Genomic DNA, 128,600 nt, shown 5'->3' with positions numbered 1-128,600 from the left:
GTGCCTATGCAGCTGCATGTGGGTCTACCAACATTCCCCTACCCCACAGGGGAGTTGTGAAGATAACTACACTAAATACTGGGAAGGCTCAGATACTAGGGTAATGGGGGCCATAAAAGTAGATAAGTAATACCAGTAAAAACATGGTGCCTCATTCTGGTTTAGGGCCAGATTGTGAAGTACTTCCCCTCATTGGTGAGCACTTATGTGACTAGTCCGATTGGCTAAAGTGAGACTACTTGTAGGAGTAAGCGCTTAAAAGGGTGAGTAACAACTCAATAATCTGGCCTTCAGATTTGTAAGAGATCTGGATATTTATTTCTATAATACTTATTTGTTTTGCTCAGTAATGCTAGAATGTCAGATTTGCTTGTTTGACTGACAGTTTAAACACACACACACACACACTATGGTACTGTATATGCAGTTCAGCTGCCACTGAAGGCATCGAAAATCTCTTTATACCTACACCAACTGTTCAGTTTGATTCCTTTATTAATCTCAAAGGCTAGCATGCAGGAGCCTTCATTAACTCTTTCCCTCCAAATACTGTCCTTCTCTCTGTGTACTTATATGGCTCCAAAATGAGCAGCTCACAGTTGTTAATTAATGTATCCTCAAGCCCCTTAAGAAGTGGTGAAGTATTATCTCCATTTTACATATAAGAAACTGAGGCAGAGAGAGATTCTGTGATTTGCCCAACGTCATGCAGGAAGTCTGCAGCAGACCTGAGAACTGCACCTAGATTTGCTTAGTCAGTCCAGTGCCTTTAACACAGACCCATCCTTCCTCATCTTTCTTCCTTCCTGCCATCTCATTAAATTTGTAAGCTGTATTGAAACCGTGTGGTTCATTTCCTTTTATTATTGGACAGACCTCACAAGCACAGTAGGAGAAAGTTTTCCAGTGCTGACTTAGTGGCAGAGAGGGCTATGTGTGGTCACTCACTTGGGGACAGAAGCAGATGGTAGGTTGTACTAGCTAGAGAACAACACAGGCAGTTCATATTCACAGAATGACAAATGGGGTTAAAACGTTCAAAAATCATAAGTCAGGCCTCCCAGAAGCATGACCTTTAGAAAAGAATACAATTTTGGAGTTTTTATTTGCCTTCTGACTTTTGAACCTCTAGGGTTCACACTTTCAAGTTATCTTCACAACCACGAGGGCTAGACTGAGATGGACACAATGTAAACTGAGATTCTGATGTGTTCACCTCACTCTAGGATCTAAGGCTTTCAGAAGAACATCCAATATCACAAGACTTGTGATAAAATAGGGGTTGGCTATATAGTATTTTGCTCTTCCTTTTCTTTCACTGGTTTTCAGTGTCAGAATAGAACTTGATGAATGCTTCGTTGGACTTGCTTAACAGCAACAGCAAAATAGCAGTGTGGGCATTGTAGCTGGGGCTGGAGTCTGGGCTCTCAAGCCTGGGGGGGGGGGGGGCAGGTGAGCCTGAGAGCCCGAGTTGTAACATCCATACTGCTATTTTTAGTGCACTAGCTCAAGCCTCACTAGCACCAGGCGCCTGGGAGGCTCACTGCCACCTGCAGTGTAGACATAGCCGTAGGTGCTTAGGGAATGTTTACTGCAAAAATATAGGTGCCAAGTGAATTTAGGTGTCTAGAAAGTTGGGTAGCAGCTGAGTGGAGGTTTTGTGAATCCCAGTGGGGCCTGATCCTGGCATCAAGGCACCTAAAGTGTCATTTAGGTGCCCAAATCCTTTTGCGAATCTATCCCTTTATCTCTCTATGCCATATATAAAATGGGCAAAATAATCTTTACCTACCTCACAGAGATATTGCAAGTCCTAATTCACGGTAAAACTTTATAATATTCTCAGATGGAAGATACCACAGAAGTGCAAAATATTGTTGTCTTCTGCCGTTTTCACTTAGGACTTTCCATCCCCTTTACTGATTTGCCATTTGCTCCAATCCCTTCCACCTCCTCCTTCACAGTCTCTAATACCTCCTACCCACTCCCTTGCTTTGTCTTTCCATCTAGCTAATTCTTGCCCCCTTCCCAGCATAGCCACACTGAAAGGATTTAAACAACAAACAAAATCACAGAACTAACATTACATTTCCTGCCACTGCACTGATCCCTCTGCTCTGCCTGTGCATTATATACCTTTTCCCCCTATGCTTTGTCAGCCTTGCTTATTCAGATTGTAAGCTCTTTAGGGCAGGGCAGCTATTAGTTTTCGTTTGTACAGTACCTAGCACAATGGGGCTCCAGTCCATACTCTGATAGTCCCTAACCATTACTGTAATTAATAGTTTTATCATGTTAATTTATAATAGACTTGAAATGAAGATGTCCTATGTTCTGTTTGTTGCTTGTGGACATTTTTCTTTCCCTTACAAGGACACTGTGAAAGTTGGGTGGCCCATACTTTGGCCTACCATTATTCTGTATATTTGCACTCTCCATGTAATTATTTTCAAGCGTTTTCCCCACCAAACTAACACTACAATCAATACTTTTATTGCTGAAAAAGTTGATGCCAGACTCCATTATAAGCAACCCTACAATAATGAACCTGCAAGGAAACTAATAATCTTTGGGCGCTAGAAAGTGAAATTAAAGACTGTGACCAAAAATTATTTTTGAAATTATAAAAAATACCTTGACAGTGTCTATAGTGTTTTGCTGTCATGTCCACTGTCATAATGCGTAGCAGAATCAATACTTGTTATCTCTCCAACCATTCGGGGCAACCAATAGAGCTCATGCCTGGTGGCCACATGTTCTCACATGCAAAAAGTGCAGGAGTCTAATATTAACAGTCTTAATATGAAGATGTGTAGTATCTAGCCCAATGATATAATGCACAGAGTAACCACATAATATTAAAAAAACCCAAAACAGAAAAACAAAAAACTGAACAGTCACTTAGACCCCCATCCTGAGATTATTTACACACTGGTTTAATTTCCAGCCTGTTAATAATCCCATAAATGTTTGCAGGACTGGGACCTTCATCAAATATACTGTGTATAATATTTATTTACAAAACATATAGAAGGGAAGCATGTGCAATGGCTTACATAAAAAAAATGAAGTTCTCAAAGAGAAAAAGAGCTACATCCATTTTCTAGCATATCCTAATTTGTACCCATAGGGACTACAAGAGAACATGATAGGAAATAAATAGTTCCTGATACACCAGTACACATTTTAGGCATGCAGCTGCAGAGATTATGTTTATACTGTATATACAATTGGCACCTCCAGATTCACATAACTCTCACTCATCACCACCAGCTCAGCTAGAAAAAATTCTATCCATTTAAGACCAAACGTGCAAACTCCAACCAAAAAATAAAAAAGCCCTTCCTTTTTTAACTGTCAGATAGCATCACTAAATTCCTCATCCCGGCCCCGAATCTGCAAAAAGTTACACATGTTCTTAACTGTACTCCTGTGAATAGGCCCATTGATTTCAGTGGGATAATGTGGATAATGTTAGTAAATGTTCACAAGATTGGGACATTTGTTGTTGCATGTTCTAAAAACTGTTGCTATTCTACCGGCTCACATTTCTTCTCCTAAGGGCTGTAACATGACACAGGTACAATACTATTTTGGATCATATGAAACTACAGTGCCAGTGAAAGGCACTTTTATATTCATGAAGATTTTTTTTATTCATTCTTATTTTCATGAGGTGCTTTGGGGCAGTCATATTACATGATTTAATAGTTCAGATTGCTAGCTAAAGTTTTTAATTAATAAATTGTAGGGATATGCATCTGAAAAGAAATATGCAGAGCACCCCAAATGTGCCAGACATCTTAAGGGGGGGGGATTATAAGAGAAAAAGAGTTTGAACTATGTTTCTATTTACTGTATATAACTGCAGCTCTAAGTATTTCTAACCTTAGTTCACCCACTGCCTAGCCCTGCCTTCTCTTTATTTGGATATTTAAATATTTTTTAAAGCATTCAGTTAAAATCTATTTAAATGTGTGATCAGTGCATCTAGGGATATATTTATTATGGACATATAAATGTCACTACAGTTACTTATTTTGTGCTTGCAACAAATTCATCCTACTTCCCTCTCCTCTGCACATAAAAAGGACTGATTTGCATTGCTGGGCAATACACATACTTGCTTAGTGGTAATGCTCTGCATGGGTACGTGAGACACCTCAGTTTGATGTCTTAGCCCAGTGGTTCTCAAAGTTTTGTACTAGTGACCTCTTTCATATAGCAAGCCTCTGAGTGCGACCTCCCTTATAAATTAAAAACACTTTCAAAATATATTTAATACCATTATAAATGCTGGAGGCAAAGCATGGTTTGGGATGGAGGCTGACAGCTCACGACCCCCTGTGAGGGGTCCCAACCCCCAGTTTGAGAACACCTGTCTTAGCCTGTTCTTTTATCTCTAGGATCTGCAAGGAGTGCAGCTGAGAACACGCAACCCCAGCGAAGAAAGGAGTGCCTCACGTCCTTTAACAGTGACTCTTCTGCAGTTCTTTGCTACAACTACATTCAGTGACAGATTAATGCACGGGCCCATGGAGCCCGTGCCCAGGGGCTCTGACTAATTTGGGGTCCCTCACAGGAGCGCTGGAACCTGTGTAAAAGTGAGGGGGCCACCGGCACAAGAACTGTGGCCCCGCACCCCTACTCCTACTCTTATCCCTGGGGCCCCAGCCCCTGCCCCTCCTCTTCCCTCAGGGCCCCACTCCCTGCTCCCTGGCCAGGCCAGAAGCTGGAGCCGGGCAGGGGGCCAGAGAGCAGTCCCTGGCCTGTGTCCCTGCCCCCTGGGGCACGCTGCCCAGGGCAGCTGGAGGATCCGGGGCTCCCCACAGTGGCCCAGGCTCCCTGGTGGCTCTTACGATGGCCGGGCTCAGACTTCTGGCCTGGCCAGAGGGTGGGGCCTCAGGGGGAAGAGGAGGAGCAGGGGGCAGGGCCCCATGGTGAAGAGTATGTGGGGCGGGGGCCCAAATGTTCTTTGTGCTCAGATCTCCAATAAATCTTAATTCACCTCTGACTACATTGCCAGGCTATAAAGGGAATCCCATATAATAGTCCTTCTCAGCCAGAAGGAACTGAGTGTGCGGCCTCAGGTTTGCTCCCTAGCCTAGGGAGAAAGAAAATGGGACAGGATTCAGTGTGGTGCCTTTTAGGAGATGCAGCAGAGGAGGGGCAAACATGGCTTTAAGTTGCCTTTACCCATTCCAGTTTCTGGGCTGTTTGAGAGGCCAGCATGGCTCGTGGTATAAGTCACCTGGCTGCCTATGAGCTATTTTGAAGCACAAAATTGGCACAGCACATGCCCCTATGCCAGGGATTTTAAGGGGGTGCAACACAGAGCCATGAAGGATGGCTGCCTGCTGGGAGAATTCTCCTAGGTTCTTCTCTGCCCATTCATGGCCACTGTACACTGCTGGGCCAGGATTAAGGGATCATAGCGGGGACTGACCCTATGATCACAACTGTATAGATATATCCATCAATGAGATGCAGGTAACTACCTCTGGGGTAGCACGCACCCACTGCACAAAATTTAGGGAAGGGGAAATTAGGCCAAGCATATCAGACCAACAGCATGCTCAGCACTGTATGAAACACAAAATGAAGACAGTCTCCGCCTAAAAGATTTTTTGATCCAAGGTCCCGATCCTGCAAACACTGATGCATATGGTATAAATATACTCATGCAGTAATTCCACTATAATGGGAACTGCTAATACGAGTAAATCAGTACTGCCAAACCCAAGCATTCAGAAATCATGAGACAAGTCACAAAAATCATGAGACTGGTTTAAAAATAATGAGATTTTAAAAATAAGTGTTAGATTCTTTTTATTTTAGCCTTCTCATTTCTCAGTTTTAGGGTGCACTAATTTCATCTTTTCATGGTTTTCTCTGCAACTAGAAAGGCTAGAAACTTCATTTAAAAAAAACTAAAGTTGAGACTCTCTTGCATTCTCTTGATTCTAGCAGCTGGGGCTTTAATCACACGACTCCCACTAAAATCACAAGGATTGGCAACACTGGTAAATTTGCCCATGTGTTTTTGTAGTACTGGGACCTAGAAGACAGAGAAAACAGGGTGCACTGAGAAAACAACAGGGGGAAGTAATTTGAGGGAGACTTTACGGGGCCTCCTCCTGAGGCTGACATTATAGGAAGAAAGATATGCAGTAAAAGAGAAGGAGGCTCTGAGATGTGTGTTGGGGAGGATTTTACATGGTCTTAAAGGCACGTATCAAAACACCTGGGCAAATGCCTCTTATAGGACCTTTAAAGCCCCCACAGAGAAGATGGGGTCTTATTCTTATCTTTATAGTTAAAAAACAAACAGCTGAGAAACAAGAATACCCAAATATTTTCAAATGCCGTTTTTCACACCTACATCATATTTCTGCAATCATCCAGGCTTTTACTTGGTAATATTTGTGCACTTGGAAAAAAAATCCCAGCTCCAATACAAATGTGTACAAACCAGTCACATGTGTTGCTTTTTTAAAACAAAAGCATTATATGAAAATGTAGCAGATGGATAGAGTAAAAATCAATTTCATAAAAATATAGATTTATATAATGGACAATAATGCCAGATGAACTTTTATGGCTTTACAGGTAAAAATACATGTACTAAAATAGTCTAACGGTGTAGAAGACAAAAAATGGGCCTAAATATATATTTAACTAGAGGGTCCTCCCAGTTTTATTAATGTGCATTTCAAAACTTTCCATGAAAAATGTTTTCTTTTTACCTTTTCAAACAAATTCAAAATAAAACAGGAACACGGGAACCAGATTTAAAAATGACGAAACATTAAAGCTGTAGCATAAAACATCAAAAGCTCAGACATTTTAAGTAATGACAACACCTGAACTTAACTCATGATGTTCTGCTTCTCTTGCCCTCCCTGAAATAAAGTCAGCTAAGGAGAAAATATCAGCTTTTGAATTTTCTAGCATTTGTTCATTTATGTTAACCTTTATGCCATATGGCATAACCTGCGATCTTTTGCATGTAGGCAGACAGCTGTGCATGCAAGGGGACCCTCTGATTTCATATCATTTGGACATAGCTTTGCATTTAATTTCTCTGGTATGTGCATATAAAAGGAGTATATATATTTGCACCTATAGACAAAACCATCCATTCACAATGCACTGCAGTCTTGCTGTCTGCAACAATTCCTTAAAGAATTACAGACAAAAATATAGTATTCTAAATCCTATGCAGCTTGATTGACCTGATTGTACAACAGTGGTGTGAAGAAACCCAAAAATGCAATACCAATGAATGATATGAACAAGGACATTGTACAAGACAGGCATCTCAGCATTACTACCCCTGGGCACACATTAGTCAATTAATATTATAGGCCCCAATCCTACAATCAGGTCTGTGCAGATGGGCCCCATGTGGAGCCTTATTAGATAATAGAATCTCATGCTAAGTAACATAAGAATAATGCTACCAACTATACATTCACATATAGTACTTATCTGCTTAGGGTGACTTGAACAGGTTTCTGCGCAGCATTTTGTTTATGCACGAGCAGGGGAACACAGACTCCCTTGCACCTCCTGAAAATCTCCAGCAACATTTAGATCAGGAAGAAGTATCTAGGGAACCTTTCTATTCACAGATAAATTCTGTGCAGACATCAGCATTTTCTTCGGGAGGCTGCCTTGCCAAAGTTGTTATACTATGTGCACCTCTGAAGTTCAGCATAACAGCTATGGGCTCCTATTAAATTTAAGTTTAGCTGTAAAAAGGAGTTACAAAAACAATTTCTCATGCAGTAGAATAATGTACCAAAAACATAAATATGCTTTAAAATAATTCTGGGGGTTTGATTAGCGGGAGGGTGTGGGGGGGAGATAGAAGAAAAGCTGTCCCTCCAGGCTTTAGCTCAGTGAAAGACAAATTCTGCAAACAACTTCAATTGAGTAACTTAACACACAGGAGTAGTCCTCTGGACTTTGACAGACTACTGGCATGAGTAAAGTTATTCACCCGCATAAGTGGTGACAGAAGCAGGCCCTTAGCTTTGCCCACTGCTGTAGTAGGACATTAAACTAATCAAAAGTGAGTAACTGCAGGCTTAATAAAGAAATGGGACAGAAGAGGTGCATTTCTTTCTATAAGCTTCACTAAAGATTCTGAGAGACTCTATTCGCTGTGGTTATAAGTGCCCCAGATTTGTTTGGTATTAAAAAGAAGCCTCAAGCCTTTCTTCTCCTCCATTACATATCTGGGGGTTTTTTAGACTTTCATTATGGAAATAGGAAATATCTGTCATTGACGTGTATTTTGTTATTTCCAAAGTGTGGTCAACTATTATTTTCTTTGTTACACATCTCCCTGACCCTTCCCTTCGTTTTTCCCTCCTCCCATGGCAGCTTTTAGTGCTTTATGATCCCTATGTAGAGCTTTCTGTGCACAAGTGGAAGAAGCTATTTTTAAGGATTTTAAAATGCTTAAAAGGAAGAAAAGCCTTCCCCCAAATCAGTATGTGCAACGTGAAAAGAAAAGAAAAAAAGAATCTGATAAAATAACTTAGTTTGTTCTTCAGTGTTTAGTTCCTTCTTACCTGAGCTACTGCAAGGCTCTTCCTAATGAGTCCACTAGGAGCCAGCCTACCATCCGTGAAAGCTTTTTACAGATATGATTTCCTGTTTGGATGACAATCTATCTCAGAGAACTCTGGGAAATGTAGTCTTTTAAAAATGTATGTGGTTATTATATTTGCTTTAATGCATTGATCTCATATTAGTATTTCTTGCAAGTATAATCTTGTATACAGTGATGTAGGTTATCAGCTGGCTTTTTGCTGATTGTTTTTTAAATTTGTCATATGATTTGTTTTTGAAGCTAACAGAACATTTGAGGGAAAGGTGGGGAGATTCAATGAGTTAGCTGCTATGTTAGTGTCAAGAGTGGGAAGGAAAAAGTTGCTAATGTATAGCAGAGCTGCGTTAACTGAATAAAAACTTGTTAAAATAGCATGAGTGTTGACCAGAATGGGAGAAACTAATGTTTCTAAATAATAATAGGAAAATATTTAGCTGCTGGGTATTTTAGAGTATGTGTGTTAAAACAAGACTAGAGGGAAATGTCGAAGTATCATAAAAATATTCCAGTCAATTATGGTTGATAAACATATGATCTTTATGATTCAGCCATTTTGAGTTAATTCTTCACTTGTTTTGGGTGTGGGAGCTGCTGGAAGCATTTTGCTACAGGAGGAAGATAAAATCTTACTATAATTAAATGTACATGTACACACTTATTTAAAAGTTCCTTTGAAAAATTAAATCTTTGTTGTTTTGGCACAGTGGAACAGAGAGAAAGAAGCAGAGAGAGAGAGAGGCTGTTTAGCTGTTACATACTCTTTTGCTATCTGCAATGGTATTTTGTGCACGGAGGGTATGGGTAGCATTAGCAATGGGAAAGTAGGCATGAAGGTTACATTCCAACAGTGCAAATCTGCAGGTTGATTTTCAAAGGAGATGATTTGTAATTCTATAGCAGAGTCTCAGAAGGCACTTGTAAGAAACTTCAGCATCCTTTTTTCTGGACACTGCTGGGCAGTTGCTAGACCAGACACCACAGCCACCTCCAGCTCCCTATCCATTACGCCACAGTGCTAAGTTATTGAAGTCTGGTAAATGGACAGGTGAAAACATTCCTCCTCCCCCAAAATTCCAAGTGACCAAGTCCTAGAATTGTGTAGCCTGCTTACAGACAGGTGGCTGCACATGACCCCACCTCAGAAGTTGGGGTACTTGACTGTGACCCTTTTATTATATTAGTTCTCCTGATTCCTGAACCTGACTCTTCTAAACCACAGGTTTCCCGTTATGCCATACAAATGCCACTGCTCATAGATACGGTAGCTGACAAACAGCCCTCAGAAAAGGTTGCTGCTGTGAAAAGGGCAAAGCAGCCTAAAAACCAGTCAGTTATACATGTAGCACAAACCAGCCACCCAGCCCTATCTCCCATCCCACTTCTATTCATTCCTTGTGGTATTCAAGGCCTCAGACACATTTAAAAGTGCAGAATTGTATTGAACTCTCAAATATCACAATAGGTAAACAGAAAAAATTAGTAACCAACTTAAAGAAACAGTAACAGTTTATTTTGAGAATGAATGCAAATTTATATAATCTGTTTGATTAAGCTGCTCTGTAGTAATAGGACCGCCCAAAAGATGGCACTAAACAACAGCTAGTCACTGTATATAATTTATGTATATATAATTTACTCAAATAACACAAAGAAATGGTAGATTGGCTTAATTCTGAAATTTTCTGTGCAAAAGCCCAAGTTCTCCTATGTAATTCTGAATTAGACGAATGAGAAACTGAGAAGGAGCAGATTCATGTAATCAAAGTCCAAAGAAAGGAAATATTGTTTTTCAAGGCCTGCCTGAAAACATTTTTGTCATATGCATGACAATATTATAATAGGTAATGGCTATACCTTTCTTTAAAGAAATAGTATTTGGGAGTTTGGAGTTGAACATGAAGTTTTCTGGTCTTCAGGAGAATTTGAAATCAATGTATTATGTTTTTGGGTTTTATCTAAATATAGGATTATTGGGCCAGATATTCTGCTCTCATTTACATGGTATAAATTTGGAGTTACTCCACTAAAGCTAGTGCAGTTGCTCTGGATTGACATGGCACAATTTGGCCTATTGTGATTATATATTTTCCATAATATATATGACAGGATCCCCGGGGTGCAGCCTGGGACTGTGGGTCTGCTGTGCCCCCTTAATTCACTAATCTGGGTTGTCTCTCATAATACCTTACTCATTGCAAGCAGCAAACCCCTCCAGGTTCTGTTACAACTCAGTACAACTGTATGTGGAGCCTCACACTTAGCCAGATTGCATGAATGCTCCCACAGCCACTCAGTGCTCCCTGGGCGGCTCTTACCGTGGCCTGGCTCTGGCTCCTGGCAGGGGGCAGGGCCTCAGGGGGAACAGGAGAAGCAGGGGGTGGGACTCCATTGTGAGGAGGGTGTGGGAGGCCCAAATGTCCTTTGTGCCCAGGGCCCCAATAACTCTTAATCCACCTCTGCCTGCAAGGAGCTCTGTCTGAACAGACATCTGTGCTCTCTGTGAGGATGGCACACACAATGCCCCGATGAAACCAAGGGGACTCTGTGCAGGAATGGGTCCATCTGCACAAGTAGTAGAATTGGCACCTAGCTGAGGGTTATTCTTCCCAGACAAAGGAATTCATACCCTATCAGATTTGTCTTCTTTGAGAGGCTTTTAGATTTTAGGACAACCAGTTCTGACACCCAAGTGCAGACCAACACAGAACAAGCAGTCATGCTAATTTAGCAGCCATATCAGTTATGCCATAAGAAGATTTGTCAGTTGAAACTGTATGAGTTAGTAAAACATTAATCTCCCCAAACAAATCTGTAGGGAGTTGACAATGGTTGCCTGACACACCCCACCCTGTTAGTAGGTGCTGATGTATCTGGGAAAGGGTTAATTTAGGGTGACCAGGTGTCCCGATTTTATAGGGACACTCCTGATATTTGGGGCTCTTTCTTCTATAGGCTCCTATTACCCTCCACCCCCGTCCCAATTTTTCACACTTACTATCTGGTCAGCCTAGGTTAAGTGCAACTTCATGTAGACTGGTGGCCTGTCACTGCACCTACATATAAGAAAAGTGGGAATAGCTGGCTCTCACTTGAGAGTGTCTAGATTGAACAGTCCTGAGGTAGGAATCTCATGAACAAACAGGCCTGAAGCAGAGGAGGCTTGAGCTCTGCTTTATGTTATTGCTATTTTTTTCATGAATAAAACCAGTCCCCAGAAAGGGAGTGATGTTTTACTATATACACGGTGTATGGATTTTGTTTTAGAGCAGATTACAAAAGAGTCCTATTTAGAGAGTCCTCTTTGGGGCTTACTAGTTTGTGTGGGGAGACAGCACTTGATAGCATGTTATGTTATCTGGTTACTTCATGAATAATGGAACTAGTATAGAGAAATAGGTTTTAACTGATATTATTTTTCTACTAATGGATAATTAAGATGATATCAGGTGAGAGCTAAACATCCCTCCTGGTGAAAGCGTTAAATGACCTCCACTATGCAAGACCTTACTTTCCAGTTACAACTGGTTTTTCATCTGAAATCCATCAAGATATGACTGCAGGGAGGAATCTCTCCTTCCTTCTAATGTGGCCCACTGAGTCTACTTGCCTCTCTGGCTTTCTGCAACAGATGGGGGATTGGAGAAAGACTGCCTTCTTTATACTGAATCCCTGCTCAGTCTCTGCCCTTTGGTCCAATGATAGCTCTCTGTTGAAGGCTTCAGAGATAGCTATGAAGTGAAATCTGTCTCAGCAGCATCCTGAGGCAAATCAAGCTTAGCAAGTGGTTCCAGAACACAGGAAGAGACCAATATCAGATGGATCAGACAACACCACATATTCACAAGCTTGCCTTTGTGTTAGGACTTCCTCACATAGTATTTATAAAACACCTAGACCCACGGTTGATGTGGTATAAATACATGAACAGTATGATGGCAACTCCATCACTGCACTCTTCCCAGCCACTAAGCCTGTGGAGTTGTCACCCTGGCAAGTCTCCGGTGCTTCCCATCTTACTACTGGAGCTTCTGCTACCACAGCCAAAACCAGCCAGAACACAGCTGTTGAGCCTTCCTGTATCCCCAAACACTCAAACAATTTACATGTTTTTAAATTAACTGTATCGACTCAGAAAATGATCTGAGCATCATTGTAGACCTCTCAATGAAGCCCTCTACTCAATGTGCAGCTGCAGTTAAAAAAGCAAACAAGATATTAGGATGCATATGGAATGGGATGGAGAATAATATGGAGATTATTATAATGCCTTTCTATATATCAACGCTCTGGCCTCAGATGGAAAACTGTATGGAGTTCTAGTCACTCCATCTCAAAAAGAATATTACAGAATTAGAAGGGGTTCAGAGAAGGGCTACGAGAATGATTAGGGGCATGGAAAAACTCTCATATGAAAAGAGATTAGAAAGACTGGGGTTGTCCACTTTAGAAAGAAGAGGAATAAGACTTGACATAATAACAGTATATAAAATAATATATGGTCAAGAGCAGCGATTCTCAAAACCGGTCCGCTGCTTGTTCAGGGAAAGCCCCTGACGGCCGGGCCGGTTTGTTTACCTGCCGTGTCCGCAGGTTCGGCCAATTGCGGCTCCCACTGGCCGCGGTTCGCCGCTGCAGGCCAATGGGGGCTGAGGGAAGGGTGGCCAGCACATTGGCTCGGCAGGGGCTTTCCCTGAACAAGTGGCGGACCAGCTTTGAGAACCACTGGTCTAGAGACAGTAGATTGGGAGCTTCTCTTCACCTTATGTCACAACACAAGAACAAGAGAATAGTCAACGACATTAAAAGGTTTGCCACAGTAAACAGTATTCAAAACTGATACAAAGAAATACTTTTTCATAGACTGTCTAATTAAGCTGTGCAGTTTGTCACAGGATGTTGTTGAGGCTAAAAACTTTAGCAAGCTTCAAAAAGTATTGGATATTTATATGGATAACAAGGATATCCACAGTTATAGTAGGTTTCAGAGTAGCAGCTGTGTTAGTCTGTATCCGCAAAAAGAGAATAGTTAATGCTAATATACATTTTAGAAGAGATAGTAAACTCATGCTTCAGGGTTTAAATCAATCTCTAACTACTAGGGATTAGGAGATTTTACATAGGAGGTAGATTATTCCATTCTGTCCAATGTGAGGTTTCTTGCACCTTCTCTGTAGCATCTGGTTCTGGCTATTGTGAGTGATGGGATATTGGACTAGGTGGCCCCTGGGTCTGAGCCAGTATGGCAATGCTTATGTTGCTAATTTCTCAGGTATGAGAATAAAACTCTCATGGAATACCATAACTGCGTCAGCTATCTCTCCTGGCCCCATGCAAATATTTGGCACTGTGATAGGGCCTTCAGTGGCCAGGCAGCCTAGTGGCCAGATTGCTGGGTAGGGGGGCCATAAGGGGACCTGACCCCTCCTTTTCCCTCAGTTTCTGGCCCAGGGTCCTGTGCCGCTCACACCTCTAAGTAGTGGGGCTGGATCTTTCGCCGAACTGTGAGGGGGCGTTTCAGGACACTTTCCTGGGCTGCTCCCTGTGCAAGTCCTTCAACGTGGGGTGTGGCCCCAGTAGTCCAGTTTCCCCACAGTTGGACTTAGCTGTAGGTTCCGCTTAGCAGGGTTTTCCGTGGCTGCGTGGCTGGCAGGGTGCCAGTGTCTGTCTTCAGGCAGGCAAACAGAGAGCTCCTGCCTCTTCACCAATCAGCCCCTGACTAAGCCAGGCCCCCTTCTTTTCTCCCTCCTCCAGGCCTGGCATTGGCTGCAGGTATAACGGGGCTGGGCTAGCTGAACCCATGGGTTTTCTTTAACCCCTGTTTTGCCAGGCAGCCAACTCTCTGCTCCTTCACACATCCTCCCCCTCATGACCACATTTGTGGTGTGCCCCTCCCCCCCAAACATCCGGGGAGAAGAAGTCTACATTTAGATGGGCTCTCCTGGCCCAGTGCTGTACGTGGAAGGAGAAGGGTTGGAGGGAAAGGTACCATCTCATGATTCAGGGGTTTGTGTCCTTCATAGCATGCAGCCAGCGGAGAGGGGCATGGTTAGTGACTAAAGTAAAGTATGTGCCTAGAAGATAATAACGGAGCGAGTCCGCAGCCCATTTTACCACCAGGGCTTCCTTCGTGATTACGGAGTAGGCCTTCTCCCTCGGGAACAGCTTTCTACTAATGTAGAGGATGGGATTTTTGTCGCCTGATGGAATTGGGCTTTCAGAGTTTGAAACACCTCCTCACAGGCTATGGTCCACTGGATCCTTTTAGGACTCTCATTCTTGAGGAGATCGGTAAGCGGGGCCACAATGGAGGAGAACCCTGGGATAAAGTGGCAGTAGTAACCAGCCAGTCCTAGAAACTGGTGTACTTGCTTTTTTGAGGAAGGAGAGGGGCACAGCTGGAGAGCCTGGACTTTGCCATTCAAGGGTTGGATGGTGCCTTTTCCCAACGTGTATCTGAGGTAGGTGGCCTCATCCTTCTTGAGGTGGCATTTAGCGGGGTTCGCCATCAGACCGGCCTCCTTGAGGGACTGTAGCACTGCGGCCACATGTTTTAAGTGGTTCGGCTAGTTGTGACTATAAATTACCACATCATCTAGGTAAGCAGCTATGGGAGTGGAGAATGTGGTCCATTAGTCACTGAAATGTGGCAGGAGTGCCATGCAAACCAAAGGGTGTGGTCTGAAACTGGAAGAGCCTGAAGGGGGTAGTGAAAGCTATCTTTTCCTTGGATTCGGGTGTGAGGGGGATCTGCCAAAATCCCTTTGTTAAGTCCAGGGTGGTGATATACTTTGCCTTTCCCAGCCGCTTGAGCAGCTCATCAACATGTGGTATTGGGTATGCATTGAACTCTGATACTGCATTGACCTTGCGGAAGACAATGCAAAAGTGAGTACTCCCATTGGGTTTTGGGACTAGTACCACAGGGCTTTTCCAGTCACTGAAAGACTCCTTAATCACCCCCAACACTAGCATCGACTGGAGTTCCTGTTTCATGGACTCTCTTTGTTTCTGGGGAAGGGGCAGAGGGTTTTCCCTGACCTTAACTCCCAGTTCCATCTGGATATGGTGGGTAAATATTGCATAAAATACTGTATACTAAAGCTGCATGAAACAAAAAATGTTTTATTGCCCAAAGTTTCAGAAGTTGAATTCAAGCAATTTTATCTTGACAACATTTCTCTTTTCCTACAAAATTTTGCAAAATAAAGTTTTTACAAGAAAGGTAGAGGTTCCCCTCATCCAAAAAATGTTTTAAAGGTGAAGAAAAAAAAATTGGAGGTATTTTATGAAATTACAATAAAATGCAAAAAACCTCATGTTCTGAGGTTTTTTAATTTAATTGCAAATATTTTGCATACTGACGAAAAGATGTGCAGTTCCCTATACAACTCGAGGGCAAACTAGTAAAATTAAAAAACAAAGGGCATAGTAATGAAGTATGAGCAGAGAGAGAGAGAGGGAGAAAGAGAGAGGATTTAAATAGGAACAGTATTAAATCTTTCACTAGTACCTTGGTAAAACCTGTAGCACAACATGTCCAACTCTGGACCCTTCCCTCTTACCAATTCAATTCCCAAAAAGAAATGCAGCCATTTGGCATGTTGTCCTTTGCTGGACAACTGCTTGGAACCAGGGATGCTGCTCCCACGATCCTTCAGAGACTGCAATGCTGGTCTCTCCGTGGCAGCTGTGGCACAGGCTTCAGAGGGCCAGGGGCCCTTTCACGTTATTCCTTTGATTTAAAAAAATGGAAACACAATTGCTACAGTTTCATATATTTTAGAATTAATTTTTTTTAAATGATCTTAAATAACATATACAGTGAAGGGCACTGCTGGCAAAACCCCTATCAGTCTATAGACATACCCGACCCCCATAGTGTCCAATGCCTTGGGAAGACAGCAGACTACTAGTTCAGTTTACAGCAGCAGTCATGTTTGTCTTCATGGACTGGATCTCATGAATGACAATCACTGTGCGATTTTTATAAAGCACTCTCCAGCAGACACTAAGTGACTGAGAGCTTGTCTATCCAGTGGAGTTATGTGCTCTATGGGGTTGTGATTTCTAGGGCACTAGCATGTTGCACATTAATTGGTCTGTGTAGCCCCTGCTGGTGCACTTTAAAGTAGTGGTGTTTGAAACAGTACTATGTTAAAGCGCACCAAGGAACCTTTAGTGTGCACCAGCAGGGTCTACATGGACCAATTCATGCACAACACGTTCAAGCTGTGTGGAAATCACACCTCTGTAGAGCACATTAGCCTACCATGTAGACAAGCCCTGAGACTTCCACTGTTTTGGGTAGGAATATCACCCACTGATGGTTCCTTTTGCAGGCTCTCAACTTGAGTTGATAATATTGATAATTTAGCAAGCATTCAACCTGATACTGAAAGCAATGGAGAAAAATCCCAGCAAGGGATGAATGCAAGTACAGTGATTTGATATTACCATCTGCACATCAGGAGAAATGGGCTATATTCCTAACTGTGCCTCTGATCATTGTTTGACTTTAGGCAGGCACGTCACTTAACCTTTCTGTGCCCCAGAGTCTTCTGCTGTAAAAATAAGGGTTATAATTAGAGCTGGGAAGGAAGATTTTCAAGATTTCAAAAATGTTTTTATTGCAAATTGGGACCAAAAAGTTGAAATCTCAACTATTTTTGCAAACAGAAAACAATTCAGGGCACTCAAAACATTTCATTTTGATCATTTTAAAATGTTTTGTTTTGATTTTGACCTATTTAATTTTTTTTATGCTTTTGTTTGGTTAGTATTTTTTACTATAAATTAACTTAAATTTTGAAATGAAAAGTTGTTTCAAACCAAAAAATTGAAGTTTTTTTTTGAACATGTCAAAATGGGAAATTTGGTGAACTGGTTTTCATGAACAATCTTGTTTTTTTACAAATCATAATTTTTCAAAGGAAAAAATATTTCACTGAAAAATTCCAGACCAGCTCTAGTAATAATACCCACTTACTTTTGCCCCTTCTTTTGATGCCAGAATTACTCTCTGCCAAACAATAGCAGAATTCTGGGGCCTTGTAATTTGCTTTCTTAGTGAAGGACAAATCAGTAACCTGGGGTCTGTGTGTACCTGTGACAGGGTGTACCAACCCTGCACTGGTGAGGCGAGAGTTAAGGAGCTGCTTTGGGCCCGACAGGCCACATCCCCTCCCCTCTGCTAGGCATGCTCCCATTGAAGGAGCATTTAAAGGGAGCAACTCAGCTCAGTCTGGGTGGACTGTGGAGGAGAGCAGTCAGGTGCAGCAGACTCCTGCTGGGAAATTACAAGGGCTCCACACTGCTAGGACCGAGCCTCATAGTGAAGCCACTGGGAGCCAGTTGACCACAGGAGCCAAGGGTGGCTGACTCACTGAGGCCAGTGGGAGAGAATGTGGAGATGGATCAGAGAGATCCCATGTCCAGCCCATGATGATGCCAGAGAGACTGGAACAAGGGTAGGAGGTGACCCAGGGAGCATGCTGTGGGGTATCAGGCCCTGAGCCCTGTACGAGGGCTACTGTTTCAAAGGGTCCTGGGTCAGAACCTGGTGGAGTAGGGTAGGCCCAGCTTCCCCTACCTACCCACCCACTCTTGCCAGTAGGTGATGCTACCCCTGAACTGTAGCCACTAGGCAGAGTGGCCTTTGGACTCTTGAGAGTGGGCAACACTACCTTGGGCTGGAACAGCCAGATAAATCAACCCTTGGACTCACCATTCGGAGTCATGTCTCAAAGTACTGCCACTAGGCGGTACTGCTGACCTGGAGCACACAACCAACCCAACAGTTACCCTAAGTGTAAATTGCTTTATTTACACAGATATACCAGTTCTGACATTAAATGGTAAACAGCTTCTTACAGGAATCTCAGCCCAGCACCAATGACCCTGAGAGCAACTCTGGCTCCAGAACTGACTCTACTCAGAGACCAAAACAGAGGGCAAATTCTTCTGCTGTTCACATCGCTCTCTCTCCCCCTAAGCTGCCTCTGTACAAAAATCTTGCATAACTCCAAACCATATTCAAAACTTGCTCTCACAATATAAAATTGGAAGACTATGCGTAACAGTCCTACTTGCTGACTCCTGACACAGTGCTAACCTTTGTAAAGGGATTTGAAATCCTTAAGTGTTGTTGTTATAGCATCCTATGTGTTTCATATAATAAAGACTAAAATACTAAATCATGAATCACTTTAACTGAAGTAGTGAAAAAGACTATAGTTTCTAAGGCAAAACTCTCAGCCAACTTTAAAAGACATGTATATGGCATATATTCCCGCCCATGGGAAAGAGATGCTGGCTAATCAGAACCAATTGGGGACAAATTCCAAAGCAATGAGATTTTACCAATGAGACCTTGGAAACACAAACTTAATTTCATTGTGTAGTACTGACCTTGATACCTTATATCACAAGTTCCAATACAGTATCACCCATCTCTACTGTTACTTTGTCCTCTAGCTATCTCTTTATTCACCTTGTGTATTGTCTAAAATACTAGATTGTGAGCTCACTGAGACAAGCACTGTCTTTGTGTGGTTTGTTTAAAGAGTATCTCATACAAAGGTTTCAGAGTAACAGCCGTGTTAGTCTGTATTCGCAAAAAGAAAAGGAGTACTTGTGGCACCTTAGAGACTAACCAATTTATTTGAGCATGAGATTAACATGCTCAATAAATTAAATACAGATTAACACGGCTGCTACTCTGAAACCTGTATTAAGGATAAAATTTACCAAAGGAAGAGGAAACCTTTCACTGTTTTTTGTTTTGTTTTTTAACTGTGACAAAATTTGGGAATATTGAGAGTGTTAAATATACACTGTATGTAGAGAAGAATTTTCTTTTAATGTAAGAAAAGGAGTGTTGGTTGTTTGTGTTTTACATTTTTGCTTGTTTAGGTTTTATTTTAAAATGTGAAGGATATTAGTAAGAAGTTCACGACTCTCTCAAATCACATTAGTGACAGATTTTGTTTGGTTTCCAGTTTGCCAGAAGGGAATGGAAGAGTATGCGCCAGCCAGGGAACGTTGCTATCCACTGAAAAATTTGTCTGGATGGAAGAGTTCCTTTTCATGGATGGGTTGTGGCTTTTGGCATGCAGGAGGCAGGAAGCAGTTGCCATAACTACTATGCAATTTTTTAAATAAACTTCTCTTTAAGGTAAAGAGACCTTTTAAAATACATGTTGTTATTACCAGCCCTGGTGGAACCAATCTGTTCAATATGGTGGGTCATAGTATATTGTATGTGGTCTCTCTGGTGTTGGTACACACACTAAAGATACACTTCTTTTAGGCCTGTATCCAGTGATGAGCTGCCAAAATCTTAACAACCGGTTCCCTATAAAAAGTTCTGATTTAAGGGATGTGCCCCAGTATGTATTTTTTGTACCAACAGGGTTACCATATGTCCGTATTTTCCCGGGAGGAATTTTTAAAATTTAAAAATTCCTCCCGGATGGCGATTTAAGAACCAAAAAGCCTGACCTGCCTGGGAACATACGGATGTATGTTAACCCTGCCTAAAGTTCTTTTTTAAAAAGATGGGCCTGAACTAGAAATGAGCACCGTTTCATGTGTGGGTCCCCGCCACTCCCTGGGGGTGTGCTAGGGTGACCAGATGTCCCGATTTTATAGGGATAGTCCCGATTTTGGGGTCTTTTTCTTATATAGGCTCCTATTACCCCCCACCCCCTGTCCTGATTTTTCACACTTGCCGTCTGGTCACCCTAGGGTGTGCACGTGTGGGTTCCAGCTGCTCCATACCCCCCTCATTGAAGCAGGTGTGCAGGGTTACTGCCCTGGGAACTGCAGGGCAACAGTGGACATGGGGCCGGCTGCAGATGGGGGCGCGGGGCAGGGCTAGCTGGAGGCAGGGGCTGCAGGGCTGGCTGCGGGCAGGGCATGGCGTGCGGAGCTGGCTGGAGACATGAGGGTGCGGGATTGGCTGGAGGCAAGGGGGTGTGGGGCTGGCTGCAGACAGGGCAGGGGCTGCTTGGAGGTAGGGGCTGGCTGCAGGCAGGGCAGGGGGGTGCAGGGCTGGCTGCAGATGGGCTGGCTGCGGGCAGGGCAGGGGGTGCGGCAGGGGTTGGTGTGGGCAGGGCAGGGGGTGTGTGCGGCAGGGGCTGGCTGCGGGCAGAGGGTGCGGGGATGGCTGGAGACAGGGGCTGGCTGCGGGCAGGGAGTGCGGTGGTGGCTGGAGACAGGGGCTGGCTGCGGGCAGGGAGTGCGGTGGTGGCTGGAGACAGGGGCTGGCTGCGGGCAGGGCAGAGGGTGCGGTGGTGGCTGGAGGCAGGGGCTGGCTGCGGGCAGGGAGTGCGGTGGTGGCTGGAGACAGGGGCTGGCTGCGGGCAGGGAGTGCGGTGGTGGCTGGAGACAGGGGCTGGCTGCGGGCAGGGCAGAGGGTGCGGTGGTGGCTGGAGGCAGGGGCTGGCTGCGGGCAGGGAGTGCGGTGGTGGCTGGAGACAGGGGCTGGCTGCGGGCAGGGAGTGCGGTGGTGGCTGGAGACAGGGGCTGGCTGCGGGCAGGGCAGAGGGTGCGGTGGTGGCTGGAGGCAGGGGCTGGCTGCGGGCAGGGAGTGCGGTGGTGGCTGGAGACAGGGGCTGGCTGCGGGCAGGGCAGAGGGTGCGGTGGTGGCTGGAGGCAGGGGCTGGCTGCGGGCAGGGAGTGCGGTGGTGGCTGGAGACAGGGGCTGGCTGCGGGCAGGGAGTGCGGTGGTGGCTGGAGACAGGGGCTGGCTGCGGGCAGGGCAGAGGGTGCGGTGGTGGCTGGAGACAGGGGCTGGCTGCGGGCAGGGCAGAGGGTGCGGTGGTGGCTGGAGGCAGGGGCTGGCTGCGGGCAGGGAGTGCGGTGGTGGCTGGAGACAGGGGCTGGCTGCGGGCAGGGAGTGCGGTGGTGGCTGGAGACAGGGGCTGGCTGCGGGCAGGGCAGAGGGTGCGGAGGTGGCTGGAGGCAGGGGCTGGCTGCGGGCAGGGTGGTGGGTGCTCACAGGGAGAACAGCAGGACGCAGCCCAGGCCCAGCAGAGCAGCCGGGGTCCCACCTGGAAGCAGCGGGAGCCCCAGGGCCAGGGAAGCAGCAGCAGCAACAGGGCTCGTGCCAGGGGGCAGCCCACATGGCTCCCACAGCGCAGCGCCCCCCGTGGCCGGAGGAGGAATTACATCACATCCTGGCTAGAGCCCATCAAAGCCTCAGCGCCCCCTGCAGGGAAGCGGGCTAACAACCGGTTCTAAAACTGCTTCAAAATTTAACAACCGGTTCACGCGAACCGGTGCGAACTGGCTCCAGCTCACCACTGGCTGTATCCTACCTTTGGCTCGCCTGGAAGAAAGGGTGTGGACAGCCGCAAAACAGAGCACAAGCAGCCTTGCGTGGGATGAGAGTGCTTGCCCAGAATCATTTCATGGTGCTGAATATTGTGCTAGGAGATCATTTTTAAAGCATAAGGGTAGGATTTCCGAAAGCAGCTAAGTGATTTAGAAGCACAAGTTCCATTGACCATCGATGCGCTAGGCGTATACACACATAATTCAGTACATAAATACATTCAAATAATAAGAGACCAAACTGACAACAAACACAAACAGAGCTGGCTAACATCCCAAACTGAGCAGCACTACATAGCCTCAGCTTATGTTTCCCTCAGCATTACACAAGCCACTGTCATTATCAATGAGCAATTGGCAACTGTTGGAAAGAGCAGAAAAGAACAATGCAGAGAACATGGAGCTAGGTCACTGTAGGAAAGCCTGGCATTTGCTGACAGGATTTCTTGTGAACAGAATGCACTGGCCGGTGTCTGTATTTCTGTGCATCTAATCTAGCATATTCATATTGTGTCCATCATCATAGTATCCAAGGTCCTCTGCTTCACCTCACTGTGCAGCCTGCTGAGTGCGTAGGCAGACATTTTGTGTGGGTGGTCAATGTTTATTTGTGAGATACATTATTTATGTCAACCTCTTCTCTGAAACAAAGTTGATGACAAATTGCATTGCCCTCAGAAACAGCGAGCTTTGAAAATCCTGAAGACCTACAAAATGTGTCAAAGAACTATGGTCTTCCGAAGCATTCCTCTTCTACTCCATCACCATATCTTAAATTCTTACAGGACTGGGAATTTGCAGGAACACTACATACAGAAACCAATTCACTGAGACAGAAGTTGTCTTATCTGTACACTGCATTCATTTTGAAACTAAAGCCATCATATTTGTTTTGTCCCTGCCAATACAAGAGAAGACAGAAATCCACAAAGCACTCTTCATTTCCCCTTAGCTACTGTCTCATCATCTCCTGTCTCAGAATCTGCCTGAGCTCACCTACTTGAGGTCAGTAGTAGGCAGCAGAAGAAGGCTTACAGGGGAAACCTGGTGGAATGTGACCATTTGACCTGAATAGTTTTGTATCAGCATCTTTTGGGACATCACATAGATCTCCTCCTGACTTGGGTTTAAAAAAAAAATTTAGGTTGATAAAAGCCAGAACTAGCCTTTAAAAGCCAGAACTAGGCTATATTTATGTTGAGTGTGTTCTGCTTTTTTAATCACTGGAGAATGCCACTCCATCAACATATCGGTTCTCTACTCACAGAGATACTACTGTTTTCTTTCCTTTGTTATTTATACACAATTCCATCTCCTCTGTGCATACCTTATATGTTTCCATTACTTGTTTTTGAGTTTCATATTTTAACTATTCTTAATCTGGTTTATAGAAATGTGGCCTAAATTGCTTATTATGTGTCTTATTCTGCATGACTGAAGTCATTGGCCCTGCTCCTGGAATATGATACTCAGAGACTGATTTCTGCACTCACCTGAAATCAGTGAGGCTCCAATAGGGCTCTGTGACTGCAGTTGTCCACCTACATTCATCATATTTGAGGATTGGGGCAAATGCAAGCTTTGTGATTGTGAACAAACACATAGGTGTTTCCATTTTCCACAGAACACACAAAAACCGCTACGGAAGACCCCAAGCCCACCAGTACAAATGTATGATGTCTACATGTAGAAGAAGTGTATGCCTTGTTTTCTGGATGAGGTCAACCTCTTTTAGCTTGTACATCTTTGGGATACAATTGGAAAACAAGAGTCCACAGACATACCATATAGAATGAATATTTGAATCTACGATACAATTTATATTTATTAATTTCACTGAAACCACAGAATCAAGTGTTTTAAAATTACAGCTGGTAAATTATACACAGGGAATAGTACATTGGTAAAGTATTGTCAGGATACAGTACAGATCTCATACAATGAAGTTCAAACAGATTTAGCCTATATAACAGATTATTTATGGTGTAAACTGGCTGACATGGTTGTGCTCTATTTTGTTAATTCACCTTAATTAGTCATTTATCAAAACAAAAATAAATTTTAGTAACATATCTCAGTTTCCCAAAAGGTACTGGTATTTCAACAACACGCTATGTAACGCCTCACTGAATATGTGGCCCCCAGTACAGCTTATTAAGAGGTATGTGAAATTAACTGGAGACAATAATTATGTGTTTTCCCCCTAGTCTTCCCTACGACACCTCTCATTTTGGTCCTACATGACTTTATGTACATGTCCCAGTGGTAGAACTGAAATGGATTATTAAACAACTGCCCCAAAGTGTTTAGATTCAGCATAATTCCTGTGTCTCACGAGACATTAGTAATGTACATTTGCATGACTTTCACTGAGTAATGCTTCAATGACGAACAGTGTTCACTGCACACTACATCACATTTTATAAGTCAAATTGTGCAAACCAGTTTATGATACATTATGAGAAATTCTGCATTTAGTTACAATAGTATAAATAGAAGTCGAATCATTCCGTGAAGTTACTCTAGATCTACATTGGTATAACAAATCAGAATTTGGCCCTGTATATGTGAGAATACTGGAGACCCATGTACCTGTCCATATATACAAAATGCATTTTTATATAGACTGAGTTAATCTATACATAGTCATACAGATACCTAATTGTTCAATTTTGAATAGATAAGATTTCAGCTGATATATACAGAAGTGTTTTTAATGTCCTGACAGCTATTGTAAATATCTAAGTAAGGAGAAACAACTGTGTGGCTTTTGTTTTTGACAATTAACACTGCATAGAGAAAGAAGCAGGACAACAAATCTGCCAAGATATTCAGGAGAAATATTGAGTGTCAGGAAACAAGTTCTCATTTCATTTACCCAGAAGAGTGTTATTCTAGTTGGATTCTTCCAAGACTTTTGTGTTACCACTGAAAACTTGAATTTGCAACAACAATGGGCCAGATCCTGGAGCTATGTCAATTAACTCCACCTGAAGATATGTCACTGACAATTTTTCTCATGCTAAGAATCACTACAGGTGTGCACATTAAAAACTGAAATAGCTGAAGGAACAGTTAATGGAGCTGACAAGTGTAAACATTAGCAAGCATTTGCAAAGTTACTGACAAATGTGTAGAGTTCCAAACTAGAGAACCAGCCTTATAAACAAGCCAATATTCTGTGCACTCATATGGATGGTAACAACAAACAATAACCCCCTTGGGAATGCTCCTCGTGACGAATATTAATGCAAAGCCATGTGTTGGCAACTATTTACAAACTATGCACTATCACAGAGATGTGCCAAAAATAAACTCCCTGTTTCAGCTACAAATTGCAGTCCTCACTTAAGATAACGTTCGATTTTGGCAACCCCAATATAGCAAAGTGCTCCTTGCTCCTACCATTTCTTTGCAGAGGACAACATATAATTTTTCTTATCAGTCTTAATGAGAGGAGAATGTTTACCCAAAAAAGATTGTTCTGTAGGACAAAATGATTAACTCTCCTTCCCCAAAAGTCTATTTTTAGGGTCTGATTCAAAGCTCCCTGAAGTCAATGAACAGGCTTCCATTGACTTTAGTGGGCTTTGGATCAGGTCCTAAGTGAGGGAGAACTGTACACACTATATAAACGATACACAGCTGAATAATTTGGACTAGCTTGTTTGCTTTGTGTGGCACTAGCATTAAGCTGGAGTGATGAGAAGGTTATTTTGCATCATTAAATAAATGACTATACAGATGTTGTAAGTTTGCTTACACTGCTAATTTCTCCTCAAATAGGGCCCAGTCCAATTCCCATTGACTTCAACAGGAGCTGAATCAGACAAACTGTGGAAGCAATGAGAGCTCATAGTCCTGTCCAGGGACACATTGTGGGCTTTTTGGCAAATGCACATTTGGATGACTTTTGTGTGTGTCTTTTTGAAGTGCAATATAGTATGCATGGCTAGAAAATACTGAAAATAAAATGAAGCAAGTGTTTCTGGTTGGCTTTTCGTTATACCTGACGATAGGAAGATGATAGTATTGAACTACGAGTGCTGATGTGATTGGAAAAGTAGCATATGTCACTGTAAATCAAATCCTACAGTATTTGTGGTATATTTTCTAAAAGGCACAAAGGAAGAACTATTCATAGTGTCCGCATTAATGTACAAGCGGTTGTGCGACTGAACGCTCACACACCATCTCGACAACTCAGACAAATTTCACTGTTGGAAGCATATACGCATCTCCCATTCATTATGGGCCTGCTCCTGCTTCCACTGAATTAAATGGCAAAACTCCCATTGACTAGAATGGTCAATGATTGAGGCCTCTAATAGAATCTGTATGAAAGGAGAATCTGGCACTTGTGGTTCAATGATTTTTAGGTCAATGGGCTCTACGATTTGGTTGTTATGAGACTTCAGAAGCACATTAAGTATATCAAGGAGCTTTGCACACTGTTTCACAAAAGTTAAAAATCAAAACTTCTTTTGGAAAGGAAAAATCTGGTAGCAGAAAATGAATATACATATATACACTGTGTGTGCATATGTGTATACACACACCTATTTCATGCAGAAAACTTCCTTTAAAAAACAACCAAACAAAACAAACAAAACGCAAAAGCAACCAGTGCTACACATCATGTAAACTCAGAAAGTGTATTTTCCACACAAATATAAAGCATAAATAAAAAAAAAAGAAAAGAAAAGATGATAGCAAAACATTTTAAATATAGAATTTGCACAATTGGTAATTTTGTTAAATAAGAATAAATAAATTCATTACATCCATTCACATACCAGCTGTAAAAATAATAAATTATTTATTTATTTTCAGTGCTGCGTTGCTTTTTTTACATTTGTGATGAACCCCCAAACTCCCCTCTTCCCCCCCCCCGCCCCATGGGACAAAACTGTTTCCACAGGAAGGTGACTAAGTTGAGTTTCTTGATCAACTCAGATCAAACGTAATAACCTTTGTCATAGTGAAAATAATTATTCTAAGAATGTGAGATGTCTTATGTAGTGTAAGACCCACCAAGTAATAGCGACACGAGTGGAAGACAATGGAGATGCATCCCAATACATCAGCTGTGAATTTAGTACTGGAGACACGAAAGGAGATTCCTTCTGTGTTTTATTTCTACATAGAGAACATTATTTTGGGTTTTTGAATTGGGTTTCCATTAGCTAGAAGCATTTTCTGAAGCACTTTGGGCAAAACTTAGCAGTGATATAAACTGTGGTGTAAAATATTAATTGAATACTTAGGGACTAAGTTGGTAAAACAAGAGTCAAAATGATAAAGTCATGTAACTTGCGCCAAAATTGCATCCAGCAGATGCACAAAACAACTGTAACTGACACGTGGAGGGGCTGGAATTGGCATTGTAGCAGGAAAAGCAGCTAAAAGCAGGGTGTAAAATAAAGCAGGCAGACTTACCTTACTTTTCACCATCCTGTTAGCTGCTTTCCTTGCTATGTCACTCTAGGCCCCCTCACTGTGTAAGTTACACTTGTTTTGCATATTCACTGAATGCTAAATTGATGCAATTTATACTATCTTACTCCTTTCACCTGTGTTTTAGCCAACTTACTCCAAATGCATAACTTAAACTACTAGTTATACCACCACAAGATTTGGCCTGGAGACTTCTAAGGAAGTTGCTCCTCTTCATTTGAGTCCTCCCTCTCCTGCACCTGAGCAGTACATGTTCACTTCACAAGTTTCCTCTAGCACATGCCTTTTACTATAAAAGGTTGCCACTCAGTAAGGGCCAAATTCATCTCTGGTGTAACTTCACTGATTTCAAGTGTCTTTGGGACACTTGCTCATGATGCAGCTTTGGGGAGAGACAGGGAACATTCCACACACATGCACAAAGACAAATCTCACTCCCCTAATCAGAGCCTGAACCAAAGACCATTGAAGGCAGTGAGCTTTGAATCAGTCCCATTGTGAGATTGTTGTCTACTCCCCCTCACATTTTCTCTACAACTACAAAGTAATCGACTCTTGATCATCAGTCTGAAGATCTGACAATCCAGTTTCCGCTCAGTTGCCCAATTTTATGTATTTGGTAATCCCACTAAGGTGCTACATGAGTTAGAAAAACTAATTTTAGTTAAAGGATGGGTGACAGTGAAAGGGAAATATTCACTGTTTGGCTTGTTCTGATACCTACTTGTTACACAAAAACTCTAAAAAAGTATACATTTGATCTAAGAATTCTTTAAATTTAGAATCCTTTGTGGTTCATTTTCTGGAATTTGTATACCATCCAAAAAAAGTTTACTCATCACTGTTTAAAATATGAAAAATATGATTCAAACACAACTCCTTGCACATTCTGTCTTCATAAGTAATGAAATTTTAGAAGAGACACTGACACTGTGGGCATAGTCTTTCTTTGTAATGAACAGAGACGGAAAGTTTGGATCTGAACTGACTAAAAGTTTGGGGATGGTCAATGTCTGTTTAGATTCATTTCATTCAATTAAGTGTAAGAATTCTAAAAAAAATCCATATTTTTTGTCCAGGTACATTTCTAGCAATAAGGCCACACTACTCTTGACAAAAGCAGTTGGTCTCATGTCTAGTAACATACCCACGCATCCAATTATCACAAATTAACATGTCCTGTTTCTATTAGTATAATTAATATATTGTACAAAAATAGACATTTGTCCAAGTTCCAAATGTACAGCTGTAGTAATTCTCTGCTATTTGAAAATGACTATCTGCTTTCTAGAGTTCAGAGTCCCAAATACATGCTTGTGCCAGTCTGAAGGGAAATTTCCCTTTTGGGCTTTGCAAACAAACCAGTTTCCTTTACTGAGTTACTGGTGATGTCAAAGACTGATCTTTTCAGAAGAGCCTCAGGGAGTCAGATTCCCTCAGTCCCTTAGGCTCTTTTGAAAATCCTGACTGAAAAACAGACATCTAATTACATACACTCAGACCATGTGGACAAACTGGTGGATAAGGTCTGGGTCAGAATCTATTTTGTTCTAATCTAGGTTCTATTAGGTGCATCAGCAGGTTTATGTAGACTTTAGGCAACATTTGTTCTTTTGGGGGCTTGGAATCAGCCCACTATTTGTTACTTGCCTACAATGAAATGGCCTTGAGCAGTGCCAGATCTTCTGTCAGATAATAACATGATCTGGAAAGAGTTGCTGAAAAACATGAAGAGCTTCTACCTACTCTGTGGAAACAGTCTTACTGAGATTGATTATATCCACCACATCCTGACGTGGTTTAACTTCCCTGTGACACTTAATCCTCCAAAATATGCAAGGTGTACGAAACGTGAATGACTTCTACAGCTTTTTAAAACACAATGAAACAAACAGAATTTTTTTTACAAACTTCTACTGGTAAAATGGATACCAGAGTTAGATATGGTGGACAAAACACTGATCAAATACTATTAACTGCTTGCTGTGTTTTTTGACCTTCTATAGTCTCTTCAGTAGATGTAGGTACATTACACATTGTTAGATTTCACATGGAAGCCATAGAGAAAACAACAGAGAAAGCAGCTGAGAACAGTCTCAAAATATCTGAGTTATCTGAACTGTAATTTTTGGTTCTATAACTTGCTTCTACAAAATAATATATGCCTTTATTTTATTTAAAGACTAGCAGCTATTGTTCATCTGCATGGCTGCTGAGATGCTCCCTCTTGTGAGAATTTCTTGGAGGAAGAGCATTGTTTATTATACAATTAAATTTTGCTGTCAGGAAATTCCTAGAATGGAAATGCATTTCCTGTTGTCAGAAAATTGTCGCAACTCTTAAAAACAACAGCAAGCTCTTCGTTTTCCAGTAAAACGTCCACAGCCATTTCTGAAAAATGGAAAAGGTCCACAATGGCTGCAGACATACTTTGGTCAATCACTTTGCTTATAGAAAGATTGGTTTTTTTTAATTAGTAGAACCAAGTGATATAAAGTGACATACCAAAGGGAAGACATTTATAAACTGTATAAAATAAGCTACTGTGGTATCATGGGTAAATATGACAAAGTTGTCTAAGGACATACTGTATTAGAGGTAGCTGAAAAGGGGGAGATGATTCTGTAACCTTCAAATATCCCATGATTGTCCATTCACTGGTTTTTCCTCTTCCTTTTTTGCAGACACAGAGGGCTTATAACAATTCTAATGTTTAGTTTCTGCGACATACTAAGATCACCCCACTGTCACTTAGAGCAGTGCACATCTTCATTTGGTCCAAATAGGCAGATTCTGCCCATAATTTGAAACTGTATGTAAGTACATTGAAGCGTTGGCTTCTGTCTGGCTAGGTAGACCTAATACTAGTATGTCAACAATGGCTTACTTAGACCTCTTTTTAAGAAGATCATAACCACAGGTTAACATTTTTTTAATAAGCACTGCTTAAATGCCGATGGTCTCTGAGAGAGAAGACATCCTTTAGCTAGTTTTCCATGCCCATCTTGGCACTGGACAGTCCTGGTATGCCATCCTGTGTCGCATGTTCGAGAACAAGAAAGCCAGGGTCCAGTCACCCACTGTGGCTGCGTGAGCTGTGGTGTTACTTTATTACTGTTGCTATTGCTCGTGACATAGTTAGTCATCTGCGTTTGCTTCTTTGGCACAAAGAAACTGTAACGGACATCCACTGCTTTAGTTGGGTCAGTGGCAAGAATCTGTACTATAAGAATCTCCTTTGTGGCAGAATGTCCCATTGCATGCAAGAAATCATCCTTGTGACTCCAGCCACTATAGTTCATGACAGTTCCATTGAGGTCAATGATTGTTTCTGAAGTGGAGATCATGTATTTGCCATTGACAAGATACTCACCATTTTTCCTCTTTAGGGCCAGGTAAGCTGTGAACCTGTTCTGGACTTTAGACTTGAACTGCCGGACTTTGATGTGAGTTGCCCCTGTGGGTATTTTCACTATATCCGTGTAGCCCTTACTGCAAGGAGGAAAGGAACATGTTAAGTAGCTAGTGAGAAATAAATGGACATGCTTTGAGGGCCTAATTCAAAGCTCACTGAAGTCAATAGAAAGCCACCTGTTGACTTCAATTGGCTTTGGATCAGGCCTTGAAAGCACTCGGCTTGAGGCCCATCTCAGATTGATGCTATCCAATTAATTTTTAACACGTTGTTCATTGTATTTTTTGATTCATTTTTATGTCCTTGAATAAAATACACTGCACTTACTTCAAATGACTTAATCTTTGGTTTCAGTACTAATATTATATGAGTTGGATTCAAGAAGAATGAACAATAACTGACAGTTTATATACCTGAAGCTTCTGCATTTGAGCAAAGGAGGGGAGATATGAAATTGGAAGCACATTAGGTTTGCCAAGGAAAGCTAAAAAGATATGCATCTGGAGCAGGTAGCCACCCCCTACAGCTGAGTCTCCATAGCAGTCCTCACTTCCCATGCAGAGCATCTATCCCAGTCGCCTTCCTATCTCTGACACCCCGACCTTCCATCGCTGTCTGCTTCCCCGCTCCTCACGCAGAGCACCTCACTCTACCCCCACTTCAAATCGAGTTTCTGCCACCTCTGTATGCGTTACATTGTATTGGTTACAGCTGTTTCATACTGCCTTTGCTATAATGATGATTAAGGAAAGAGTGAGCAAGCTAACAGCTGGGTAAGGTACCTTGGGAACATTTAAAAATAATCTTGAACACTGAGGAAAAACTGTGTTTCCTTTGAAACTTCATAAAGCTAAAGGTTAATTGCAAAATGTCTAATGAAAGGCACGGTCAAATGTTTAACTCAGATAATTACAGCATCTTTACTTCATTTGTCAACCACTACTTGCAAGGTATCTTATTTCAATTCAGATTTAGAAAGAGATGTCTAATTCTTATACTCAAGGTCACAAGTATTCAGAATTGTAGGCTCTCTAGAATATCTAATATCTCAAGAGGGATACAATAAATCTAGAGAAATAATAAATACATCATTATAAACTATTAGCTGAACTGTTGATACATTTATTTTCACTTATAAATCTCTGACAAATAAGCTGATGTTGGAAGTATCACATTTGTGTTTGAAAAGGCAGTGTAATATCTTTTTAAAGTAAAAGGAAGGAATCATGAGAAAATGTGATAAAAATATAAAAAATGAAGATGTCTCTCTGGGAGCCAGTTAGCCGACAGGCCGCTATGTTTATGAAGTTTTGAGTATTTATGTAAAGACTAAGTAAATGTGCTACTCTAGATTAAGTACTTGTATTATTCCATTGTTTTCCTGGAATAACTAATGATTAAAATCGAGTTACACTGCCAGGAGTAATGAGGTACAGATAAAGTCTATGAATTGCACCATCCACCACTGCAGGAAATATTTGTATAAAATTACATTACATATTTACATAAAATACATATCCAAAAATCTGTGTTGAAAGAATGTTATTAAGGTTACAAACTCAAGAGCCCAAAAGTTAGGAAATGTCAGAATTAAGGTCGCTCATGGAAAAAACAGTATGTGATCATGTAATTAAAGACTGTATCATAATGCAAAGACAAAAGATTGCACAAAAAGCCTTAGTTCTGGCATCTTCTAACTTCTGAGTGCTTGACTTTGTAACCTTAAAATTCTTTAACATTAAAAAACCCTTAGAAAATTACATTAAAAATTAAGAAAAAAGGCGTAAACAAATTCTATTACGAGCAATTTTTACAATGGGAATTATTAGGTAAATTTAATATAAGGCATATTACTGTTCCCCTTATAAATAGAAAAACAACAGCCACTGTTTTACTGTGAAGGATATACTGGTTGGACAGAAACTAATTATACCACTAAGATCAGTAATAATTCTGTCTTTTCTGTGACAAAGAGATTTTTTTAAATGGAGAGCTCTCTTTTAAATTAAGTATTGTATTTGTAGTGATGGTGGTAAAACTTTTGATCAACAACTTGCTGTAAATATTTTTAATTGAATAAAAAATCCATCCTTGCTGGCCAGCATTAATCACAACTGTTCAGCTGCCTGGGAAATAAGGGCCACCAAAGGTTGACTGATTTAGTTTCCATAGATAGAGAGTGATATACAGACAATGAGATATTAAAGGCAATATGCTTGATTTGAGCACATGATTATAGAGGGATGTAATTTGCAACCATGCCTCCAGACTGCACGTAACCTAGCAAGGGGCAAGTAATAGTGCCAGCCCTCCAACAGAGTTGAGTTTTTCAATTCAATTTGTGACTCCATAGGACCCTCACAAGCACAGGTCACCTGGGAAATGCACCATGTCAGTGCATCACTTGACTGCTCCAGCCCCAACCCTTGCTGCCTGGTTCCCCACATTCTAGGGGATACTAACCTGGCTCCAGGCCCTCTGGTACACATCTATGGTTACAGGTAGCTTGTAAAACTACGCCTCTATTCCGGGCAAACTTTTCATTGCTGGGGCTGCAGCCTAGGTTCTCTAGCAGAACCTCAGAATTGAATTCGGTGCAGTGTTTTTCTCTGATTATTACATACCCTGGATAGTGTTAGGAAGCTTGTTTTAAGCATCTGAGAAGTGCAATAAAACTTAGGCCTGTCTGGGATGTCTTATATAAATGAAATTCATGAATAGAAATCTGGCACCCAGTCAGACTTGTGCCTTTACAAGGTCTTATGAGTAAGGCTATGTTCTAGTCACAGGTATTTTTAGTAAAAGTCATGGACAGGTCACAGGCAGTAAACAAAAATTCACGGCCCATGGCCTATCCATGACTCTAATTAAAAATACCAATGAACAGAACTTGGGGGTGGCGGATGGGGAGGGCTGCCTGGGGGCTCCGCGGGTGCTGTGGTTTCCGGCCAATGGCAGCTGTGAAGCTAGTGCTCTGGGCTGAGGCAGCCTGCAGAGCTGCCTGGTCATGCCTCCGCCTAGCAGCTGAGCAAGGGGGATGTCGCTGCTTCCAGGGAGCCCCACAGGTAAGCGCCGCCCAGAGTCCACCTCAGCCCATCCTGTGCCCCAACTCCCTGTCCCCTCCCACATCCAAACTCTACTGTGCGGCGGCACGGTGGCCCCAGACTGCCTGAGCCGCCCCTGAGCCGGACACACCGGCCGCTGCGGAAGTCACAGAGGTCACAGAAAGTCACAGAAGCCATGACTTCCGTGACCTCTGTGAGAAACTTGCAGCCTTACTTATGAGCAGTACTTTTACTTCTAACTTAGACACATCTATTCAGTAAGCTTCATTTGCATCTATAGTTATAAAAGCCTGCTAATAATTCTGCTTGCACAAAAGGGTACAGTTATTTCCATTCAGAATTATTACCTCTTTTTATTAAAGGTTCCCATGACTTTTGTGCAGCTGGAATTGTCTCCTCCACACACCCCACACTTGTCATATTGGAGCTTTGAACCGATGATGCCATCACAACCAGTTCGAATGCACTTTCCCCGGACACATACTGAATTACTGTATGGCCTACATTCAGTTCCGTCAGTCACCTAGGGAATTAAATCTTTGTTAGTTAAAACTGTAAAAAAAAAAAAAGATTTGCTTTTGTGTATTTGATTGGCAAGCATCGCTATTTATTTAGTTCAGCCACAGTATACCTACTTCAGAGTAACAGCCGTGTTAGTCTGTATTGGCAAAAAGAAAAGGAGTACTTGTGGCACCTTAGAGACTAACCAATTTATTTGAGCATGAGCTTTCGTGAGCTACAGCTCACTTCATTGGATGCCTACTGTGAGTTATCTAAAGCTGTACTATAAAGGAACAATTAGTGTAGTTTTTAACAGTGCCCTCTGCATGTTTGAATTCTAGTTCACACTTTTCTGCTTGCTTGGCATTTGGTGTGATGATTAACAGAATACAGTTCTTATTCTGCCAGCCAGGACTGATGCAATCTAACCCTCAGGGCACTGAAGCAGCAGAAACATTAACAAAGGGGCCACAGGCATCTGACATATGGCTCTTCTGTTTACCCTGAGGCACTAAATCAGAAGTGCTGATTTAAGGATGATTTTATGAACAGTGATACTTTGCACTTATAGACAGCCTTTCATCTGACCATCTCAAAGTACTTTATAAAACCTGAATTAACTCAGCCTCAGAACATCTAGAGGAAGAAAAACACATAACTAAGGGATTCATAGGAATCACTTCACTCTTGATTCTACCATGTCAGAAATAATAAACTTTGATCATAGGTCACATAACAGACCATTGGCTTTAAGACAGGTTTCAGAGTAGCAACCATGTTAGTCTGTATTCGCAAAAAGAAAAGGAGGACTTGTGGCACCTTAGAGACTAAAATTTATTTGAGCATAAGCTTCATGAGCAGCTGAGCTCACGAAAGCTTATGCTCAAATAAATTGGTTAGTCTCTAAGGTGCCACAAGTCCTCCTTTCCATTGGCTTTAAGTGAGTTACTCTGGATTCATATCAGTGTAGCTTGGAGCAAAATTTAGCAGTTTACAGACAGACAAAGCAACTCCTTTCAACTAGAAAGATCCCAGTGTGCACTGCCATCTATAAAGAGAGAAATCTTTTCACCTACTATTGATGTGAAAGTAGTATTGACTGAATTAGCAAATGCAATTTCATGTGCATGCACAAGTTTAGATGTGGAAAACTGTCTAATTTTAGAGGTCAGTTCTGGCCAACGCTCTTCTGGAACACACGATTAAACAAAAGGTATTCTTCTCCTTGGTACAGCCTAGCTACAGAGCTTTCCAAAATACCCTCAGAGCCTGGTACTGAAATTGTCATGGAAGGTACATTACCTTTGGAGAAAACACGACGTAGTAACCCGTCCCTTTGGCTCGGCAGGTGAGCTTGCACACATCTCCAGGAAGCACTCCAGCATACTTAGGGACCCATTCAACAAATGTTTTGACACCCTTTGCATCAGACTGATAGCCATTTCTTGCTTCACATTGTTCTTGTCGAAAGGCTTTAGCTGGAGAATTATCGTTCATCTCATTAGTGTTTAATGTAGGATATACTGCAAATGTCAGTATGCACAGCTACCTTCTTTGGTCTTATGATACCATGTTTAATTCACACCATCCCTCCTCCTTGCCCTAACACCTGTTAACGGCTTTTGAAAATCCTCTGAATCTTTTATTTTGGCAATGCTCCCATGACATTATAAGCATCTTAGTGACAAAACTCTGCTCATCTGGTTCATTTCTGCAGAGCAGGGCTGCTCTTTATGGAATCCTCCTGTCATCTCTTTACAGGGTTAATTATGCTTTTGAATTTAAACTGGGTTACAGTGACTTTGTTATCACTTGTAGCTAAAGTTTCCACATTGTGGTACACTTGGGGGAAGCTATAATGGACAGCTTCTTCTTTTTTTGTCTCCTATGGAGATTACTATTTACCATATAACAGGAACAAGAGCTGTAACGTCAAGCAGCTTTGGCTGCTGCAGAACATACCATTTGCTGGGCAGGATGCAACGTTGCAGGAGCGATAGATGGCCCTCTTTCCAGTGCAGTATCGCCCGTTGTTTCTAGGAGCTGGGTTGTTGCAGTGACGATAGGCAAACTGAACCCCTCCACCACATGTACGGGAGCACTGTCCCCAAGGACCCCAGGAACCCCAGTTACCGTGGTTTGAAGCCTAGAACACATGAAACAGTGGGTTGTGAAAAAAATGATTCAAACCAGAATGAAGATACTATATCTCAAAAGCACAGATACTTGTCCCCAAAATGGAAGATGTATTTCCTCTCGTTTAAACTGGGGTTTTCCTCATATTAGGATGTGGAGGAACTCTGAGAAACTTTTCACTTGCAGTCATATCCATTTACTGCCCTTGATCTTCATGTAGGTGGCATGATGTCTGGCGGAGTTCTGGATGTGGGTCAAGGGCAGTATATGGCCTAACTCTGCAGAACCAAATTCTACCCATTTCACTGGGAACAAACACTTCAATTTAAAGGACTCCTAATCACATTTCCATTCTTTCTTTGTAATAATTGCTCTGCCAGGCTCACTTCACTTAGCTCCACTCTGCCAAGGTAATATGCTGCTATTATTGATCATTGTGATCCCTGAATATTTAAGTAGTACAGTTGTATGCCACTGCTTGTGGTAAGGAGATATTGTTCTTCATCGTGGAGTCCTTTTGCTAGATTATCAGTTAGATAAATAGCCATGACCTGACCAACCTAAGCAAGATTATGTGACTCCGATTTGTATTTTAGATTTCTCAAGAAATGTGAATAGTGTTCATGGTACCTTTATCAAAATCACTTTTGTTTTCAAAGTGACACTTCATATGCATGCCAGCCATATCACAGAATGCTAATTAAATGATCTTCCTGAATTATATTGCTATAATCTTCCCCAATTAAGTGACTGTCTTTCGTTTATTCAGCACATAAACAGAAATACAAATTGAATTTCATAGCTGTTCTAAGTTCAAGATGCAAAGGTATGAGCTGGTAAAACAGAGCTTGGCAAAAGGAGTGTAGTTAAAGTAACTTCTCAACCAGTGTGCTAAAGTGCTGACAGGCATTGGCATAAGAGAGAGCAGTCAGATACCGTTTGCAGCTAAGCTTGCCAATCAACTAACTCTGTGCAAAATGCACCACTTCCACTGTAATTACACTTCTGAAATGTATGCATTTTATACCAGGAGGATGGGAATATGTCATTTGTGAAAATACAGTTATACAAAGAAAGAATGCATGTAGGTCTGAATTATTCTAACATTTCTTAAACATTCTCACAAAGCTGTTTGGGGCAGGGACCTTCTTTTAGGATTTATCCTGTTTCTCGCACCAGTGTCGTGCAACATGAACTTCAAGCAGCTCAAGATTTGCACTGGACAGTTCCCCTGTCTATGGAGAAACTCCATCCATGTAAAGCTGGTGGAGGGGCTCTGTCACCTCTTGTACCAGCTCTGATACCTCCCGCTCAAAAAATCTGTTCTTGGTGTCACAGGCATGTTGAAGAGGAGCTCCAATATACCTGATTCTCCACTGGTTTAAGGTCCTCAAGGAACTTTTCTTCTGTGATGTAAATTAAAGCTATGCATATTTAACTTACGTCAGTGGTGCCTGAGAACCAGGGAGCTATGAATGGGAGCCTGACAGCCCCTCCATCTCCTGAGTTCTACCTCACTGCGGAATCAAGGTCTATATATTAAAATAATGTTTCCAGTTTTCCTAGGGTGAAAGCTCCAATACCCTGGGAGAAGAAAACGTGCTTCCTGACATTCAGCAACATTTTTCCAGAGGTATCAGAAGAGGGTCTTCACAAGCAACAATTTAATTGCATATCAGATAAACAAGAAGGCAGTTTTTACTCGATAGACTATGGGCGTAACCCTGCCAATGCTCCGTCCCTTTAACACCCATTATAATCAGCACATTGCAGGATCAGGCCTTCTAAGATTTCCCCAGGCTTTGGCCCTTGGAGCACTAACATACCGAATAATATTTCTTCTTAGTTTTGTCAACACATTTTCCTTGGAGGCAGATCCTTCCTTTCCCACATGGTGTCCCCTCCACAGCAGGTAGCTTCTTGGTCAGACACACCATCTGACCTTGGCGAACAACTGCACACCACAGGCGAGAGCATACGTCCATCCCAGGACACACTGTGTACTCAGGTCCAAATGCCAGTTTGCACTGACGAATGGCATCGTACGTTTGTCCTGGAAGCTCCTCAGGGCCCAAGATCTGCTTTCGTGGTTGGTCAAGTAAACAGTTCCCTGAAAGAACAATCCAGTTTATTACTCACTTCCTTGTTATCTGTACTATAGGACCTGTAGCTTTCAAGCTGTGATAATGATTATGGACCTGATCCAAACCTCAATGAAGCTAACAGAAATACTCCCATTGACTTCAGTGGGCTTTGGATCAGACACTGTTATTGCAACTGGGTTCTCTATCTTCAGCACTCCAGGGAACAGGTTTCAAACTCTTGTTTGTCTAGCTGTTTATTTTGTCCTGTGGTGAGCCCTTCCTCCCTCCCCCCCCCAAACCCCCCCCCCCAAACCCCTATAAACATTAGGGCACTGAACTGCACTGAGGCAATTTGGGACTTGCATGGTGTTTCACTGTATCTGAGTTCACTCAAAGTGGGTTCCACTCTATTTATCAATCTGTGATTTGAGGCATGATCAAGAGTCACATAAAATAAGCAAAGCTGTCATTTGAATTTTGAGCCAGAACATTTGAAAAGGCAAAGCTGCTAAAGGAAAGCCAGAAAACGCATGAAAAAATAGATCTGTAGCCAGTAGGGCCCTTTAAGAAAAAAACATCAGTTCAAAGAAAAATATAAGCAGCAAATCAAAGGTTATGTTGGTGGTAAATTTAAATTGGGCTCCTCATGTAAAGAATCACAGTTAGCCACTTCTGGACCCAGTTTTATTAATCTTTAAATAAAAAAGAAAATAAATTAAAATATAAGATAGAATGCTGTTATTTGCAAAATGTCAAAAATCTGCCTGGCTCCCTCTCTCTTTAAAAATGCAATGCCACATTCACATTCTTCAAGAGCCCTGTTCTAACAAAAAATTTCACGCCACTGACAAACTCACATGCTGACATGGGAAACTCGGTCTTCACTCTAAACTCTGTCATATCATGTGGTATGGGCATATTTCACTTATCCTCAGCCAGAATGATTTACCACAACCCATCTTGTTTTGCAACCAACACCAGCACCACCCCTGCCCAATCCTGGGTAAAAAAAATGTGTAATATAAATACTTCACAATTACTGTAGCTTACAAAATATGAGAATTCAAGGTCTGGCATCATGTTTCAAGACCTAGTTTAGAGGCTTTAAAAAAAATGAACAACAGGTTTCATTTCCCTCAAGAAACACATTTACTGCAATTGTTTGCTTTCCCTAAAGACCACTAAGGGCTCTCGACAGCTAAATTCAGCCAAAAATCCTTTCAGCATCATCACTTATTTATTACTGAGAAGACCCATCTCATTAAATTTAGTCTGGACTACACTGACTTTTTAAAAATGAAAACAAGGTGTGCTTCTTCTAACAGATAGGCTGGTATCCCAAGATGAAAGTCATTAAAAGGACCCTACTGTGTAATGTGTCTTGTAACATAAAATACTAAAGGAATAGTGGAGGGTGAGGACACACACGTTTTCTACAAGATGAAGGGCTTGGGTTTCTAAAAGGAAAATAACAACTAGCAGCAGTTGCTGTCAAAAACTGTGTTCAGTAAAAATAAAAAAACAGCAAATGTCTGCCCCCATCACACCATTCTTGCTGATGGAGGAAGTTAGCACCACTTTGGGATGCTGACAAGAAAGAGGACCAGCTTGTTAGACTTAGCTGTATTTATTACTACCAGATATACATAGTGCTTATCAAACTCTACAACACCAACTATTCAGTATTTTAAAACATATGACAAAAATAATACAAAACTGCCATAGTATTAATACTCAAACATTCCTCAGCCCCCAATGGCTTGTCTACACTCGAACAAACCATTGGGTTTTAACACATGTTAACTCACATGATTGAAAATTCTAATGTAGACAGGACACAATCATTTTAGTTGACCCTTGGATTAACCATGACCAACTAAAATGATTGTGCCCTTCTATACACTAGAATTTTCTGTTCTCTTAGTTAACACATGTTAAAATCCAATTCTGTATTCAAGAACAGACATTCTACATATGAGCCCTCATGCCCAGAAAATCAAAAAACTCAAGTTTTTCCTAACTGGGTGGGGAGTCAATTCCAGAAATGAATTCTCTTTACTAAAAATACCCTGTCACCAGTCCCTGGACAAATATATCTAGGGACTATAAACTTAGGCAGGGTGATTTCAGCCAGTTTAGCTCTCATCCAAGCCTCTATCTCAGCCAAGATCTGTGAACACAATTGCATTGTGACTGACTGCACAGTCCAGATCTGATTAAACAAAGATCTAAAATTAAGCGTTATTGACATTTGATGGCAATGCAGTCCAAGCCATCTCACTATCTCTTCTAGCAGTCTTACACACATGTTGCACAAGAGAGAATTGTACAATAAAACTCTGCATGAGGCAGATGAGCAGCGGTTGTAAACTTCTTGGGACAGAGACTCTCTTTGTCTAGGCTCCGTATGGTACTGAACACACTGGCATGCAATAAATAATGACCAAAAATACAGACAATCAGTACAATATGGTAGAAAGAAGGTAAAAGCAAATGAAAGGAATTTTCTCCTGTCTTCTGAAGAGTAACTAGGCCTTTTCTTCCACAATATCATATTGGTGCCTTAAGTGAAATCAGAAACAAAGTCAGCAATTAAATCATGGCTGCAAAACCAGAAGAATAATCCAGTGGTTAGGCTGCTAGCTAGGTGTCAGAAGACCTCAGTTCAATTCACTGCTCCACCACAGATTTCTTCTGTAATCTTCGGCAAGCCACTTAGTTTCGCTGATTCTTTGTCAGTAACATGGGAATAATGTTGCCCACTTGCCTACATCACAGGGGGTGTTGTGAGGATAAACATATTAAAGATTGTGAGGTGCTCAAATACTATGGTAATGGGGCCATAAAAGCACCTTAGATAGATGGGGGGAGGTGGGGAACTATATGGGAAGGTTAACTAAAGTCTTAGTAAGGAAGTCACCCTTCTTTTATGAAGACAGCCTATTAATAAGTCCAGCAATTTGGATTTCATTTCAGTTTCAACATGCTTTAGTTATCACAGTTAATGGTTCACAAGCTTCTGGTCTGTCCAAAGCAAAATACAGTGCTAGTTTACTATGTTCCAAAGAAAGAAAGTAAATCTCTTCTTCTTGTACAATCTCTTCCATATTAGATTGCACAGGACAATGTAAAAGTCAGAGACAAACAACTCCAAAGCATGGAGATACTCTCTCTCTCTGTCTCTCAGAGATGCTATAGTGTGTTCTACAAGGTATCTCCTCCTCTATAGTGTGGTACCTGCAGCTCCGTGCTCATGATGTCTGAATGAATGGGTAGGTGCCTCTTTCTGCCTGATAGCATTTTGGAGTCACAATCTTTTCACCTGTCTACGTGGGGAAATGCAGAAAAGTAACTTCTTCAAACGAAAAATTCAGAGGGAGCCATCCTAAACTTCAGCCACCAGGAGTGGGCCAAGAGGGGAAAGGGTGCAATGGGGAAGGGCTGGCACTAAATTATTTTGGGGAGCCCTGAAAAATCTGATGTATCTAGGTCAGTGGTGGGCAACCTGCGGCCTATCAGGGTAATCCGTTGGTGGGCCATGAGACAGTTTGTTTACATTGGCTGTCTGCAGGCACGGCCACCCGCAGCTCCCAGTGGTCACAGTTTGCCGTTCCTGGCCAACGGGAGCTGCGGAAAGGTTGCCCACCACTGATCTAGGTCCTGTTTACTCTTAATACACCCTGGCCTTCAAACTGGCTTCATGATCCAATAGGGTTCAGTGGCTGAAGTGACATCATTTGTATAGTGCTTGCTGGGGCGTTAATCTAAGTGGGAGCTGTTCATCTGTGATTTCAGTTAACCTGAAAAAGAATAAACTAAAAGATTCCCATTCCTTGTACACCGAATGCCCTTGCAACATTGTTATTCAGGGAAATTAAACCATTTAGACTGTTGATTAGGGTTTTTTTGGGGAGAAGGGCTTGATTTCATAGGTTATGTTTATATTTTGTCAATGCAAATCTTTGATTTTAAAATAGATGGAAGATCCCACCCACAGGGGATACAATAGAATGCAACAAAACTATTACAAAAAATGTCTTCTCCGTTTAGAAAAGATGTAAGTTCAGATGATCAAACAATCCGACTGTCCGAGCTTCTACAGAGACTCCATTATGATTTTGAAATAAATGGAGTAGTACCAGGCATGAAAGTGGCTCGTAGGTCAGATTGTGGAGCACTTCACCATGTTGGATATTTCAATGGAACTATTGGTGTTCGTGACTAAGTGCTCAGCAGGGTGAGAAAGGGCAACACAACCTGACCCAATCATGTTAAATGAAAGCCAGATTCTGAGAGTCTTCCTCACTTTGTGTAGTATATTACTGTGGGAGAAGTGGCACAAAAATCTTGGGGATGTTTTGTGTGGTAAGGTACTACTCATTGTGAATAAGAAGATTGAACATGGCCCTGAATGATTTGGGGCCCAATCCTGCTCCCATTGAAGTAAACGGAATGAGCCCTTTGGGCTTGATTGCCACAACTCCAGTTACTCTCCAGCTCAGACTGTGACTCCAGCCATGGGGTAGGGCGCTGGGGCTATTCAGTATACACTGCCCAATGCAAGCAAATTGGCAGTGAGGAGAATGGGAGGAGCCCTGTCTTTGCACTCACACTCATTGCCCCTCATAGAGTAGCTGGCAGGGTTCACAGTATGGGGAGAAAAGGGATGAAGTAACTTGCTCCCTCCCCAGAGAAAGGTGGGGGGAAAGGGAATAAACTGTGGTTCTGAATCACAATTCATTCTTTGGTCTGCTCCAGGCCTGACACAGCTATGTGACACAGATCTGCTCTTGCACATGTGGAAACTTACCTGTTAAAATTAAATTAATGCCAAAGCGATATGTACCATAAAACAGGACAACCCTAGATTAATGGAGCTCATAAAATTAGGAGTGAAAAAATGAAGTAATTTTCCAGATACAATAATAGGATAAAGCATTTTGGACAGCCCTGAAATTAGCCAATAAAATATTTACCTTACTTGCTTTAAAAAAATCCCGGACATTCTGACATGTGGTACCTTTCATCCATAAGTGTTGCAGTTACCATAACAACTTGATCCATTCGCTCAATTACGTCATTTTTATCTAAGTATTTTGGAATTTTTATGGCTTGTTTAAGAATTGCAGTTGCTTTGCAAGCATAATGAAGAATTGAAAATGCATTTAGGATTATTGATTATGCTTTTTTTAAAAAAGCTTTTTATTAAGTCAAAGTTACAATAAAATGTTAACATACTACGTTGTACAGTACTTTTTCAGGATCAGGTTAATAATCAAAGACCCTGACTAAAGACTCTGGCTTGCTAGCTGAGGAGCCCTTCTCCTCTGAGTATGCTAGACATTTCTAAATAGCTACTTCGTTTTGGCAAGAGATAGAATATTAGTTTTGTCCTCTAAAGTACTGTATAGTAGACTGGGGCTGAAGTTGTCTTTTTGTTATTTGTGTCAATAGTACCTAGCACAAAGGAGTCTTAATTCCTGGCTGGCACCTCTAGACACTAACATGACATAAATAATAAAAAATAGTAAGTTGGAGGAATGAGGCTTCTAAGTGTAGCATCTTCACTTTTTTAGCCGAATATCTGATAACCTTTAATGCTGATTTTAATTCCTTGATAAGCCAAGGTGTTCATGCATCTTTTGGGTAAAGTGCTCCCTGGACTCTCTTCTTCAGTATTTGGAAAAAAAAGTAATACTGTGGTTGTTAGCTAAACTTTACCAATGTTCCCAGTGAAAACATCACATAATCCACCTACATTCCATCCATGTTTATCATGCAGGCTACTCAAGGGGCTAGATTATGCCAGCCTTAGGGCTTCTCTATATGAACAAAAAGAAAAAGGAGGACTTGTGGCACCTTAGAGACTGACAAATTTATTTGAGTGTAAGCTTTCGTGAGCTACAGCTCACTTCATCGGAATGCATCCGATGAAGTGAGCTGTAGCTCACGAAAGCTTACACTCAAATAAATTGGTTAGTCTCTAAGGTGCCACAAGTCCTCCTTTTCTTTTTGCAGATACAGACTAACACAGCTGCTACTCTGAAACCTGTCTATATGAACAGTTAGCATGCAGTGCAAGCTGGGTGTAAATCTATCTTGCACCAGCCTGCTGTGTACTAACTGTCATATGGACACCACACACTAAACATTCCATAGTGTGCTTTGATCTACACTGTTTTGAAACAGGAGTTGATTTACACCCATGCTTGCCACATGCTAACTATTCATACAAACAAGCTCCTAGGCATGCTGTGTACTACCTACTGCTTGCAAGTAGCTGCTTGGTACTTCTCAATAGCAGTAAGGATGGCAGAATCTGGTCCACAATTTTCCTAACAACATAAGAATGAGCTTTTTGTCAACACTGCTGTGATATACAACAGGAGTGTGCAAAGCTGAGGTCTATATCTGACACCAGGTTTAATAATACATACCATGACCATCATCCAAAAATTCAGTTATGGTTGCTGAAGTGCATTTGGACCAGGGTTTGGACGCATCAATGCTAGTCAGGATGGAGGACATTAAGCGCTTATCTTCCATGGAGCCAAAGTTCTCCTCACAGAATTTGGAGTCATCATGGGAAAGCCCAAGCAGGTGCCCTGTAGCAATGCAAGTAGGAAATGTAATTATATTATTTCCCAGTGGATAGGATTTTAGCAGGGAAGTGTCTATTCAGAGTGGGATGCATCAATCTGAAATGAAAACGTGAAGATGGCCACTTTTAAGCTTTCCATTGGTCAGATTCTCAGCTTGAAGTCAATAGAGTTCTGCTGATTTACACTAGTTGAGACATAAATGGAGCAATGGTGATTTATATCAACTGAGGATCTGGTCCTTAGTGTTTGCAGGATCAGGGACAAAAGGTGTAACAAGGAGGACAAACAGTGATCTCTACAAATACATTGATATTCTGTGACTGACTGGTCAGGAGGGTGCTCAAGATGAATATCTCTGAGTGTTTTCAAATACCAGATTTACTCAGTTGCTAAATCTAGCAACAACATCTACTCCTCTCAGTCTCTGGGAAGCAATGTATTCATTCAAATACATTTTCTATTTCACAAAAACATATAATGTATTCCGACATACTGCGGCATAAATGTTCGGCAGAATTTAGCTATGCAACTCTCTTTAAATGTAATTAGTCTCATATAGTTAAAACCTGTACACTACAATAAAAATTGATCTCCGTTACTATCTGCTATAGTAATGCGATATTATTATGTGGTAATACAGTGTAAATAACAATTCTATACAACAGTATGCTTGCACTCATTCATACATTACTGTAGCAACATATTAAACCAACTATTTATATGTGATGAATGTCTAATTATAGACTTGTGATATCTATGACATGTAGGCATTGTTTTTTTCTCTGTATATATGAATATTTTCCTTTGGGGATATTTAATATGTATGAGCCATATTCTGCTACCCTCACTCTGCAGTAAGGTAGTACTCATGTTTTAGGGTGGTCAATTCTGGCCCTATGTTACGATTTAAACACCCCATGCAAACACCAGTTTAAAAGAGTTGACAATTTTTTTGTTTAAGGCAAGTATTGATGCTGAATAAAACTTATTGGAAATATTATTATCTTGAAGAGATGTGTCTCTTAGAAAGAGCGACTGAATAATCAATGTGCCATTGGTAACCTATATTACAAATTCTATGATGTTATAGACTGATAGCTTAGCGGATCAACAACTAATTTAACAATGAAGGCTCTATGATGTTCTGCTTCTGACTTTGCTAAAAGCCCTGCAAGCCTTTACTCAAACAATGAGCTTCTTCAAGAAACCTTAAGACCACACTTTGTTTCGCTGTCTCACCATATGATGTTATCAGTTCACAGTACTTGTATCATATTAATGAAATGAATGGCAGGCACCAGGGTGTAATTCAATGTCTGAAAAGAACTCTAGGTGCAATCCAACTGACATATTAATAAAGACTGACTCACGTAAGCTTCTTAGCCACTGTAACTAGAACTGCTTTGTTGACTTGTTAAATCACTGCCTCGTAACAAATTTACACCATTAGTTCCCACAGCTCTGCTGACATATTGCAGGAGTGTTGGTCAGTTTCTAATGAGAACAACTGGCTATTACCATGACTAAAGCTAAATGAACTTGCTGATGCATTGATTAATAGGAGTATTAACACAAAAAATAATTTAAAATATCCCAACAGCCATGAGAATGCTATGCTGATGAGATCTAATAGCATAATGGACGGCAGCTTTAACGGCTCAAAAACAATTGACAGCATAATGTCTAAATATCAAAGGTCATTAGAGGGCACTAAGGTTGCATTAATTACATTCAGGATAGTGTGTTTGTGAAATAAGGCATTCATATCCCATGAACAACAAGAGGAGCTGCATTTCTAAGTCTTTGGGCATTGTGCTGAATATTTGCCATTAAGTGCCTATAAATACTCTACGATTACCACAGAAAGGGATATGTAACATTACATGGCACATACTATTCACTAAATATTTGGGTATGGATAGTTATTGAGTGTGAATCAGCAAGTACAAAACTTAACAATAAAAAGAGAAGACCCACTGAAGTTAATATTAAGCATCAGTGAGGTTAAATAAAAAATGTATTTATGCATTTTTATATATTCCCCAGCATGTTCCAGGGTAACATAGCTGGAGCACCACAAAGCTGGCCCTGTAAATATATACCATCTGCTCATTCAGTCCAATTACTACCCAACAAAATTAATGGTGACCTAAGTCACCCAATGGACTACTAAACTTTTCACAATTGCAAGTGCTGTAGTGAATCAATGTTTCACACTGTCCACTGGAACTACTCAAGATTTATATCTGTATAATTGAGAGCAGAATCTGATGCTAATCCAGATTTACATTAATGTAACTGACAACAGAATTTGGCCTATTGTTTTAGGAGCAATATAGTTGCCTGTTATTTTTTCATTTAAGAATATTGCAATAACTCAATACTATAATTCATGAATAACATTGTTGCTGCTTGGGAAACTATTAATCACCTTTAGTTTAGATCTTACTGGGTCTCCTATCTCAAAGTAAAAGGCTCAGATGATTTTGGAGCTTGTTCATACTGCTACAATTTTATCAACTAAAGCAAATTTAGAGAATGAAGAATCAGTGTTTCTGGCACGTTAAAAAAAGTGAGAAATCAATTCTGTCAGAAAACAATTTTAGTAGCTTACTGATTTCTGAGATAGTAAATTTGAAATGACAATTTAAGTAGGCAAGACAAAAAAAGAGCGGGAAAAAGGTAGAATTATTATCCCCATTGTACACGTGGGGAACAGGCATGACTGTTCCCTCTTGGCCATGCGTACCTTCCTTTCTATCCATCCATCCACCTATCCAACCTACCTACCCACACACACACACACACACACAAATAGTAGGGTAGCAAAGTCAAGCACTCAAAAGTTAGGGAATGCCTGAATTAAGGTTGCACATGCAACCTATAAGCAGGCAAAACCCCACTAAAAACTGCAGGTAAGAACAGAAACCTTGGGAAAATATTCTTCTAACAAGTGTTTTTATAAATGGTGCCAACTGCAGCATGACACTATTTTGTACTACTATGAACTTAAGTCAGGAAAGAATAATAATAATACTAAAAAAGGCTCCCAACAGCTGTCTGACAATGACTGATTCAGACTGGGTTAGTAGATCATTTTATGTTTTTTACTTAATGAAGCATCTTACTGGTGTTGACAGTTCCCACTGAGTGAAAATGATACAATATCATTTTCCCAGAAGGATGGTTTTTAGTTATGTTATGCTGCAGGAATGCATAAAAGGGTAAAAGAAACAGAGTAGATGATGCAAGGTTCCCCCTGGTGCATGCTAGTCTTCTTACACATTAAACTGTTCTCTTCCAAAACAGCAAAAGAAAATTTAAATGGACTCACAGCCTCATTAATCCTTCTGTTTTGAAATTAGGGAAGGATTGTTCATTTTCCAAACTATTAAAAGCAACATTAAAACAGTATAAGGACTTTGTCCTAAGAAATGCTGAATGTTCTTTGTCAATGTGCTCAGTGCCCTCAAATCCTATTGACGTCAATGGGAGAGGATAGAACTCAGCACCATGGAAGAATTTTTAGCACCTCACAGGATTGAGGCCTATATTTTCAGATGGACACACAGAATCTTGCAGAAAAATGAGAATACTCCTAAGGGACTGTCACAAACCCACCAAAGCCTAAATCTCTCTGAAAACCAGTGCACAATAGGCCTGATTCTCAGTTATACCACAATTCCTTTACTGTGCTCTGGCAGAACAAAGGGGTGCAGAGGGTCTCTCTGACCAGCATGGAGCTGGCATAAAGGGCTTTATGCTAGCCTTGCTCACAGCGTCTGGCATAAAGGGTGGTTCAGGGGCACATATGGGGTGTGTTGGGAGCTGTGACCAAAACTTTCCGGCTGTTCTCTTCTTCCCATGGACTGTGAAAGCAGAACAGAAGTCTGAGCACACCGAGTCTGCTCTACTTTATGCTGGGGGTCAAGTAGATCCCAGGTGGGCCTCTGTACATGGGGAGTGCAAAGGTAGCGTCAAATCACCTTTACTCTCCATCCCTGTCCCAAGCACAAGAACAGAGTGAATGAGAATCTGGCCCAACATATAGCATGTAAATTACAATGTAAAATATAATCAAAGATCCAAAATAGTGTTTGGGGAGCAAAGTCTGTTATGCGTATACATTATCGTTTAGTCCCTGGATTAAACAGCATACTAAAGTATTGTCCCTAAACTAAATTTGACCATTGGACATATGCAATGACAGAGCGTGCTAAAAAATGTTCTAAACATTATAATTTGTTTACTTAGGAAAGCTCAGCTCAGATGAAGCATCTGTTTTCAGTGAGGTCATGCCTTTCACCTAATTTTCCAGCTGGGATGATTGAGATATAAGAAGGTCAAGAGACTTGCCCAAGGTTGCACAATGAGTCAGTAGCTCACATGGGATTAGAGTCCAGCGATCTCCTGGCTCAGAGGTTTTTGCTCTAATCACCAGTCCATACATTTTGGATAATCACTTTTTCTCTTCCATGCAGTAACTCATTTAGGATAAAAACAAATTTTTTACATTGTTTTTCTAACTATGAAAAACAATTGGTCTTCATGAAGAGCCACATCCTGCTATCACTCACAGGGAGAGATCACTTTGAAGTCAATGGGAGCTTTACATAAAAACTGACAACCATAAGCAATAGTGATTTACAAAGTTCTGTTTTATAAGGTGTTTTGAATTGTAAAAGCACAACAAAATTCATACTGAGAATCTAAAAATGTGCTTTCCCCTCTACTTTCATTTGAATCTTCATTTTCTTTGACTGGTATTCTTCAATTATGACCAAAAATTTACTTTTTAATTTAAATCTTCAGCCCAGAGGCAATTTTAAAATCTCATAGTTAATAAAGCTCTGGACCACTGACTTGAACCTTAATGATTGCATTAAAGTTCAGTGCAATAGCAGACAAAAACAGAGAACAACGCACAGCCAAAAGGGCCTTGTCTTACAGACATCACATAGACAGAACTCCCACCAGTCACTTATCATAACAGGCTTCAATGGGAGTTCACATATACATTCAGTCCAGGATCTACATCAGGATCTGCTGGTGTTGACCTTGATGGAGCACATGGGTGGCAGAAAGGCCACTGAGGAAAGGTTCAAGAGAAGAAAACAGCTGCCATCTCGCCTCCGTGGGGGTGGGTGGCGAGGGCTGTAGAAAAGTAGCTCATCCCGAAAAATGTTTAGCATTGCCTGGGAAGAAGGCACGGCCAGGAGATGCGCTGATTCAGCACATTCTCTCAGAAGCCTCCATCAGCAGGATTCCTGTGCCTTAAATCTGTTCCCCAAATTTTGAGGCACACCACATGAATCCCCTTATGAGACACAAGGAGATTAGATATTGCAGGAATGTATAAATTACATCTCCCTGTGCCAGGTTCATTGATTCTCTGACTACAACATGAGGACTTCAGGGATCAGGACCACAATGTTTATCTTCATTTACAGCACTAGCAGAATATTAAAAAATTCTTTGCTCTCCTCTAGAACATGAAAGGCTGTGGGGGCGGGACACACATGCCCAACATACACTTTTACCGATAATAATGATCATGTTGAAACATCAGGCGAAACCTGGTTTCATTCCCACTTCCCTTCAGATGGCTGGGACGCTGATATTTGACTCTGTGGGTTTAATTTATGATGTTTCAAGATCCACTGCAGCTTATCAAAACACAGCCTTGTTTAATCTAATCATGTATGAGGGTATATTCCTACCTAGATCAGCACAACTCCCGAAAACCTCTAACCACAGCAGCAAAACTCGGCAGTGAGGCTGTTGTGTCTGAGTCACTTCCAAAGTCTCTGGCTGAACATTTTGCTCTGATTTTGGATCCTCTCACTTCTCCTTCACAATCACTTCACAGCCTTCAATAAAGCAAGGAACTTAACAGGCTTAAAAACAAGCATTAGAGAAAGAAAAGCTTACGCATGTTCAGAAATTGAGGATTCAGGTATTCTAAATCAAATCAACCTCTTTCCGCCATCCCACCTTCCATTCCCACCTACAGCCAATTACAAACTGGCCCAGCTTCAGGAAAAGGCGAATTATTTTTAAGCCCCATGTGTGCAGCAGGTGGAATGTAATAAAAATATTTCTGGATGAGCCAAGATTTTTTAGTAAACATTTAACCTGGCATTAACGACAAACCCTTTTGTACAGCGCCTGTTTGTATTTTGAAACCATCGCTGAAGTCTCTGCCCTATTCCTTACCTCTCACCAGGACTTAGTGTTGAGTGCTCATCTTGTTTCTGAGGTCTTAACCCAGATGCTTTGGTAGCATCAAAAGTTAAAATGTAAGCTTGAAAAAGAAGATACAAAAAGAATGTATTAAGTGATTCTTCCCCTGGATACCATCAGAGAAGATTTGGATGAATTGTAGTCTCTTGGTTTTAGAAAGAAACTCAGACTAATTATTGTCACCTGGATATTTGCCCAAACTTTACCTTTCATGTGGGAAGAGTAAGATGAAAGTTAGACATCCTTCACCATTGTTTCTCGTGCTATGAGATTCTGTGCCCTTGGCACTGTATCCCCTTGGGATGGAAGGACTACAAAAGATTTGTTCCGATCTAGCCTAGGGCTTTTTCTTATCTGTTTTATCTTGACAGCCTTAAACTCAAAGGGCTACATCTTCATCAGTAAAAACAAAAAGCTACTGTGAATTTAGTTACATTTTGTGCATATACGAAATAACACAAATGTTAAAACACTGACATAGACAAAGAAAATGACAACTTTCTCTGCGTACTCACATATCTGTCATATAGTATAATTTACCTGTGAGTAAAAGCGGTGCTCAGATATCAAGCGAAACTCACATTGACTTCAAAGTCTTGTGGAGAAAGGTCATAGTCACAAAGTTTGCATGCAGAGTTTAAACACGCCTATTTCAGTGTGAGGGAGGTTCAGATCCAGGCTCTGGGTTTGGCCTTTTATGGAGATAAGAGACAACTATCAAATTCACAGCTGGGTCCAGGTTCTGAACCTGCCCTCAACCCTTTTATCATTTTTGCATCTGGGGTTTTGGTTTGTGTCTATACTTCAGTATGTTTTTCCTGAGTAAGGATTGCAATATCACTGTCTTTATACTGAGCTCAGAAGCATGTCTGCAGTGTTAAGAGTATTTGCACTTGCAACTGTAAACTGGGTTCTCACAAAATGGGAGCATGTGCTAACGCATACCGTAGGATGTTGACACAGAGAAAAAGTTTCAGTAAGAAACATGTTATTCCCAAATTGTAGCTTCCATACCGCTCCATAATGTCATGACTGTACCTATCTGTTGAAAGTGGAGAGGAGGAATTACAGGGAAAAGGATTCAGAGTAACAGCCGTGTTAGTCTGTATTCGCAAAAAGAAAAGGAGGACTTGTGGCACCTTAGAGACTAACCAATTTATTAGAGCATAAGCTTTCGTGAGCTACAGCTCACTTCCTCATCATTTTCTTTTAGGGAAAAGGATGAAATTAATGAACAAACAAAAGCTTAATTAGATCAGTGTTGTAAATGTCAAGTTACATTCTAAAAATAAAACACTGGGAAGAGCATATGTGAGCCACATTACTCAGGAGGATACAGAGAGCAGTGATGTGCCAGTTTGATCACAGACGGAGAATTAGGCAATTTTCAAAAGGCCAGATGAATGTTAAGGTTCCTAGCAGAGAGACTGATGTTATCCTCCATCACTGCTTACCAAAATTGCCTTCTGCAAAGTTGAAATAAAGAACAATTAAATGTTCAGTTGGAGCCTCACCTGGTAAGTTTCTATGCACATGTAACTCTCCATGAAGTAAACAGGAGTTTTGCATGCTGTTTTGCGGTGAAGACAGTGGACTGGGATGCAGGTGATGTAAACTGGGTTCCTGGCTCTGCCGCAGGGTTCCTCTGTAACGTTGGGCAGATCACTGGTTCTCTGTTTGCCTCAGCTTCCCAATTGTGGAATGGGGGTAATACTGTGTCCTTTCTCCTAGCCTTTGCCAGTCTTATTTCTTTAGACTGTAAACTCACTGGGGCAGGGTCTGTCTCCAATTATGTGTGGGAAAAAAATCTAGCACTTTGGGGTCCTGAAATCAGCTGGGGTTTCTAGATGCGGCGGTAATATAAATAGCAACAAGTGGTTACTAAATTGACAAGTGTAATACTGAAAATTAAAGGATGTCTGGCGACTCTGCATCATGTCAAAAGCCACATTCTGATTGGCTGCTTGAGCCTTTTAATAACATCACGCTCATGCAGCATACCTCAACAGGGCACAGATGGGACTTCCACAGCGTTAGCAATGAAATCTTTCTCTCACATTTCTATAGTCCCCACTACCATGGGGCCTAAGCACATCACAATTTTTGATGTGTTTATCCTCTGTGAGGTGGCAAGTATTTTTACCCCCACTCTAAAGTGGGGGAACTGAGGCACAGGGAAAACTAAGTGACTTGCTTTAGGTGACAAAGGAAATCTGTGGCAGAGCAGGGAATTTAACTCATGTCTTCTAAGTTCCAGGTTAGAGCCCTAAACTCTGGACTACCCTTCCTTAAGGGGAAGGACAAAAAAGCTGCAACTGTCAGGAAACAGAACCCAATAAAATAGATCCAAAGTAACAGGGAAAAGTTATTTACAAACCTTTTCCTACGTGTTTTGCTCACTTTTCTACTAGGAACTATTTGCCATGGAAGAAGGATACATTGCATAACCACTCCTAGAACTGTTTTATTTTTAAAACTGAAAGGTAAAGATAAATCCAAATCAGGGTGTGCATGAGTAACCTACTGGTGACCTTTTCATGTTCATAGAATCATAGAATATCAGGGTTGGAAGGGACCCCAGAAGGTCATCTAGTCCAACCCCCTGCTCAAAGCAGGACCAATTCCCAGTTAAATCATCCCAGCCAGGGCTTTGTCAAGCCTGACCTTAAAAACCTCTAAGGAAGGAGATTCTACCACCTCCCTAGGTAACGCATTCCAGTGTTTCACCACCCTCTTAGTGAAAAAGTTTTTCCTAATATCCAATCTAAACCTCCCCCACTGCAACTTGAGACCATTACTCCTCGTTCTGTCATCTGCTACCATTGAGAACAGTCTAGAGCCATCCTCTTTGGAACCCCCTTTCAGGTAGTTGAAAGCAGCTATCAAATCCCCCCTCATTCTTCCCTTCTGCAGGCTAAACAATCCCAGCTCCCTCAGCCTCTCCTCATAACTCATGTGTTCCAGTCCCCTAATCATTTTTGTTGCCCTTCGCTGGACTCTCTCCAATTTATCCACATCCTTCTTGAAGTGTGGGGCCCAAAACTGGACACAGTACTCCAGATGAGGCCTCACCAATGTCGAATAGAGGGGAACGATCACGTCCCTCGATCTGCTCGCTATGCCCCTACTTATACATCCCAAAATGCCATTGGCCTTCTTGGCAACAAGGGCACACTGCTGACTCATATCCAGCTTCTCGTCCACTGTCACCCCTAGGTCCTTTTCCGCAGAACTGCTGCCTAGCCATTCGGTCCCTAGTCTGTAGCTGTGCATTGGGTTCTTCCGTCCTAAGTGCAGGACCCTGCACTTATCCTTATTGAACCTCATCAGATTCCTTTTGGCCCAATCTTCCAATTGGTCTAGGTCCTTCTGTATCCTATCCCTCCCCTCCAGCGTATCTACCACTCCTCCCAGTTTAGTATCATCCGCAAATTTGCTGAGAGTGCAATCCACACCATCCTCCAGATCATTTATGAAGATATTGAATAAAACCGGCCCCAGGACCGACCCTTGGGGCACTCCACTTGATACCGGCTGCCAACTAGACATGGAGCCATTGATCACTACCCGTTGAGCCCGACAATCTAGCCAGCTTTCTACCCACCTTATAGTGCATTCATCCAGCCCATACTTCCTTAACTTGCTGACAAGAATACTATGGGAGACCGTGTCAAAAGCTTTGCTAAAGTCAAGAAACAATACATCCACTGCTTTCCCTTCATCCACAGAACCAGTAATCTCATCATAAAAGGCGATTAGATTAGTCAGGCATGACCTTCCCTTGGTGAATCCATGCTGACTGTTCCTGATCACTTTCCTCTCATGCAAGTGCTTCAGGATTGATTCTTTGAGGACCTGCTCCATGATTTTTCCAGGGACTGAGGTGAGGCTGACTGGCCTGTAGTTCCCAGGATCCTCCTTCTTCCCTTTTTTAAAGATTGGCACTACATTAGCCTTTTTCCAGTCATCCGGGACTTCCCCGGTTCGCCACGAGTTTTCAAAGATAATGGCCAGTGGCTCTGCAATCACAGCCGCCAATTCCTTCAGCACTCTCGGATGCAACTCGTCCGGCCCCATGGACTTGTGCACGTCCAGCTTTTCTAAATAGTCCCTAACCGCCTCTATCTCCACAGAGGGCTGGCCATCTCTTCCGCATTTTGTGATGCCCAGCGCAGCAGTCTGGGAGCTGACCTTGTTAGTGAAAACAGAGGCAAAAAAAGCATTGAGTACATTAGCTTTTTCCACATCCTCTGTCACTAGGTTGCCTCTCTCATTCAGTAAGGGGCCCACACATTCCTTGGCTTTCTTCTTGTTGCCAACATACCTGAAGAAACCCTTCTTGTTACTCTTGACATCTCTCGCTAGCTGCAGCTCCAGGTGCGATTTGGCCCTCCTGATAACATTCCTACATGCCCGAGCAATATTTTTATACTCTTCCCTGGTCATATGTCCAACCTTCCACTTCTTGTAAGCTTCTTTTTTATGTTTAAGATCCGCTAGGATTTCACCATTAAGCCAAGCTGGTCGCCTGCCATATTTACTATTCTTTCGACTCATCAGGATGGTTTGTCCCTGTAACCTCAACAGGGATTCCTTGAAATACAGCCAGCTCTCCTGGACTCCTTTCCCCTTCAAGTTAGTCCCCCAGGGGATCCTGGCCATCCGTTCCCTGAGGGAGTCGAAGTCTGCTTTCCTGAAGTCCAGGGTCCGTATCCTGCTGCTTACCTTTCTTCCCTGCGTCAGGATCCTGAACTCAACCAACTCATGGTCACTGCCTCCCAGATTCCCATCCACTTTTGCTTCCCCCACTAATTCTACCCGGTTTGTGAGCAGCAGGTCAAGAAAAGCGCCCCCCCCAGTTGGCTCCTCTAGCACTTGCGCCAGGAGATTGTCCCCTACGCTTTCCAAAAACTTCCTGGATTGTCTATGCACCGCTGTATTGCTCTCCCAGCAGATATCAGGAAAATTAAAGTCACCCATGAGAATCAGGGCATGCGATCTAGTAGCTTCCGTGAGCTGCTGGAAGAAAGCCTCATCCACCTCATCCCCCTGGTCCGGTGGTCTATAGCAGACTCCCACCACTACATCACTCTTGTTGCACACACTTCTAAACTTAATCCAGAGACACTCAGGTTTTTCTGCAGTTTCGTACCGGAGCTCTGAGCAGTCATACTGCTCCCTTACATACAGTGCTACTCCCCCACCTTTTCTGCCCTGCCTGTCCTTCCTGAACAGTTTATAACCATCCATGACAGTACTCCAGTCATGTGAGTTATCCCACCAAGTCTCTGTTATTCCGATCACGTCATAGTTCCTTGACATCACCAGGACCTCCAGTTCTCCCTGCTTGTTTCCAAGGCTTTGTGCATTTGTATATAAGCACTTGAGATAACCTGTTGATCGCCCCTCATTGCCAGTATGAGGCAGGAGCCCTCCCCTCACAGACATTCCTGCCTGTGCTTCCTCCCGGTATCCCGCTTTCCCACTTACCTCAGGGCTTTGGTCTCCTTCCCCCGGTGAACCTAGTTTAAAGCCCTCCTCACTAGGTTAGCCAGCCTGCTGGCAAAGATGCTCTTCCCTCTCTTCGTAAGATGGAGCCCGTCTCTGCCCAGCACTCCTCCTTCATGGAACACCATCCCATGGTCAAAGAAAACCAAAGCCTTCTCTCCGACACCACCTGCGTAGCCATTCGTTGACTTCCACGATTCGACGCTCCCTACCTAGGCCTTTTCCTTCCACGGGGAGGATGGACGAGAACACCCCGGGGAGGATGTTGTTCAAGGCATTAGACCTTTGGCCTCATATTTTCCAATACACCTGTGATGTCCACTTGTTTCATATTAGTATGCAACCTGTGGGTTTACGGTTATAATTAACCTATCTCTTCAGTTCCTAATGTTATCAACCACATGAATAGTACCATGCCAATTACATGTCCAATGCATATTTTAATACAGGAAAATCAGTACATATGTATTCACCACAAATGATTGAACATCTTTACAGGTTATGTTTTAAAAGTATAGCCCATACCTGCTGCTTGCTTTTGCTTGTGGCAGAAACTGGATTATTACCTTCAAAGGTATGGAGGTCTCTTCCATAAATACTGTTTTTGATGCATCATCCTTAGCATGAAGAATGTTGTATCTGATTCTCCTTCACCATATGCCTGTTTTATGTGAGTCTAACTTCACTGGGCTCTGTTAAATTATTCCTGTTTTACACCAGCATAAGTAGGAGAAAATTGAAGCCCAACTTTTCTGAGTCCCCTGCTATGAAACCTTCTCCAAGTCTAACTTACTGTCTGCTAACCAGTGTTCTATGAATGTTATTTCAAGACTCCACCAGTTTGTTTTTGCTTTCATGTTCATAGACCTCTGTTGATTCCACCTGTCATTGCTAGTCATTCACATTCTGTCTTTCAAAAACCACTGTGAAAAATTCACATATTTTCTCTTTTAGGGGTAAATCCAAACCCGATGTATGTGGGTGTGAAAGTCCTGCTGGTAGCAGAACCACTGAGGTTCCATGCTGTAGCAGACAGAAGAGTCCCCTTCTGGCCCCCTATGCATTTACCCAGCCCCAGACTGTGTACTTGGGATGCACACAGCTGTGGATTTGATCCTTATTTCCATTTATTTTATTGATCTTCCTAAGAAAGGACACAATCCTGCAAAAAGTCCAGCGCCGTCTATGAGGTGGTAGGTGCCTTCAAATCCCACTGAATTCAGGTCAAAGTAAGGGTGTACAACAATTCACAGGGTCAGATTAATTAGTTACCACATTTGGGTTCTCATGTTATAACACATCATAAGTCCCTTAAAGAACTGCAGACAATTATTCTGATTTGCTTCTTAGCTGGCTTGCTTAACCAATCCTGCTAATAGAAAAGACCAGCTAGCTTTGGAATACTTAGAATACCCCTGTCCTGAGGGTGTTTTCTGCCCTGCTAGGTGAATTCCACTGAATAACTAAGTTATTGTAAAATTAAACCCACTCCCTTCCTGCAAAAAAAGGGAACTGTAAGACTCCAGTATGGTAGGAAGGAATTCGGCCTTCAGCTTAGACACATCAGGGTTTTTCCCAAAGAGTTTAACTACAGGGTAGTCCCACCACACTTTTATTTTTCTTGACCTTTACTGTCATCTAAGTACCAGACTAAGCAATGTTAGTGTGTTTTTTGCCAGTGTCTCCCACTTTGGGTCTCTCACACACACACACTTCCCAGCATCTCACACTTTGGGTAACAAACACACACAAAGACCAATCTGTGACTGGACACCCCCTCCTTATTAAAATCTTATGGTGAGGAAAACCTGGCTATTAGTTTAAACAACTTAGAACTAGAGTTCTTGTGTGCAGTGGGGTACTTATTTATCCACTAGTTTCAATCCCTGCCTTTTTTATATTTAAAATTATAGCTTTTACAGGTTCACGGTAAACCTCTAGGTAAGAAAGTGGTGGGATTTTTTTCAAAGAAAAATCTGCTTCCAAATTACTAAAAATAATTCAAGCATGTTTATATTTTCTTCTAATTGAGTTCAAAGGTATCATCTTACTCATTCATCTTCTCTCTTCTCTTTAATGTATAAGATATTTAAAAGTATTCTATGAATTTATTACTGGTGAAAAGTATCCACAGAACAGATCTAGTATGAGTGGCAGCAGTGCAAGCTTCCACAGCATTCTCTGCCAGTATGCATTAACCTTTAGCTGGAGGTGCCATCTCTAGAAGTCAGAGGATAATTCAGTCTATATGCTCCTTAATTCCTTAGCAATTCTGCTAAGGGTGTCAAGGAGGGAATCAGTCAGCTCCAGTTCTGAAGGTGGGTTTTGTGATGTGGACTCTTCTTGCTGGGAAATGAACTAAGCAAACACAATTCCTATAGGGTCAATGAATAACTATCATATAGTGGCACCTATCTACCAATGCTTTGAATTTGTGACTTAGAAGGGCTTTATCTCCTATTATGATTCCAGCCCCCCTGTTTAAGAACTTTCAGGATCAGGATCCACTCTGACACCATTTTATAGGTTTTCCTACAGCAAATGATTTAGCTCAAGCCATCTGTAGTTTCATTCGACTGTGTCACTGCAAGAGTGCCAGGTTAGTTTCTCCTTATTATTTGAGGGTGTCTGGTGGAGAGGCTAGAGCCACTAACATGAAAACCATGAGTAAAGCCCAAGTGACTTCTGATTGCCATTCTAGGGATATTAGACACAGGACTCTTTCCCCCTACCTGCTAGCTATTTGAAAACTGAACTAGTGCAATGATACTCCCCAAACAAACTTTACTTTGGTTTGGCATGAGGTACAAGGCAATTCAGAAGTTGGCACTGCCTGAAAGTCTCTTGCCTTGTTATTTCCTTCCAAGAATGTTAAAAAAATTGTTTTCCATTTCCATTACCGTTCACGCTACAGAGCTAATAGTTTTTATACAAACAAATCTCCAGCAATTATGATAGTATGAATGATTGAGGAAAGTGAAGATCTGAAACATAGTGTGGGATCTACTGGTAAATTAAAACTGACGAAGGTGTCAGCAATCTGTCTCGAGGAATATATGATACCAGATGTAATTTACTGGTATGCAACCCCTCCTCCATCATTAATGCAGTCTTAAATGTCACCTTCTGAAGGCCACAGAGTGGATTTTTAGTGTAAATTATTGCCTGCTGAGCATCAGCTGACACATGGTTGAGTGATTTTTGAGACTAAGTCTCTGGCACCTAAATACTATTTTCAGCTATTTTAGAACTGATTTTAATATTGCATTTCACCATAAAATTGGAATGTTAATAGGGTGAAAATAATATCAGCATTTTCCCATTCCATGAAAGCTGATTTCAGCCCACTCAGCAGACAATAAAAAAACATACTGACTGAATGTTCATAACGATTGCTCCTGAAAGGTCCAGTAAGTGATTCTGCAGTGTAAGTTACTTCCCACAGTATGTATACTAGATGCATATAAACCATAATAGACCAGGCTAATATTTTCTCATAAGGGACATGTACTGACATTTTTGGACAGTAGCAGTCCTTGAATTTTCACTTCAACTACTGATTTAAACTGACATTGTCAGAAAGGAAACACCTACTGTGCGCCTTCACTTGCCTTCTGATCTCTTATTAGTTAACCCCAAAGTGCATATGTATACAGCTTTAATCCCCAAGTGTACATCTGAACCAGGGGAAATCTGGAATTAATTGTGAAGTATTTTGGTTACTAATGCAGCTGTTACAAGTGTTTGATTTGGCAAGGGAACAGAAAAGGCACTGCATACCAATTTCGTGAGCCACTGTAAAAGCTGCATGGAGGCCGTCATCTTCAATCACTGCACAGCTGCGTTCAGGAGAGCATATGGTCCCAACGTCTGCCATTCCCAGAGTATCACATGAATGATGCCCACATAAATCCTGCCAAGAAAGAGAAAAAAGTCATTAAGATAAATGTTTATACCCACAGGTAACAACAAGTAGAGTCACCGGCCCTTTGCAAACAGCTGGACCCGGATAATACTACTAGTACTTTGGACGGTCATCTATTAAGGATCTCAATGCACTTTAAAAGCATGATGGCCCAATCCCACCCCCATGAAAGTCAATGGGAGACTTTTCATTGACTTTGAGGGGAGTTGGATAAGACTCGTAATTAATTACTATGGTGCCTAGAGGCTCCCACTGACATCAGAGTCCAATTGTGCTAGGCCAGGGATCGGCAAACTTTGGCACGTGGCCCATCAGGGTAAGCCCCCTGGTGGGCTGGGCCAGTTTGTTTATCTGCCGCATCCGCAGGTTTGGCTGATCGCAGCTCCCACTGGCCGCGGTTCGCCGCTCCAGGCCCATGGGGGCTGCGGGAAGCAGCGTGGGCCAAGGATGTATTATTAATCGCCATTTTACAGATGAGGGAACTGAATTGTAAGTGATTTTTTTCAAGGTCACTTAGAGAGAGCTGGGTATGAAAACAGATTTCTTGACTCGCAGTCTCCTGTTGTAACCACAAAACTATGCATTCCTAAATGGCACTTATAATTAATAATACCTATATTTTTCATCAGTAGATCTCAAAGCACTTCACAGGCGTTAACTGATTTATCCTCATAACATCCTTGGGAGGAAGGGCAGTGCTATTATCTCCATTTTATGGATGGGGAGCTGAAGCACAGAGAAACTCAATGACTTGCGCAAGGTCACACAGGAAGTCTGTGGCAGAGGAGAGAATTGAATCCCAGATCTCCCAAGTACTAGACTAGTGCCCTGACCATTGAACCATTTTGCCTTTCTTGCTGTCCTTTAGATTGTCGAAAAACTATGCTGTATGCAGTGTGGTTGGAGCCATGTAGTGGTGGGAGTCTGCTATAGACCACCGGACCAGGGGGATGAGGTGGATGAGGCTTTCTTCCAGCAGCTCGCAGAAGCTACTAGTTTGCACGCTCTGGTTCTCATGGGTGACTTTAATTTTCCTGATATCTGCTCGGAGAGCAATACAGCGGTGCATAGACAATCCAGGAAGTTTTTGGAAAGCATAGGGGACAATTTCCTGGTGCAAGTGCTAGAGGAGTCAACTAGGGGGGGAGCTTTTCTTGACCTGCTGCTCACAAACCGGGAAGAATTAGTGGGGGAAGCAAAAGTGGATGGGAATCTGGGAGGCAGTGACCATGAGTTGGTTGAGTTCAGGATCCTGACACAGGGAAGAAAGGTAAGCAGCAGGATACGGACCCTGGACTTCAGGAAAGCAGACTTCGACTCCCTCAGGGAACGGATGGGTAGGATCCCCTGGGGGACTAACATGAAGGGGAAAGGAGTCCAGGAGAGCTGGCTGTATTTCAAGGAATCCCTGTTGAGGTTACAGGGACAAACCATCCCGATGTGTCTAAAGAATAGTAAATATGGCAGGCGACCAGCTTGGCTTAACGGTGAAATCCTAGCGGATCTTAAACATAAAAAAGAAGCTTAGAAGAAGTGGAAGGTTGGACAAATGACCAGGGAAGAGTATAAAAATATTGCTCGGGCATGTAGGAATGAAATCAGGAGGGCCAAATCGCACCTGGAGCTGCAGCTAGCGAGAGATGTCAAGAGTAACAAGAAGGGTTTCTTCAGGTATGTTGGCAACAAGAAGAAAGCCAAGGGAAGTGTGGGCCCCTTAATGAATGAGGGAGGCAACCTAGTGACAGAGGATGTGGAAAAAGCTAATGTACTCAATGCTTTTTTTGCCTCTGTTTTCACTAACAAGGTCAGCTCCCAGACTGCTGCGCTGGGCATCACAACATGGGGAATAGATGGCCAGCCCTCTGTGGAGAAAGAGGTGGTTAGGGACTATTTAGAAAAGCTGGACGTGCACAAGTCCATGGGGCCGGACAAGTTGCATCCGAGAGTGCTGAAGGAATTGCCAGCTGTGATTGCAGAGCCATTGGCCATTATCTTTGAAAACTCGTGGCGAACGGGGGAAGTCCCAGATGACTGGAAAAAGGCTAATGTAGTGCCAATCTTTAAAAAAGGGAAGAAGGAGGATCCTGGGAACTACAGGCCAGTCAGCCTCACCTCAGTCCCTGGAAAAATCATGGAGCAGGTCCTCAAAGAATCAATCCTGAAGCACTTGCATGAGAGGAAAGTGATCAGGAACAGTCAGCATGGATTCACCAAGGGAAGGTCATGCCTGACTAATCTAATCGCCTTCTATGATGAGATTACTGGTTCTGTGGATGAAGGGAAAGCAGTGGATGTATTGTTTCTTGACTTTAGCAAAGCTTTTGACACGGTCTCCCACAGTATTCTTGTCAGCAAGTTAAAGAAGTATGGGCTGGATGAATGCACTATAAGGTGGGTAGAAAGTTGGCTAGATTGTCGGGCTCAACGGGTAGTGATCAATGGCTCCATGTCTAGTTGGCAGCCGGTTCAAGGGGTCGGTCCTGGAGCCGGTTTTGTTCAATATCTTCATAAATGATCTGGAGGATGGTGTGGATTGCACTCTCAGCAAATTTGCGGATGATACTAAACTGGGAGGAGTGGTAGATACGCTGGAGGGCAGGGATAGGATACAGAGGGACCTAGACAAATTGGAGGATTGGGCCAAAAGAAATCTGATGAGGATTCAATAAGGATAAGTGCAGGGTCCTGCACTTAGGACGGAAGAACCCAATGCACAGCTACTGACTAGGGACCGAATGGCTAGGCAGCAGTTCTGCGGAAAAGGACCTAGGGGTGACAGTGGACGAGAAGCTGGATATGAGTCAGCAGTGTGCCCTTGTTGCCAAGAAGGCCAATGGCATTTGGGGATGTATAAGTAGGGGCATAGCGAGCAGATCGAGGGACGTGATCGTCCCCCTCTATTCGACATTGGTGAGGCCTCATCTGGAGTACTGTGTCCAGTTTTGGGCCCCACACTACAAGAAGGATGTGGATAAATTGGAGAGAGTCCAGCGAAGGGCAACAAAAATGATTAGGGGACTGGAACACATGAGTTATGAGGAGAGGCTGAGGGAGCTGGGATTGTTTAGTCTGCAGAAGAGAAAAATGAGGGGGGATTTGATAGCTGCTTTCAACTACCTGAGAGGTGGTTCCAGAGAGGATGGTTCTAGACTATTCTCAGTGGTAGAAGAGGACAGGACAAGGAGTAATGGTCTCAAGTTGCAGCGGGGGAGGTTTAGGTTGGATATTAGGAAAAACTTTTTCACTAGGAGGGTGGTGAAACACTGGAATGAGTTACCTAGGGAGATGGTAGAATCTCCTTCCTTAGAAGTTTTTAAGGTCAGGCTTGACAAAGCCCTGGCTGGGATGATTTAATTGGGGATTGGTCCTGCTTTGAGCAGTGGGTTGGACTAGATGACCTCCTGAGGTCCCTTCCAACCCTGATATTCTATGATTCTATGATTCTATTTTGGTCCTAGGCTATTAGAGAAACAAGGTAGGTGAGTCATATCTTTTAGTGGACCAAATTCTGTTGGTGAAAGAGACAACAAAATTAACAACAATATTACCTTTCCCAATGCTTTTGCTTTCAGATGGTTGCATTAATGTTACATTGCGTGGACATGCATATACATATTTGGCCTGATGTAAAGGTCAACAGAAAGACTCTCATTGAAATGTCAATGGGCTTTGGATCAGGCCCTTATGTATTTTGCATATATGTAGTATGGACTGCTAAATCGTCAGAAAGTTTAGCACACTGTAATGTGCAAAATGCAATTAACAGACAGATGGTCAGATGGCTTAAAGGGAAAATACCAAAATATGCCTATTCCATAGTCCATCTACCACTTCAGCATGGTTGAATGAAAGTGCCATTTGAAGACAACTATATTTTCAAATGGATCTGTCAAAGAAATATCTCTGCTTGGTACCTTTTTTCTCTAAAATAATTCAGATTCTATTCCTTTCTTCCTTCCTTCAAATCTCCATTTAAAATGCACCACTTCTGTCAAGCCTGAACATACATATTACTCTAAAATTTCCAAAGTGGTGCATGGGGATTTCATCCTGCCACTTCTATTAATGTCAAGACTGCTACATATACAGAAGTTGGTCCAATAAAAGATATTACCTCACCTACTTTTTGTCTCACATATATACATGTTTCAGAGTAGCAGCCATGTTAGTCTGTATTCGCAAAAAGAAAAGGAGGACTTGTGGCACCTTAGAGACTAACAAATTTGTTAGTCTCTAAGGTGCCACAAGTCCTCCTTTTCTTTTTACATATATACATGTGGCTTTCAACATGCCAGGGCATCTGTATTCAGCAATGCTTTGTTAATATGGACATGTTGCTGACATCACATCAGACTGCATGCTGTGTGTCACCACACAACAGACAGGGTTTCAGAAATTTTGCAACACCACCCAAAAAGTGTATTTATTCTCAGTTCCAATAGTTGACCAAAGGGCTGTACATGCCAAAGTCAAACCTATACCCAGCTCACCAACAAATGTCACTACCGTGCTCATCTTTGTAACATTTGAATTTAGCCAAATTAAAACAGGCTGGAAAGATGTCCCCTATATTTTCTTTAACCTTTTTTCCTGTTTTTACAGAATTTCACATAAGGCGATTTGAATCCCAGATGAGCTGCATTAGTTAGTCGTCACAACCGGAAAATCCCAAGGGAGGAGATCAATTACTCTGAATGCCATAACTTTCAAGCCATGATGTTCCTAAGGTGTCATGCTATTAGGAAGGGGTGTGTGTTCCCTCTTAGGGAGGGAATGAAACATGTGACCATAAACCCCTATACAGGAAAAAAAAGAAGGATGAAGGGAACAACAGAAATTGTGGATGTAGAGAGCAGACCCATGGATCCAGTATTTGGTGGTGGTAAAAACTTTGGTCATTTGGGTCATCTAAGCGTCCATTCCTGTGATGCAGTAGGTGCCAGGCAATGTGGAAGAAGGGTGGGTGTACACTGCAGGCTCAGTCTATTAATTCTGGTAGAGAGTTGGGCACGAGAGGTGTGTGTGTTGGGGATGGGGTGGGGGGTTAAAAGAGGACCTGTGGTGTGGGAATTGGAATTGCTGTCTGGTATTAGCTTCGTGGTGTAGAGCGATTATTGGAAGAGTGTGGCTGTGGGTTGCTCTTTAACAATGGCTGTAACTAGAGTCAAACTTGAATTGGCTGGGTTTTGGAGATTCAGATTTACATACTGCCAGCAGCGGTTTATCCTGTTTTTCAATCCTGGGTAACTGTGCATAGATGCATTTTTTTTTACTTAAGTTAATGCTATCATTACCAACATTTAATTAGGCAGACTTTTAGACACGCATTTCCATGCTGTTCTCAGCTCATGATCTCAATTACGTTTCTTTTCCCCTGCATCTCCATGGCTGCTCAGACTTGACCTATGTAACTCATTTTACTGTGGTTCTGTATATGTACACTATGCATTTTTTAATCCTACCAAGTGATAATTCTGAGACAACTGTTCTGCAATTACATTGCTTCATACTATTTACCTCAACTCGCTACCCATTCCCTAGTTGCTTGGTCTTTTTCAATAGCAAAGACTTGAATGTATATTATTAAAAACCTAGCCTGTTTATACTTCTGCAGATTGAAACTTTTAGGACAGATTTTGTCCTGATGTACACATGTCAGTGGTCCCACTGACTATTGATGGTTAGTTGTAAGTATCAATAACATTCTTAGCTTCCCTTGGAGGTGTCAGATGCAACCTTAGATGCTCCTAAAGTAAAGTTGCTGGGAGTATATTGGAGGTTTTTATTGCACCTGAAGAGTATACTTGCTTAAAATCAGGCCCTGATGTAATGATGTAACCTAATAAATCTGCAGGCTTGCTCAATTTTTCAAACTGCATCAAAAGCACTAAGCAAGCATGGGCCCATATAATGCTTTTAGTTAGTTTCCAAGCATTATTTCCACATAATGTGTGGTTTTCATTTAAAGAGTTAGATACCCATTCATATCTGTCTAATTTCATCTGACCTTTATCTCACTTAATTATCTCCAAATAGTGGTGGAAACTTTCAAAAATAAACATTTCTTGCTGTTTCTAAAGAAAGAATTCAGTCTGCCCTTTGATCTAGATTGCAGTAGTTTCAAAATGATGTATCAATAGGAAACGCATTCACTGTACAGGAGACAATAGATGGTAATCCTAAAGGCTTGGCAAAGAAATGATTTAGGAAAAATGAGCTGTGCATCGAAAGATCAATAGTTAATTAGACAGCTCATTAAAGGCCAAGTTTTCTCAGCATTCTTGAAGTGCATCAAGGAAGTCTGGTCTTTTGCCACCTCCATGTGGCATTGTTGTGAATGAAGACAAGTGTGAAGTGTCCCTACTGACACTGGAAACTAATTTTGCTTGAAAATCTTTAATTCTAGTTGTATGTCTGAGAACTGGAATAAACTGATCTGTAACAGATGCAAATTTTGAACCCTGACATTAAATAGTGCCTTAAGCTCTAGCTAGATATACTTTGAGCAAGAAGTTTAACTTTTCCCCACATTTCTTCCATTCATAAACCTTGCTCTTCAAACACACTTAATTCTTCATCGTGTAACATCTTTTGCATGTTAGAACTGTAAAAGCTGTCTAAAAGCATTTGAAAGAGGTTTCTGGACATGCCAGAAAAAAAGTGCCTTGGGCTACCAAATTGGTAATCTGGCAGACAATTAGAAGTCTGTGCATAAATGCATTAGGCCTAGCTTTTTGGGGGGAGGAAGTCAATACAAATATTGTGAAATATTGCAATGGTTTGCTCACATCTACTTACATGCACAAAATTACCACATATTATTTTCCCCAATGACATTTCCTACACAAAACATATGATATTTATATAAGGTCAATGGAACTGCTCTGCAAGTAAGAATGACAGCAAATGTTGTAATTGTTTAGTGTAATAAGGATCAGTTACACTGGACATTAAACATCAAAAACCTATGTAGAGATACTGCTGGCAATTGGCACAATGACAGAGTGACCTCTGGCTTACTAACAAAGGATAATAATTTGGATGAGATGGTAAAATAAAAAGAAATAATGAGAGCCAAAGAAAGCACGTTCTCCACTCAGTGAAATTATCATCCATTGAGCTGAGATAATCCAATGCTTGCTGTTAAATTTTAACAGCACTGTCAGCTTGATAGTTAAACTAAATCACATAAGCAGGACCCATATAATTGCTATGTGGAAAAGGGCAGGACTGTGGCCTCTGGCTCTAATGTGAACTTTTTTGTTAGAGCCAGGCATGACGGTACTATCACTGACTATGCTGAGCAGTACTTATGAAAGACTTTTTCATGTTCTGGTTGCCTGTATTTGTTGTGAGAAGTATCTATTTTAGTTTTCATATGATTCAGGGTGGAATGAAAGGAAAGAAAGAGAACGGGATTTTGTCCAGATGTTTTCAGTAGTTCTCCTCTGGGAGCTTGCATTCAAGTTTAGCTTAGGTCATGAATGATACAGGTTGGGGGAATTGTACACAGGCCTGGATTAAATAATTTTGGGACCCTGTGCATTATGGAAATTACCCCATCCTTAAACTACACAGAGCATGTGATATAGAAGACAATTGCCACCGTAGGCAAAACTTCACTGTGCCGCTTCCCACCTATAAACTCTTAACAATACGCTCTTAACAATGCTATCCCCTTGAAGAGAACGTCTCAACTGGGGGCAGGGAATGGTCAAATTTTTGGGGCTGGAGGGGGCATGCAGCAAAACCTCTGTTTGGTTTGCTGGTTGTGGGAGAAGTGGAGGGCCCAAGCGCCAGTTCACAGCACCACTCACACAGGTTTGCCCCGGCCACCACTCCGTCATGACTGGTCAAATCTGAGTGAGTAGGGTTGCGACCTGGAGCAGGGGCTCATAGAATCAATCAGGTTTTGGGGGGAGGGTGGTTTGGTGGTCAGGGACCTCCTGAGATGGGTGGGGGCTGTAACAATCAGCCATACCTAACTCTGTTTTAGCTTTCAGCACAAGCTCTTCTATTCCTCCGCCCCACAAAGGCAAAAAATAGTGACAAGAAACAAAAGTGATAGTCCTGAACTGGACTGGTACTGCAGTTCCTCTGCCACCCACGGAGCTCAAGGCCATACCTTAGCCTCAGGGGGGACCACAGGGCCTTCCTGCCCTGTTGCAGCCTTCCACTGCTGCTCAGGAAAGTGTTTGTCTCTCTTGTGCCCCCTCCACTCACAGATCTGGGTCTTACTAATATCTTCCAAGTGGGAATCAGAGCCAGTCATTAAAACTGCTGCTTGGCTGTATCAGCTAGTTCCCAACACCAGTCTGATGGATTCTCCTTAGGCCAGGGCTTGCTGCTCCCTGACTCTGCAAGCCCTTAAAGGGGCAGACAGTGCTGTGCAAGTTCACACTTGTTAATCTGGCCTGATTTTATTGGGTACTTGCTGAGAAGACTTAACCCAAGAAAACAATGGTACAGGTTCAAGTACAGTTTGGAAGCTACATCACGCATGTGTTTGTGTTGTGACAAATAGTCTGATATTTACTGTTAATGTTAATAAGCATTGTCAATATAGCAAATAAATAGTTTCCAAAGTCTAAGCATTAGACATAAACAAAAGAGATTTAAGCAAAACAGACTAAATTCATCCTTGGTGTAACTCCACTAAAGTCAATGAATTTACAAAAAGTGTGAACGTGGCCCAGAAATTTAGAACCATAGTTAGAGACCTAGCCACAAGGTAAACAAAGACAATAACAGATCTATGGAGAATGTATTTATCTGGCCTAATGAAAAGTCCTACAGAATTTAATGATTTCAGAGTAGTAGCCGTGTTAGTCTGTACCAGCCAAAAAACCCTGAGGAGTACTTGTGGCATCTTAGGGACTAACAAATTTATAATTTAATGGAAAATTATCACCTATTATATTTTTTTAACCATTCTATAGAATTCAAATACTCTACGGGGCCTGGTTCTCTCACAGTCAGCAGTAGGGGCAGAACCAGGCCTACAGAAAGAATATTTTTCTTTATGAAATTATGTAGGCTTTGAAATAATATCTGTATAACCCTATCACATTTCTACAGAACCTAGTGATTTAAAAATTTCACCTCTATTAAATTCTATAACACTTTTCTGTAACATTGAAGCAAATCATTGAATTTGTCATACAAGAGTTAGGATTAATTGAAACTAATGGGTCTGATTTTGTAATCCTTACTCAGGAGAAGCACTTGTTGATATCAGTACATAGCCCTGGATCCAAGTTAACAAGAATTTTCACTTAAAACTTTGGGCCAGAGTTTTAAATGCCCATGGGTATTATGGTGCCTAGATGCTTTTGAAAATCCCACTAAGTGTCTAAATACCTTTCAAAGCCTGGCCATTTGTCTATATTAGAGAGAGTTAAATCCAGATCCCTTGCAAATTATATATTGACCTCTTGTGTTATGCAGCATGGCTCATTTTGAAGCATTTACCAGATTAAATACAGATAGACCACCTATCATTGAGCCATAAAGGTCAATTGCTTTTTCTAAATCAGGACTCAGTAGTTCTGCTTAAAAACAGATTGCATAGGCACTACCTGTAATTTAAATACTAACAACATAATTACTGGTAATAATTCTACACTGAGGGAAAGCCCTTGGTGCATTCAGTACTATGAATATTTACATATTGATTTGTCTTTAAAAAAAAAAAAAGTGAAAGGAAAACAAGAACAAGGGGAAGGACCTTGAAAGCACTTTCACATTCAAGCAAGATCAGTATGTCTTTCAAATATTTTGCTGTGTGTAATGTGAGTTCTGGTACAAGAGTCCTTCCAGAATCAATGTAAGTGTTAGGCTAGAGAACTACATGGTAATATGCATGCTTAATGTACACACTGATGATGCATAATGAGTTACTTAAAGTTTGTGAAATGTGTTAGTTTGATAAATGAATTGTCAATATTATTCTGTTGACACACAGACGCAAAGATCAAGGTGGGCTTGGCTAATAAACAGACGGAAAATGTATCTCACACATTTGCTCCATGCCTGAAAAACAAGCCATTTAGAAGAAGACATCTGGATGTACAAACACTGAGCACAGCAGCATTCAGAGCCCAGGAAAACATGGAGCCGTAGCTTGGCGTCTAGTTGCTAAGCAACCTACTTCATACATTCAAAACACAGTTGTAAAAGTTGGATCCTCATGCCAACTGCTGCTTCTTCTCATTGAAAAACAAAACTGTGTGTGTGTGTGGGATCTTTCTTTGAGGTTAAAAAAAACCCTATTTTCTAAGAGCTGTACCTCTTCTGCTTGTTGATCCTTTAACCCTTTTTCATGTTTACATTCTGAGGTCTAACTGAGATTCACTTTGAACCTTCCAACACCATCAGATGAAAGCGGTATGGATCTCAGCACATTCCCTTCAAAAACAGTCCAGGAATGCACATAGTAAGAAAATACCTGTGTTTTTTCTCAGTAAGACAAATATACCTATGATGCAACCTCCATGAGCTTAAAATACAGGGACAGATCCTCAGCTGATGTAAATCAGTGCAGCAATTCATTAAATTGAGTTGAGCTATGCTGATTTACGTCAGCTGAGGATATGTCAAATAATTAATTGTGTCAAAAACCATAAACCAAGCAAACCGCAGCCAATGATTTTTCTTGGAACATATTTCCGTTTGTTTGGTAATAGTGCAAACTATTTTTCCATATGAAGGCTAATGTGTCCTATGAATGTTATTACTATAATCACTAAGATCAAACAGAGACTGCAGAAATTGTGATATTTTCCTCTTTGCTGTGATATTTTCATTTAAAATAAATGTTTAGGATCAGATTCTACCACCTGTAGTCCCTTTGAAACCTAACTCACAGAGTAAGATATTATGCAATGCAGTCCAATTGTTAGTGATCATCTCAAAGTTTAGGGCCACAATCTGCCATCCTTATTTGTGTGAAGCACAATTAGTCCCACTGAAATCGACAGAAGTACTTACAGAGACATGTGAGAGTGACAGAATTTGGCCCAGAATCGCCATTCAATATTGATGTCTATAATCAAAAACGAAAGCAGTTTGATACAATCAAGCTAGCTTCCTCTCCTTCAGATTGTAATTAGCAAGGTGACTGTTTTAAAATGAGATCTGATATAGCTTTTAACAAACAGAATGGATGGGTTTGAACTACCACAAGAAAGCGCCTGCTGTACAAGTTTGGGATGACAGAGACTGAGCCTAATATTTCAAGTATTTACAGCTACAAAAGTAAGCCAGTCTTTTTTCTTTCCCTTTCCTCTTGAGCACCTCCTTCCAGAAACCATCCAAAGAATCCTTTTTGGCAGCCTCCTGTGATGCAGCAAAGCAAGAGAATTCAAACTAACAGAAAGTCCTGCAGTTTTTTATTATTTTCTTACTGAGGAAAGAAAAAATATAACTGAACGGGATATTCTTACAACAGATCATTGCCTAAACTATACCACATGTCCACAGGAGCAGTGCCCCTTAACTATGTATGGCAATGCAATTAAGGCACTGATGCAGAGTTTTGCATGGATGAGAATTGTGGTATCCGGCCTTTAATTGATTAGGAGACCAATTTTTCACTATATGGATAGCAAGGTACTACATGCTCCTCCACAAACTGAGTTGAACGGAGTTAGTGTGGCTTCGTTTATGTGTCTTATATTTAAGTCCTAGTTTTGTACCACAAGTTCTGTATTCCTCCGGGCCTAGTGCCATTTTTCTGTCATGCTGGGAATACCATGTTAAATTACAGCAGCTAAGCAAGGAAGTCATGTGCTCCTTAAGGTGTCATCTACCAATTCATTCTGTTTTCCTAATCTTAATCGGTCAAATTCATTCTTGGATTAATTTGGTCTAATGGGTGTTGTCAGTTCTTTACTGTGATTATACATAAATGATGGAGGATGAACTCCTGTTAACAAGGAAATGTCAAACAGACTATGACAGCAATGTAATTTCTCAAGTGGAGATGAATTTGGTCTAGTCCAGGGATCGGCAACCTTTGGCATGCGGCCCATCAGGGAAATCCGCTGGCGGGCCGGGCCAGTTTGTTTACCTGCCGCGTCTGCAGGTTTGGCCGATCGCAGCTCCCACTGGCTGCGTTTCGCCGCTCCAGGCCAATGGGGGCTGCGGAAAGGGGCGTGGGCCAAGGTATGTGCTGGCCGCCGTTTCCCGCAGCCCCCATTGGCCTGGATTTCCCTGACGGGCCACATGCCAAAGGTTGCCGATCCCCGGTCTCGTCTCTAGTAGCCATGTGTCCAGATTATACAAATTAACACCGGCCCTAAACACTTGCAGTCTCTATCCAAAAGTAGCCCAACTCTGGAATAAACATGGGATGCTGCCGGCCAGGGAGGCAGTGCATCAGCAGATGCGCCAGAGAAACTTGCAAAGCACCTGCACTCATTACACCTCAGTTTAGATAGCACCACTCATAAAGTTTGGAGGGTTTTGTTTTGCTTTGTTTTTTTAATCATCATGATTCTGTGGTGTTGTCAACTAAGCAACTAGTTAGGAAATGAGGTAGGATCCCACACAGCCGGGGTTTGCAATCAACTTTGTTGCTGTCCAGCGCAGTGACCTACACACCAACAGAAGCGAGGGTCAGACACCTGCCCTGCAGACTGGAGGACTGTAAAGGTGGCTGTAAAAGAAAGGGAAACAACGGAGGAGGAAGGAAAAACAGGCCAGACAAGAAAGGAGGGTAATTAACCACTGAAACAATTGACCAAGCGCCATGGTGGCTTCTCCATCACTGACAATTTTGAAATCAAGATCGGAAGTTTTTCTAAAAGAGATGCTTATCGTGGGGACATTCTCTAGCCTGTGCGCTACAGGAGGTCAGACAAGATGATCACAACGGTCCCGTCTGGCCTTGGAATCTATGACTCTAGAGACCACTGTCCCATTGTGCGGAGCCCTGGTTGGGCTGGGCAAGGGGTGCCAGGGCCGCAGGCCACCTACCTCCCGGGTGAAGAGGATAGCGGCGTCGTAGTGCTCCTCGTGCCCGTCCTCCAGCGGGTTGTGCTGGTGTTGCCACTTGCAGAAGTTCTTCAGGGTGGTGGCCGCGTTCTTGTTGACCTCCAGCCCCTTCTCCTTGTCGCCCAGCACCACCACCTTCACCACGGCCAGCCGGATGGGGTTCTCGATGCTGGCGTGCCCGTAGAGCCGGGAGGCGATGGTGGCCAGGGTCAGCAGGTAGTGCTGCAGGCCCTTGCCGTACTTCTTGGCCATGGAGCCGTCGGCCACCAGCAGCAGCTCCACCTGGCGGGCTCTGGAGATGGAGCGCCTGCTTCTGCGCCCGGCGCCCGGCGGGGCAAAGGGCCCCGCGGCCAGCTGGGGCTGGGCGGGGCGCTCCCGGCCCCCCCGCAGCCCGCCTTTGCCCTCCAGCGGCGGGGCCTGGCCGGAGCCGCGCGTCTCGCAGCTGGGGCGCGAAGGCACCGTCTGGAAGCTGAACTGGTCCTTGCGGAAGAGGTGCGGGATGAGGGCGGAGCCGGGCCCATAGACCCGCCGCGGGGCCGCCCCCTTGGCCCGGCGCAAGGGCTTCACCGTGTAGCGGGCGTGTTTGACCGCGAAGTAGCCATCCAGCCCCCCGCAGAGGTTGAATACGGCCAGGGACTGGGGGCTGCCGTCCACCGTGCCCCGGTAATAGCAGTGAGCCCAGCCGCGGGGGTGCTGCACAGGGGCCTGCGGACCCACCAGCTCGTCCCTCTCCAGATCCAAGAGGAACCTGCTGCCCCCCGCGTAGAGGAGGTAGCCCACCTTGCCTCCCCCGGAGTAGATCTGGTCAATGTTCTGCACCGGGCCGCTGGTCCGGGGCAGCTGCTGGGGGCCAGGCTGACGGGACGCTGCTGCTGCAGCCCCGGGAGGCGGCCGGGTTTTATCATCAGCAGGTGCTGCTGTTGTTGCTGTTGGAGATCCGGTCTTGGCAGCGGCAAAGTGCAACTCCGCAGCCAGCAGCAGGGAAACAAACTTCAGGACCATATTTGTCTCTCTTTAAAAAAAAAAAAAGAAAAAAAGTCACCCGGTGGAGATCAACAGCGGAGCTTAAGGGGGGTGGGGGGGGGAGGAATCCTCCCAAGCTTGAAGCAAGTGTGAGTGGGAGGAAGGGGGAAAAAATGTCAACAAAGGCAGCTCGCGTGTGAACTTTCGCGTTTCTCTGCAGGGAAGAGTCGGGAGCACATGGAAGGAGAGCGCCACAATCCTAAAACAGCTGCTGCCCAGGAGGCGAAGGAGGGAGGCTCACACCCGGCGAGCGGAGAAGTTTGAGCACTTTCCGCTCTTCTTCCACTTCTCTCGCGGAGTCACTGCACCATCCTCCTCAGCAGAGGCCGGCGGATCCGCTACAGATCGGCCCTTTCAGCAGCAAGTGCCTCGCCTTCCTTTGCCCCCTTTTGTTCGAAGAGAGGAGAAGAAACACACACGCCAAAAAAGGCTCGATCGTCTCCGGTGAGATGGTTAAAATAATAATAAAATAATAATAATAATAATGCCCTGGATTTTGTAAAACAGCTTCTCCCTTTCTAGTGCGGGTTGTTATCCCCAGTCTGTCGATGTGAACAAGAGGAGAAGGGAGAGAAATGTGAAGATGAGAGGAGGTGGAACAATGAATTTATAGCGGAATGCCATCCTGCAATGGCAATTTCAACAATTCGTCACTGCAGGCTGCCTCTTAAAGGGAGAGCTTCAAAACCACCACTCCCACACTTCCTTCTCATTTAATCAGACACAGAGAGAAACTGGGGGGGGGGGGGAAGAGAGAGGGACTGAGGGGGGAGGAGAAAAGGAGAGAGAGAGAGAGAGAGGGACTGAGACAGGAAGGCAGGAGAGAGAGGAAGGAGCAGGGGAGGAGAGAGAGACCGGGAGAAAATGTTTAAGAAAAACACAAGATTTCCTTTGAATCATTTAAAGCCACAGTGTCGCCTGGAACTGTTTGATATTTCACAACTGATCGGGGTTGACTAAGCTTTGCTTACCTCATGTCCCGCAAGGTTCCTTCCCTACCTTATTGTTATTTGTGTATTTTTTTAAGTGGATGAGACAGTTTTATGCCTTTCTTTTAATGGGGATAGGAAGTTGTTGGGACTTTTAGAAGTGATCCTTTCCACAGAGGGCTGTAAAGCACATGATATCACTTGGCTGGGGTTGTGCAACCAGCAAAAAGGATGAGTTGCTCTGTTTAACGGGAAAAAGAATTAGCAAGCCGGTGTTTTACAGTGACTTACTGCTTCCTGTATTTACTGCAGGGACACAGATTGCTGCAGGAGGTTTTCTAAAACATTTGACTTTAGAAGTTGGGGAGATTCATGCCTCTCTTCTCAGGGCAGAACCTGCCACATTTACTGGTCAGAAGAAAATGCAAAAAAATTCCTCCCTTTGTCTGTATGACTGTGATTCTTCTGCACACACGCCTGTCATTATTTCAAGCAAACTGTCATTTAGTCTGGGTGGGCTGTAATTTCCCTCAATTCCCAGGGAGGAGACAGGGTGGGGAAGAGTTAACACTTACTTTAACCTTTGGAATGCTTTCAAATACTTAGATCATCCCCCCACTTCCACACACACAATACACACATTTACTTTTTCATCTGATCACAACATGTAAAGCTATCCATACTCAGGTGAATTGTCTGATGAACAGTACAACAGTTCCTTAGAAGGGAAGGAAGAATCACTGTCCTGGTCTACACTACGAGTTTAGGTCGAATTTAGCAGCATAAGATTGATTTAACCTGCACCCGTCCACACCACAAAGCCATTTTTGTCAACTTAAAGGGCTCTTAAAATCAATATCTGTACTCCTCCCCGACAAGGGGATTAGCGCTGATATCGACATCACCGATTCGAATTTGGGGTAGTGTGGATGCAATTCGACGGTATTGGCCTCCGGGAGCTATCCCAGAGTGCTCCATTGTGACCGCTCTGGACAGCACTTTCAACTCAGATGCACTAGCCAGGTACAGAGGAAAAGCCCCAGGAACTTTTGAATTTCATTTCCTGTTTGGCCAGCATGGCGAGCTCATCAGCATAGGTGACCACGCAGAGCTCATCAGCACAGGTGACCCTGGAGTCCCAGAATCGCAAACGAGCTCCAGCATGGACTGAACAGGAGGTACTGGATCTGATCGTTGTATGGGGAGACGAATCCGTCCTATCAGAACTCCGTTCCAAAAGATGAAATGCCAAAATATTTGAAAAAAATCTCCAACGGCATGATGGACAGAGGCTATAACAGGGACCCGCAGCAGTACCGCATGAAAATTAAGGAGGTGAGGCAAGCCTACCAAAAAACCAAAGAGGCAAACGGTCGCTCCGGGTCAGAGCCCCAGACATGCCACTTTTATGATGAGCTGCATGCAATTCTAGGGTGTGCCCCTACCACTACCCCACTCCTGTCCGTGGACACCTGCAAGGGGGGAGTCTCATGCAACAGGGATAAGGATCTGGGGGACGAGGAAGAGGAGGAGGAGGATAGCGCACAACAGGCAAGTGGAGAAACCGTTCTCCCCAACAACCAGGAACTGTTTATCACCCTGGAGCCAATACGCTCCCAACCCTCCCAAGGCAGGCTCCTGGACCATAAAGCCGGAGAAGGCACCTCTGGTGAGTGTACCTTTGTAAATATAATACATGGTTTAAAAGCAAGCATGTTTAATGATTAATTTACCCTGAAGACTTGGGATTCATTCATGGCCAGTACAGCTACTGGAGAAGTCTGTTAACTTGTCTGGGGATGGAGCGGAAATCCTCCAGGGACATTATTAAGGGGACATTCAGAGGTGGCCGTTCCTGCTGGGCTGTTTGCCTGAGGCTGAAAAGAAATCATCCCCGCTTTTAGCCACGCCAGGGGGTGGGGATGGGGGGTGGGGGGCCTGTTCACGCTGAGCTGTTCACGTTTCGCTGCAGGGATCTTCCCTGATACTAGTCACGTGGTGGGAGGAGGGGTGAAGCGATCATCCCAGAGAATTGGGTGGTGGGGGCTTACCATGGCTGCCTGCAAGCCGCAAGAATCCCGCAAGGTTCCTTCCCTACCTTATTGTTATTTGTGTATTTTTTTTAAGTGGATGAGACAGTTTTATGCCTTTTTTTTTTAAATGGGGATAGGAAGTTGTTGGGGCTTTTAGAAGTGATCCTTTCCACAGAGGGCTGTAAAGCACATGATATCACTTGGCTGGGGGTGTGCAACCAGCAAATTACAATGGGAATATTGGTTTTGCTGAGGTCTGAGCGAGTCTGTAAACTGCACCAGCACACTTTTAAACTTCCAAATGCACATGCTACCACCATTCTGCACTTGCTCAGCCTATAGTTGAAGAGCTCCTTACTACTGTCCAGGGTGCCTGTGTATGGCTTCATGAGCCATGGCATTAAGGGGTAGGCTGGGTCTCCAAGGATAACTATAGGTATTTCAACTTCCCCAACAGTTATTTTCCGGTCTGGGAAGTAAGTCCCTTCCCGCAGCTGTTCAAACAGAGTTCCTGAAGATGCGAGTGTCATGTACCTTTCCCAACCATCCCACGTTGATGTTGGTGAAACGTCCCTTGTGATCCACCAGTGCTTGCAGCACCATTGGAAACTACCCCTTGTGGTTTATGTATTGGCTGCCAAGGTGGTCCGGTCCCAAGATAGCGATATGCATTCCGTCTATCACTCCACCACAGTTAGGGAATCCCATTGCAGAAAAGCCATCCACTATGACCTGCACATTTCCCAGAGTCACTACCCTTGATAGCAGCAGCTCAGTGATTGCGTTGGCTTCTTGGATCACAGCAGCCCCCACAGTAGATTTGCCCACTCCAAATTGATTCCCAACTGACAAGTAGCTGTCTGGCATTGCAAGCTTCCAGAAGGCTATCACCACTCGCTTGTGAAGTGTGAGGCCTGCTCTCATCTTAGTATTCTTGCACTTCAGGGCAGGGGAAAGCAAGTCACAAAGTTCCATGAAAGTGCCCTTATGCATGGAAAAGTTTTGCAGCCACTGGGAATCATCCCAGACCTGCAACACTCTGTGGTCCCACCAGTCTGTTCTTGTTTCCCGGGCTCAGAATTGGCATTCCATGGCATGAACCTGCCCCATTGCCACCAGGATGTCCAAATTGCCAGGGCCCGTACTTTGAGAGACGTCTGTGTCCATGTCTTCGTCACTCTTGTCACTGTGCTGCTGTTGCCTCCTTTTGCAGGTTCTGGTTCTGCACATACTGCAGGATAATGCGCAAGGTGTTTACAATGCTCATAACTGCTGCGGTGATCTGAGCAGGCTCCATGCTTGCCGTGGTATGGCGTCTGCAGGAGAGCAGAATTGCAGCGGAAGCGGTGGCTGACAAAGGATGCCATGAGAATAGTTATTTATAGAGCACGACGAGAGGACCTGCAAGGTGGATTCATGAGAGCAGGAGAGCAGAGTTGCAGCGGAAGCGGTGGAGGATGACGGTTAGCACCGCACACATTTCCCAAGGAAGAACACACGTACCCGGGAGCTCATGACAGACAACATGGAGAAATTCACTATTGAGACAATAGCAGCAGAGCAGAGTTGCAGCGGAAGTGGTGGATGACGACGGTTAGCAGTCCTACTGCACCAGCTGCTGAAAGCAGTATGGCATCCGCACGGAAAAAAGGTGCGAAACGATTGTCTGCCGTTGCTTTCACGGAGGAAGGGGCGACTCATGACATGTACCCAAAACCACCGGCGACAATGTTTTTGCCCCATCAGGCATTGGGAGCTTAACCCAGAATTCCAATGGGCAGCGGAGACTGTGGCATAGCTACCACATTGCACCGCACCGTAAGTCGATGCTAGCCATGGTAGTGAGGACGCACTCCACCGACTTAATGCGCTTAGTGTGGACATACGCAATCGACTGTATAAAATTGATTTCTAAAAACTGACTTCTATAATATCGACCTATTTTCGTAGTGTAGACATACCCACTATAAGGCAGGCCTCAGAGAATCATAGAAAACTACAAATGGAAGGGACCTCAAGAGGTCATCTAGTCCGCCTCCCTTTGTTGAAGCAGGATTAAGTACACCTTGACCATCCCTCGAGGATGTCCATCTAACCTGTTCCACTTGAAGAAAAGGAGGGCACTGAGGCATAGGAGGGCATTGCTTCTGCTGTTCCCATTCACCTACCTGAGAGAAGGTCAAATCACACAACTTTCATTTGCAGTAACTCAAAGATAAATCATTGCTTGAAGCAAAGGAGTCTAGTATGATGCATTTGGTGTGTGTCCTTTGAGGTTCTCCAGAAAAGGACAGATTGCATCAGATGATTTACAAGGGTTGCAAGAGCCCATGCCACTTAGCTTTCCATGCAGGTTAGGACATCTATGTGTCATCTCACATAAGAGTTTAACTTTACGTACTTCAAATAGTCCATGGAAGTTAATGGAACTACTCACAGGAATGATATTTAAGCATGTGTAAATTCTTGCAGGATCAGGACCATATTATCAGGCAATTAAAAGAATGTCAGATTAGGGTTTGAATTCAGCATTCCTGGAGACTCCTTAAAGAATAGAATACTTTTTTAGATAACCACCTAGACTGCATGTTAACATTTGTAAACCATTTACAACACAAATATTGCCATATAAGTGCTAAGTAATATAAATTGACATATCCCTAGTCTTAAATTATTTCATTCAATGATTATGCCAGGATGAGAGTTCACAAATGAAAGTTTGCATCTGTTCATTTCTCTATGCAATCCTTTGTTTTTCTGAAGATACTAGTACTTGGATTCAATAGTTAATTTCTCTGAGACCTGGTACTGCTTATTCCCTGTTACAGTAATTTGCGAGCATCAGAAATTGTTGGCAATGAAAGGCTACATTATTAGAGCCCTGCATGGATACAAAACTTGTATCTGCATCCGATCCACAAAAATGATCAGCTGATATCCGCATCTGCAGAAGCCAATATCTGTGGATATAAAGTGGATAGCCACCGATTTCCAGAGCTTTAGATATAAAATTTGGATCTGCATCCATCTGCAAAAATGGTGGTGGATATCTGCATCCACGGATGTGGTTATCTGTGAATATCTATGGATTTGCAGAGCTATATACATTATGCTTCAGGAATGACTCATCGTTTGAAGTTTCTTGAGCTACTTCCCAGAGCTGGTCAATATTTTCTGAATTTTGTAATTTTATGAAAAGTCAACATTTTCATGGTTTTCCCACCTTTCAATTTGACCAGCCGCAGAATTGATAGAAATTTTTACAATTTTTGACATTAAAAAAGGGGGGGCAGGGAAGAGAGGAAGATTTTGAGAAAATATTCACAATATCCTTCCTTCCCTGTTTTGAACATCTTGCATTTTTGATTTTAGTAATGAGTAGGCCTAGTTACCCTCAATGAAGTCTTTTCTTATTTACTTTAGTAGGAGCTGGAACGGGCCCTTGGAAAACATTTAGCACCGGTCTGAACCAGCAAAATACCTTTGAAAGATGGGCTAATGACAAGATGGATGATAAAAAAGTAGCTTGAATAACCAATGCAGAACTCTTATTAATAGTGTGAGTTCTCAGTGAAAGGAAATACAGAACTGAAGGACCAATGTAATGTTCTTCTACATTGTAATATAATTCCAACGGCTTTATTATAGCCCAGGAAAAAGAGAAAAATGTTAAAATGATTATTCAGATTGGCTTGTGTTATTGCTTATCCATTCTGTTGCCATAGATTGTCCTATAGCTAGAGAAACTCCCCCAAATTTTAGCATATAGAAGACACCATTTCCCCAGAAAGGATCTAGATTCTTAAGAAAGACTTGGGCTTATAACATACTATTCCATGGAAACAGTATTGGAGAGCTCTACAATTTGCATTTCAGAATTGTAATAATTCAGCACTGTGACAACTGAAAGCTAGTTCAATTATGGCTTCTATTCTCAGAATTTTCAAGTCTGTAAATCACTTAAGATAGTCTTTTTTCCTCTATATTTTGCTTTCTTAGCCCCTTTTACTCTTACAGCGTTCCCTTTAAACTAGAGAGCCTGGGAGCACATCTCAAGTTGTGGATAGCACTAAATCCTTGTCAAACAGTTCTGACCTGGAAATCACAGGACTGACCTTTTCCAACTGAAAGATACAAGGCCACAAATCCTCAATTAGATCTAAAGCACAATTTAAGTAGTTAAATACTTTACAGCAATTTCAGCACTGGTTTAAACAAACCCAGTCCTATTGACTATAGAGCAGCAGGAGGAGCTGCTTACATCAAGGTTGTATCTCACCCTTTGTCTGTTGACCAAGAAAAAGCTTAGAATTCTTCTGGTAAATTTGTACCAGTAGTATGGGATTTCTGATTAAAGGGGTTTTGCTGCATGGGAGATATGTCTCCATGAAGTAACAAACCACAGCAGTAAGGTATTTTCTCCTATCATTGAACAACTTAGGCTGCCTATATTTCTTGAGAAGACATTTAGATGTTTAGTTTCAGAGATTCCAAGATCAGAAGGGACCACTGTGATCATCTAATCTGACCTCCTATATAACACAGGCCATAGAACTTCCCCCCCAAATAATTCCTAGATCATATCCTTTAGAAAAAAAACATTGCATCTTGATTTTAAAATTGTCATTGATGGAGAATCTACCACAACCCTTAGAAAATGTTGATATGATGTTAATCCGTTTAGCTGCTCTTCCCTCAGAAGTCGTTCTATAAAATGTCCGACTTATTTTCTCACTTTTTAGGTTTTCAATCTTATTAACAGAGATGGGCCTGAATAAAAACCATGGACCTGAAGTACCAAAAAATAATTTATCATTAATTTGTATATATTTTATTGTATTTATATCTCCCATGGGTCATTTTTAATCTAAGACTGGTGGCAAATCTGTTTTTTATGTTAATCAAGTGTGGGATATTAGTCCCATTTGTTTCTCGTCTTCACATATTCATATTAAACTCATAGCCCTAACATTTTCCTTTTCCTTTATTGATTTTCAGGAGAACTCCCCCTAAGAAAGCCTACAAAGGAGAATAAAAACTGCCATATAAAAATGCTCTAGTAGTCTTCGTAGTTCAATAGCATATTTACAACCATTACTAATACTGAATGCTTCAGAGAGGGAATAAACTCCATACTGCACCTATATGTGCAATATTATCACAAAACATTTTTTCTGATTCCAGTTGATCAGTTTATGCTGTAAAGAATAAAGACAGAGAGACTTTTTCATTTTATTCTGGACATTGTTACTACTCTTATTGTCTTTTTTATGTTTTGAATTTATTTTTTATTAATTTATGATAATGTAATACTTTTACATAATTCCTTTCATCCAGAAGTGCCTTACAAATGAATTGCAGTCCCTATACACCTGGGTTGGAATAGGACAATTGTTAAACACCACACACAGTAATAGTGCTCAATAGTGCTCAAAAGAGGAAGTAAAAAAAATTAGAGCTGAATCTGACCCCTAGTCTTTATAACCAGGGTCTGGCCTGCAAATACTAAAGCCCCTGAATAATTTTATTTATGTGAGTAGTCCCACTGTGTAATTCATTGTAGGATCAGACCTTGACAATGGACTGTAACTAATATTAGAAAGATATTGCATTGAAAAACTAAGTATCAACTACTGGTTCAGTAGTAATAAGGTGTACAATGAGTCCAATGGAACTACTCACATGCTATTAACTCAACTCACTATGTTACTCACATGTTTCAATGTTCTCAGGATCAGGCTCATTCATTTCTTCTTTGAAGAGATTACTGTGGTGATGGCCTATGACTTTTTTTTTTTTAATGTCATGAGTTGGTTTCTCTTTGTTTTTTCCTTTGGAGCAATTGCTATGACATTAGTTTAATATGCGCTTGATAATAAGTCCTTTACTTTGGTTGTGATAAGAAGTTTCATATATTAAAATCCATTTGTGGATTGGTCAATAAATACAGAAAGTTTTCACGCTCTTATGGCACCTTCTTTCTTAGACAGGGACATGTCTATTATCTTCTTTCTTAGACAGGGACATGTTTAAATAGTAATTCAGTTCTGCCTCTTTGATTGTGGTGAAACACAGCAGGCCTGATTTTCCACTGCTTAGCACCTTCTGTAGCTAGTTACACCAGTGCAAACACTGCCATTCTGGATTAATTTTAAACAGTTTATTTTGATCATTTGGAGTAATTATTCCATATTTTAGCTCTTTTTTATTATTTTGGATTTAACAATAATTAAGAACAAAAACCAGACAAGTCCTTTAGGAAGGGGAAAAGTGCAGATAGATTTCCATAAATGGAAATCTCTCCCCAACGCTGTTTGCTGGAATCCCTTGGTTGTAGTCAAGCCTCAGTGTAAAGACTTCCTACTCAGAGCAATCTGGCCTTCACCATTTTAATTACCCTTCTTCATTAATTCTTCCTTGGGAATAAAAAAATGTTTATGCTAAGATTAGCTGAGACCCCCTAATTCACTGGGTGGGGATTATTTTAATTATTAATTTGTGTAAAAAATGTAAAACCGACTGTTTTTAGTGCAAAGACTGTCAACCCAAACCCAGATGTTTCTACAATGGGCTTTTAAGAAAATTCAAAAATAACGTAATCAGACACACAACATATAGGCAGCACTTTGAAAATGTTGCCATCTCTCTCCAAGCTTTTAGGAGTACAAGGCTTGTACCCTATCAATTACAACATCCTTTCTACCCACGATACCTACATAGAGCCTAATTCTAATCCTTTATTTCTTCTTAATAATCTTCAGGTAATTCTTTGTAGCCTTTGCAATAAAAATCCATCACTGCAGCATATTGATTTGGTCAGTAATTTTAACAATCCAAGCATACAGACCTTAATTTTTAGTCCATTTGTTTTAAACATTTCTTTTGAAAATACATTCAAAACCAATTAAGCAATTTCCATGGAAAGTGCTCATTATTAAAGAAAATATGTTACAAAATCATTTTTCAAGCAGTTCTAAGAGATGTGTTTTTGTTTGTTTTGTATTTTAATAAGGTCTAGGTGAGTTGGGGTTTATAGTAGAATACACATCCTTTCACCTACAGGTTGCCAGGCTGGGGTTTTCAAAAGCACCTAAGTGACATAGGAGCACAAGTCCCATTGACTCTCCTTGGGACTATGCTTCTAAGACAATTAGGGGCTTCTGAAAATTCTACCACTAGTTTATATTTAGCCATGCTTGATAGTGATTAAAAATTGTTCCCAGTAACCGCTGCTAGTTGTTACCATATGATACTGAAATGGGATTGTGGGCGTGCTCCAGTCTCTAGTAAATAAGTAAGCCATCACCACAATTGGCACTGCGTTGCACTCATACTGGCAGTCTCAGCAGACAACCAAAGATTGAATACATCTGGAGACTGAACTAACATTTTCATCTCATCCACCCTGCACCTGGGTGGAGGTAACTTAGAGAAGCTTGCATTCCATCTGTCTCTGTACTTCTTTTTTTTTTTTTTTTTTTTTTAAAATAGAGGAAGGACTTCAGTTTCCAAGGCTGCCAGTTCACCATTTTTTGTAGGCCCTGATTTATTTTTAATATTATTTTAAATTAAGAGACTATATTTGCCTTATAAAGCATTAAGATTGAAATATTAAAGTGGATTAAGTATCATCACAGTGAAGAGCTATACACTGGCACTGATTCATATTATTTCATGAACACCACAATTGTCCCGTTGCTTCTTTCATGGGATTGAAAAGTGATAGTTAACCACTTGCTTTTATTGTAACTGAATTTAGTATTTCAAGATAAACTTATTCAATTACAAGACCAAAAATTTACAGACAGCTGTGCCTTAGTAAGAAAAGTTAAGTCCTCTTGGTGTGGAACGCTATAGCTTTAAGGGGGAATGTTTTACTTTCTTCTTTATGGTCAATGACATCTTCCTCAACTACAGCCGTGTGGGAAGCAAAGACGACACCTTTGGCTGAGGCCTTATGTTTTTGTAAGTGATGTGTGTAAGTAACATCGCATGTGTCTCAGTTTCAGCAGGCTGAAAATTCTATATTTGACATCAGTTTCATTTAACCCCTAAGGGCGAAGGGAACTGGCCTTGGGGGATATGGGGCTCATACTGGATTGAGCAAAATGTATATGGTTTTATTGTTGTATTACAGTGACAGAAGGATGCTATGAATTTGCCAGCCCAAAATAACATTAAAATTAGGAAGCTGAGTTGAGGCCCGGCTGAAAATCAGGTTGTTCAGGGTATCCACTTTTGGGGGAGGGAAAAAAAAGTTGTTAGTGTGACTGACTATAAAATTAATCATGCGGGATAGCACTACATCGTATAGTACGGCATTTACTTCCATAACACAATCCAATTGACCTGACATCTCACACACTGCATCAAAGGTTCAAATGTCTCTGTCGGCAGTGCAATATTTTGATCAGTGTCCGAAGGACCATTCTCTGCCCTGTCCACTCAGAACTGTACAAAAGAGGACAAGTAAAAGAAGACACAAATGACAAATGGTACTTCCTCTCTATTAAGCTAGCGCACCTTGGGACAGACCAGGTTCTCTCACCTTCCTGCCTCTGATGCAACTGCTGAACTCACAAGCCATAAAATAAAACAAAGAATCATGACTATTGAACCTAATACGAATTTTGTTTTAAACATATGTTGGGTGGAGGCAGCAGTCTGCAGGAAGTATCAGATGCTGCTGCTGGACGCTTATCCTTTTTCTCTGAACAACAGCAAGTTAATGAGAGGAAGGGTAAAATGTTAAATTTTCCTTATAAAAAATGACATTAGTTATAAGGATACATTTTAAGACTACAAGATATACACATGATGTATTCTACAGCTGTTTCTTCAGCAGACTGGAAGGACTGAAAAACTCTAGAGGCTATTTTGTGTGCGGAGCAGCAGACATTTAATTAATCTCAGCTCCAGAGTTTAACAGCCAAGATGTGGTTTTTGAACATCTCTCTTCTAGTTAACAGAACATCTGTGGCACAAAAAGCAGAACTTAAATAAATCTGAATGTATTTAAAAAACTTCCGTCTTTTTACTATTATTTCTTTAAATGGTTTTCCAAAGATTTGAACATTCAACTCCTTTCCCCCCTCATTTGCAAGCTTACCCTTTCAGTCAGTGATACGTCTTAACAGAGGGAGTTAAAAATTGATTTAGCTCCAATTAAGTCAATAAAAAAAAATCTACATCGCACACTGTCTTTCCCCAATTTTGGGTATATTCTTGAACATACACTAAAGCGACAAGACTGGTGCTTTATTATAAAATAAACGTCAAAGGATTTTTCAAACTATGGGGCAGATTCTCAGCTGGTGTGGATTTACACCAGTTGAGGGTTTGACACCATAAATGACATTCCACTACTGGAGGCTGAAGTCTTTTTCTATGTTATCAGAGACATAAACAAGAAAATATGCTTCTCTATACTTCAAAGATAAAACTGAAGGAGTCATGACAGAGAAATTTAAAACAAAAATGCTATTGCTAGGTCTTACCTGGCAATAATGCACACAAAGCACCATTAAGCGACGGAGTTCTGGTTGCCATATGCACAAATTTTCCATCTGAATTCTGGTTCCCCAAAAACTAGCAGAGAGAGAACTTGGCAGGTCCTCTGAGACAGCATTCAGAGAAGAGCATTCTGAGTGGGCTGAGGTTTGACACAAGTATTCATGTAGCTTATTCTTTCTCCCAATAGGAGAATCTATAATATGCACTGGGCTTGGTGGGGGATGAAGGGAACACTGCTAGTCAGAACACTGATGCTCTGTGATGTTGCTTCTGCCGCTAATGTGCTCTCGTTTTGGCGCTATTTCCATGTTGGTCCAGAATTTGGTGCAAGGGTTTTTTGTTTGGTTCTACCTTACAACAAAGTGAGCAGACAATTGCAGATGAGCAGAAGACAAATATCTAGAGACAACAAGGATGGAGTGCCAACTGAATGCTGAAGTATGAATATTCCTTTTCAGTTGCAAAATCTTGGACACTTTTGTAAACTATTCAAATAATAAAAAGAAACAAAGTCTTTCTCTGTGTATATTTCATTGTCATTAACAGTGAAAATCATAGACCTTAATGATAACATTCATCCTTATGCAAACGACCAGAAGGTATATGCACCATTCAAATCTTGCTTAATGCTTATTTTGATGGCTTAAATGGAACTCAAGAGTTGTATATGGTTTAATCTGGCCCATGCACAGGGATAAAATTCACCCTAAAAGGAGAGACAAAGCATGTCTCATCACAGCTGCAATATTCATTTCTGGAATGAACCCAACTGGTGTTATCCAAGCTACTACAGACAAGCAGTTTGAGATTTTCCAGTTCCTAATGATTATACAGTAAACTGGAGTCACTTGGCTATTTTCCACTGAGAGCAAAACTCTCTTTGTACTTAATATCTCCCTGAAATAGAGGTGGTATAAGAAAAGTCTGTCTTTTTATTGATTAATTATGTTTATTATTTATTGTTTCAGTACACCAAGAAAGTTTAATCCAGGTGGTTGCAGTGTAGGGCAAAACTACACAATGTGCAGCACATCTTGTTATACCACTTTGGATGCAACCTCTATAGGAACAACCAGCCTGGTAACAACTTGAGGCTCTGTCTCATTTTTCTGAGGGTCAGGTACAACAGTGTGCACAATATTTCAGTCTGGGTTTCCATTTCAGTGACTGGAACAGTGGAACTCCTCGTGTATTCATGACAGGTTTCAGAGTAGCAGCCGTGTTAGTCTGTATCCGCAAAAAGAAAAGGAGGACTTGTGGCACCTTAGAGACTAACATATTTATTTGAGGAAGGTGCCACAAGTACTCCTTTTCTTTTCTCGTGTATTCATATATTTCTTCCAGGCCATTTCCTCCATTCTTTAAGATGGTTTAGAGCAGTGGTTCTCAAACTAGGGGCTGCCGCTTGTTCAGGGAAAGCCCCTGGAGGGCCGGGCTGATTTGTTTACCTGCCGCGTCGGCAGGTTCGGCCGATCGTGGCTCCCACTGGCTGCAGTTCACCTCTCCAGGCCAATGGGGGCTGTGGGAAGGGCGGCCAGCACATCCCTCGGCCCTTGCCACTTCCCGCAGCCCCCATTGGCTTGGAGTGGCAAACCGCGGCCAGTGGGAGCCGCGATCGGCCGAACCTGCAGATGCGGCAGGTAAACAAAACAGCCTGGACCGCCAGGGACTTTCCCTGAACAAGTGGCACCCCTAGTTTGAGAACCACTGGTTTAGAGGAAAGGGTAAAGCCGCCCGCACCCCCAGAGTGCACCTGAAAAGTTACATCATACTATACTGTACTACAGGAAATAATTTCTCTGCAACCCCAGCCGGAGACCAATGTATGCTGTGAAATGTGATGCTCCATAGCTTTCAACAAGTACCCATTAATTTATGAAGAATTAAAAAACTGATTGCCAAGTAGGTGTATAGTTTGTGCAAACCATCAGCTTGATTTAGAGAAGTGTTGAACACCTACAGCTCCCATGGAAATCCAAGAGTAGTGGGTGCTCAGTGCCTCTGAAGATCAGTTCCCATGTTATTTAATTCTCATCTCAGTGAAGTCTCTGGCACAAATCTTATGAACTTCAATGGGAGCATGATCTCCCATTTCTCGTCTCTTTCTTTAACCTTGGAGTTTGTCTGTTTTAGATGTGATCCTGCATCTCAGTCACTAGCTCTAAGTCAGATTCATCAGATTTACATTACCGCATGGGCACATGCATTGTAATGTAAAGGACACCCTGTCTTTCAAAATTAGTGTGAAAGTAAAGACATAGGGAGAATACAAAATAAGGCAAGAAAACTCTCTGAAACAGCCCATACTTCTGCTTTCCTGGAGTCCTAAACTTTTTAACCAGTACACATTTTAAAAGATACTTCTTAAATTCTCTCTCACTGGACCCTGTCTCTAGTTCTGAGACATTTCCCCAGCCCTCTGCTCCCACTTGATTTCTCTGTAGTATCTTCTGTGTCTTCAGATTGTTTTAGAGGGACATTTTGCTAGTTACGTTTCAAGGTTCAGATCACAACCACCACTACAAAAAAGAAGCAGCAGCATTTGCCAGTTTCTGTGTTCTCCAGCGTGAACTGAAAAATATGTATACTGAGCTGTGTCAGTGAGAATCATGATCCTCATGGCTCATAAAATCTCATCCATCCCATTTGTAAAGGGTCTATTCTCCTTTGTGCAGAGCAAGAGTTCACATCTTCAAAACAAGGAACCATATGGCATAAATATTTTTAAACAAATCTTGGAAAATTGACCAGTTTGGGCACCTGGTTAACCGCGTGGCTCCAGCTGCAGTTACATAACTTGTGCTAAGTGGTGGTGTTGTATTTGCCATGGACACCGCAGCTTAAAATCAGCAAACTGTGGGCCCAACTCACGGCTGCCCTGTACCTTATTCGGTTATTTATGCCCATGAAAAGTCACAGTAGTATGACTGTAGAATGCTGTCATTCTGATTTGGTAGCATTCCACAAGACACCTCTTAACCTTCTCTTTGATAAAGTAAATAGATTGAGCTCATTGAGTCTTTCACTATAAGGCATGTTTTCCAATTCTTTAATTATTCTCGCGGCTCGTCTCTGAACCCTTTGCAATTTTGCAACATTCAGCTTGAGTTGTGGAAACCTAAATTGGACTCAATATTCCAGTAGCAGCTGCACGAACTCCAAATACAGAAGTAAGATAATCTTCTTATACCTACTCAATATTCCCCTGTTATAAATCCAAGGTCACCTTTCACTTCTGTTTGTCTTCTTCCCGTTATGCTTGGAATTCCCTTTCACTCCTTGTGAAAACAAAACAAAAACATATTTGCACATCCTTGAGATATAGCCTCAGTATGTGTATTGCATTTGTCCGAACCATATTCGCTGTTTCTGGCTTAGACTGGGAGCAACTTAGAAGAGCTGTGCAAACAACAGATTTTTCAGTTCACTGGCTGTACCCCTCCAAAAATATTATTTTGGGTGAACCCCAATGGTTTTTTTTTTAATTTTTGGCAACCTAAAAATGGTTTTTTGTTTCAGCTCAAAACAAACATTATGTTCAACTTGAAATGAAATGTTTCATTTCATTTGAGGGATTTTTGTTTTTTTTCACCGTTTTAAAATTTTATTTTAATAAAAGTGAAGTAAATTTCAAAATGAAGTCATTTTGAATTTAAAAAAATCATTTTGAAAATGTCAAAATGTAATGTTTAGAATATCTTGGAATTTTTTAAATCTTTTTTTGACTGTACCAATTCAGTAAATTTGACATTAATTCAAAACATTTTTTTGGTTGAACCAAATCTGCATTTTTAGGCAAACCAAGTTTTGTCTGAAAAATTTCGCCCAGCTTTATTCTTGAGATCAGGATTGTGGGCCTGATTCTCCACTCTCTTTCACCTTATGCAGTTATTTGCATTGGTGCAAAGTGGGTATAAAACACTATCACCTTTAAATGACTGGAGCGTGCTGATTTGGTAGGTTTTTGCACCCACTTTGCACAGGGGTAAATGACTAAACAAAGTGCAAGGTCACAGAGAATCATCCCCCTTGTTTTCCCTCTATCTGCACAGTGTTGAATCTAGCTCCCAATTAAGTCTCACAGGACCCCTTTGGGTATGTCTACACCACTGTTAAACATTCACAGTTGGCCCAGGTCAGCTGACTTGGGCTCACAGGGCTGTAAAATTGCTGTGTGAACCTTTGGGCTTGGAGTGGAGCCTGAAGCAGGAGGGTCCCAGAACCTGGGCTCCAGCTGAGCCTGGATGTCTACACTGCAATTGTTAGCCCCATAACCCGACCCCCGCGAGCATAGGTGCTGGAAGTAAAGGTGCTGGGGTCGGCAGTGCCCCCTGGCTTGAAGTGGTTTCCATTATATACAAGGTTTACAGTTTGATTCAATGGCTCACAGCACCCCCACTACACAAATTGTTCCAGCACCACTGTCCACGAGCCTGAGTCAGCTGATCTGGGCCAGCCATGGCCATGCCATGGATCTTTTATTCCAGTGTAGACATACCCTTTGTTACTACCCTGGTTTTACAGAAGAGTAAAATGAGGCCTAGAGCACTCAAGTAATTTGCCCAAGGTCACACATCCAGGAACAGAATAAAGGACTCATCTTGAACGTGTATGAGCCAAAGTATTAAAATACCTCAGTTAAGATCTTTCTGCTCCACAAACCTTGGATTTGATTCCTTTATATATTTCTCTGTGTAAGTGGGAGAATAGTCCCTCTATCGTGGGGAACTTTCCTGGCTTCTGCAGTACTCCGGTGAAGTGGGCTAGCGAAAGGATCTGAGTCCTTGCTCCCACTTCCTTTACCCAGTGGCCTGCCCTTCCACTCTTCTGTCTGGCAGAGTCCTCGTAACCCCAACAAGGCTAAGCGCAGGATTCCTGGGGGGCTCGACCCCCCACCCTGCTGTGGTCACCTAGGACAGGGGTTAGGGTGTCCCCACTCCGGGGTACTCTCTCTGCACTGGGCACTTCTCTGACCCACTGACCATTACATACAAGTTAAAGCAAATGCAAGTTATTTAATCAACAATTAATTTTAAAAAGAATAAGGAAAAATGGGAAAGGTTAAAGGAAACATCACCCCGCTCTGTGGCAGGGAACATCACAAACAGTGTCTCTGGAATGTCAGGGCAGTTCACAGTCTGTTCCTTGTAAGTCCCAGGCCTTCTTCTCAGACCCTGGCTGTGCTGTAGGGATGCTGTGGGTTGGACACTTGCTCTGGTGGTGGCCACACGCTCTCAGGCTCTAAGTGGTAGGACCCTTCTTCCCAGTGTCACCCCCACCCAAACTCCAAAGCAAACAGACACTGTTGGGGCTTGTAGCAGGGTGCTGGTGCAAAAGCCCCTAATTAGCCCAGCCCAGTCAGTTCCAATCAGGGGAAAAGTGGATGGGAATCTGGGAGGCAGTGACCATGAGTTGGTTGAGTTCAGGATCCTGACGCAGGGAACAAAGGTAAGCAGCAGGATACGGACCCTGGACTTCAGGAAAGCAGACTTCGACTCCCTCAGGGAACGGATGGCCAGGATCCCCTGGGGGACTAACTTGAAGGGGAAAGGAGTCCAGGAGAGCTGGCTGTATTTCAAGGAATCCCTGTTGAGGTTACAGGGACAAACCATCCCGATGAGTCGAAAGAATAGTAAATATGGCAGGCGACCAACTTGGCTTAATGGTGAAATCCTAGCGGATCTTAAACATAAAAAAGAAGCTTACAAGAAGTGGAAGGTTGGACATATGACCAGGGAAGAGTATAAAAATATTGCTCGGGCATGTAGGAATGTTATCAGGAGGGCCAAATCGCACCTGGAGCTGCAGCTAGCCAGAGATGTCAAGAGTAACAAGAAGGGTTTCTTCAGGTATGTTGGCAACAAGAAGAAAGCCAAGGAATGTGTGGGCCCCTTACTGAATGAGGGAGGCAACCTAGTGACAGAGGATGTGGAAAAAGCTAATGTACTCAATGCTTTTTTTGCCTCTGTTTTCACTAACAAGGTCAGCTCCCAGACTGCTGCGCTGGGCATCACAAAATGCGGAAGAGATGGCCAGCCCTCTGTGGAGATAGAGGCGGTTAGGGACTATTTAGAAAAGCTGGACATGCACAAGTCCATGGGGCCGGACGAGTTGCATCCAAGAGTGCTGAAGGAATTGGCGGCTGTGATTGCAGAGCCACTGGCCATTATCTTTGAAAACTCGTGGCGAACCGGGGAAGTCCCGGATGACTGGAAAAAGGCTAATGTAGTGCCAATCTTTAAAAAAGGGAAGAAGGAAGATCCTGGGAACTACAGGCCAGTCAGCCTCACCTCAGTCCCTGGAAAAATCATGGAGCAGGTCCTCAAAGAATCAATCCTGAAGCACTTGCATGAGAGGAAAGTGATCAGGAACAGCCAGCATGGATTCACCAAGGGAAGGTCATGCCTGACTAATCTAATCGCCTTTTATGATGAGATTACTGGTTCTGTGGATGAAGGGAAAGCAGTGGATGTATTGTTTCTTGACTTTAGCAAAGCTTTTGACACGGTCTCCCATAGTATTCTTGTCAGCAAGTTAAGGAAGTATGGGCTGGATGAATGCACCATAAGGTGGGTAGAAAGCTGGCTAAATTGTCGGGCTCAACGGGTAGTGATCAATGGCTCCATGTCTAGTTGGCAGCCGGTATCAAGTGGAGTGCCCCAAGGGTCGGTCCTGGGGCCGGTTTTATTCAATATCTTCATAAATGATCTGGAGGATGGTGTGGATTGCACTCTCAGCAAATTTGCGGATGATACTAAACTGGGAGGAGTGGTAGATACGCTGGAGGGGAGGGATAGGATACAGAAGGACCTAGACCAATTGGAAGATTGGGCCAAAAGGAATCTGATGAGGTTCAATAAGGATAAGTGCAGGGTCCTGCACTTAGGACGGAAGAACCCAATGCACAGCTACAGACTAGGGACCGAATGGCTAGGCAGCAGTTCTGCAGAAAAGGACCTAGGGGTGACAGTGGACGAGAAGCTGGATATGAGTCAGCAGTGTGCCCTTGTTGCCAAGAAGGCCAATGGCATTTTGGGATGTATAAGTAGGGGCATAGCGAGCAGATCGAGGGACGTGATCGTTCCCCTCTATTCGACATTGGTGAGGCCTCATCTGGAGTACTGTGTCCAGTTTTGGGCCCCACACTTCAAGAAGGATGTGGATAAATTGGAGAGAGTCCAGCGAAGGGCAACAAAAATGATTAGGGGACTGGAACACATGAGTTATGAGGAGAGGCTGAGGGAGCTGGGATTGTTTAGCCTGCAGAAGAGAAGAATGAGGGGGGATTTGATAGCTGCTTTCAACTACCTGAAAGGGGGTTCCAAAGAGGATGGCTCTAGACTGTTCTCAATGGTAGCAGATGACAGAACGAGGAGTAATGGTCTCAAGTTGCAGTGGGGGAGGTTTAGATTGGATATTAGGAAAAACTTTTTCACTAAGAGGGTGGTGAAACACTGGAATGCGTTACCTAGGGAGGTGGTAGAATCTCCTTCCTTAGAGGTTTTTAAGGTCAGGCTTGACAAAGCCCTGGCTGGGATGATTTAACTGGGAATTGGTCCTGCTTTGAGCAGGGGGTTGGACTAGATGACCTTCTGGGGTCCCTTCCAACCCTGATATTCTATGATTCTATGATTCTATGAAACAGATTGGGGCTGATGGAAAAGGCCTGATGCTGGCCTGAGGATTGGCAACACCTGCTGGCCTGACAAGCCAAGGGCTATAAAGGCTGGGAGGGAGCCAAAAGGCTAGGAGGCAGCCAGGGAGAAATCAGTCAGTGAACTGGAGGCCTCCTACCTGAAGGCTCTGCCTGTAAAGGAGGAGATTAATCCTGTAAAGTTGTATATATGTAACCCTTCTGCCTGTCAGAGTTGACAGCAACAAGGGCCGGGTTCAATATCTAGGGGATCCATTCCAATAACACAATGCAAAACCGGCTTGAGCCCCCACCCAGTGACCTGGGACAAATACATACCACCCCTGCTGGGCGCCTCCAAGAGGCAATACTTCCTCTCTTGCAAGCATAGAGTCTGAGTGTGGCAAAAAGCCTTTTAATAACAGAGAGAAACAATGTGGCATTATGTTGGGGAAACACCACCAACAGGATTCATAACACAACCCATGAGCAAAAACCTACCCCAAGCAAATTGGGTCGTGTCCTTTCCCTTTGGTTCTTGAGTCCAGCAACCCCAAATCACCCAAAGTCCCAAAAGTCCAATGCCCCAAAAGTCTCTGTCCCTGGTCAGGGCAGTCCCAGAGTTTGAAAGTTTATCTGCAGAGCTTTACCTCCCAACCTGGGTGGAGATCGGGGGAGGGGAGGAAGAAGAGAGGTAAGGGGCACCTTACGTGATCTGAAGCTGACTGCCCCACAGCTCCACAGGGCTCCGCTCTGCTCCACCAGTCTACATCCCACAAGCAGCTCCCATTGTCCCACAAACTGCTCCACCAGCCGGTCCACGAACTGCTCCGCTCCACGTCCCACAAGCAGCTCCTGCTATCCTGCTCCACAATATATCTTCAGGTTCCCCCACTACTTAACACAATGCTCAGTGATTTTAGCTCTTAGTCAGTTCAGCTCTTTGGTGAATTCAGCTTGTAGTAGGGGAGCCTCAGTACTCATGCACCATTAGCCCAAAGTGAGCTCAGCAGCCTGTAACTAGACTCCTAATGGAATGCAAAATTAGCTCTGATATTCTACAGTGAAGAGAGGAGGAAGTGCAATTAGCATATAAGGCCCTCACCAAGGGGCCCATGCCATCAAGCATTAATACTTGTCCCCAATCTCACTCAATTCACAGAGTTTTGGAACCCATGACCCATGCCTAGCGAGTGCTACTTAGTTGATGGTGAGTCCCTCCATCATAACAAAAGGCCAAGTACAGTTCCAAGCACAGTTCCCATAATCAGGATAATAACAATTTATTTTTCCTGCCCCAATAACAGAGACACTGGGGATCCCACAGCAGCCAAAGTGACCATTTGGGCAGCTATGGCCTCATTCTAGGCGGGGTGGGTGTGCCCATGCAAATGAGATCGGCCCCTGAAGTTCTTTTCCACAACTTGCCACACTTCACCAGCAGATGTCAGGATGGAGCTCATCCTGACTCTGCTTACATATAGATAGACACTAGTGGTGGGATAACCTTTAGTGAATAAAGACACAGGTGTTGCACAACCCTGAAGCCTCTTTGAACCTTATTGGGGGCAGCAAGCGGGCCTCAGGAAGAGGGGTGGGTCGTGGGCCCTGTTACAGGGCTGTAAACACTACGTAAAGTTGGAGCTTGCATATTTGCTGGTGATGAGATTTTCATTTAGTTCACATGTCTGAAAGCAAATCTCTTTCATTCTCCAGCCTCTGGGTTTGCTGGGTTACAGAGAAACCAGAGGAGACCCTTCAGCCACAGCGTGTATATAGTTAGCATTCTAAACATTTACCAGCAACATGAGTTTTGAGAAAGAAATGCAATCCTTTTGTGCTGTGTGAGCAGAATTCTTCAGATCCATACCACTGACTAGGGGAATTCCAGAATGGTGGGTTTTGTAATGAGATTTCCAGAGCCACCTACATCTGCACCATAGTTTGCAAAATGCTGCTTTAAAACTGGGATGAATACACCTGCCCCACCCACACCGCCACAACAGTTACAACCAAAGGAACATTTCCGAGCATCCTTTGTACTTTTTCTACCTATCTAAGAACATCAGAGCTCTTCACAGAGATAAGGTGGGTGAGGTAATATCCTTTATCGGACCGACTTCTGTTGGTGAGAGAGACACACGCTTTTGAGCTTGTCTCTCTCCTCAACAGAAGTTGGTCCAAAAAAAAGATATTATCTCATCCATCTTGTCTCTCTAAGATTCTGGAACTGACAGGACGACCGATCCACTGCACAAAGCCCTTCATAGCCAGAGGATGAGGTGATGCACACCTGTGCACCGAGGGTGGTGCAGAGTTACACTAGCCCCATGGCAGCTTCGGTGGCATTTTGCCTCAGAGAGGAAAGAGACCTCTTGGAGTTCTTTGGTGTATGGGACAGTACAAAAATTTCTATTTTCAGTTAATGCATGCAGCATAATCTCTCCTGGCCGATTTGGTTAGCACAGCAGAGCTGTGGGGAGCTGTACATTTAAAAGGCTCTGGCAAGAGGTAGTTGGATCTAGTTGTTATGTTCTGCAGTAGTTCATGTTATGCAATGCTGATCAGTTAGAACTCAGATACTGCATGAAATAGAGTTCTGTCGAGACTCCTTGGCTCAGAGTAAACACTGAACACTACAAAACCATGGCTTTGCCTACACCCTGCCCCCTTTGGGGCATTGGTTTCCTCATGGGATGCATCACAGCAGCAGCCATACACTCTCCTGAGCACAGGGAATTCAATCCTGTCTGGTTCTCCCACAGGCCACGAAGTGTAGGGAAGTCTTCTTACTACTCTCTCTCCCTAGCTGCATGCCTCCATAGGCCTGGCCAGAATCTATCTCTGAATTAAGCCCCACAGGACCCCTTTATTACTACCCTAATTTTACAGAGGAGTACATGAGGCCCACAGCAGTCAAGTAATTTGCCCAAGGTCACACAGCATGGCATTGTCATATCCGAGACTAGAATAAAGGACTCAGGTCCTCACCGGAACTGGTTTCCTCTTGAAACGTTTGGACATAAGGACTTTCTAGGACGCAGCCATCTGGTGCACGTGACAGTATCAGCCACTTTGTTTCATTTAGCTGAACCACACTTTAGCTTTTTCATTCCTCAGTACTCTCCTACCAGAGAAACAAGTTTAGGTATTTCTTGATTTGAACACTCCTCACTTCAGCTCCCAACCACAGTAACTTATTCCATATGCTCACGACCATTGATATGAAGGTAGTTCTGCCACATTGCCCATTTACTTCTCAAAGCCTAGAAACAGATGGATAAACAAAGCATGGAATATCTGTGTCTGGCTGAACCTGATTTTTGTTTGAAATCCACACAAAATTTGGGTCTCAGTAGATCAATTTAAAATAAGGAAATATTCCCATAAACCTCTCTTACTTCTCCAAACAAAATCAAACATGGATGCATTCTGGATTAGAGGACCTAAACTGACTTGGAGATAAGATTGCCTACATTTTGTTCTAGACTTAGAAAGCCACAAAGTATTGTAAAAGGTTTCTTGTTGTGTGTTATGTACTTATTTATTTGGAATTTAACCAAGGTTTTACTGAAATTTAAAGTCATATTTCCCAATTTATTTCATAGGCTTTTCCCCTCCCTCTCCTGAGTACTTTCTGTGCAATGTTGGCTGAACTGAATATGAAATAAAAATCTCTTCTTGCAGTTAAAACAAAAACCTCACTTCTTTTTCCAAGAGATCAAGTCACCAAGATGTCTGGAAGTTTAATACAGGTCTATCATGTTAAGCTGATACTCTCCATGCTTTTGAAAACTGCCTGTGAAAATGATCAAAATATTGAAAATGAAAGAAACCTGTCCCTCTGGAGAGAGGCAGACGTGAGAAGGACATAGAATTATAATGCTACAATTTGAGCAGGGGAGACGTGGCGTTTTACTGACACAGGTGATTAACATTATCTGGCAGTATGTTCAACCTACATTTCCCCCCTCCACCTTAGCCTCTGACTCTCTCCACGAAGAAAACAACACTGAAAAGCACTGGACAAGCTTTGTGACCTTTCAGCATATTTGTTACACTCTGTCCTTTCCAAATCTCCTACATCAAATCTGCAGTTGTTTTAATAACATGTCAACAACAGGTGCTGTCTTTGGAATCCGGTTTCTCCTGCTCAGATGCTTCATCACAGGCATTTAGTGTTTCCCTGTTCAGGAGAATGAAATAGTGTGGCCTACCACTACCCTGTTTATGTGGGTTGCCCTTCTATTTCTGATCACCAGCAGGTTGTTTGCACACCGTCAGTGTCTCTCAAGGAGAGTGGTTTTGGCTGCCATTTGCCCCTAGCTTCCGTCTTTTTGGCCAGCAGTCATTCTGGAAGCCCTGCCCAGGCTTATTGCTTCAAAGGAAGCAGAGATAAGATGGAATGTTCTTTTTATTAGCGAGTGAATGGACAAGTGAGAAAGGAACTTAGTTGTGATCAGAATAGCCAACAGGATCCATATTGGGACCATATTCATTAATGATCTGGAAAAAGGGGGTGAACAGTGAAGTGGCAAAGTTTGTGGACAATACAAAATTATTCAAGATAGTTAAGTCCAAAGGTTACAGGGGGATCTCACAAAACAGGGTGACTGGACAATAAAATGGCAGATGAAATTCAACATTGATAAATGGAAAGTAATGCACATTGGAAAACGTAATCCCAACTATACATATAAAATGATGGGTTCTAAATTAACTATTATCACCCAAGAGAGAGATCTTGGAGTCACCACAGATAACTTCCTCTCAGTGTGCAGCAGTGATCAAAAAGGCTATCAGCACGTTAGGAACTATTAGGAAAGGGATAGATAATAAGACAGACAATATCATAATGCCACTATAAAAATGCATAGTACTGCTCACACGTTGAATACTGGGTGTAGTTCTGGTTGCCCCATCTCAAAAAAGATGTCATGGAACTGGAAAAGGTTCAGAGAAAAGCAACAAAAATGATTAGGAGTATGGAATGGCTTCCACATGAGGAGAGACTAAAAAGATTAGGGCTTTGAATGAACAGAGAAAGTACTTTTTCACACAACTCACCTGTGGAACTCATTGCAACAGAATGACAAAAGTATGACTGGTTTCAAAAAAGAATGGGATAAATTAATAGAGGTTAAGCCCATCAGTGCTATTAGCCAAGATTATCAGGCATGTACAACCCAATGCTCAGGACAACCCTAAAGCTCTGACTACCAGAAGCCAGGAGTGGAAGACAGGGAGAATCACTCCACAATTGCCTTGTTCTGTACAATCCACCTGAAGCTCCGGTATGGGCCACTGTCAGATACAGGATACTTGGCAAGATGGACGATGGTCTGACCCAGATGGCAGCTCTTAAGTTCTTATGATGGTAGTATAAAATGGCCTTACAAAATGGAGAAGACTTTTGAGGGGCAATGACCACAACTTTGTTTGGGAAATTGGGACCTTTTGTTGCACAGCATAACGACAATGTAAGTTCTTGAATTTTTTTTAAATGTCATTTTAAATTGTATTCTAAACTGGGAATAGGCCATGTTCTATTACTTGGATTCTGAACAAAAATTAGGCTAGTTGGGCATGGTATAAGGAACTGTATCTCTCTGTTTGGAGCATTCTGAGGAATTCTCCAAACTGAAGGTGGGTGCTGCATTAGTTTTGAAAATCAGGCCCCTGGTCTGGGCATTGTGGCCCTAGTGACATCCTTGGCAAATGGGATTTTCAGGAGTCACTTTTCCCATGAGGCCTAGCCACTGCTGTGCCCACTAGTTGCCAAATGCCACAGTTTCCTTCTGCCGTGGTCTCCAAACAGCAAGAAGATGCACAGGCTCAGGAGATACATACAGGGTCAGAAATGCAAAGGTACTTGCTTGAGTAAGGCAAACCTTTAATCATTCATATTCTGCCTGCTCAGGCTAAGCACAGTTGCAAAGCTGCAGAAAAGGAATGTACACAAGGTAAGGGGCCACAGCAGCATCTATCTGTCTTTTAAGTTATTTATACCTGTCCCTGTTACCTTAGTATCTGACCACCCCTCATTGTATAGTATTTTTATCCTCGCCACACTCCTGTGAGATATGGAAGTACTATTATCCCCATATTACAGATGGGGTACTAAGCCCAGAGAAACTAAGAGTACATCTACATTGTAATAAAAAACCGTTTACACTGAGTCTCAAAGCCTCCATCAATTGACTTGGGCTCATGGGGCTCAGACTGCAGGGCTAAAAATGGCAGCTCTTAAGCCAAAATATCTGCACTGCCATTTTTAGCCCCTTGCCCGAGTTCCGCGAACCCAAGTTAGCTGCCCTGTGGCCAGTCTTTTATTGAAGTGGATGGCAAACATGCCGTGAACCACAGCTGAAGTGAGCCACAGCCCACTTATGAAAATTATGGCAATAATTCCTCTAGTGATCCAAACTCAGGTATACAGACGAGATTTTTCAAAGAAGTCAGGTGCTCACTGCAAGTCAATGAGAGATGAGTGTAGGATTTTCAAAGAGCATCTAAGGTGACTTGGAAGCACATTCCAATGTTCAATATCTAAGAAGAATTTCAGTGGGATTTGGGCACTTCTGAAAATCAGACAGAATGGGGACTTGTGCATCTAAATGACTTAGGTGCTTCGGAAAATCCCAGCTGACATCTTCTACTCTTTCACACCGCAACTGTAATCACCTCACTTTCGCCTCAGGCCTTGAAGCAATGGAACTTTTTTGTATACTATCAATTTAAAATACTGCTTCAGTATACGCAGCTACATTTCTACAGCATGTGTTTCTTGAGCCTATTACAATTATGACTGTCACATTAAAACAAGATTCCAGGTCAAATATCTTGGACTAGAACTATGCAACCAAATATATGGACCTGCCTAATAACAGTAACTGAGAATGTAAGATCTCACTAGGCGTTCATTTTACATCACACAATTTTATTTTTACTGTGATGTTTCTCTAAACCAAAGCAAATTTGCTCTGAGTAATTTTTCTCTTACTGATGTTAGCTGTACAAATATTTACTGACTGCTGAAGCAGGGTTTCAGTTAAAACTGCTTTTATCCAGCTAAATTAGGTAATTTACTCTGTCATATACCATTAAAAGGGAAGAATTTCCACTCCAAAATATAGTCTTTATTTATGGTGAAAGGTGATTTACTACATTTGACCTTGTACTAATGGGTGGGTTTTTAAAAAATGTATTGGAGCTCAATAATGCAGTCTCCTAGCCATCAGTTTAAGTCTGGGCTTCAGTTGGCTGAACCTGGGATTGAGTGGGAAAGAAGAAGTGGAGGCATAAGGGTAGTTTGATTTCTATATTGGGGCGGGGGCTCCAGCCAAGCTAATGGAGCCACGCTTGGGGGCGGGAATTCCATGCCTGCAGGGCTGGCCTTACCATGAGGTGAACTGAGGTGGCCGCCTCAGGTGCCAGACTGTGGGCGAGCGCCACTAGGACCCAGAGTGTAGAAAATTGTGTCTGCTGCTGGTGCATATGTATTCTCTCTGCTCTAGATGCACAGAGATGGTGGAGTGCTGTGCTGGAGGAAGGAGGGCACAAGAGACATAACAGGCAGGCAGAAGAAAAGGTGAGAGGGAATAACAGAAAGCAGCAGGAGCTGCAGAGAGAGAGAGGAGGAGGAGCCTCTTATATACCTCTCTAGTACCCGCAGGAGCCTGGACTGATTAACACCAGCTTCTCAGGAAGCTTCCTGTTTTCTGCTGCTTCTCTGAACCCACTTGAGGAGAACAGGCAGTCAACTGAACTAGTAGGAGCCAGTTAGGCCCTTAAGATGCTGATATCTTCCCTCACTCAGGCCCTGCTACCAGCCTGCTTATTTGTCCCCTTCAATTGAGTGTTGAGAGCCACTATAGCTGGCACAGAACAGCAGTCATAAGTGAAAGAAGAAAACGCCCCTCTGGGGCAGCATTCAGAAAAAGAAAGAAAGCAAAAGAAGCTTTTCTACCTAAGCAGGAAGGAGCTCTCCTGAGATATATAGACACAAATGTTCACGGTGAGCCTTCCGGCCCCAGTGAAGATGTGAATCGTGAGGAGATGCCTGATCTTCCAGTTAGTCAGAGTGCAGGTGACCTGGCAGCTACTGCAGCATCCATATCTCCATCTCAAATGGATGTAACCATGCTCATTCCTGAAGAAAAGTGTAGATCAGAGAAGAGTGTGGCAAAGGCGCAAGAAACAGCTGCTGCTGAGTTTAGTTCCTTAAGTCTAGATGATCCAGGACTGTGGACCCACTTGAGCAGTAGCCTGAGGGACTTCCTTGTACAGCATGGGCCACAGCAAGTGAAAAACTTGTTCCCCAAAGACAATGAAAATAGAAGTTTCCATCCAACACATTACTGGCATGAAATCTCTAATGATGACAAGGGAGAGGCCAAGGCTTATGTACTCAGAAAAACAGAATGCTGCATACTGTTTTTGTTGCAAACTCTTTCAGTCAAATGTTCCAGCCACACTGGGTTCTACAGGAACAAAGGACTGGAAAAATCTGGCTAGAAATCTGGCATGCCATGAGAAGGCAGCAAATCACCAGAGAGCATTCCATAGGTGGAAAGAGCTTGAGATGAGACTAAGGTTACAGGCCAGCATAGATGATCAGCATCAAGAGAAGATTTCATCAGAGTCTCTTTATTGGCAAAATGTTCTGAAAAGGCTCTTTGCCATTGTGAGAATGCTTGCTACCCAAAACCTAGCACTGCGTGGCACTTCAGATCAGCTGTATGTGCCAAACAATGGAAACTTCCTTAAAATTGTGGAGCTGATGGCTGAGTTTGATGCTGTACTCCAGGAGCATCTAAGAAGAGTCACCACCCAAGAAATGTAGACACACCACTACCTTGGAAAAACAATTCAAAATGAGATCATACAGTTACTGGCAACAAAAGTCAAGCAGAAGATTGTGGCAGATCTGAAGTCAGCAAGATATTACTCTGTTATTCTGGACTGCACACCTGACATCAGCCGTACAGAACAAATGATTTTAATGGTGCATTTTGTAACAACAACAGAACCTAGTGAAAATGTCCCTGCAATGGTGACTGTCAGAGAGCATTTTCTAGAATTTATTGATATTGATGATACTACAGGAGCTGGTATGACAAATGTGCTTCTTAAAAAGCTGGGAGATACGGGAATTGCAATAGCTGACATGAGAGGTCAGGGCTACGATAATGGTGCCAACATGAGAGAAAAGAACAGAGGAGTGCAGACACGGACCTGAGAGTTAAACCCCTGAGCTTTTTTTGTCCCATGCAGTTCTCATTCATTGAACTTGGTGGTCAGTGATGCAGCATCAGCTTCTATTGAGGCTGCTGCATTTTTTAATGTAATTCAAAGCATCTATGTATTTTTCTCTGCATCAATTTATTGATGGCAAATTTTGAAGCAACATCTGGGAACATCCTCTCTGACAATGAAACCACTGAGTGCCACTTGATGGGAAAGTTGAGTGGAGGCGATAAAGCCTATCGCACACCATATTGGGAAGATAGATGTTATCATTCTGGAGGATAATGCTATGACAGGAACTGTTCATGGGAGAACAGTGGCAGAGGGAAATGGAATCACCAGAAACATACATAACTTCACATTTCTGTGTGGCTTAGTGTTGTGGTATGACATACTGTTTGAAATAAATGTTGTAAGCAAGAGACTCCAAGATGTTGACCTTGACATATCTGGAGCAATGGAACAACTGGACAAAGCAAAGTCATACTTACAGCCTTACCAGTCAGGTGTGGGTTTTCAAAATGTTCTGAAGAGTGCACAGACGTTGGTAGAGGAACTTCACACTGAAGCTATTTTCCCACCCATTCAAGAATACAAAAGTCACTGAAGAAGAAGACATTTTGATTACGAGGCACGGGATAATCCCATAAGAGACCCAAACAACAATTCAAAGTTGAATTATTTAACCAGGTGCTAGATTGTGCAATACAGTCAGTTGAAGAACGTTTCATGCAGCTCAAGGAACACAGCAGTATATTTGGGATGTTGTATGATATTCCAAAATTCCTCACTATACCTGAAGAAGACCTACACCAGCAATGCAGGGCACTAGAGACAATGTTGACACATGATGACATGCGCGATATTGATGCAGGTGATTTAGGTGATGAACTGAAAGCCCTTTCAAGATACATTTCAGCAGGATCAACTCCAAAGGCTGTTCTGGAATATATGTGCACAAATAAGACGACCACCCTCTTTCCAAATGCTTTTGTTGTTCTGTGCATACTTCTAACACTTCCTGTAACAGTTGCCAGTGGAGAACGCAGCTTCTCCAAGATGAAGTTAATTAAAACACATCTACGCTCCACAATGACACAGGAGAGGCTGGTCGGCCTTACAACCATCTCAATAGAGCATGAGCTGGCCCAGACCATAGACCTTCAGCAGGAAGCAGTTCAAATCTTTGCAACCAAGAAGGCATGGAAAGCACCACTTTGATTATTCAAACAGATAATAATGCGAGTGTTTACTATGCAGACAAGAAAAGTTACATTTGCTGTTCAGGCGTTTGAAAGTTAAGTGTTACTTAAAATTTTTGAACAAGGCATTTTAAATGGTTAGTTCTCCTTCATTGGGGTAGGTAGCAGAGCAGTACCATGAGAGGAGTAGAACGGGAAGAAGGCAGAATTGAGACCTTTCAAAGTTTTGACCCAAGCAAGGGGGTATGGGGGCGTCATTTGAGCTCCCTGCCTCAGGTGCCAAAATGTTGTGGGCTGGCCTTGCCCACAGGGTTGCCATTTCAAATTTGGGGGATGGGCAACTTTAACCGTGATTCCAGGGGCTATTTAGGCAACTGAAAACTCTAGTGTTTTTGCAGATAATAACTTAGACATATCTGACAGGAGCATGGTATCTAATTCCTATATCAAGAAAGAAAATTAAATAAATATTAAACCCACTCAGCTCTAATACTAACATGTTCTGACATCTTGTGGCAAGTCACTTATGGGACACTGATTAGGTTTAAAGTTGTAATGTATATTATTACTCATATACTCTTACTAAAGTCAGAAGGGTCAATCATGATCAGCTAGTCTGACCTCCTGCACATTGCAGGCCACAGAACCTCACCCAGTCATTCCTGTAATAGACCCCTAAGCTCTGGCTGAGTTACTGAAGTCCTCAAATCATGGTTTAAAGATTTCAAGTTACAGAGGATCCACCATTTACACTAATTTAAACCTGCAAGTGACCCTGTGCAGCAGAGGAAGGTGAAAAACTCCCACGGTCTCTGCCAATCTGACCTGGGGGAAAATTCCTTCCCAACCCCAAATACGACCATCAGTTAGACCGTGAACACGTGGGCAAGACCTACTAGGCAGATACCTGGGAAAAAACTCTCTGTAGTAACTCAGAGCCCTCCCCTTCGAGCGTCCTATCTCCAGCCGTTGGGGATTTTTGCTACAGGCAGTCGCTGATGGGCCACATGCTACTGTAGGCAATCTCATCATACCATCCCCTCCATAAACTTATCTAGCTCAGTCTTGAAGCCAGTTAGGTCTTTTGCCCCCACTGCTCCCCTTGGAAGGCTGTTCCAGGACTTCACTCCCAATGATGATTAGAAACCTTTGCCTAATTTCAAGCCTAAACTTGTTGATGACCAGTTTATATGTATTTGTTCTGGGGTCCACATTGATGCTTAAATTAAGTAACTCCTCTCCCTCCCTAGTATTTATGCCAATGATATATTTATACAGAGTAATCATGTCTCCCCTCAGCTTTCTATTGGTTAGACTAAACAAGCCAAACTCTTTGAGTCTCTTCTTATAAGGTAGGTTGTCCATTCCTCAGATCATCTTAGTAGCCCTTCTCTGTACCTCTTTCAGTTTGAATTAATCTTTCTTAAACATGGGAGACCAGAATTGCACACAATACTCCAGATGAGGTCTCACAAGTGCCTTGTATAAGGATACTAACACTTCCATATTTCTACTGGAAATACCTCACCTGATACATCCTAGGACTGCATTAGCCTTTTTCACAGCTGCATCAGATTCATGGTGCATAGTCATCCTGTGATCAACCAATATACCCAGCTCTTTCTTCTCCGCTGTCACTTCCAACTGATAAGTTCCCAGTTTATAGCAAAAATTCTTGTTGTTAGTCCCTAAATGCATGACCTTGCACTTTGCACTATTAAATATCACCCAATTTCTATTACTTCAGTTTACAAGGTCATCCAGATCTTCTTGTAGGATATTCCGGTCCTCTGAGGTATTGGCAATACCTCCCAGCTTTATGTCATCTGCAAATTTTATTAGCACACTCTCACAGAAAAAGAACAATATATAGAGAAAGAAACAAAAGCCCTCCATACAGAGAACTCCTATTGATTATTTGTTAGAGCTGCTTGGGGATTCTCTTGGGATATCTTTCTAACGTTGTACATCTTTAATATAAAGGGGATTAAAAAACAAAACCAAAAGAATATAAGCAGGATTTACAGGATCAGACACCCCTTAACCATGTCTGATGCACTAATCAGGTTTTGAAGTAATTACTACTACTTCCTGGCCCTATTCTGCAGCCCTTCCACTGAGTTACATTTACTCATGTGAGTAGTTCCATTTAAATGTGTTGTTTGCATGAGAACAGGTTTCCGAATCAGGTCCTCTGAAAAAAAGAGAGAGGGATGCAAATTCAGACTCCAGAGGCAAAATTTATAAACCATTAGTTAGTCAAGCAACCTGGGAGCAGTCCTATTGGTTTGAATGGAACAACCCATATGAGTAAGAGTTACTTATGTGAGTTTGCAACAATGGGCTCTTACATAGTATCTCTGAGGAGGGAAAAGAGGAGCTGGAGAAAATCTGTTCAGCTATCATGGTAATTAACATTTTGGCACAGTTAAAATAGGCTTTCACCTGTTAACTGCTCTCACTTTGGGTATAAAAACTTGTTAGTCTGAATAAAAAAGGAAGGAAGGATCTGTCAACATGTTGTAAATAGGGATAGCAGCAGTTAGAAAATTGGGCTCTAATCAGTGTGCACATTTTCTTTCTTTCTTTTTCTTTTGAATTATGCTTCTTCATATCTGACTTACATGTGCAGTAGGAAGGCAGTTATTTGCAGTTGTTCTAGGTGCATAAAAATTCATGAAAATTGGCCTGATTCACCATTGCCTTCCAGCTCATGCAGTCATTTGTGAGTATAAAAGTATATCAGAGCGGGGTAGCAGCATTTTACATCCCTTTTGTACTGATGTAAGTGACTGTACAATGTATAGGGCAACAATGAATTTATTTATAGGATCTTGATTCTGCAAATCCTTACTTACAAATAAGTCCACTGATTTCTCTGGGACTAGTAAGGATTTGTGGAAGGAAGCCCTACATTTGCACTTAATTGCACCCTACTTGTTGCACTTAAAACAAAAGATAGTCTTTGAAAATTTTAGCACGCTTCCCTGCCCCCCAAAATTAAATATAATCTGCTATTCTGTGCAGATAGCATAATGTACAAGTAGATAAGAACATGAAATTGTATTTGAGATGAAGTAATTGTAATTTAAGATTTAAAGCAAAATATGTTTGCTGAAGAAAATTTTTTGGAATAGCCAGATCTTTTCATGCAAACTGAGCTCATACTTAAAAACTTTTCCCTGGAAAGAACGTATTCCAGGACACCCAGTTCCTCACAGCAGCTTGAAATTAGAAACAACTTCTCCTCCCATCAACTGAATATGAAAACACAGCATGTTCATCCTCCCACCATGGTTGATTACTTGTTGGACTAATTTAAACCAGAAAGAAAAACTTTAACTAGGGAGGGTTCACACAATGTTTTAAAGCTTGGTGAGTTGCTTTAAACAACAGATTCTTGGCAGCAAAAGCTATTTAAGATGCTCTTTCCTTTATAGAATGTATTAATATTAGCCAAATATTACAAGTTAATTTCTCCAGAGTACTGAAAGGATGGAAAACACTGTCTAGAAGAGGTGGAACCCTTCAAAATGCACAAAATTCAAGACCCTACTGGGTACTAACATTCTTTGAAATGTCTGCTTTTAATTACACTCATAGCCTTTCTGCCAGATAGCAGGTGGACTGGCTTTCAATTCAAGTGGGATCTTACATAAACTCCTCTCAGCAATTCTTTTTAAAGGATTCTCTTTTAAGGCAGCCTGCATCAAGATGAACTCAAGCAAATGTTCTTCATTCAGATGCAGCTACTTACATAGAAAATAAGGTGCTGTATTCTGTACTGAAAAAAGGCAACAAATCTTAAACTTGCTCCATTTCCCCTTATCTACTAACCAGCTGCATGACTTCCCTGTTTTGGAAAAATAACACTCCTTCTCTGAATCCAGCTTGGCAGAACTAATTCAGACCTGCAGTTAGTTTTCATTCATTCTCACCTTCAGTTCAATCTGCCAGGGATACTATTTTTTTCCTTACAGCAGCTTGGTAAAATTTTTGCTGCACCGCGTCCATGGGCGGAATTAATGCAGCTGCATACATAAGTGTGATCGAAAGAGGCAGAAATTCAAACTCCCTGTTTCATCACTTGAGTTTGCATGTGCCACCAGGTTTTTGTGCATGGGCTCTTTGCTGACAGACATAAGAGGGTAGAGGTCTGAGAATTCCTAGAGGTATTATTACACTATGCCAAAAATATCTATGAGGAATTTGGAGAATGGTATAGATGTTGTGTTTGATCTTTTGGAGTGACTAGGTCTTTTGGTAAGGGACATATGTGTCTCTCTGAAAAGTACACATTTTATAGTAGACTATGTGCATTTTTGTCATTAACGCCCCAATTCAACAAAACATGAGATTTTAACATATGCAACAGTGCTTTGCTGAACCGGGGGCTACATCATTTTATAGACAAACATCCCATAAGTGTCTCTTCTTCCTGAATACATGTACAATTCTCATTAGCATCACTGCGGTGTATATGTGAGAAAGTAAGGTGAGCACATTCTTAACAAATCTACCATTTTTAAGAAGCATTGTTGTTTTCTGTTAAAGATCAAATGAAAAATACAGGATATTTGAATAACTATAGATCTTTCTGAAAATAATAATACTGGGTGCACTTGTGTTATCTTGGCCTCCATCAACTATGGTATAGCTAAGGAGCTCTCTGTAAACCATTATAAGGCTTTGGTTCTCATGTCTCATAGCAAAAAAGGAAAAGCTCAAAAGTGCAGCTTTCCATAAAAGAAGCAGATATTGAACACTATCTATGGGCCATGATTCTGGATGAATTTCAGCTAGTACAGAGGGACAGAACAAGTAGGTCAGTGTACCACTTAGGTCTCTCTCAGGGGACCAGATTCTCAGCTATTGTAAATTGGTGTAGCATTGTCAGTTTACTTCATCTGAAAAGCTGGTCCAAGCACTCAATGTAGAGTTTAAGACTATGTCTACACTACAGACCTTACAGCGGCACAACAGCGGTAGCTATGTCGGCAGGAGAATGTCTCCTGCCGACATCACACTGTCCACACTGGCACTTCTGTAGGTGTAACTTATGCCTACGGGGGTGTCTATGTTTTTTCACACCCCTGACCAACCAAAGTTTTACTGACAAAAGTGCTAGTGTAGACATAGCCTAAGTGGTGCATAAACCTTATGCTGGTCCTCTCCACACAAGTGAAGTTCACTCTATGCCGATCCTCTTGAGTCGGTGGCATGTGACTAAGTAAGTGTTGTTCGTTCAAACCAAACATAGGTATCATCCTGCTATTAATCCCCACTTCTCCAACACAGAACAGCAGAAACAGTGAGAAATCCATACCACCAGCAGCAGCCACCTGTCCAGCAGGACATATTGACTGCTTTTGCTTATGCAGATATTCTCCCTTCAGTAACTTCAGTCTGGTAATGGAATAGGATTAACTGGGAAAGGAAACATATCATGTGATTATGTGGGACACCTAAAAGATCAGTATATCATCAGGGCTCTCTTTCATCCTGTATCATAGGCACATTCATTTCAAACAGAGTTTCTTCGCTATCTAGGTTCTCATTTGAGTAACTTGAAAATTAGTGATAACTTTTGAGAAAAAATGTCATCCAGATTTTGAATTTTTGAAAACTGACCGGTTCTATAATCTGGCCTGATATGACAATTGTTTTCCCAAACAAATTTCAATAACTTGTGTCAAAATTTCATAAAAGTCAGGGTTTTTTTTGGACACCTGCTACTATAGTCTGGAGTGCTTCCTGAGAGAGAATCAGAGAGAGCAGGAACAGTCATCTGTTTTGGGAGAGATGTCTTAATCATTTATGGAAGCATAACACAATACAATATAGAAACAGGCATCTGGTGAGGAGACAGGCCTTAATTACATACATAAGGAGGCACATGTGTGGTTATTGTGCCTTGTTTCAGATGCTTTTTGTACCCTTTTAACAGCTTTATACCTGTGTTACACTTTAAAACAGGGCATTTCAAAGTTGGCTACTTCAGAATGTGAGGTTTTCTTTAATTAAGCAAATGATTTAAAGTATCTTAAAATATTCATTTAAATGAGTTATTTACATTTGAAATAAACCAAAAAAGGCTAGAAAAGAGCAAGTCTGCTGGAATCACTCATTCCATTGTACCTCAATTGCAGCATCTGGACCTGATTTTTAGGTGTGCTGAGCATGTTTTGCTCTCCTTAAACTCCATGGGAGCTATGGAGCGCTCTGAATCTATCAGGCTTCTCATGTTTAGTACAGAATATTTCACACTATTCCGAGATGCTATTCTAGGTGTAGCAAAGTGAATCAGAGACAGAGTATTAACCTTGCTAGAGAAAGTCTTTGCTTAGAACTTTAATGTTATTTTAACTTCTTAAAAAAAACCAAAACCAAAAACCATGGCATTGCACAGTATATAGAGCAGGGTAAGTGTGGCAAAAGACATAATGGAAAGAATGTGCCTCAGTTCTCACTTGTCCTTCCTAAAATGCACTGGCAAATGAATGGTGACATTTGACACAGTTTCAAAGGAATGCTTCTCTTCTCATATAAACCTAGGCTTTATTTTGATACTCTCTTTAATTCCAACATCCAAAAGGAGTCACTTAGCAGAGCAGAATCTGGGAAGGATTGAGATTGAAATATTGTAGCCAGCACATGTTACTCCTTCTTTTGGTGTTATAATACAAAAAAATTGTTATTCACAGTAAAGTCAGTTAAGGACTTAAGACTTAGTTCTGCATGTGTGACCTCAACTCCCAATGAAGGCAATGAAACTGAGGGTACTCAGGGTCTCAGGAGTGCTCTGCACACACCTTTTTGGAATCCAAGTCTGTAGGTCCAACCCTACAAAGATCTGAGTGCATCCAGCTTCCACTGTCAGCAGAATAGACGGCACACAGCACTGCTCAGGACTGCCCAGGAGCGCAACACCTCACAAGATTGGACCTTTAAATATTTCTTTAATTAAAACCAAAATTAGCATAAGCATTGGCTTTGCTCAAATTTAGTGTCTAAACTTCTAGTCCATAACTGTGGATTGCAAACAGATCCGATTCCCTTGGAAAAGGCTCTCTCCTACACCAGGACTTTCATTTGATTTGGAATGCCTTTCTCGAGTGCTGAAAAAAATAGCATCTAGCAAATGCATCTAAGATATACACAAAATGTTATAAGCTGTGATGCCTCTGCATGTCATTACAATGTTATTCATTGTGACCGAATGCATCCCTGTATTCACATCCTACATACCACTGTAGTAATCTTTGTACAAAATACACCTTGTGAGATATCATTTAAAAACTAATAACTTGCTGGTCTATAATATCATGAGGCAATGTGTGTGGCAACATTGTACCTAAAGTTAAGAACATAAGCTGAAATCATGACTGAAATATGTTGCTGGGAGCATTTGGTAAAAATTTTACTTTGAACTAAGTCTAGTTTAAGTTTAGTTACTAGAAAGTGTTTTGTCTTTATTTCTCTTGTAACCATTTCTGACTTTAATACCTTGTACTTATACTCACTTAAAATCTTTAATCAGTGCTGTATTTAAACTGAATTGTTTGGTAACTACAATTAAGGCAGCAAACAATTGTACATCAACCCTTGAAAATATCTGAACTGTCCAGGAGAGGGCTGGACAGTGGAGAACACACTTTTTGGTGGGGAGGAGGGATTCAGGAGTAGGAGTGTTGGGATCACCCTGCAAGTGATTATCAAGGCTGGTGGAAGCCAGAGTGTGACAGAAATTGCTGGCAGGCCACAGCTATACACAGACATTCAGGGTGTGATCTGTATGTTCTTTGGTTGTTTGTAAGGGGCCCAGGGTGAGAGCTCCAGCAGCAAAGCATTGTGAGGCACCCAAGCTTGCAGGGAAGGTAGTTACACAACCCCTCACTAGTCTGGATTGCACCCCAGAATGTGATATTCATAAGGCTGGTCAAAAATTTTCCATCAAAATTTTTTGATGAAAATTTAGGTTTTCAATTAAATGGAAAATATCTGCTTTTCTCAAAAAAAATTTCATTGGAAAACAGAAAATCAGAAAGCCAAAATTTTTCAGCCAAAACCTCAACATTTTTAGTTTTCAGTAGTTTTTGGATAAATATTTTTGGTTTTCAATTTTCATTTTTTAAATAAAAATGAATTTGTTTTTATCTTTGTCAAAGTTTTCAGTGAGGAAAAAACTTGTAGCTCAGTGATACTCATAACTGGATCATATCAATCACCCTCACTTCAGCAATATTGCATTATTTTGTGGGGAATTAATACTAAACAAGGCTTAGATTCAAACCAACCAAAGGTCTTAAATCCAACCCTATGAAAAAGTTTTGTAACACTCCTGGCTATCCCTATCCTGCTAATGCTACTCACTGCACCTAATTCCCAAGGCAGGCCGTAAAATACTCTGGTGATGGCACACTCTTGAGGATCAAAACTTTGTACAGCCATGAGCTCCTACAAAACCCATATCCCAAAATTCAATAGTACTTAAGCATGTGCTTAAGTGTTGACCTGAATGAGGGACCAAACTATCGATATTAAACAATTCTATGGCATCATAATTTTGTGTATCTCTTTACAGAGATTGAGAGAAGTCATGCCCCTTGCCACAAAGACCTTGTGATCTAAATTAGATAGACAAGGAACTTGGCAAATCAAGGGTGCAGGAAAAGGAGCAAAGAGGGTTAAACCAGAGAGATCGTCATGTTTTGTGTGATTCCTCAGCTGCAGAATTGGCCACGGGGGTCGCTGATGTACACAATTGCAGTGCAGAATGTGCTGAATGTGTACAGGAGCACAGCAATGCAAAATCAAATCCTAAGTTCTTACTCACATGACCAAGGGGCCCCAGGATCTGGCTCAGTGTTGGCTAAAACCTTTAATTGCAATGGTATCATTCGTATTACTAAACCTGTTGTATTTTTTTGAAAGTATACAACAAAACATTTACTAGCCTATGAAGTATTATCATAATTACAGCTAAAGTACTTATCAACAAGGGGCATATGTGTAACACACTAGCCTTGTTCTCTTTTACTATGCTGTTTCTAGAGCGGGTTGGACAAATTCTTATGAAACAATGTTCCATTTGAATTTTCTGATTTGGAGACATTGAAATGTTTTGCAGATATAGTTCTATTTCTCCAGCAGGGTTCAAGTTTCCATGAGAAACCTGCCTGTTTCCTGCCAAGTCACCCATCCAGCTCCACAGGGGCCTGAATAGTGGGATGCTGGTGAGTTCACGGCTTCCAGGGTCTGTGGATTCAGAGTCTGAGTTCCATTCCCTTTCATGGAGAATTCTGAAATTTTTGTTTTTTGTTCCCAGTTGGAGTGAAACCATGTTTTGAACTACTGAAATCTTCCACAAAAAGGAATTACCGTTCTCTCTCCAGTTCTAGTTGGTTCATTTACTAACTAATTTGCCAAATACAGCCTCTCAATAATGGGTCATTAGAGTGATGTTCTGGTATGTTTGAAAATGGTGCAAAGCAATGCAACCAATAAGCCATTTTCCTTGTTTCTACCTCTCTTCTATTTGGAATTTCTATTTCTTTCCCCACCCTTCCCATCTCCAAACGTTTTGTCTTGTTATTTCTGGTCTTTCCCTTCTATTTCTCGTGTAGCGTTCTGCACAAGGCTACACCCTTCACTGGTGCGGTGAAGGTCTCTAATGCCATTGCAGATCTCCTTACGATGCAGTCCAGCCAACACCAACCATTTTTCCGGCACTATTTACTGGCTCAATGAACCATGGTTATACAGAACTTAGTATTTCAAGATTTCTCTTCCCAAAGAAGTAACTGCTCCCCAAAAGGGCCATTTAGTCTGGTGAAGACGTCTGGAAACTCTGTGTGTGTTGCTGTACTAATTCACCAATCCAATCAATGACACAGAACATTAAATAAGTCTTTTGGAATGTAGGGAAGTTTATGCATCAATTCCTTAGCACATTTGGTCCCTGTGCTGGTCCGTGTTTCTGTGCTTTCTTAAAGGAATTCATGAAAAGCTTTCAGAAATGTCAATGAAATGGATCTGTTGTTCTCTTTTAAGTCAGATCAGCTGTGTTTTTCTAATTTTTATTTTAGGGGTGGGGAGTCAGTCTCTTAAACAACTTCCTTCCTTGGCAATAAAGCGCTTGCACTTTCTTGCCTCACGCTGACCTTTGTAACTAAGGGTGTATGTAGCGCACATCACATTTTCAAATCTTTTTGGACTCACAGATTTGATAGTTTTAAAGCTCCCTTATTAACCCTTTTCATCTCTCAGGGTCATTGACTTGCTGAGAAGCCAAGTGATTTATTTAAAAAAAAATTGTAGATATGAAATCCACTTGAAAAGTTATGCAGACACACTAGATTTTATGCTATCAATAGGAAATGAGAGCACTTAGCACCATGCAGTATCTTCTCCTTAGTGTCCAATACTGAACTTATCACTTTTGTTACAGGCACGAGACCTGATCTAGATCTCACTTCTACTGATGATACTTTTAACTAATGCCAATGTGACTGAGATGGTGATCAGGTCTTTGAACTCCACAGCTCGAAAATTAGAAATACTATGTAAAGTAGTGTAAAATTCCCTTATATACCTTGGTATTGCCAACCCTATGCATTTTAAAAGCATGAGTCATGGTCGCAAAAACCATGAGATGTTTGCAAACTCTCATGATTTTTAAGCCAAACAATAAATTAAGGTTTCTTTTTATTTGCCTTCTGATTTTTGAGCCACTTGCGTGCACTTGTGTCATGTGTTCAAGCATTTCTCCCCAGAGAGCTTTATTTTTTAATTAAAGCTCTGATTCTCACAGGTTCACATGACTCCAGGAGCTCAAGGTTTACGAAAATGACCAAATATTGTGAAACTTGAGATAAAATAATGCAAGTCAGCAAGACTGATACTGTGAGAGCTACTTAGATGTGACTATACGTTTGTATAGCGGGTGTAATTTACAAGCCAGGTGTAATTTACAAGCCAGGACAGGAGAATACTATAGGTTAAAATAGAGTGAAAGCTCTTATAAAACTTCCACCTTTTTCATCTCCTTGGCAAGTAAGTTCCACCATCTTAGACACTCTGGCACAGGAGTAAAATGAGTGTAGGTAGCTCTGAGTGTGAAGGAGTCTGAGTGTAAGGCACTGTTTACACTACAAGCTGGGGTGTGATTCCATGCTCTCATTGAGCTAGGGCGAGTATAAATAGGAGCATAGTCATGGCAGCGTGGGCAGCAGCTGCAGAGGCATGGCTGAGCCACACCGAGTACGAACCCACCAGTTGTACTTGGCACAGCTCAGCCAAGCCTCTGCTGCTGCTACCCATGCTGTCATGGTTACATTATTTATACTCACCCTAGCTTGCTGAGAGCAAGCCTGAGCATGTGTGCACAAGCAGGGAGATCGCACCCCTATTTCATAGAGTAAGTATAGCCTACGAGAGTCTAACTTACACATCATCTCTGAATTTGATCTGACTATTTCAAGGCAGTGGCCCCTGGGCCCATTTCCAAAAGCCTTTTAGCTGGGAGCATCTACCTTTGGCATTGAATACGCCACACTGGCATAGTAAAACTAGGAATGTTTATGAAGGTGATGAGTCTGCAAAGTTTAGAGTTTTCATTTTAAAAGCTGACAGAGAACATTCCTTATTTTGTTCCATGGGGAAAAATTAAGATGGAAAGAAAAATTAATAATGGTCCCCATGGTTGCTAAAGCCTTCTAAATTCACTCTCCTTTCTTGTCTGACTTTTTCTCATTGCCATGAGGGGGAGGGGTGTATGTGTGTGTGAGGGGGAAGAGATTAAATTAACAGAAATTACTTTACCTTATTTTTGTGGCAATTAATGTTATTTTCTAGATTCAGCCAATTTGGCAGTAAGGGAGCTGCACTGTGTTTTTTAATCTTGAGAACCCCCATTGTTTGATTAGGTCTTGGATTGGTGCCCTTTAGAAGGGAACAAGAGTGATCAAAATTAGCAACACAGAAAACCTGGTGGATATAAGAGGCTACTCAGCTTTATGGAGACTGCAAAGGGTTAAGCAAAGGGGCCTAGTGACTCCCTTGTTTAATAACTTCTCTCCTACTACCAGTGCTTGCAGGAAGAAACCTCTTTTGTTAGGCAGGTGGTCCTTACAAAGAAGGGTCACTGGATGGTAATCCAATCTCAGGAAAAGAGAGTGGTTTTATTTGCAGTGAAGAAGAAACCACAAATCAAAAGGCCTGATGGGAAAACAAAGCAGAGGCAAATAAATAAATAAATAAATAAATAAAGAAATCCTGTTTAAAAATTATCATAAAACAGATCAGATTGTGTGGGCAGTCTTTAGCATCTGTTCAAATGCCCAGTGCTAAGTGACACTGTGTTGGAAATAGAGGTATCATAGTAGAAATCAACACTCAATTAAAATCATTGTGCACAAATGCTGAAAAGCCTGAATAGGGGAAAACCACTCCAGTAAGAGAGAGAGCTGTCTGTCAGAATATTCTTACTGAAGAGGTCATGAGAAAAGCATCTGATCAGGTGGTCACCCGCATTACTCACACAGAACAATTTGCTTCCTACAAGTATGGTACTAATAAAATATTTCCACGGATGATTTACAGCTGGTGTTCAGGGGCATCTTGCACCATTTGTCAGGCATAGAATGTTGAAGCAGGATTTCACAAAAGCTTTATGTAGAGAAAGTTAATAGCATTGCCATTGTTTTGTCATTGCCACCACCAAGGGTCATTTTTTGATTCTCATGAAAAGCTAAGGGTCAGATGCTGATGCCCTTACTCAGACTGACTACCACCTTACACCACAGGTAGCTCCACTGACTTCAGTGAGACTAACTGAGGAGCAAGGTACTAGTCAGCAGGAGTAAGGCAATTGGAATCTGGCCCTGAAAAAAAAAAGTCTAGGAAAACACTACTATGTATGAAATTTTATAGCTCCCTTTCTCAACTTTTACCTGGATATTTATTTTTACCAGTACTTTATATGCAGATGAGAGAGAGAGAGAGAGAGAGAGATTTCTATATCTATTCAGATATATACGAGTTCATAGAATTACATAGTCCAACACAGTGAGCCAACAGAGAAGCAGAATATTACCATTGCAACATGGACCTGATTCTACTCCCAGCAAAATGACACAACTTCCCCTGACTTGAGGGGGAGCAGGATCAGGCATTTATACAAGTTGAAGAGGAAACATTCTTATTTGTGTTCTGGATTAAGTTACTATTTAGAATAGGTTTAATTGTTTTCATCCACATACTGCTTTCATCCCTTGCTTGGCTGAAGTAGAAACTTTAGGTTTTCCATATAAAATTAACAATAATAGTCTGGAGTTCTTGCTAAGCTACATGCTCAGACAGGAAATCTGGGAGACCAGCCCCCTTCCTGATCTGGGTCTCTCACCAGAGGGGAAGCTTGGGAACATATCAGGAAGTCAGTTTTAAAAGTCTTGGTTTTCTTCATAAAGTAGGAACCATTTCCTCGGAGTATCATATTTACCACTACAACTGCTTTCATACAGGGATAAATCCAGAGCACTCCAGGCACTATAGATGAAATGAGCCGAGCACCTACATGTGATGGTTCTTTCCTTGGAGCTGGAAGCTTTGGTTCTAGGTTGCAAACCAAACTGTAACTGATCCATGTAACTAGCGTTCCATTTCATTGCTAGTTTTCTTTTTCTTGAAATGGGTTTTTCTTTGGTGGAATCTCAACTTCCTGTTTGGTAATGTACTCACTGTCAGGAATATGACTGCCTTCTTCTGAGACAAGACACTGTAGGCCACTTCTTCAGCTTCTGTAAATTCAGCTTCAGCTTCTCCAGTGATTTGAATGGCTGATTTACATCAGCTGAGGATCTGGCCCATCCATCTATCTGTTTCTGTTCACCTGTCCCTTGGATGCTCCTGCGATTCTATACAAGAACATAGATTTACTTAGTGACATTTGGCAGCCTTTTTCATATTCACTGGTGCCACCTATATCTGGATTCCAAAGAAAGTCAATTATATAGTTGTGGTTACCCATGGTGCATTATTTTATATCTTGCTTTTATTTGAGGACATGGTTCTATCCCTCCTGTGAGGACTCTCTGGACCCTTTGTGGCATGTGTATGTGAGCAGTATATTTGCCTCTAGCACAGCCCATTGATCTGTTAGCCGGAGTTCACTCAGGGCATTCATTGAATTTCATGCACTTTACTTAGTATGGATCTTTTAGATCACACTTAAATGACAAGACAAGGTTTCTTCTGCTGGACATTAAAGATCCCATATCCTTTCTGATACGGGATGCACACTTAGTCAGTACTATCTCTCGATAAGCTATTTACTTTCTGTTGTGGTGATGCTGTAAGCACTTTATGTGTTTAGCATTTGGAGGAAAGGAGGAGCTATATAAAGGAATGAATATATTGTAAGTAAAATGTGGAAAGGAAAACTGTTTCCTTTTTTCTTTCCAGAGGGCATTCACCTTAAATGTTCCTCATTTTGAAGGACGCCTCTTATTTTAGTCCTAAATTCCCTATGTTCCCGACTAAATTGTCTCTCTTCTACCATTGGGAATCATTTACATCAGAAATAAAGAATAATTTACATTCAAGGAGTGAACCCCACAGCCTTTAAAATCTCCCGCATGAATAGTTTTTGGGTCCTTCAGTTTGTCACACCTTGCATCCCATATTTTGGCCTTGGCAGGTTGAGTGGTATGATAAGAGTACAGAAATAATATTCTTATAAGCCAAGCTGTTGGTTTGGAAAAGGAAGAATGCCATGTTTTTTGTCAGGTTGACAGTGAATACTTTTACAGGCTTAGCAATGTATAATTTCAACATGTAGCTGAAAGGACATATAGTTTGCTCATAAATCTGCCACAGAGAAATCATGCCCAGGTGGACAAAGTAGCTTAAAAAGCTAATCAATTGCCTATTCATACAAAAGCTGAAAATGACAAGTGCCTGAGGAGTGCTTGCCATAGTAGTAGAGGTCAACTACTCTATAGCCATACGGGAGGGAGAACAAATTTCAGAGATTGACATCTTCCAGACTTTCTCCATGATCCTCATCCTGAGGGATAACTGGACTCCAATACCACCTGCCTTTTAGGTATCCCATCACCATGCCTCTGATGAGCAGGTGATTATGGTCCCACTGGTGTGGAACTCAAGTCTTTCCTGATATATGTCTCTCCTTCACCATTTAAAAAAACACCACCATGGGCTGAATGCCAATCTCATTTATGTACTCCTATAAACAATGCAATTGAAACCAAGTGCATTAGAGCCTCCAGGTTTGGGCCCTACCTGTCTCTGCAGGGAAAAACTAAAATCTGACTTTATAACAAAGTACTGTCAAATGTACAGAGTAATCACACTGGGCAGAAAATGCTTATCTCCTTTGAGTATAGTAATCTTACATGTAATATCTAATAGTACGTGCTTTTTAAATGGATCATTTCCCTTCAAATGCAACAACCTCATGAGGACTCCAGAAAGATTCAAGTCTTTTACATACTATTTTATATAATCTTTTAATGCCTGTAAGATGAGAAGTGAATGGTGTCTGGCAGCATTTGCTATGTCCAACTCCATCTGAAAGCCCTTACGTTTGTTCTTGCTCAATAGCCACCGTAAGAAGATCTCTCTAAACAAGACTGGGCAATTCTAAAAGATTAAGGAGTCTTAATCTACCAGACCATGGAGCCTAATATTCTTCCTTTTTGTAGCCTCTTGCATTATGTGGTCACTATGAAATTCAGCTTACAATGCTGTTGCTTTACAAAAGTACAAAGAAAAGATTTTGAACAGCTCTTTTAAGTAGATTGCATGGTATGATTTACTGTAGCTTGTTTGAAGGCACCTCTCATTATACTGAGTTTTATCATCACTATTAATATTATAAATGTGTGCATGATCTGAAGATTACTCTTGTATAATAATGAGTGTGATGAAAGACCTGTTTGTGCCTCTTATATAAAATGCACCAATGGCAGTTTGAAAACTAATTACCTTTATGAGACAGCAGCCTGCAAATACAAAGCAATCTAAAAACCGAAGATCATATTTCTTCCTTCATAGTGAAATATTTTCAACAGCAGCCTTAAATTAACTCTGCTTTCATTTCTGTGAGTGTGTCCCTCCAGACTAATTCTTTTTACTTCAGTGGAGCTCTGCCCAAAACCAGGGGTCCTCCCACACAGATCTAATTGCAAAATTGGGGCCTACAATTGAGAGTTCAATCATGCTGATATACCAGTTAACTCTTAGATTTTTGAAGGTTTAGTATTTTGGCTATTGAACTCATTCTCAGTATAAATTGCAACAATTATGATAGCAAATTTTGGTCTTCACCCTGATCCAACACTGGTCTTACATTAATGGGTTTTGACGTAAATGAAGTATGTAGATGTGTATGTGTGCACGGCTGTCCCTCACTGTCAGTCTCAGCGGGAGGCCATGCCTCTTTGTCATCACACACCTAGAACAGCAATCTGTAAAAGGGGTTAGCTGTGTCTAGGGCTCAAATCCACAGGCAGGGCAGGGCAGTGAGTATTCTAGGAGCCCAGGCCCTCAGGCAGGCTGGGTCACCAAACAGTCTCGGGGTTCAGGCCTCAGGCTCAGAAGGGGATTTCTCTGACCTCTGCGGTGGAGCAGAGCAGTAGACAATCTATTGCCTGATGTCTTGGATCAGATAGACGGCACACAAATGCAGGACTCCTGCCCTATGGTGGGGAGGCTGCCACCCCAGGGGGTAAGGTGACCTGGTCCCTTATGACTCCAGCGGGTCACAGCCCAGCGCCCTAACAGTGGTGAAGTGTTCCACCACTGGGTCTCTGTCTAAGGAGCTACACCTTCCTCCCTTATGGTGAACTACCAGTAATAATGAGTCAGCAACACACGCAATATTTCCCAATGGAAATGTTTTGCTGCCAGATGTGGTTTTCAGTCAAGCGCTGCCAGTGTTACATGGGTGCAACAAACAAAAGGAGGGAATGGGGGAGGGCAGACTGAGGGTAACAATGATAGGAGTGGCTGGATATGTAGATTTCAGAGTAGCAGCCATGTTAGTCTGTATTTGCAAAAAGAAAAGGAGTACTTGTGGCACCTTAGAGACTAACAAATTTATTAGAGCATAAGCTTTCGTGGGCTACAGCCCACTTCATCGGATGCATTTAATGGAACATATAGTAAGAAGATATATAGGTATCTTCTTACTATATAGGAAGATATATATATACACATATATAGGAAGATATATATATATACACACACAGAGAAGGTGGAATTTGTCATACAAACTATAAGAGGCTAATTAATTAAGATGAGCTACTGTCAGCAGGAGAAAAATAAACTTTTGTAGTGATAATCAAGATGGCCCATTTAGACAGTTGACAAGAAGGTATGAAGATACTTAACATGTGGAAATAAATTCAATATGTGTAATGACCCAGCCACTCCCAGTCTCTATTCAATCCCAAGTTAATGCTATCTAGTTAATGGTATCTAGTTTGCATATTAATTCAAGCTCAGCAGTTTCTCATTGGAGTCTGTTTGTGAAGCTTTTCTGTTGCAGAATTGCCACTCTTAAGTCTTTTACTGAGTGGCCAGAGAGGTTGAAGTGTTCTCTTACCAGTGTTTGAATGTTATGATTCCTGATGTCAGATGTGTGTCCATTTATTCTTTTGCGTAGAGACTGTCCGGTTTGGCCAATGTACATGGCAGAGGGGCATTGCTGGCACATGATGGCATATATCACATTGGTAGATGTGCAGGTGAACGAGCTCCTGATGGCATGGCTAATGTGATTAGGTCCTATGATGGTACAGACTAGCTGTGTACAGCTTCATGATTCTGTATCAAAATATTTTTTGTTTCTTTGTTTAAATTATAAAAATAAGATATCAGCAATCCTCACTGGCTAGTTACCTAGTCACTGCCATCTGGTAATTTTTGGTAAGCATCATGGCAGAAGTAGGTATCAATGAAGAATATAAAGGCATTCCTCGCAACAAGGGCATAGGGTTAATGAAAACACAATGATGATAGTGGTGGAAACGGTCATACAGGCAGGAGAGGATGGCACTGTTCTCAGGAAATGACTCAACAAGATATAAATTCAGAGAAACAGAGGTGGAACTGTAAAGAGCCTTAAATATTAAGAGAAGAAGCCAAAAATTGATTAGGTGGAGAAGGGGAAGCTATTGCAAGGCTAAATTTGGGGGAAGGTATATGTGTAAGGAGAAAAGAAAAGGTTGTGATAGTCAAGATGGAAGATGATGAGGGCCCTGAGAAGAGTTTTAGCTGTGCAGACACTGAGAAAAGGCCAGGTCTTGGAAATTACTTGGAGAACACTGAAAGGTTTGTTTGGCCAGAGAACTGGGTGCAAGAGGAGAGAGATGATGATGATCACCAAGGTTATGGGCCTGTCTGACAGGGAAGATGACAGTATTGTTGGCAGTGACAGAAAATGGGGAGACAGCAAATGAAGACAGGGCCAGATTTCCAATTAGGCACAGTAGGCACTTGCCTAGGGGTGCCGGTGTTCTAAGGACACCTTACCTCTCTAAAACTGTGTGCAATATGAAGGTCAGCTATAGGCAGGGGGACTGCTGAAGATGCTGTGCCAAGAGGCCTGTAAGGTGTAAATCTGGCCCTGGATGAAGAGCTCAGTTTCTGCTATGATAATTTTGAGTTTATGGTGAGATGCACAGTAGATGATGTCAGAGAGACAGGCCATTATGTGGGATAGGGTATAGGGAGACAGGTGAAGAATGCAGAGGTAATTTTGTGAGTCAAAAGTAAGCAGAGAAGATTGCCAAGAGAAACATATAGAAGGAGAAAAGGAAAAGGCTAAGGACAAATCCCTGTGGCTGAGACACTGAAGGAACCACCTGAGATGCTGGAAGAGAAACAGGAGGAGGGAAAGACAAAAGGACATGATTTTAAGGAGCGTGTGACTGGCAGTGTCAAAAGCAGCTGATAAGTCAAGGAGGGTGAGGATGGAGCAGGAGCGGAGACTTTGAGATATGGCAATGAAGAAGCAATCTGAGACCTTGGTGAGAGCAATTTTTTAAGAATAGGGGAGACTACCATGATCTGCATTGTTGGGGGGAAGGTACCAAATGACAATCAGAGGTTAAGGAGAAAGATAGGAGGTCACTGTGCTGGGACAGACAGATCACTAGAAGAGAAGACCAGGTGAGACACCTCACTGTCAGTGAGAAGGGAGGAAGAGAGAGATGGGGGATGTCATATCAGATCCTGACCAATATTCAAGGAGAAGATTGACAAGACACTGCAGGGAGGAGGAAGGGAAGGACAAAGAAGAGCAGCAGATGGCTATGAAGATGTCAAAGGTGGCTCTTTCTTCTTTTACGTAACCTTAGCACATCCTTTTTCATTGCACAGATTCAATCATATCAAGTTTTCATTTTAGACTTTGCTTCAATTCTATGAACACATTCAACACACTCCAGCACTGAAGTATTGAATAAAAATTTCCTTATTACTTTCAACTAACAGCACACATGGTTGTTCACACAGCTTATGTCAAAGCAAGTCAGAACTCATTATGAATTAAAAGACATGCTTGCACTGTTTTCTTTAAACACTCAATTAAAGGCAGGTGTCTGGCCCCTCATCAGTACTAGGTGGTCTGTTCCTTCCTAGCTGTTTTTGTTTGCTTGGTGAGGGTGCAATTTCTTTCTTCGCTTTTGAAATCTGAAAAAATCCCAACCCATGATCATGTCTTACTATTCTCCCTGGTTACATGTGCAAAAGTTTCCAAGTTAAAGTCATTTCTCCTTGGTGCACACTTCATTGCAGAGTCATAACAGTGGTTAGAGATTGCAAAAGAAACTGAATAACAGATGTAAAAGCATAGATGGCAAGACTGCTGAATTTCCATAAGCACTGCTTAATGTCAGCGGAACACGGAAATGGAATATATGATACAGAGATGCTTTTCCTGTTTTGTTTTATAAGATTAGGAATTTAACCCTCCTCCACCTCTACACATAGACTGAGAGGTACTTGGATGTAGCTGTTTCAGAGTCTAAGTGCCCTAAACTCTCATTGACTTCTTTTCGTTGATCCCAGGGATTGCTTGTAGGGTGGACACTGACACAAGTCAGCATAGACCTTAGGCTGATGCAGAGCCTAAGTTTTCTCCAGTCAGCACTGCTTTACGATACATAGAACAATAGAAGTGTGTTGTGAACTACTGACCTGAGCACCAAACTGGGGGGTCAGGAATTCCTGAGATGTAAGCTGGCTCTGGCTTCAATAAGGATTGGGGGTGCTCAGCACGACAGAGAAGATGCTCAACACCTGGCAGGATGGGGCTCTTGAAGGAGAGCGATTATTAAAAAGAACCCTCAGCTTGATGCAGAACTAGTGGAAAGAATTTCCCTTTTAAAATGGAGCCCCAGGTCACACAACCCTTTACGAAAGGAGACCCAGTGCTTTTAAACACCAAAGTGCTAGCTCAGCCACAGCTTCTGTTTTGCTTCGCCTGCTCTTGAACCACTTCACGTTTTTATCTTCAGCTGAAAATGCCAATACCAGCCATAGCTTTTTAGGTTCTTTTTTTAATTAAAGGGGCAGGAGCACCTTGTAAGGGAGGGCACAAGGAGCCCTTCCCCCACCTTTGCACAGCTCGTGTATCTGCCAAGCACAGTGGCGGTTCCATCACTTGGGCGAGTGCAAAGACTGTCCTTTCCAACTCCTCTATGGGCGTACAGCGACCTAAAAGGAATGGGGAGAGAAGGAGCTGGGCTCAGGGCTTAGCCCCCTCCATACCAGTCTGCACAGGAAGACCCACGCAGGAGACATAAACTGAGCCCTCTGGATGGGTGTAGCAAAGGGTCTCTCTGTGAAGCCCAGGGAAGAAAGCTCCACAGGGCATAATTCATCCCAGAGTTCACCCAGGAGCACAGCAGCTCTGCACAACTCTGGGTGGTGCCTACATGGTACCACTAAGAGACCCAGTAAATACGGAGTTCAAGTTCAGAGTGGTTCAGCTGTGGATGAAGCAGTACTGAGAAGGATGGCCAGAAATGCAATTCTAGCATTCCATTCCATCCCCCAAGGGAGAAAGGTGGGGGCTTATTCTGATCTCCCTTACACTTGTTTTACAGCAGCAGAGCTCCACTGACTTTAAGGAGTTATTCCTGAGTTTTAACAGCATGTGGGGGATCAGAATCAGTCCCAACATGTTGGCCTCAACCTTTGCTTGGCCACCAGCGTGAAGCATTTCAGTGTGAGAGAGACAGTATACAAGTTTTCCATTGACAGCTTAACAATGGAAATACTTGAAGCATCTGAGTAATAAAATTGGTTGTTAAGTTTTGCCCACAAAATATGGCTGCCCATGAAAGCAGGTGATTGTGAATGCCAATCAGATCACCCATTTGGGCAAACAAAAGTAACCCTATGCTTTCCCTATTACCCTTTTTGTGTACCCGATTACATCTACTTTCCCAGACAAATTTAGGCTCCTATTTGTAAAATATTAGCCTTGCATCTCCTCATTTTGTTACATGGGTTTAAGAAAATGTCAGCAAAGCATGACTGAACTGGGTATTTGTAGGTTGAACCAGAAAACAACTGATAAAATACCACTCATTGCCATTTTTCAAGAACCGATTTTATTCACAAAAAACGATCAGTAGTCTATTAAAGAAGGAATTTTCAGTGAAATTAACATCCTGTTCACATTCTTCTCTGTGAATTCATCTGCATCACTCTGTTCCTGTTCTCTCACCAAGGAGTAGCTTGGGAATTTGCTGGGGTTTGTGTATGTTACACACAGGACCTGGTTCTCCTCACTTTTAGCCAATGGAGCATAAAGTGACGTAGGTGATCAGAGAATAAGAACAAGGCCCGCAGTCTGGGAACACAGAGTACAATCAACAAATGAGACAGTTCAAAACTTTTAGGTTTTTTTACAATAGTTTCTCTGCTATAGCTAATTTGTGCACTAGCTACTATCTAACGCCAATGAATTTCATGTTCATGAGGAAGGAGAGACCTGGGTTCAAACACTGTTCTGTCACAGACTTCCTGTGTGACCTTACGCAAGTCATGCAGCTTCTCTTGTACCTCAGTTCCCCCACCTGTAAAACAGGGATGATACATCACCAGGGTGTTGTGAGGAGAAACACATTAAAGATTGTGAGGGGCTCAGGTTCTATAGGAAGATACAAGGATCTTAGATAGAGAGATGTTTCTGAAGGACAGAACGTGTAGAGGGAAATTTTCAAAAGGTACACATGGCAGTTAGGGACCTAACTAACTGAAAGTCACTGGGAGTTAGGCACTTAGCTACCATTTGTGCCTTTGAAAATCTCTCCCCCCCACCCAAGTCAAGATCTTCTGAGAATCACTTGGTCTTTATCCTTGAAGGATGGAAGTAAGTCCATGAGGCTTTTTGCTGTTCTGATCACCAATAAAATTGCCACATATCTCAATATTTTCGAGACAGTGCTGGTTTTCATCGGACTGTTTGGCAACCTTCAAGCCACAGTAGGCTTTCAGGGCAGCTGGTGATCCAAGTTTATTTTGGGTTTCATAACTGTGTGCCTATGCAACATTCCAATGGAATGACCTTGTGTCTCCTAGTGATTATGTAGCATCAGTATGGCATGACCGTGCATCAGCACATCCTAACTCAGTGTCAGCATGTGAAGGTGCAAATGTTGCAAGAGAACTTTTTTTTGTCTTTTAAAATAAATTCAAAAATGAATTTGCCCTAAATTAATTTCTTCTACCTATGAAACCTGTGTGTGGAAAATGCAAAATTCTGGAATAAACTCACAGCTGCATTCTGGCACTGCTGTCCTATAGATGCAATTTTGTCTGAAATATCTCCAACAAGCTGCAAACTTTGTCTTTTCATGACACTTTTTAGAACAGTACTAATCTACATTTTTCACAAGACAAACACCAGTCATATGAATCTTTGATTTTTCTAGATATTCTTGTGCTCTTAACAGTCCATAACAAAATATTTCCCCAAAGGAAAATGTAATGATTTTTTGGGGGCATCTGTGTTGTATGCATGAAAAAAATATTTGTTCTACTTCCAACACAGATAACAGCAATGAAATTGCTTATGGTATCATATAAT

At 42.1% G+C, this 128,600-nt stretch overlaps 1 protein-coding gene and 1 long non-coding RNA gene across 2 annotated transcripts; one reads left to right on the top strand and one right to left on the bottom strand.

Annotated features, from left to right (window-relative positions):
- Nucleotides 1-26,865: 26,865 nt before the first annotated feature.
- Nucleotides 26,866-75,618, bottom strand: ADAMTS5 (ADAM metallopeptidase with thrombospondin type 1 motif 5). The gene is made up of 8 exons (XM_073362993.2): nt 73,873-75,618; nt 60,750-60,882; nt 45,054-45,221; nt 38,359-38,642; nt 36,359-36,542; nt 35,699-35,874; nt 34,243-34,418; nt 26,866-30,907 (listed from the first exon to the last, which is right to left on the bottom strand). The coding sequence occupies exons 1-8, from the start codon at nt 74,890-74,892 to the stop codon at nt 30,337-30,339; spliced, it is 2,712 nt and encodes a 903-aa protein (XP_073219094.1). The 5' UTR covers nt 74,893-75,618; the 3' UTR covers nt 26,866-30,336.
- On the top strand, nt 74,224-84,672 carry LOC140918482 (uncharacterized). The gene is made up of 3 exons (XR_012161203.1): nt 74,224-74,382; nt 75,074-75,357; nt 82,874-84,672. It is a non-coding gene; the product is annotated as an uncharacterized LOC140918482 (long non-coding RNA).
- The last annotated feature ends 43,928 nt before the right edge of the window (nt 84,673-128,600 follow it).

Source organism: Lepidochelys kempii, chromosome 1, assembly GCF_965140285.1.
Source record: "Lepidochelys kempii isolate rLepKem1 chromosome 1, rLepKem1.hap1, whole genome shotgun sequence".
NCBI lineage: Eukaryota > Metazoa > Chordata > Testudines > Cheloniidae > Lepidochelys > Lepidochelys kempii.
The sequence above is the reverse complement of the archived record's forward strand: the minus strand, read 5'-3'. Positions and strand labels throughout refer to the sequence as shown.

Bases quoted from the DNA above. Each gene is read 5' to 3' on its own strand.
- ADAMTS5 (XM_073362993.2), bottom strand. From the start codon at position 74,892: ATGGTCCTGAAGTTTGTTTCCCTGCTGCTGGCTGCGGAGTTGCACTTT. The intron at 38,643-45,053 runs GTATGTATTATT...TTGTTCTTTCAG, and splicing joins ATTTTTGGATGATGGTCATG to GGAACTGTTTACTTGACCAA. The intron at 36,543-38,358 runs GTATGTTAGTGC...CATGTGTTCTAG, and splicing joins CTAAGAAGAAATATTATTCG to GCTTCAAACCACGGTAACTG.